The sequence below is a fragment of the Ctenopharyngodon idella genome, chromosome 24 (assembly GCF_019924925.1).
Source record: "Ctenopharyngodon idella isolate HZGC_01 chromosome 24, HZGC01, whole genome shotgun sequence".
Taxonomy (NCBI): Eukaryota; Metazoa; Chordata; class Actinopteri; order Cypriniformes; family Xenocyprididae; genus Ctenopharyngodon; species Ctenopharyngodon idella.
In genome coordinates, this window is record NC_067243.1 from 22,876,700 (window position 1) to 23,017,369 (window position 140,670).

The window sequence follows — 140,670 nt, forward strand, 5'->3', positions numbered from 1 at the left end:
TTTCACACATTATTTGCCTCTATTTTAGAAAACTTGATGATTATCTAATCAAAATATGTGTCATAGTGCCGATAAAAAAAGAACTGAAATCGAATACATTTCTGATTTGTTATGTTTCTGTCGCTGCATGATGAGAATACAGTCTAAATATGCAACTTCGCTGAATAATGAATGCATAACAGCGAACAAATGGATATAAACTAATGCAAATTAATGGTAACAATCGTGACATTAAACAGTTGGTGTTTTTGTCACCGTTTTAACCGCTTGAGGTACTAATGTTAGCATCCTCTCAGCCTTGACGGCAAACATACTACCGTTCTCCACTAATGCAGCATCTAGTCAACAAACTAATTACATTATAATGATATGAAAACATGTAGTGTACACTCACTGTATAACATACCGTTTTGTTGTCCGTTTTAAATCCGTTTTTGAAGTGTCTCACTTTGTGCAGCGCGTAGCCTCACGTCACGTGTCAAAACAAACTCTACGAGGCATCAGTGAGTTTTTATTTCGCCACTAGAGGCCGCTCTCGTACTGTATAATGACAGCGCACTCTTCTCAGCCGCTCCAGCAACGGACTCAACCCAGAAAATTAAATCAACCGCGGTTGTGCGAGCACTTGTTTGCACATACTTGCTTACAGTCTGTTCTTACTACTTTATTTTGTAGTAAGTAACGAAAATGCTTTGGGAAAATGTATCGGAGTACAAGTATACATTTTATTTAGGGAATGTAGTGGAGTAAAAGTTGACAGAAATATAAAAACTCAAGTAAAGTACAGATTCTCCCAAAAATACTGTAACGAAGTATTATTACTAAGTTACATTACAACACTGGGTAAGATGTAAATAACGAAACATTTAATAGCCTACTTGTCAACTGTTTTGTGATAGAAATGTTAAACGACCGACAGTAACATCCAGTGATGCAAACTACTCGAATTTTCCTCTCAAATATGGCCGTTTTAAATTGAAAATATGCATTTACGTGCCCATTACTCCAACCTGCAGATACCCACACTTGCAGATACTGTATCTCGATACAAGGGCATACAGTATGTGGGTCAACTTCAAATCTAGTACAACTTGGCCACAAGGTGGCAGCGTTTCTCAAGTAAGGCGCTGTTACGCCTGACAAGAATTTACTACTTCTAAGGCGGGGCCTTGGCTTATAAATATTGATTAAGTTAAGTGACTCCCAGTCACCTAAGGATGGTTGCCACGCAACGTCGGCATGTGCTAATTATATTCTGGTAAATCAGAGTAGGATTCGCAGCACTCAAATGTAGGCCTATACATTAATATTCACAAGACAAACCTTTAGCTTGGCTATACTGTATGCTGGTAAGAATTACAAAGCAATTAAATACAAACAGGCTGGTTTATTTATAACAAGGCAAGCATAAAACAGGTATTTTTATTAAACGTCATGCGCTTCCTCAAAGCATGTGCATAGTCATTCAATACCCTGAGAGCTTTATTCAAACGTGCACATCTCTCAATAAGAGAACTTTATATGAACACAAAAACAGTGCATTCGTATTTCTTAGAACCGAATATCCTCACTAAACAAAAACATGTAATATTATACGCCTATGTAATATTGCCCTAGTGTTTTACTATACATACAAACGTAGTATTTCAGCATTAACCTCCTGAGACTTACCAATTTATTTCTGCCCACTGCAGTGGACATAACATGGACGCTGTTTTGCTGTTATAAATATATTTTAATGTTTTTGTGATCATGTCATTCTTTAAAATAAATATAGGTTATTTTAATAAAAATCTATCTATCTATCTATCTATCTATCGACTTTATAGGCTATATAAATTATTATTACTAGATAGATAGATAGATTTTTATTAAAATAACCTATAACACGAAGACTAGTCTCAGGAGGTTAACGACAGAATAAATTCATGATATTTCGTTGGTGTGTTGATGTTTGAGGATTCTTCTCCTCATTGACGCGCCTGCGCTGCTGGACTCCGGCAGTTTAAACCTCTCCAACCCTCCCGCCTCATCCAGCGCCCGCGCGCTGCAGCTCGGCGTTGCCACTTTAATGGTCTTTCCAAACTTGGAATAGTCCACAGCATACATCCCTTCTTCTTCAGACACCGTAGGCACAAACCTCTCACCCCATAATATCTCCTCGGACAGGTAAGAGGTCCGCGCTTGGGTGGTGATGCCGGTGGTCTCCACCACCCCCTCCAGTATGACAATCACCTCAATGTCCTCGTGCTGCAGATCAGCCGCGGATAGATCATACAGCGGGCTGTTTTTGTCAATAACGTGGCTTATGATGAGGGGAGACACCAGAAAGATGCTGTTGGTGCCCACCGGGTTGTCCATCTGGATGTCTATTTGATCCAAAGGCACCATCTCGCCCTCATTGGTGAAGGTCTTCCGCACTACCTGCACGTGGACGGTGGCACTGATGATCATGCTCTTCCTCAAGTCACCGAGGCGAAACATGAAGCACAGCTTGTTGTTTCGGACTGTTATAACCGCGTGTTTGCTGAAGATGAGGGTTTCCGCCCGCCGGTTTGCTTGCGCTGTTTTCATGAAGATGCATCCTAACATGATGGCATTGATCACCAGACCGACTATGTTCTGAATGATCAGTATCACGATGGCCGAAACACACTCCTCCGTGATCATCCGTCCGCCGAAACCGATGGTCACCTGGACTTCAATGGAGAACAGGAAGGCGGAGGAGAACGAGTGGATGTCCGTTACGCACGGCACAAAGTCGTCACCTTTCGGGTCCAGGTCTCCGTGCCCGAAGGCGATGAGCCACCAGATCATCCCGAACAATAGCCAACTGCACAGGAAGGACATAGTGAAGATCAGTAGAGTATGAAGCCATTTTAGATCCACTAGAGTGGTGAACACGTCCTGTAGAAACCGTCCTTGTTCGCGTATGTTCGTGTGGGCGACGTTGCACGCGCCGTTCTTGGCGACGAATCGCGCCTTCCGCGGTTTAGACTTGAATTTGGGCTGTAAAACATCCTCCGCCAACCGAGTCAACAAATAGTCTTCGGGAATGAGTCCTTTTCGGGACAACATAGCTGGTCCATACTACAGTTACGCGGCTGCGCCACTAAGTTGTATCATGGCAGGTGCGCTCATCTTTAGCGCGCTGCGTTCGGTATCCGTTCAGGCGCTCACATGCGGTGAGGAGGTCCCGTGGGAAGACGCCACTTTTAGTTCTCCGGCTGTCGCTGCCAGTCAGTTGAAACCGGATATTTTCTCGCACATCCTCAGATGTGACTTTGGGCCGGACAGAAAGACTCGTTCAGCACAGGGCATGCGTGCTAAATGCAAACTTTACCACAGTAAAGAAACTGCTCTACGTTAACAATTAAAAGACATAGGGCATACTATTGCTATACTACGCTTCTATATTATGTCATAGTAAGAGCTCCAGTTCTAAAGAGGCAAACCACACTATAATATAGTCAGCAGTGCTGTACTACACTATAGCCTGCTGTATTATGTTACACTTTACTCTGCATTAACAATGTAACTTTAACCAAACCTATTAAAAAGAGCATTCTTCTTATTATTTTTAATAATTTAACATTTTTTAACCTATTAAAACATCTTTTTAATTGCATTTCTCTTCATTTATTATTTTTATTAACAGATTAGCGTACCATATATACTATAGACAACAAAGCTGTACTATATCCTGCTATATTATGCAACACTGCATTAACAATAAAAATAGTGTGTAAGTGCACTTTTGCATGAGATAAACTATACTAATCTATATTATATGTGACCCTGGACCACAAAACCAGTCATAAGGGTCAATTTTTTGAAATTGAGACTTATACATAAATTGGATTTATCAATTTCCATTGATGTACGGTTTGTTAGGATAGGACAATATTGGCCGAGATACAACTATTTGAAAATCTGGAATCTGAGGGTGCAAAAAAAAAAAAAAAAAAAAAAAAAAATCAAAATATTGAGGAAAATCACCTTTAAAGTTGTCCAAATGAAGTCCTTAGCAATGCATATCCACTCACGAAAATAAATTTTTGATATGTTTACAGTAGCTGCACGATTTTGGATAAAACGAGAATCACAATTGTTTTGGTTTCAAATAGAGATCACGATTCTCCCACGATTCTGAATATACAACCAAACAAAATAACATGTAATTTACTAGAGGTTCTGACAAAATATAAATTGCTGACTCTAATTGCTGGAAAATGTTTGAATGAATTATTTAAAAATGGTTTTGAATGAATTCAATGACTCATTAATAAATGAATGATGAATAGTGTTTTTGAACGAATCTTTTGAATGAACGATTCAATGACAAATACATTTTTTAACAGTCAGTTGTCGCCACCTAGTGGAATTAGATGCAATTGATACAACCGTTATTTGACGTGCCAAGTTCGTTTCAAAAGGTTGTTTGCTCTATTTTGATCGCTATCGTAGACATCGTTGTTTAAATACTAACTTAAAACTTATATCACAGTACTTCTGTGATAATGTGAATATTTGTAACACAGAAATAACTAATGTGTGATTCAAAACGGCTCTCTCTGGCTCTGGCAGCACGAACACAGATTTGAACGTTCCGGTATGATTTTGTCAAAGGTTTAATAGACGCGGGAGAATCGTTGTCATTAATAAAGTAGGATCGCGTGGGTGCTTGAATCGAGATCGCGATCTTTTTACGATTAACCTGCAGCTCTAGTTTACAGTAGGAAATTTACTAAATATCTTCATGGAACATGATCTTAATATCCTAATGATTTTTGGCATAAAAGAAAAATCAATATTTTTGACCCATACCATGTATTGTTGGCTATTGCTACAAATATACCTGTGTGACTTATGACTGTTTTTGTGGTCCAGGGTCACATATAACTAATAACCTATATACTATAACTGTACTACACTGTGGCTTACTATACTATGCTAATTAACAGTGAATTAGCAACACATTTAGCTTTTAAAGGATTATTTCACTTCAGAATGAAAATGTTCTGATAATTTACTCACCCCCATGTCATTCAAGATGTTTATGTCTTTCTTTCTTCAGTCGAAAAGAAATTATGGTTTTTGAGGAAAACATTTCAGCATTTTTCTCCATATAGTGGACTTCAATGGGGTTGAAGGTCCAAATTGCAGCTTCAAAGGGCTCTACACAATCCCAGCCGAGGAATAAGGGTCTTATCTAGTGAAATGATCGGTCATTTTCTAAAAAAAATAAAAAAATTATATACTTTTTAACCATGAATTCTTGTCTTGCTCTGTGATGTGCCACACATTACGTAATCACGTTGGAAAGGTCACGCGTGACGTAGGTGTAAGTACCGATCCAGTGTCTTCAAAGCGAAAGTGCAAAGACTAAGTCAAACGCCCTTTACAAAAAAAAAAATAAACAAAAAAAAGGTAAAACAATGTTGTCGGATGATTTTGAAGTTGGAGGAGAAAATGAGATTCGCCCTTACCGTCGGACTTCCGCCTACGTCACGCACGACCTTTCCAACATGATTACATAATGCGTGGCACATCGCAGAGGTAGTGCAATATGAGCATTTGTGGTTAAAAAGTATATACATTTTATTTTTTTATTCCAGAAAAAGATTAATCGTTTCGCTAGGCAAGACCCTTATTCCTCGGCTGGGATCATGTAGAGCCCTTTGAAGCTGCACTGAAACTGCAATTTGGACCTTCAACCCGTTGAACCCTGTTGAAGTCCACTATATGGAGAAAAATCCTGGAATGTTTTCCTCAAAAACCTTAATTTCTTTTCGAATGAAGAAAGAAAGACAAAAATATCTTGGATGACATGGGGGTGAGTAAATTATCAGGAATTTTTAATTCTGAAGTGAACTAATCCTTTAATGGCTACAAACTACAGTATAAAATACACAATAGCAACCAGTTCCCTAACACTATAGCCTACTATACCATACTGTGCTATACTTTACAATTCATTAACAATAAAAACATTTAGGGCTGTAGTTCTAATCTGAAGTGAATAATTTTACTATAAATAATGTCTAATACTATACTACACAAACACAATAGCATACACTACAGAAAACAATTCTGTACTTACTACACTATAGCATACTGTACTATAGACAACAGTGCTGTACTATACTGTGCTCTTCATTAACAATATACATTTACCATCACTTCTAACTACAGTTTATTATACTACAGCCAACAATACTGTACTAAAATACATTACAGGCTACTAGTACTGTAAGTAAATCATAGAGTTCACAAAATGTTTTATTCAATGTTTTTTGGTGATATTAAGAACACAATGTATGATTGTCCTATCATGTCATTTTCACAACTCGCAACTTTTAAAAGATGGCTTGAGTTTTAGTCTACTTTTTGGTCTTAGTTTTTTTGGAAAGACGTTTCGTCAGCTGAACAATCAATATTTTTATATAATGTTTCTTGTTTTCATTTGAATTTGTTAATTCTATATAAAATTCTGTCATTTTTATGTACAATTTAAAAAAAATTAAAAAGGAAAGTTTAAAAAGAGCATACAGGTTGTTTATATATTTTTTATTAATAAATGATTAACATTTTATTTACAAATGTGATGAGGATAATTACAGTAATAAATGATTTATTAGTCATGATACAATTGCACTTTCAGTAGAGGGTCTCCGGGCTCATTTGTCCGCTCGCACGAACGACGCAAACACACTGTCCTCTTGATTCAGGAGAACCTCTGGTTTATCAAACTCCAGAATGACTCCTCTCTTCATCACGATCACCAGGTCTGCATTCAGGATGGTGTGCACACGATGCTGTGGAAAAACACACACATAATGACGCTAAATGTCTGAGACCTTGTTTGACCTGCTGAAAGGCTGAAATGCCTCTTAATCATTAAAAGCACTGAATGGTCGTCATGCTATTGGGCTTTAACCACAGCTAGACTTTAAATATTAAAGCCAGAAAGCAACCTAATAGGCAACTTACGGCGATGGTGACCACAGTTCTGTCGGCGAAGGCAGTCATCACAACTTTCTGTAGAATGCTCTCCTATTAAAAAAAAAAAAAAAAAAAACATTAATATGATACTTTTTAACCTAACCTTTTTAACCTTTTTAACCTAACCTATTAAAAAGAGATTATATTATATTGTTATATTATATTATTTTTTAATAATTCAAAATTTTATAATATATATATATATATATTTCTTATTTTAAATTAGATTTATAATATTAATATTAAAAATGGCAGACAAAATGGATAATTTATATTATTAAATATAATGTATATTATTTTATATTTTTTATAATGTCAAATTTTTTAACCTAGTCTATTAAAAAGAGCATTATATTATATTATATTATATATTTTTAATAATTCAAACTTTTATTATTTTAATATATAAAAATATATTATATAAATATATATATTATATAAATAAATATATATTATAAAAATGGCTATATATATATATATTTCAAAATTTCAAACTTTTTAACCTAACCTATTAAAAAGAGCACTATATATATATATATATATATATATATATATATATATATATATATATATATTTTTTTTTTTTTTAAATCAAACTTTTATAATATATATATATATATATATATTTCTTATTTTAAATTAGATTTATAATATTTATATTAAATTTATTAATATAAAAATGGCAGACAAAATGGATAAATATAATTTATATTATTAAATATAATGTATATTATTTTAGATTTTTTATAATGTCAATTTTTTTTTAACCTAGCCTATTAAAAAGAACATTATATTATATTATATATTTTTAATAATTCAAACTTTTATAATATTTATTATTTTAAATTAGATTTATAATATTTATATTAAATTTATTATTATAAAAATGGCAGACAAAAATGGATAAATATAATTTATATTAATAAATATAATGTATATTATTTTATAATGTCAAACTTTTTAAACTAGTCTACTACAAAATGCACTATATTATATTATATTATATATTTTTAATAATTCAAACTTTTATAATGTTTATATATAATTTATATTATAAAAAGGCAGAAAAAATACATATACAGTATATTTATAATTTCAAACTTTTTTACCTATCCTATTAAAAAGAGAATTATAGTATATTATATTATTTTTTTAATAATTCAAACTTTTATTATATATATATATATATATATATATATATATATATATATATATATATATATATATATATATTAAATGAGATTTATATTTATATTATATATTTATATATTATATATTAATGTATATTATTTTATATTTTTTATGTCAAACTTTCTTTTTAACCTACTTTATTAAAAAGAACACTATATTATATTATATTATATTATATTATAATATAATATTTTTTAATAATTCACACTTTTAACCTAACCTACTGAAAACAGCATTACATTATTATTATAATCTCTAACTTTAACCTATAAAAAGAGCATTATTAATATAATTATTGTATTACGTAAACATTTATATATAATTTCCAACTTTTTTTAAAATTTTTTGAATGTTTTTTAAATAATCTTTTTAAATGCATTTTTCCAATTTAATATTTTTATTAACAAATTTTATTTTTTTTATATAACAATTTAAGTGAAGGATTTAACTGAAAAATGAACATGAATTTTAGTATATATTATTTTATATATTAATGTTGTAATGATAGCTTACATTCAAGCTGGCATGGCTTATTTTGTATTCTTTATATCAGTCTGTAGGGGGTGCAGAAACACCAGTACTTTTCACACGGATGCTTTCCTTTCATTTTAAATCTATCAAATTGACCCTCAGTGTGTGTCCGTTCCTCTATCAAACCCAGCCAGTGCATTTAGCACAGCCACGCTTCATTTATTCAGGAGAGATGAAGGCAGAGTCGAGGAGAAGGGTGCTTGAGAATGTGAAGAGAATCGAGGTCGTGGCCCCTGGGGTTTTTCCTTCTACCTCTTAGACTCTCTTACTCTTTATTGTACTTCTAAGCACACACAAACACACACACACATACCGTAGCCATGTCTATGGAAGCAGTGGCCTCGTCCATAATCAGAATACTGCTCTTCCGCACAAATGCGCGCGCTAGACAGAACAGCTGACGTTGCCCCTGGCTGAAGTTCTCCCCACCTTCGGTTATTATAGCATCTGAAACACAAGATAAGAGTATCATCAATCATATATTTAGATTAGTTTGATAGCTTTTGGAAAACTGGAAAAGTGTGAAATGTTGGTACAGCTGGTTTAATGTCCGGAGGTGATGTGATTATCCCAGCTGACCGCACAGTCAATTTGATGTGCACCCTTTTAGAAATGTAGCCATTTTTCTGCTAGTCACTCCAAAATGAGATATAAATTCTACATGAGACTGCTGAGAAGTATATGCAAGCTCATTCATTCATAAAAGCATAAATGCCTGACAGTGAAAAACTCAACCCTAAAAAGGCAAGTTCACACACTAAGGATGGCAGCTATAAAGTTTTAATATCCGTTCTAATTCTATGAGAATAGCGAAGTCCATACGATTTATGTTTCTGTCTGCGTTTCTAACCCCCCCCTCCCATAATTCATATTAAGTGATTAAATTATGAGAGAATGTTCATTTTTGGGCGAACTATCCCTTTAACATTTGACTCCTATCAGTATCTAGCATGTTTCATGAGTCTTAGAAGTCTTACCTAGTCCTCCAGGCAGGGTTTTAACTACTGGTTTGAGTTGTGCGATTTCTAACGCCTCCCACAACATGCTGTCTGTGGCCTTCATCTCTGGATCTAGATTAAAACTGAACACAAGAAAATGAGATATTATAGAACTTCTCATTATAAATTCAGTTTGCCCCAGAAATCCTCCAGCTCTACAGCCCCATACTGCTTTTAAAAACACTGAAACGGGACAAAAAGCTATGGTGATTCATAATATATGAATGCTAATTTATAATGTAAATCTGGGACAGTTTGGTCTGTGAAATCACATCTCAAGTGTCAAATTTAAACTGATTATGTTGATCAAAAGTGCATTTGTTTTTTCTTGTAAATGAAAAAAATGTCTAGGATATTGGGACAATTTCATTCACTCATGCAGTATTCGGTTTCAAGAGACGCACCGGATGGTTCCGCTGAACAAGAAGGGATCTTGTAGAATAATAGAGAAGCGCGACCTCAGCGTCTGAAGAGGCAGCTTTGCTATATCGATGTCATCAATGATTATTCGCCCTGTTAGAGTATAAAGACTTAAAATCCATGCCTCTGTAAATTCAATAATATTAGCTTGACTTTAATAAAAAGAATGAGAGTCACCCTCAAACGTGTCCACCATCCGGAAAAAGGCTAATGAGAAGGATGACTTGCCACTTCCTGTTCTACCACAGATTCCAAGCTGTAACAGATCAACACAAAGTCAAGGTTTTTAACCTTTAACAATATGTAATCATAATAACTGTCTGTATATATGGTAACACTTCAGGGAACAATTATCACTTTTAACTAGTTGCTTATTAGCCTGCATATTGGCTGTTTATTAGTACTTATAAAGCACATATTAATACCTTTGTCTGCATAACCATATTCTACATCCCTTAATCCTACCCAATACCTGAACATAACCACTACACCAACTACCTTACTAACTATTAATAAGTAGTAAATTGGGAGTTTATTGAGGGAAAAGTTAATAGTGAATATGTGTTCCCCATTCTAAAGTGAGAGGGGGTATGCACTGACGTCACCCGCCCTCAGTCACATGAATGGCAAAACATCCTGGAACATGACTGGCTTTAAGGGGAAACTGTGGTTTGACTTGACTTGAGGCAGTTGGACTCGACAGTGATCCATACAACTCACCAAAGAACCAATGATCCATGGACATTGACATGTGGCCACTATCTATTTTATCTATATGCTACTATCTATTTATTTATCTATCTATCTAAACTTGTTTTGTAAGGTAAACTGGGTTTGTCCTACATTATCCAACCTTGGTCATCCTGATTTTGCCAAGTAAGTCATGTTCTTGGATCAGCATCTTTTGTTGTTCCTGGATCAACATTCCTGTCTGAAAACATAGTCCTAACCCTATCCCTACCCCTAAACCTAATCCTACCCATAACTTATCCCTAAAACCAGAGGGAAATGACAAATGAATAAGAAGCCCCTAACTTTTGTTGTAAACCTAAACTTGACATTAACTGTAAACCTATCCCTCAAATCTGATTGGTTGATTGGAGTGTTGTTCCAGGATCAACAAAGATGTTGATCCAGGAACATGTTGTACTTGAATAAAATCAAGTTCACCAACCAACCTTTGCAGAACACAAGATTGTTCATAATGGACGTTTTTTAATAAACACTGACAAAAACTTTACTTTTGTTAGGACCACTATTGTCAGAGATGATTGACAATTAACATACAGTTAGGATTGGCAGTATGGTTCTGTTCTGGGCAAGAACTCCCTGCTCATCTATGCAGCCTAGCATGGATAAGAGCAGCGAGAGCAGTGATAAACCCCCCTTATAGGGTAAACAGAACAGAACCAACATAAATGTATTGCAGATATCATATTTTAATGTACAACATAATTTGAGAAATTAGTCTGATTCAAAGGGGAATCAGAAGGCCAAATCCTGACTGGACGAGAGGAGGAGTTGGGGATGGAGGAGGGTAATTAGCTCCTGAACAATGTGATAAAGCTGCTGATAATACTGATGGACTGTTGCTGTGATAGACCTCATATTCCTATAGGTCAGGGATGGGGAACGTTGGTCCTGGAGAGCCACTGTCCTACAGAGTTTAGTTCCAACCCTACAGATAGACCTAACATGCATGTGCATACTCTCTATATACACACTATATTTGTTCAGCACATCCCACAGATGCTCGAATGGATTGAGCTCTGGGGAATTTGGAGGCCAAGTCAACACCTCATACTCGTTGTTGTGCTCCTCAAACCATTCCTGAACCATTTTTGCTTTGTGGCAGGGAGCATTATTCTGCTAAAAGAGGCCACAGCCACCAGGAAATATGTTTCCATGAAAGGGTGTACATGGTCTACAACAATGCTTAGGTAGGTGGTACGTGTCAAAGTAACATCCACATGGATGGCAGGACCCAAGGTTTCCCAGCAGAAAATTGCCCAAAGTATCACACTGCCTCCGCCGGCTTGCCTTCTTCCCATAGTGCATCCTGGTACCATGTGTTCCCCAGGTAAGCAGCGCACACGCACCCGGTCATCCACGTGATGTAAAAGAAAACATGATTCATCAGACCAGGCCACCTTCTTCCATTGCTTCGTGGTCCAGTTCTGATGCTCACGTGCCCACTGTTGGCACTTTCGGTGGTGAACAGGGGTCAGCATGGGCACCCTGAATGGTCTGCGGCTATGGAGCCCCATACGCAACAAACTGCGATGCACTGTGTATTCTGACAACTATCAGAACCAGCATTAACTTCTTGAGCAATTTGAGCTACAGTAGCTCGTCTGTTCGATTGGACCACATGGGCCAGCCTTTGCACCCCACGTGCATCAATGAGCCTTGGCTGCCCATGACCCTGTCACCGGTTCACCACTATTCCTTCCTTGGACCACTTTTGATAGCAGCCCGGGAACACCCCACAAGAGCTGCAGTTTTGGAGATGCTCTGACCCAGTCGTCTAGCCATCACAATTGGCCCTTTTCAAACTCGCTCAAATCCTTACACTTGCCCATTCTTCCTGCTTCTAACACATCAACTTTGATGACAAAATGTTCACTTGCTGTCTAATATATCCCACCCACTAACAGATGCCGTGATGAAGAGATAATCAGTTTTATTCACTTCACCTATCAGTGGTCAAAATTATGCCTGATCGGTGTATATTTAAATAAGTTAAATATAATTATTTAACTTTCTTAGAGTAAAATTCTTAAATGTACCTTTTGTCCTGGGCTGATGTGAGCATTGACCTGTTTGAGGACAGGCTTCAAAGTGCTGTCGTATCTTACGCTCAGATTCTGGATCTGAATTTCACCCCGCTGAGGCCAACCTTCTGGAAGCTGAGATGCAGCTGAGGAACATTTATCCAAAGAGATAAGAGGCATACAATATACAGAGAATGACAGAATGTGCGAACACAGGAAATGAAGGAGACAAATGCTGAGTGTGCGAATCCAGTGAAAATGAGAAGCGGTTGTAGTCAGTAAACGTGGCTCAGCGTGTAGTGATACTCACACAGCAGACCCTCGTAGCTTTCAGGTTCTGTCTTCAGCAGAGCTTTTATTCTCTTCACAGCTCCCAGCTGCACCTCCATGTCTGCCAGATTACGCACCATCCAGTTCAGGTAATTGGACACCTGAGAGGTAAAATATAGAAAGAGAAGTTATCTAATATTGCTGATGATAAGCAAGTAGAAAGTTAGATGTATGTGTGTAAGGTCTTGCCATGAGGGCGTATGTGAGTCCCAGCCCCACCAGCCCAGTGGACAGATGATTGTACTGGGAGTTTGTGATGGAGGCCACAGCAGCTATTAGGACAATACAGGCCCCAATGTATTCCTGCACAAGAGATACAACAGTATAGCAGATAATGTTGAGTCGATCAGTAGGTAAAATCTATTTTAGCAAGCATTTGATCAAATGTACCATCACATACAGTACCAACTTACATAGTAACTGACTTGTGTGGCATATAAACTCACCATTCGAACCTCCAGCCAGCGGTTAGCCGCTGTGAGGAAGAGAGAGGCCATGTTATTGGCATCTGTGAACTGTAGAAGTCTCTGTCTGAATCTAGGCTCATACCTAAGAAAGGAAAATACAAGAAGAATCTGTTTAATACATTTATGTGGAATGCATTTAGCAGATGCTCCCATCCTGAGTGACTAAAAAAAAAAAAAAAAAAAAAGACTACCAGGGTCAACAGATGAGGAAATAAAGCACTCAACCCATCATTTTGCCCACCTGAACGCTCTGATGGTTGTGAGCCCCTCTACTGTCTCAGAGAAGTGTGAGAGCAGAGGAAGCTGTGTGCTGTCTTCTAGCTGCTGGAGATCTCTGGAAATACAAGCACACAAGTCACTAACAGTAAACATCTTAATAGAAAATAAAGATTCTCTCAACATCTACTCACCCTCATGCCATCACCAAAGGAAATGTCTTTCATTTTTCAGAGAACACAAACGAAGATTTCTAGAAAAATAACCCACCTCTTTAAGTCCATATGAAGTTAAACAATAGGTGGGTAAACAATAGGAGTTAAACAATAGGAGTTAAACCATTGCTTCCAGCCATCAACATAAAAACAGATGGAGGAGCAATTTTTGAAGGGGACACAAATAATACAGCCAAAATTGTACTTGTAAGAATATGTTGTACGAGTATGTGTAAAGCCTTACTACTATTTCTAGTGTAGCAGAGTTTTTCCTTCTTTTCCATCTCGCTTTTAAATCGCTTATTTTGCGTATTTTACGAGTGCGCATTTTACTTTCGCTTTCGAATTAGTGGCAATTAGGGGCCGGCAATTTCTTGAATGGTGGGTTCATTATTATTCTTAACGAAAAACACAACAACAACAAAACAGTACAATGACAAACTTGCTTATACTAAACATAGAACAACAAAACGACTAAGACGGCTTTATTAACGGCTTCACAATGAGCTTACATCATGAATTCACAAAGCGTTTACATTTACATCAAGTGTAAACGCAACCCTTTTAGGAATATTTAAACTTTTTTCAAATATAAAACATCACTTCCCGCAAACTGTCATGTGTTCTTTCAAGAAAGGGTAGAGTTTACACTTGAGAAGTGACGTTCCTCTGCAGTTCCTTGTCAAGACAGCTTCACATGGATGTATAAAAAACAACAACAAGACAACAATGTAGCAAAAACCAATAAAGAATACCAGTCAAGGCAGTAATCGTTCTCTCCTTTGCACATCCAACTCAGAAACTAAATCAAAATTATTTTTCCCAGTAGTGTCGTCATTCACAGTAAGAATCAATGAGACCACTACATTGCGCAGATTCTGGTTGTGAAACCGCCGAGATTTAAATTCTCGAAGAAATGGGATAACCTTTCACAGGTGAGAATGTGTTGGTTTCTGTTTTTATGTACTGTATATTATCTCAATATTACAGGGTTTTATTCTATGCTAACTTTTTAATGTCGTGTTAGCTAATGCCTTCGTCTTGCTGTACAGCGTTAGTTTAGCAAAAACATCAGCTGAAGTTTATTGCAGATATAAATATTCATACATGCGTCTAACCTTGGTTGTAGAGGCAAAGTCAACTTGCTCCTGAGTGTTGACGGACCGACTTTGACTGTTCCAATATGTTGGATGGCTTACGTATAGCAGCCCAAAGAAACAGCCGATAATGAGGCATCTATATCTATGCGTCAAGTGCTTGCGCTAATTCTATGACATGAAGAACAAATTGATTTGGAACGGTCACTTTGTCACATCCAGTGTTGACAGCCTCATGCTGTTGCGGTGCTGCGCGATGTGACAATTGTCGAGTCCAGTGTAGACACGGTGTCAGAGCTCTCTAAGATGTTTACGTTCATTATTATGGTATTATGTGCTTTGAGACATGAGGTAATTTAACGCCGTTTCTCATAACACTTTGCAGACTCTGCTCTGGCTGTCATGTTTTGGAGGAGGCGTGGCTTTGGAAAGTGTTCTGAAGGGAGGGCGGGATCTTATGCTTTCAAAGCTAGCTTGTTTTAAATCCGTATACAACATTTGGCTGGAAGTGATTGTTTATAGTTTTATTTTTAAACCGTTAGTTTACCCAAAAATGAAAATTCTGTCATTTATTACTCACGCTCATGCCGTTCCAGACCCATAAGACCTTCGTTAATCTTTGGAACGCAAATTAAGATATTTTTGTTGAAATCCGATGGCTCAGTGAGGTCTGCAAAGCCAGCAATGACATTTCCTCTCTCAAGATCCATTAATGTACTAAAAACATATTTAAATCAGTTCATGTGAGTACAGTGGTTCAATATTAATATTATAAAGCGACGAGAATATTTTTGGTGCGGCAAAAAAAACAAAATAACGAATTATTTAGTGATGGCCGATTTCAAAACACTGCTTCAGGAAACTTCAGAGCATAATGAATCAGCATATTGAATCAGCTGTTCGGAGTGCCAAAGTCACGTGATTTCAGCAGTTTGCCGGTTTGACAAGCGATCCGAATCATGATTCGATACGCTGATTCATTACGCTCCGAATCTTCCTGAAGCAGTGTTTTGAAATCTGCCATCACTAAATAAGTCATTATTTTGTTTTTTTTTTGGCGCACCAAAAATATTCTCGTCGCTTTATAATATTAATATTGAACCACTGTACTCACATGAACTGATTTAAATATGTTTTTAGTACCTTTATGGATCTTGAGAGAGGAAATGTCATTGCTGCCTATGCAGGCCTCACAGAGCCATCGGATTTAAACAAAAATATCTTAATTTGTGTTCCAAAGATCAACGAAGGTCTTACGGGTGTAAAATGGCACGAGGGTGAGTAATTAATGACAGAATTTTAATTTTTGGGTGAACTAGCCCTTTAACTACAAACCATCACTTCTGGCTAACTGTCGTAAGTACATTTGTGATGCAGAAGTGCAGAGGACCGTCAATTTTCCTGCAAACTTCACAACTTCTCAAGCGCAAACGTAACCCTCTCTTCAATGCACCTACAACAGTTGGCCAGAAACAATGGTTTATAGGTAAAAAAGTATAGAATATTCATATTTTTCTTACACCTGCCATTTTGCTTCAGAAGGTTCATCGACTGGGGTCGTAGGGAGTACCGTCATGATAGTTGTTTGTTCTGCTTTGGGTCGTCAACTTTTGGGCGCCCACTGACTTGCATCATATGGACACAGAGATGGATTATTATTCTAAAAATCTTTGTTTGTGTTCATCTGAAGAAAGTCATACATCTGGGACGTATGAGGGTGAGTAAATGATTCGAGAATTTTCATTTTTGGGTGAACTCTCTCTTTAAGTATTGAGAATAAATTTGTAGCTATAAAAGGCACATTTCTGATTTTTTTAAAATGAATAAAACTAGACATGAATTTCACCAATATCTTGGACAAAAAGTTGCAATGGAGAAGTAAATGGCTTCAGATAAATAATAAATTAATCTGATTGGTTACTTTGATGCGACTCTGAAGTATTTCTGGATGAAGTAGCAGGTGATGGCCAGTGGTGCTAGTACAATGAGGAAAACCGGCGTGACGTATGAGATCACACCCAGAGCCGACACACACAGCAGCGTGGAGCGACTCAAACACTCCAGGGTAGCGGGAATGTGCTGAAACATAAAGAAAGAGAAATATTCAAATGCAGATACTAAAAGCTATTACTAAATGCGGTTTCTGTTAGTCATCAAGGGAGGAATATTGCCTCACACACAGTAACACTTTATGATTTTGGCATCGTAACATCATACCTGATCTATCGTATTGGTATCGGAAGAGAAACGGTTTACTATGCTTCCTAAAGGAGTGGTTTCAAAGAGCCTGTAAAAAAAGAGGGAACAACAATTTAAAGAAAAAAAAAAAAAACAGTTTAAAATGCAGACACCTTGACGCATGACGAATTATACACAATATAATTCCACATAAACGCTTCAGGAATATGAAGGTTTCAGATGTACCTCATTGGGGCAAGAATAATCTTATTTAGCAGATTGTGGTGCAGTTCTTTGGCCACCCGCAAGCCCGTCCACTCCACGGCCACTGATGTGGCCAGACACAGCACGATACCCAGACAGCACAGCAGGCTGAACACCAGCAGGTATGATGAGTGACTGAAACCAACGTCCTGTGGGGAGAACAAGGGTGACACTTAAAAAAACGCCAACTCACTTGGTACATAGTACAGAAAGGATTGGTAAACAATTCTATTATGCTGATCTCACTCTTAACACCTTGTCATGGTTATACTTTCAAATAGCTGCATATATTAAGCATTTATTTGCCAATATTATTGTTGCAGTGCTGCTAAACTTCTGTTGTTAAAGAGTTAGTTTACCCAAAAATGAAAATTAGCCCACAATTTACTCACCCTCAAGCCATATTATCTTAAGAAATCCACACAGACAAGAAATCATAATTTTACAATCCATAAAAAAGCTATGTGTAAAAAGGGAAATGACTCAAACACACTAACTGAAATTGTATTTAATAGTTGGTGGAAAAGGTTTTTTTTTTTTTTTTTTTGCAATGACAGCTTCAAGGTGTATCCTGTATGATTAAACTTTAAATCTTGAACATTCTGGGAGTCTCTCTTGTGAATTTTGATCTTCAGTTCCTTCCACAAATGCTCTGTTGGGTTTAGGTCTGGTGATTTACTGGGACATTCTAACAACTTTATTTTCTTCTTCTGGAACCAATTTAAACTCTCCTTTGAAGTGTGTTTTGAATTGTTGTCCTGGTGGAAATGTCCACCAAAGTCTCATCTTCATCATCCTGGTGGATGGCAACAAATTCATCTCAAGAACTCCCAGTACATGGCTCCATTCATCTTCCCTTTAATAATATTGATTCTGCCAGTACCATGAGAAGAGAAACAGCCCCACCCTGATGCTTCCATCTCGAAAACATCATTGTCGGTATGGTATTTTTAGGACCATATGCAAAGCCATTTCTCCTCCAAACATGTCATGTGGTATTGTTGCCAAAAGTTAGATTTTTGTCTCATCTGACCACACTAAATTCTCCCACTAGTTCAAACCTTTCCAAATGTTGTGTAGAAAACTTCAAATGAGCTTCAACAGTGAGCTTCAACAAGGAGCTTTTCTTCAGTAATGGAGCTTTCTGTGGTGAGCGTGCATGGAGGCTGTGGCGGTGGAGTGCATTTCCTATTGTTTTCTCTGTGACAACTTTACCTGCTGCCTCCAAGTCTTTCTGGACCTCTTTCCGAGTGGTCCTTGGTTCTTGGGCTACTCTTCCGACTAACCTCCTGATTACCTGATCAGAAATCTTGCGAGGAGCTCCTTTGCATGGCCAGTTGATGGTGGAATGATGTTCCAGTTGTGGAAAATGGCCCCAATGGTGCTTACAGGAACATTTAAATCCTTCTGTAACCAGTACCATTGTTGTGTACAGCAAAAATCTTGTTTTGAAAGTCTTGGGAGAGCTCTTTGCCTCTACCCATTATGAGATGTCCAGTACTTGCGTTCAGAGATGGGTAAGTCTTTTTCTAACCAAACAACATGCACTAACCCAACTGATTCTAATTTGCACAGGTAGGAGATAGAACTACTACTTAGTGAAATCTGTTACTTTCTGGACTTGCCTTGCCTTAGTGTACTGCTTTTTCTTAGTGTGTTCAATACTTTTTTCCCCTTGTCATTTCACTTTATTACACATAACCTTTTTTATGGATTGTAGTATTATGATTTCCTTATTTGTATTGATTTCTTGAGCTAATACCAACGTCTGGTCAAAATTTTATGTGAATTGCTGCATTGGAACTTTGTATAATAAAAAAAAATGTTAACGTATTCAATACTTATTTTACCCGCTGTATATTAAAAATATCCTGGCTCGACCAAGCTTTGTAATGGGAGTGCCTGGAGGATGAGTTTTTGAAGTCCAAAAAAGTGCATCCATCTTTTTGGATGCAAGTCGAACGCATATGGCTGTCGCGCCGGAAGCTCGTTATTTTACTTTATAAAGTTTTAAATAAGGATATTTGTCTTAACAAATGCATCGATTTGCTTCAGAATGCCTTTAATAACCCCTTTAATAAAGCTTGGATGAGCCAGGATATTTTTAATATAACTCTGTGTTTGGCTGAAAGAAGAAAGTCATATACACCTAGGATGGCTTAAGGGTAAGTAAATTATGGGGTAGTTTTCATTCTTGGGTGAACTAACCCTTTAAGGTCCGTGCACCAAGAACGATAACTATAACAATAACTATATTAGCGGCCACAGCAATAGATGATAATGTTCTGCACATGCTGCAGTTTTGTCGCCTGCCACTTTAAATGCTCATGCTATTTAAATTCAGGTGGATTCTGATTGGCTGTCAATGTTTTTATGGTTTATAACCTAGAAAAAAGTCCAATGTCCAACAATATGGTTTCTTATGTCGTTATCAGTGTGGTGTGGTCTTTCCCGCTCTTATAGAATTATAACGATTATTAAAACTTTATAGATATCATTAGAGTTATCAACGCTGCAAACAATCTATAACACTGCTAGCAGGCAAATGATTTCAATTATACTTGAAGTCTGAGGACGTCTGACTGATTCTGATTTATGTACTGCAACCTTCCAAATGCTAATCGTACACCCTGAAGAAATAAAGTGAAAGAAAATCAATCTGGCAATCAAGATATCTAAAAGGCTATTCATTATCATAAAACTCCAGCAGAGAACATCAATAATGTGAACCAACTCAAAAATATAAGAACTAATTAGTGGAAAACTAAATCGGGGGTTATGCCTACTTTACATTCTGTGTAGCGGCAAAGACTGCAGCTTAAAATGCGTTAAGCAATTACCTGAGCAGTGATGGAGAATAAATTATTGATCGGGATGAACTGGTTTGTGAAAATATGGAAAGTACGCCTCTGCTAAAGACGAGCATGTGGAGTGGATAAAATTAGATTTTTTTTGTGCGGAGAGGATATTTAAACAAAATATTGAGCTGGACCTGTGTGTCTGGTAGCACATTTTTAACCACCTGACTGACTCAAGCTGAGGTTTATTAAATAAACTGCCTAGCCTATAACCCAGAAAAACTGAAGCCTAGTCTCACTGTGTTATCTGAGCTGTCACAGCACACGCCAGCTCAAGGCTGATTCACCACAACATGCTCTTCCTCAGTGGCAGGGTTGTCTATTAATAAAGTGAAGTGTTTGTATCTGGCTCTTAACACCTTCTCTTGTTTTTTCCTATGTGCCATTCAACATTTATGTGCCTCGTGGAAATATAAAACACACCTTCTTTTGTAGGATATTACAGTTTGGCATATTTATCATGGAGAATTTTAATATTCAACCCAATATACACAACAATCTCAACCTAAGCAGCCAATGAACTCATGCATCTAAGCAATCCGAAGACGATGAACTGCTTCTTCAGCAGGTGCAAACCATAAATTATGTAAATTGGAGCCTAAATGATTCAAGAGGGGATCCATATGCAGAGTTAATTTCCAAAGTAGAAATCAAATCATGTGCCAGATGTAAATTTTTGAACATTTTTAAAATTTTGAACAAATTTGACCAGAATATCATAGAGAAAAAACCACCAACCATCCATAACACTTCTGCAACCCGCATAGCATAGCAACCCGTAAAAACCACCCACAATGCATCAGATTTTAGCCACTCACATTCTTCAGAAATAAGTAAATTTTCTTCAGAAATAATAAATTTTAATAATAAAAAAATCAAGTTCACACACATGACAGTCTATCTTTACCTGTACTAGGGAGCAGTTGTGTGCAGCTGCGTCAGTTTTGGCTGTGATGACTTTGGACGTCCAATAAGCGAGCCAGTAGTCGATGGCCACCAAAAAGGAGTGTTTGAGGAGCTGGGATAGCAGGAGCAGGAGAAGCAGGAGGAGGCCTGCAGAGCTCAGGTACGTCCCACAGGATCTCCAGGGAATGGTGGCTCTGTGTCTCATCACTCGAGACATGTTATCTTCATCATCGCTCTCCACAGACTCTTCTATAGATATGAAAAGAAAACAGATTTTATAAATAGACAGACAGAAATATAGATAGATAGATAGATAGATAGATAGAAACATAGACAGACAAACACACCTATTATTGAATTCAGGTGTTTAAATCAGACCCATTGCCATGGGTGTATAAAATCAAGCATCTAGCCATGCAGTCTGCATTTACAAACATTTGTGAAAAAAATGGGTCATTCTGAGGAGCTCAGTGAATTCAAGCATGGTACTGTGATAGGATGCCACCTTTGAAATAAGTCAGTCAATAAGTCATTAAATTTCATCCCTTCTAGGTTCCACGGTCAACTGTAAGTGGTATTATTGGAAAGTGGAAGTGTTTAGGAACAGCAGCAACTAAGCAACAGAGCCACTAAGCGGAAGACCATGTAAAGTCACAGAGCGGGGTAAACAAGTGCTGAGGAGCATGGTGCATAAAAGTTGCCAATGCATTGCTGATTCCATAGCTGAAGAGTTCCAAACTTCTACTGGCATTAAAGGATTAGTTGACTTTCAAATGAAAATTAGCCCAAGCTTTACTCACCCTCAAGCCAACCTAGGTGTATATAACTTTCTTCTTTCTGATGAACATAATCGAAGAAATATTAATATAAATATACTGACGCGTCTGAGCTTTGTAATGGCAGTGAACGGGACCCACGAGTATGAGCTGAAGAAAAAGCTTCTATCCATCATAAACGTACTCCACACGGCTCCTGGGGGTTAATAAAGGCCTTCTGAAGCGAAGCGATGCATTTGTATAAAAAAAAAAAAAAAAAAAAAATCCATATTTAAACAAGTTATGAAGTCAAATATCTAGCTTCTGCCAGACCACCTTCCGTATTCAAATTACACAAAAAAGGAACTGGCGCCACGTTAGTTCAGTAAGTTGAATAGGGAAGGTGTAGGACATACATCATAAGCTTTTTGAAGAATACGGAAGGCGGTCTGGCAGAAGAACTTGCAAGGTGAGCATTTGTGTTTATAAAGCATATACATTTTTATCTTTTTTTAGAAAATGACCGATCGTTTCGCTAGGTAAGACCCTTATTCCTCGTCTGGTATCGTTTAAAGCCCTTTGAAGCTGCACTGAAACTGTAACTGTCCATTGAAATCCACTATAAAGAGAATAATCCTCGAATGTTATGATCAAAAACCTTAATTTCTTTTCGACTGAAGAAAGAAAGACAAACATCTTGGGTGAGTAAATTATCAGGAAATTTAAATTTGAAAGTGAACTAATCCTTTAATATCAGCACAAAAACTGTGCGGCGAGAGCTTCATGGAATGGGATTCCATGACCGAGCAGCTGCATACAAGCCTCACATCACCAACCCCTGAAAAAAATGCCAAGAGTGACAAGATTCTGCCAAGACTCTTGGCAAAAAATGCCAAGAATGACAAGAGTTGGACAGAGTGGTATAAAGCATGCCACCACTGGACTCTTGAGTAGTCTGGTGAGTCTGGGTTTGGTGGATGCCAGGAGAACGTTACCTTCCTGACTGCATTGTGCCATCTTGTAAAGTCTGGTGGAGGAGGGATAATGGTAAAGGGTTTTTTTTCAGGGGTTGGCCTAGGCCCCTTACTTCCAGTGAAGGGAAATGTTAATGCTTCAGCATACCAAGACAATTTGGACAATGCTATGCTGCCAACATTGTGGGAACAGTTTGGGGAAGGCCCTTTTCTATTCCAGCATGACTGTGCTCCAGTGCACAAAGCAAGGTTCATAAAGACATGTTTGGATGAGTTTGGCGTGGAAGAACTTGACTGGCCCACACAGAGCCCCGACCTAAAACCCACTGAACACCTTTGGGATAAACTAGAAGGAAGATTTTGAGCCAGGCCTTCTCGCCCAAAATCAGTGCCTGACCTCACGAATCCCTGTTGGTGTAATGGTCAGGTGTCCCAATACTTTTGTCCATATAGTGTAGAGATAGATAGATAGAGTAACATACAAAACATGTGTCAACTTGTACCATCTATATCAAATATCCTTGTCCTAAGAACACAGTTCAACCTTTTGAACAAGTGCAAACTGTAGAGAGCACACCACATGCTGCTCTAAATTTAAAAAGCAGCATCACACTGGTATTTTAAAAAACACAAGTGTAGGTGGATAGCAAAACAAAACTGAAAGAAGGAATAAACATGAGAAAAAGCTGTAAAGCCCATAGGCATGTAACACTTGCACTGTGCCAAGAATACCCTTGAGTGCCAGAGCAGTGATGATGTGTGTATATATCATGTTTAGGTCAGTAGAAGAGCATTTACTACCACAGCAAATTAGCCATCATAGAGGGGAAAAAGCAACCCACTATGGTTTAAGCACTCAGCAGAATCTCAGTGCTGAGGAGACAGAACCATCCCCACATTCATTATTCAGTCATTCCAGAGTGGTCTAGTCAGTCAGCAGATGTTAAATGCTTTTGCTCACTCTCCCAAGCTACAATTAAAATCAACAATGCTTAGCGAACAAATCGAAAGTGTATTATGGTAGCCATAAACAAGGAGGTCTATAATAGTAAAATGACCATTGCACAGAGAATACAAGATGTGAGGTGACACTTCTAGAAGAGTTTCTGGTCACTTGTCGATTTTAAGTTTACTTTTTCAGGCAAAGTGTGGAGTCTATTATTTTGTCAGTCACTGCAGTGAGAAGGTTAACCTTCCAATATAGCTTCAGTACTGGAGTATACTTACGTTTGGCCAACTGCCATATATCTGGCACATTGCCTATGTCTGCCATCTAGAGAATAATCAATTATGAAGGCGAGGGGGTGGGCCCGGATGCTATTAAAGAATTGCACTGGGCCATTTGCGCTGGATTTATCTCTCCGGGCCACCAAGGAGATGGCCAGAGCCATTGGTCGTTCTATGACAGCCCTGGCATAGACCTTTCTGGTATTAAGGAGAAGGATAAAATATTTTTTCTGGATGCCCCCGCTTTCGCCTGCTGGCCTCCTCGCTGACGCTGTCACCTCAGTTGTCGAGAGGTTTTAGGAGGCGAAGAAGCAAACGGTGGCATTCCAGAAGTACTTCCCTCGCCAAGCTCATGTCTCAGAGGATCCTTCATGTCTCGAGCTTGGGTCTTAGCCATCTAAGAGCTCCTCATGCTGCCACCCTTGATGCTTCAGGATGCAGTGGTTTCCAGCGACTTCAGGTCTCAGTGTCTGGCCGGAGACGTTGCGGAACTGGGCGACTCACTCCCTCTGAGGAGGGATTTAGAGAAGCCAGTTCGGCTGTTCCCTGCCGGTTATCCCTGACTACTTGAAATACACCAGAGACCAATCTCAAGAGGCTGGTTCCCTTAGTAGACCATCTTGCAACGTGGACACTTCGGCCAAATGTGTCTTAGTGGGTTCTGTAGTCTATAGAGAGAGGCTACAGAATTCAGTTCTTGTCTGCCTCGATTCAATGGGGTCCAGGACCCACAGTGGTGGGTCCTGAGCAAGATCTAGTAATGGAACAAGAGATTTTAGCTCTTTTGGGGAAGCAGGCCATAGAAACATCCCTAAAGAGAGTCTGGGTTCTATAGCCAGTATTGTATTGTTCCAAAAAAGGGTGGGGAGTTGCGTCTAATTCTAGATCTGCGGCAACTTAACAAGTTCAAGATGTTAACACTGAAGCTAATCGCGACTCAAATCAGATCAGAGGACTTGTTTATCACAATAGATCTCAAGGACCCATACTTACATATGAAGAGTTCCATTGGAAAAACCTCTAAGTCCATCTGACATGTTTTCTTTTATATGTGCATTTTTACCAGGCTCAGTAATTTCACTTTAATGGCAAGGTTATTAGTCAGTTATTGAAATGGCTTATTTTCAAAAATGTCACTTTAGTATTTTTTTTTTGTCCACCTCTTTGGACAACAAGACTTAGTAAAACATCCATTTCTGTCAGTTTTACATCAAAATGAACATTGTTGTGTTTACTTGCTACTCGCGAAATCCTGTCATTGCCACTGTAATGATGGACAAAACATAATAAAAACTTGCAGCTCGGCAGTTAAAAGCTGGCTCATATGCACACCGTCATTCATCTTGAAATCATATGATTCGATTCACATCTTCTGATTGGTTCTTCTGTGGACTTAGAGGCTTTTGCTGACAAAGGGAAGTGGCATTTAGAGGTTTCTGCCAACGAACCAGTATTTCTGAATGGGCTGACACTGGGATTTAGCGGATTAGAAGCGAAAGTATTTGATGAATGTATACTATGTGCGGAAAGCATTCTCTCAATATCATTATCTCATTTTTGACGGAGGTGGTGTTTAGCGGCTTTTGCATCTGAACTCTTCATATATCCATCTTTCTTCAACTCAGGAAGTTCTTCAGGTTTCCTTTCAAGGGTGAAGCTTACCAGTATTGGGTTATTCCTTATGGCCTAGCCTCGTCAACCCGCACCTTCACGAAGTGCGTGGATTAAGGGTGGGCGAGATATATTGTCTACGATAATATCATGATTGTTTTAATGATGTGCATTACCGTTTTAATGATGACATTATCGAGGATGTCCCTCACTTTACAAAAACACGCCTAGAGTGCATACATTACATGATGTAGTCTAGTAGGTTAGACTAGTGTGCTTGCACTAGTCTTGCCTACTACGAGCTTTCATAATTGTGGCTGCCGGATATCAAGAGTTTAAATCCTCAAATCAAAGCTTTTCTATTAAAAGGACACATTTTCTTCTTGGTGTTTTACTTAATCTTTGCAATCTGGCAACCAAGTGCACACATTTTCTCTACACTGCGGAAGTAATCTGAAAACACAGTCAAAGTTGGAGTTTAGCGATCTCCATTTTAGATATTCTGCATAAATGAAAGTGTCATTCACCAGTCTGTGTTCTGTCACGTGAAAACACCTGAACCAGCTAATCAGGATTATTTGAAAATTACAGGTGTATTGGAGCAGGGTTGTTACTAGAGTCTGCAGGAAGGTAGCGGGAGCAGGATTTGCTACCCCTGCTCTATACCAACTGCAATTTGCTCATCTTAAGCAGAGACCTGGATGATGCCAATAGTTGCTCTGTCCCACTAGGAAGGAGAATTATGTGACGATCTTATTTCTTAATTACAGATTCATTACAATGCTCAGTTCCAAGACCAGTGACCTCAGCCATCTGTTAGTGGATCTTAATGGACTTCTTGACAGATGGTGAGGGTGGGCATCCAAACATCTTGGCATAGATCATTCACATCAACAGCTTGGTCAGGAATGCACAGCAATAAGTATATTATCTCAGGATCCTGAGTAAGTTCAAGATGTTACCCCAGAAGATCCTTTCCAGGAGGACTTGAGAAAGCCATCACTAGCAGGACTAGCAGAGTCCTTGCAAATAATTGATTTTTTTTCCCTCAATGCTGCAGTCAGCAAAAAAAAAAAAAAAAAAATCTACAAAGAGGAACAAGTGGGTACTACCCTCTTGTCACCCATATCTTTAATGAAGATTTATGAGGATTCCTATCAGGGGCTTGCATAGTTAACACTGCAACAACCCATTGTCCTTTTTTGCAAATAGCTTGCAGGAAAAATCTAAAAATTACTGTACCAGATGAGCATGTGATATAAACTCTGCTAAAACATATATTAGTGTATTAGTGTTTTTCTACATGTTTATCTACTCTTACCTTCTACTTCCTCTTCAGTTCTTAAAGCCTCTCTGGAGTACATGGCTCGCCTCAAGTTTTTTCTTTCCAGGACCGTCATATTCTCATCTACTGTCTCCTGGAACACAACAAAAACATAATGCCTAAACATCTATAGAGAACAGGGTATTCTGTTTAGCATATTTGGCTAGTTAAGCAGCCTAAATCAAATCAAGTCAATTTTATTCTTTTCCAAATAAATCCCTGACTATTTGGGTCTCTTAAAAAAGTACACTGGATGATTGTGACATGGAGCTTAGTGACCTGTTCTGCTAGAACATCCTCCTGCAAATCTTGAAAGATCTGAGCCTATAATCTAGGGGTCATCTGAGAACATCTCCAGGTAGTTTGGACCAAATACTGTAAGATATACCATGTGGAAGAAGAACAGGAAGGGGCCCAACACAGCTCCTTGAGGTACTTCAGTGTTGTTTGATCTTCAACACACAGTTGTGTAGCTTAAATATATTTTGGACACAGAAAGACAGTTTTGAGACCTGACTGGCAACTGTGTTGGCCACTAGATGGCATATTAGACACTTGTTTGGAGACTTACAGTCACTTTTTTACAGCCCCAAGTCCCAGTCCCACTTAATCCTGTCTTCTTGATTACCAAGCTTGTATTTTTTTCAGTATAAACACAGAGAATGGTTTTCCAATCTCTCAAACAATTAAAACAAATGTCAACAAAACGGTCAAGTGAGTATTTGGCTTCACAAAGCAAAACAAATGAACTTGCCCTTTAAATCGCTTCCTTTCATTAATTCCTCTCATTAATTTTTTGCAGACTACCTTCTCAAATTCTTTGTCCTGTCTGTGCATCAGAGTCTTCCACTGCTCGAATAACTCAGGCTGAGAGTTTTGGATGTCCTTCAAGGTTCCTTCTGCTTGTATGCTGCCATCTTTCATCGCAATGATCTACAAATAAACAACAAACATTCAATTATTACTTCATTCTCCTGACAAGTCCCTTACACCACATAAAAAAGAAGGTGGGCGTTTTTAATGCCCCATGAGAAGTAAAGCCAATATTTAATGGCAAGCCTGTCCCTTTTTATTTGGCAGCTTAAAGTGGCTATGTCTGAATAACAGGGAGTTGAAAAACTCTTTTCTGACCGCTGGTGATTTATTGAGTGCCAGGAGGAAGAAGACTTTAACAAGGCAATTCATCACCCAGAGCCAGGGTGAGAGAGACAAGGGGCTTCATTCATTTCTAATAACAAGGTTGACGATGACAACAAATTGGCTTGAGAACTATATGTTTCATGAGTTTCATGAAAATGCGCAGTGCCTGTAAGCTTTCTCTGGTTAGGTATGTTGGGTCAAAGCATTTGGAACTATGTATATTCTCTTAAGTCTCAATATTATCCAAATTTAACTTCTAAAGTAAATTTATCTTGTTTTACTAGAAATAAAAAAAAGCAAAACAATGGAAATGAATGGGGCCCATTTGTAAACAATAAAATACCCACTGTTTCAAAAGTATGACCACAGGATGTGAACAATATGCACGTTCTTTGACAACATAATGCCTAAACCCTAAAACTACTCTAAAAGTTTTGAGAACAACTTTACAGCTCAAATAATACACAAGTTTTAACAAAAAAATGAATGTTAATGTTTTAAAAAACTGTAAGACCTATATTTCTGCTAATAAATCCTCCAAAAATCCTACACTTGTACTGAACCTGCAATTTTTTTCTTTAAAAAAAAAATGTTTTTGGATGTGTCTGGATGAGGAACATTTCTTCTCTGTGAAAAACAATATCAGGTTAGGTAGAAGAAGAGAATTATTTGTTTATTCTAAACCTGAAGTGACCTTATTTCGGTTGAATGGCTTTGGTTTGGTCAGCAGTTTGATTCCTGTCACTGCAAACAGTGGCAAAATGGGGATTAAATTGGATTTTTTTTCTGTAGACCAGATGGTCTATTTTGCTCAATTCAATGTACAATGAATTGTGTTAGTAGGATTTGCAGTTGAAAACGTGACAGAAATTAAAATAATTAATCCTTTACAACAGACTCTTGTATTGGACTATAAATAAGATACGTAACGGGGTTCCTCTGAAATAATTTCTATAGCTTCATCGGGTAGATGACAGGTGATGAATGAAGATGAATAATTCATAAGTATAACTCAAGCTTTGTGAGATTTGACTTTTAAATTAGGTTTCAACATCTCATAGCTCACCTATTCAGTAATTCCTTTGCGTCTTCACTTTACCATTTAACAGAGAAGAGTCAGAGGTCCAGGTCTGCTGTTCTGCCTATGAGGATTTTTTAACCTGATCTACCCATCAAAATTCTGACCAACTGTTTAAATGACGTTCTTTATGGGAAGAAGTTTGAAAAAGTGCATTTGCATATGAAGTACCCAGTCTGCGTGAGGGAGATACTGCAGTTTGTGTGTCACGAGCACCACCGTTCTCTTCTCCTCTCTCAGTAGTTTAAGAATACCCTCCTGCATCAGATGATCACTCAGGTGAATATCCAGTGCTGAGAAAGGATCATCCTATGATAAAAGAAAAAAAATTAATTGAAGTCTCACTTCGTTGCTTTGTGTGTATAGATGGTTCTGGACTTACCAAAAAAACTACATTGGTGGTTTGATAAAGTGCTCGAGCCACACTGATTCGTTGCCTCTGGCCTCCAGAAAGAATAATGCCCTGGAAAGAGGAAAGAATAGGAAGAAGAAAGTTAACAGCAAGGCTGTATTGATTACACACCTCAATAAGAACGAGGCAGATGGTAGAAGTTGTTACGGTAACCGTTCTACACACAAATGGCATGTGTATTGATCATGTTGACTCGGTCGACACTCTTTAAATGAGGCCGCTTTTAGGCATAACCTGAAAGCCATTTACGACATTAAGCTGCCTTAAATGTGACCTGAGCTAAAAACCTGAATGAGCGAGAGTAAACAACGAGACAGCTGTCTTTTAAAGGCTACCTGGATACTAAATCATGAGGTTGTCTCAAACTGAATATTTATTAGTGGAATTCAATATGACACATCATAACTGAAACTCAACCATACGCAGTACTAAAACCATTCCAGATGGTTGGTAATGAAATGCGTCACTAAAGTCACATGGGCTGTACACTGACCCGCTCTCCGATCTCTGTCTGGTCCCCTTGGGGCAGGATGTCAATGTCCGGCTGGAGAGAACATGCTTCAATTACTGCTTTGTACCTGGAAACAACAAAAGATGAGACAGAAGCACAGCTGGCTAGACACTTAACACTATGGGGTAATCTATCTTTATTACTTTTTAAAATATTGATGTTGAAATAAAATTGGTGGTTAATAATAAATGACTCATTCACAGCATGGACACTGTCATTGATATAATAGTGTTTAAACATTTCAACCAATATTAAAATTACAGACAAACACTAAAAATGTCATAAACTAAAATGTGCCATTTTGGACTCGGCCATAAACCAGAAATGCTCATTTCACTCCAAATTTCACTCAGAACATTTATTGAAATTTTGTTGTCTGAACAATGTGCAAGTTTTAAGAAATTGCCTGTCCACAATAATGTGAAAATTTACATAACGCAAATCACAGCCAATCAGAACATTTGTAATATTTAATATACAGAAATACTAAATGGGACAGTTGAATCTCAGACCAATGAGTTTTCTTTGTGGGTGGGGCTACCAAACAGAAAACAAGTGACCAACAAAATATCTGGTCATCCACTGTGATAACAGTTAGCTAGGAGAAAATGGTGGTACACAGAGATGGTACACAGAGAATTAAAATGTTATAACTGGATCTTCCGGTCAAACATCAGAATTCTCTCTGGTAGCTTATCCCGGATTCCTCCAATCATTTAGCCTGCTTAAACCTGCTGCTTTTTACAATAGACTGCAAAGCCACATTAAGATCTGCCTGCATTTTTAATGCAACACCCACATCTCAAAATCCAATCAACAACCGATGGATTGAAAATGTCTCCACCCTACATTTTTCCCCTTTTGCGATACACTGTAAAAATGAATTGTTGGTTTAACTTAAAAAAAGTGAGTTACCTGGTTGCCTTAAAATTTTGAGTTCACTGAAATTAAAAATTTGAGTTAATACAATGAAGGCGATTGGTTTAATCAACAGAAACTCAAAATGTTATGTTATCTGAACTACATTAATTATCTAAGCTGATTTAACAAAAGAAAAAATGATATGATTACAAATCATAAACAATTTTTTACTGTCCAGTTTCACTCAGATATGAAAGAAAACTCGCTACTTCTATTTCTACGAGACTTCAAGAAAGTTGTCTGTCCACCATAATGTGAAACTGTGCACAACACAATGACAACCAATCAGTCAATTTGTGATGTTTAATATACAGCAATATTATATGGGACTGTTGACAAATTAGATTTCTTTTGCGGAGCTACTCAATAGACCAGCAAAATATCCTTTCGCTCATCATGATCTCAGTTAGTTAGGACAAAACTTACAATAAGATGAAAATAGTGTAAAATACTCTGGTATGCAGAGATTAGCCAATCATAACAGAGATCATTTACATATAAAAGTCTTAAAGGTATGATAGAAACAGCCAGTTTAATTCTAAAGGTCAAAGAGAGGAAAATGGTCATGCAAAATTAAATGAGTGGAAGAAACCTTAAAGGGATAGTTCACCCAAAAATGAAAATTACCCCATGATTTACTCACCCTCAAGCCATCCTAGGTGTATATGACATTCTTCTTTCAGACGAATATATTTAGAGTTATATTAAATAATGTCCAGGGTAATCCATACTTTATAATGGGAGTGGATGGTGCCCCAAATTCTAAAGACAGAAAAAATGCACTCATCCATTATAAAAGAAGTTTACACGGCGCCGGGTGGTTAATAAAGGCCTTCTGAAGCGAAGCGATGCATTTGTGTAAGAAAAATATCCATATTTAAAACTTTATAAAATTTAATCTCTAACTTCCGCTAGCTGTCATACGCGCGTTCACGAGAGAGTGGCGTTCCAGCTTGTGACGTAAGACGCATGCGCAGCGTGAGCTCCGGTGAGAATATGCTAGTCTCGCGAGAACCAAGTTGTGTACAGCAAAGGAAATCCACATGAAGAAGCGAATTATTTGAGCTATACTCTACATTTTATTAGTGTTAAAATGCTGATTTCTTGTGAATATCCGGGTTTCTTCAACAAAGTCTTGAGATTATGTGCACCGATATCAAAGGGAGTTGCAGAGCGCTGTGCGTGACTGGCTGCCGCTTCAGACCTGGATTGTTTGTTTGTATGTTTTGTATCAGATTACTGCTTTATTCGTATTTCTATATCACCATCGGATCACTGTGCTTTTTGGATTACTCCAATTCTAACTGTTGGTGCTTTGGACTTGATTGTTGACTGCAATTTTTACTGCCTGCAAGTTTTGCCATCGGGCTGCTGCAAGCTTCTACCCTGTTGCGTCTTCCACCACTTTCGGCTTATCAGATGGGTGAGTTACCGCTTTCTCTATCAGTTGTGCGGTTTGTTTACTGCTTGCTATCTGGGTGTGTTGTCTCCCTCTTAGCCTGCTGTTTTTGGTGATGTGACTTGGCTAATGTGGTTTTCGCTAGTGATTGGCATTTACTCCAACAATATAAACATGCCTCGGCCAACAGTTTTTCAGTTTGTTTTGCTGCTGCAGCCTTCTCCATCTCCCGGAGTTCCTGGTCGGTATACTCCGGTTCAAACAAATATGGCTGGGCAAAAAGTCTTCTCTTGGCTTATATCGAAATCCTCCAACATTTTTCTTAAGAAATCCTAGTTTTGTGTTTTGCTCTCTCCTCTGCACTTCCGTGTTCGTCACCGGAGCTCACACTGCGCATGCGCCCTACGTCATAAGCTGGGACGCCACTCTCTCGTGAACGCGCGTACGACAGTTAGCGGAAGCTAGAGATTACAGTTTATAAAGTTTGAAATATGGATATTTTTCTTACACAAATGCATTGCTTCGCTTCAGAAGGCCTTTATTAACCCCCCGGCGCCGTGTGGACTTCTTTTATAATGGGCGAGTGCATTTTTTCTGTCTTCAGAATTTGGGGCACCATCCACTCCCATTAAAGCATGGATTAGCCTGGACATTATTTAATATAACTCCGATTATATTTGTCTGAAAGAATAATGTCATATACACCTAGGATGGCTTAAGGGTGAGTAAATCATGGGGTAATTTTCATTTTTGGGTGAACTATCACTTTAACTAAAGGTGCGGTTACATTTACCATTGCTTGCCAAGTTTTTTTTTTTTCTAACAGAATACAGTATATTTAACAGAAAGCTGCATGATTGAGAAACTTTTCCCACACATTGTGTTCAGTTTTTCACAGAAATTTGTGAATTAAGCAACTGAGTGCTGCTTGGTTTGAAAGTGACTTATGTGTGAACTGTGCTCTATACTTCACTACACTATTAACAATGGACTTTTTCGCCAGACAATTTTCGCTAATGTGTTCGCATCTTAACATTAAAAGCGGACTGTAAACATAGAATGTGTCCTCATGTACTGTACATTGAGTACAGACACCATTGACATGTGCCAGCTGCTGAGGCTCCAGGGAAGGTGAATATACAACAGAGATTATGAGAAGCGTCAACTCAGAGAGACACTTACTGAGGGCCACATCTGTCTAATGACTGTTACTAAAATGTAAAGAGGCGAGAACGATTGAGTGTCAGATGGAGAAAGAGGATGCTTTTCTATTGACAAATGGACACGGGGGAATATAAACGAGACAAAAAAGGATAGTAAACACTTGACTTTTGTACATCACTAGGGCAACAGGGTGTTAGACACAGGTTAATGCATATGGAAGGCACATTTGGCACAAATTTTGTACCCAGTCGGCATATGGAGACGTTTTTGTTATATTATTGTGTGGGCAGAAAGTAAATGAAGGTCATTTACCTTTGCTTTATTAAAGGCATCTCAAAAGTGATGTTCTCCGCTAGCGTGGTGTTTAGGAGCCAGGGCTTCTGGGAAGCGTATGCCACAGCACCTCTTTTCCTGTCAGAGGGGTTGCCATAACATCAGTGACCTCCTTCACAACACCAATGTTGCTCTTAAATATAAAAGAAAGGCTTGTTCAAGCTTTTATTATTTTTATTTTTTCTTTTATAAATCTGACCTACATTAAGAATGATCATTTTAAGGAACAGTTCATCAAAAAAATTATAATTCTGTCATAATTTACCTCATGTTGTTCCAAACCCGAATGCTGTTGTTTATAAACCCATGAAATCTAGATCTCAAGTCGTACCAAACCTGCACTTATAGGCGGCATATTTAATTTGAGAGCTAGAATAGAGGGACTTTTTTTTTTTTTTTTCCTTAGTAAATAACATCTTAAATTTCATCTGCTACTTACACAAAGCTTAAATATGGCATACAAGTCATAACTTTTAAGGTTTTTTTTGTCCTTATTGGTGATCACTTTGAATTGTTGTTCGGTATGGTGATTATTAGTATTTGGTTATTTTAGTGTTATTTATATACTATTAAAGTATTGTTACGTTTATTAATATTTTAAATTAAGTTTTTTACAGTTTTAGTTTTCATTTTACATTTAATTTAAGTTTTAGTAATTTTGTCATGTACTTATGTGTTTTTTATTATTTTTAGTTTTTTATATAAATTTATATTTAGCTTTAATTTATTTTTATTTCAATTTTAGTTTTTGTTAATAATAATAAAATACTGTATAATTGGCTTGTTAGCGCATTAGCACTTAAAAAAAAATGCTCCAAAAATAATAACATACATATGGAGCCCCACACATGATATGTGGACAAATATATATAGATTAGGGCTGGTAAGCGATTAATTTTTTTTAAATATAATTAATTAATTACATGACGTGGCGATTAATTAATCTAATTAATCACAAATTTATCATACATCAAATTTGGCTGAGAAATTATCCCCAAAAGGTAATTTAAAGTCATTATTGTGTAAAGCATCAAATAGACATTACAAAAAATAGAATCAGAAAGAAATATTTTATTTGATTCAACATAGAATTTATTACAACTTTTGGACCATGAGGTTGAGTAAATGATGACTGAATTTTGATTTTTGGGTGATCTTGATTTTTATTTATTTATTTATTTATTTATTTTTATCAATATGGAAATATGAAATTGAAAGCAAACATATGGTCAACTGATGTTTTATGAATCATTTTCTTAGAGAAGTTAATTTCCTGAAGGCTACCAAGAAAGCTAGTTTACTAGGTTTATTCAATTAATTCACAATATGTGCACATTTATTATTAATTTATTCAAAACATTCACAAACTTGTTAACTATAGCCTACCATGAACTATAGGCTATATAGGCACTGAGCACTCATGGAAAAATATGAGATATTCTCCATTCATTTTAACCAATAAAAAACAATTGCAGCTTTCAGACGCGACATTCTTTTCATCTTTATAGTTCACCTGAGGTTACCATGGCAATTTTTAACAATGCATGTCGAGTGCGCATCAATGTAATACATTAACACAAGAGCGTGTCAATGTAATGTACAACAGGAATCTCTCCACAAAACTTGCGCGCTCTCAATAGTGTCCTCATGGCTCTACTCTGGCTCAGATATTACGTGTGCATGCTCGGTAATGGAGTGTGGGCACCAACCGGCAAAAACATAAATCGGCACCTATTGTCAAATATTTGAATGTGTTTTGTCATTTAAATCACGTCATGATCTATAACGTGTAATGGTTGCTGCCAACACAGTTCATAGAATTGGATCTGTCAGATTAAAGCCTAAATTCACTAATTTCTCCTGAAATAAAAGTAAGGGGTCGGTGAACTGGGAAAAGAACAGAGTAAATTTGCACAATGTGTATCTGATATAAAACAGATTTTAATTGAAGAAAGGATTAGCCTATTATTATCGCTTTCCATAAACATCAGTGTGTATTTAACCAAATGGATTTTTGGCTAGTAGCCTATTTAAATGTCTGACACTTAAAATAAACTTTATGTGGTTGAAAACACTGAATAGTTGTGATATGAAAAGCACTGAGCGTGTCCAGCTCTGGCTCAGCGCCAGCCAAAGCAAGAAAGCAGTGAATGTTCTGATCTTACCGGTGTTGTTGTACGTATCTTTCATACGTATCCATTCATATCTTGAATTTTATGGACATTCTAACTGCATTCTATAGGCTATATCACACAGTGAGTTGTTGCCCTGCATTATATTCATCCTCAGTCAACTGTATGAAATGTCAGATGACCTATGTAGGTCTAGGGGCGGGGCAAGTGCGTTAAAAATTAACGTGTTATTTTTTTCCAAAATTAATTAATCTAATTAACACAAATTCACAGACACTTAATTCCCTCAATTTAGTAAATCGTGGCAACATTTTACTCATTCGTTCTCTCATTTTGATCTAACTTAAACAAGGGAACAAATTATTACAGTGTGGCCATGGTTTAGTGAAACGAGGAAACTAATTATTATATCGTGCGCATGATTTAGTAAAATGAAGGAAGGAATTATATCGTGCGCACAATTTAGTAAAACTAAAGGGACAAATTACTATATCATTTGCACGGTTTACTTAAAACGAGGGAATTAATTAGTAAAACATGCTGACGTATTAGTAAGTCGTGGGAATGAATTGTTAATCCGTAGCCACGATATACATATTTTCCCCACATGTCGGGCTCAGTACAAGTTTGGAACGACATGAGTTAAAATCATCATTTTTAGTGAACTGTTCCTTTAAAATTTACTGTGTGTATGGTGATAATTAACATTTCTGATAACTTTGTTTTTTTATATGTTTGCAAAAAAAATGATAAATTAATTAAATTATCATTTTCCCTTCTGAAACAGCTTTAAAACAATTACATTTCAACTAGTTAATCATGTCTAATGTGGCGTGTGTGTGTGTTTGTTTACATACCTGATATCCCCCTCTGCAGCTGCATCTGTGGGGCTGAAAACACAAATACATAAATATAGCATTAAGAGACTCCCCTGAAGCATCATAAAAAGACATTTACACACACAAGCATTGCCGAGCATATCACAGTGACCCCTGCTGTACATTTCTCTCAGCACCACCACGCTTCACATTAAACCCGAAGCACTGCTGCTGATGCCATGTAATAGGAGGCTGAAGAAGTGCTGTGTAATCATGTATGGGTAAATCGCAATGCAGTGCAGCTGACCCAATGAACTTTTATATAGGGATGCGTCCAGTGAGAAAAACTCTTAATTGATTTGTCTTCTGAGCATTTGGGCTTGTAATGTCATGTTGTCCTTGAGAACATGTAGAAGGCAGAAAAAGATCAAGTTTTATAGGAGTATTGATTTGGAGAGTTACATAATTATATCTAAAAACGATCAAGGCTATGTTTGAATATGTTTGATAGCATACTACTATATTAGAAATGCTGCTGGAAAACTAATCCAGCAGAATTGTGAAATAAAAAGTCGCAATTATCTTTTAAAATGTCTTTATTTATTATTTACATCTTTATTTTAGTGCCGTAGTTACACGTTACTACATGTACTTACTATAGTAATAACAGTAAATTGTGCATAATTACAAGTAACTAACCCTAAACCATATCCCTAACCAACTGTAACTCTATAGTAAGTACATGTAATTAATAGTACTTAGTACTTATTTGATTAATTACAATGTAACTACAGCACTAAAATAAAGTGTAACCAAAATGTTTTATTTACAAGCTTTCGTATGAATCAAGGTTCAATCACTGTTGAATTTTGTTTCGATTTTGCAATTTGAATCAATGTTGATATTGCAATATTTTGTTAAAATTTTAACTTTAATTTGTATTTTGTTTATCCTTTTAGCAGTAAACATCGTTTCAATTTTTTTTTTTTTATCATTTCAATGTTTATTCACAGGTTAATTATGATTATGAACGAAGGTTCAATCACTGCTGATTTTTGTTTTCATAGTAGTTTTATTTAACCCAACTATTGTTTAAAAATTACTGTATTGCTTGCTTAAAATGAACCCAAAGTATGTTGGAAATGAACATTTATTAATAAATGTAATGAATAATAATTAAACAATAAACATTTATTAAATTGCTTATAAATAAATGCTCACCTTTTGATTATTATTGTTGCCTCTAGTGTCTGATTTTTAATTTCCAACCTATTTTGGGTTAATTTTAAGCCAGCCATATAGTCATTTTTAAACAGTATTTGGGTTAAATAAAACTGACCAGCACGTTGGGCAAACATTTAACTGAACCGCTGGGTTTGTCCATTTTCAACCCACCTTGGGTTGTTTTTAACTCAGCATTTTTTAGAGTGTAGAATCAACGTTGATATTGCAACATTTTTTCAATGTTTTTCACAGCGTATAATGTTAAAATTTCAATGCGATTTATAAGTATTGTCTTAACCTTTTTACAACTTTTACAACATTAAACACTGTTTTAACATTTTTTTAACGTTTCAACATATATGAAACATCATGAATCACATTGATATCATGATGTGGTTTCAACAACTTTTATAATAGCCGCATTTCCATTACAGATTTGCACAAAACTTTTGCGATATTTTCTAAATATCAATAAAAAACTATTGCGAAATGACAGCGTTTCCATTAACCGATGTTTTTCCTCTCGTGATAAGTCATTCCAAAAATCATGGCAACGGATGTTGGTAGGTTTACATATAGCCTATCCCATACACATGTTATCCAAGCGTTTATGGCAAGGAAAGCCCTTATACTTGGGATCGGCCATGTGTAAGCTGTTTCTGGGTGTTTCTCCCTCCTGTCTGCTTTGAGGTCTTGATAAATTCAAATTGTGGCATTTCTTTGTTGTTAAGAATCCAGTAGTCCCGTAATACTTTTGTCTTTTATGAGTTTAATGAAGAACTCTCGTTTTCTGTCCAAACATACCGCGTCCTCTTTAAAGAGTGATCGACTTTTACATACAGCAGGTGACCTGTAAATGCGAAAAAAACTGTTTCCATTGCAGTTTTGTGAAATATTCCTTTTTCGAATTGCCTGAAAACCACCTCATGCGAGTGTAAAAACTTTTTTGCGACATATAGGAGTTCTTGCGAAATTGACGTGTTTCCATTGGGCATATTTTCAATTCGCAATTTCAATTTGCGCAATTTAAAGGGTAATGGAAACGCAGCTGATGTCTTGTTAAAAGTTCAATTGTATTTGGCTAAGCTTTTTACAGTCATTCAGCATTAAACGTTTCAATGTTTGTTTGTTTTTTTCAATAATTTCAACCACATTTCAATGCTGAAGGTCAGTCACTTTCCAGATTGAGAATGTCACTCTCTCAATTAAATGAATGTATGAGGTCATGTGACATCAGTGTAGCATAATACAGTTTAAAATGCTTCCATAGCATCAAGCATGCTGTTTCACATACATTTTTAAACAGTAAACATATACAGAGTGTCTACTGCACAGTATGCATAATGCTAGTATTCCATTCCAAACATAACCATTTCCCATTTGAGCTGTGAGAAGAATGGATTGTGATTGGTTGTCAAGCTTTATTGGAAAACCTGGCCATCACATATAAAGAATGCTTGTAGTAAGAAAATACTTTTTTTTTTTTTTTTTTTTTTTTTGAAAAGCCAGGCAACATTTTTTTTAAGTATCCAAATTGCTTTTTCATTTCAATGAATTGAATGAAATAACAGATGTCTATTTGAAATGTCTCTGTGCATGTCCGGTAATAATACACCTTGGCTTTGTAATGTATGGCATAGAGATTGCTGCCAACAGTAATAAGAGATGTCTATTCTTGGCTGCCATTCCAGCTCAATTGCCAAGAACAGGACAGACACCTACACAGAAGCACACTCTCACACACCCACATTCACAAACTGTGACAGCGCGTGTTGATTTATTGATGACCAGGTGGACAGTAACACATTTTATCACCAGCACCAACTGTCAACTTTAAAGTAAAACGCTTTTTAATAGTCCTCCAAAGAGCTAATATCTGCACTGTTCCCTACAGAGTTTATGTATTTAACAGACAGACCAAATGAGTCCACCCATTACAGTAGATAAGAAAGCCATTAAAAAAAACAGCTGTCTCTATTGGAGCCATGGTTTAGCGGTTAGTGTGTGCGCACATACAAGCCAGACAAATCCAGCTGGTGTCATTTCCCGATCTGGGTTTCTCATCATTTTCTGCCCTCATTCCACTTACCATTTAAAATGTGGCCCAAACAACAATTGTCTCAAAACTTAGTAAGCAGCATGACTTGATTGCTTTTTAACCACAACATGTCCAAAATTAGGTATTGCAGGAGGCAGCATATATTCATTTCCAACAATGAGACAAGCTTTCTCTCTGCAGCATGCCTAATATGTCTAAAAAAAGCTGTTTAGGTAGGTTTTGAGACATAGCTATCGACTTGTTAGATTAGCTAATATGCTACCATTAGAATGAATTAATAGAATATGAAATATGTGAATATAGCATGAACTGAGTATTAATAGAATATCAAATATGTGAGTGGCTGCTAATGAAGTTTATGTACATTAATACATTTACAATTGATAAAATTTGGAGTCCATATGAAACATGGTGGTGGAGATGGGGGTATAAAGTATATTCCAATGCTTTTGCATTTTCTTATGTTCCCCAAGTAACTGTGTATTCGCTCACAAAATTGTATTCTCTTGCAAAATTTCTGCATTCACTGAGAAACTTTGATTCATTTGCAAAACTTTTGCTTTGTTTTGTAAAAGTGCTGTGGTCCCCCAAGAAACATTGCTTTCGCTTGCAAAAATGTTATCTTGCAAAAGTTTTGCGCACCCCCAAAAAATTAGCGTTTGCTCGCAAAAATGTATCTCACAAAAGTTTTGCGCTCTCCAAGATATTCGCATTTGTTCGCAAAAATGTATCTCACAAAAGTTTTGCGCTCTCCAAGAAATTTGCATTTGCTTGCAAAAAAAAATATTTTGCAAGTTTTGCGCTCTCCAAGAAATTTGCATTTGCTCACAAAAATGTTATTTTGTAAAAGTTGTGTGCTCTTCAAGAAATTTACATTTGCTCACAAAAATGTTATTTAGCAAAAGTTTTGTGCATATAAACGTTGCGTACGCACAAAAAAGGCACTGATATGTGCGTACTCAATTTTCTACGCACATATCGGGATTTATAAAAAATAAACTTACTGTACAGGAGCTCTAGACCGTGCGTACACATTCTTTTACTGGAGTGAGTGAAGTAATGAAGTAAACAGAATGATTTTAAACTCTGTTTTCCATTTAAACATTTGAATTTCCACATTTAAATTAAATATATCACTCTCCTTAATGGAGTTAAGCACCGAAATTACATGAAATCATTATCCAGAACTTATTTTATATTAATTTAAATAGAAATATTTGTACACTGTAAAAAGTAATACGCTCTATCTACTCAATAAAATTGTAGCAACAGATTACAGGCAATATTATTAATTAAACTCAACATATAAAAATTTAGTTAGAATTAATCAAATTAATTCCTTAAAAGTCAACCATTTAAAATGTGTGAAATTAGCAAACACCATTACAAAAACCCACAAACTGGCATAAAAAGCAAAGAGTCAAACTGCCCAACTAAATAAAACACTGATCACCATAATAGTGACCAAACATTTTCAATAAAATCAACATCAACATCTAAACCTCTGTTAATTCTTGTTTCTCTTTGCTTCAGTGATTCTACTTGTTATCATCAGGTGTCTTCAATGTTGGCATTGTAAATTTGTGAGTAAATTTTACTCGTTTTAAATGGTTGACATCTAAGGAATTTATTTGATTAATTCTAACTCAATTCTATTTGTTGAATTTAATTAATAATATTGCTTGTAATCTGTTTCCAAAATTTTACGAAGTAGGTATAGCATATTACTTTTTACAGTGGATGCGCTGCTTTTGAACATTTTTCCTGTGGCATGCTGTGTTTTAATGTTTGAACTACAGCAAGGATTGCTTGACGCATGCTAATTCCGCTTTAAATTGTGTTCTAAATAGCAGAACTCATGTTCTGAGAAAATATTTTCTCGCGAATAATGATCAATGATGCACACTTTGTCTAAGAAGATAGCTTATGGCATAATGACAGACACCGACGGAATCGCTCGGTGATCGTCTGATGAGTAGATACTGTACACAGTACTGTACACAGTACTGTACAACCTTTGCTGAACACAGGTGTGCTGCTGGTGTCGTACACAGACAGACAGTAGCTTAAAGATACCCCATTTCATGGTCTTCCCAATATTATGAAAAAATGCCATTGTAATTGAAGGATAGATTTTGAAGGAAACGGTAAGAGATGTACATTTTATTTTATAAAAATGTTTTGTCATACAATAATTTACAATGCACAACAAGGCCGCCTATCTGTTTCAATTAAAAATATATAAACAACCTAAAATATAGGCTAGGTTTACAGGCAAAATTGCATAAATTTGATTTGTTTAAAACAATTAAAAATACTATTTGGCCAGTGGAAAAGAATGAGAATAACTCTTTGCTGAAAACATACGGAACAGTATTTTATAAAAGTTTGATTTGTCGTTTTCTAAAACAAGACAAGGATAGTGAATGATTTTTTAGCAATGTAATGTGATGGCATTTATAATCATATTTTCCTAATGTCTTGTACCGGTGTCACATGGAGGGGAATATGCATGGAAATGATATGGAAATGACGTAACGCATAGTAAAACTAGGTGTTGTAAGCTCCATATATGGTTATTTCGGTGAGGAGAAGGGGTGAAGATTCATGTACGCACAATCTTCCACTGACTGGGTTTTATAAAAGGAATTTTGCGCAGGTTCTGGCATACCTGGTTTTATAATTCTGAAAACTTTTGTGCATACGGAAAATCTGGCTTTTATGTGTACACACACTTTTAGGATGAAATCTATGGAAAGTTTTATACATGAGGCCTCTGGAAATTTGCTCTCAAAATTTTTTTTGCAAGTTTTGTGCTCTCCAAGAAATTTGCATTTGCTTGCAAAAATGTGTTATCTTGCAAAGGTTTTGTGCTCTCCAAGAAGTTTGCATTTACTCACAAAAATGTTATTTTGCAAGTTTTGTGATCCCCCAAAAATTGCATTCGCTCGCAAAAATGTGTTCTCACAAAAGTGTTGCATTCCCCTAGAAACTTTGCATTCATTTGCAAAACTTTTGCTGTTTTGTAAAAGTGTTGCACTCCCCCAAGATACATTGCTTTCTCTAACAAATGCACTGAAATATAGTTCTTCCTCCCACCTTATAATTATTTCAAGTTTTGCATTGGCTCACAAAACACAATGTTTCTTCAGGGATCACAAAACTTTTGTAAAGAGAGCACAATGTTTCTCTGGCAACACAAAAGCATTGAAAAACAATTTTTCCTTCCATATAATTTTTCCTCCCCAACACCATGTCCCTTTAGGAGCGCTGTAAATTCCAGCCAGAATGTTGTTTATGTAGCTGCACATGCAGACAATCATATTCAATGCTTTCTACACTTTTTCAATGCAATGCATTCTAGTATTGCCATGAAGAATACATGCAATGCTGCCTAAGATTTTAGCCAAAATAGAGCCACATAATTTGCTGCATACCATCTCAAACAAGCTTTGCGCAAAAATTAACTTGTCAAAAACTACAGCAATAGATGTACAGCTATGATAATGGCAGATATATTATAATATATTATGAATAGTAAAAAGTATTTGTATGTGTTGTAATTATAAAGACCTCATAAAGTAGCTGAGGGTGACTGACGAAACACAGAAATTAAAAAAAACAAAGCCGGGGGATTATGCTAACAAACCACAGAGAAAAGGATCAGCACTGCACAGCATGACAGGACACATCCACACACCCTCATCGTGTGCACACAATAATTAACAGGCTCTCTGCGGGATGGGCTAAATGTTTGTGCTTGTGTTTTGCAGTTTGTAATAAAACAGAACCTACCTTTCACTTCCCTCTCCATCCAGAGTGGGCAGTCTACAAAATAATACACAGAAAATTAATAACTCAACAAGGAGGAGAAATTAACATGACAAAGATGCTGACGTGCATAGATTCTGATAAACTGTGCTGAAAAATAATCACTTAAAAAAACAAACAAAAAAAAACAAACATTTTTTTGAATTGTGAACATGAATCAGAGCTGAAATCAGAGCTGAAATAATTTATCTATTTATTTGCTATTTAACATTTCTAAGAGATTCCAGTGAATGATAAACATGGTGCTATAATATTGCAAGGATTCTGAAAGGCAAGATACAATGGCGTGCAAAATAAATCCATAAAGTGCCACTGCTAGAATTGAAATTAGCTCTGAGGCTAAACTAACAGAAATTGTCCTTGAAAAGTCAACAGGAATATAAATAAGAGCTTTTCTGCTTCTTGAAGGCATTTGCTGCAGCTGTAGCTCTTATGGCTCTGTCCTTTCAAAACGGGGGCATTTAAATTTAAAGCCATAATATACAGTTCTCTTTAATGTCTTTAATGTTGAGCTAGGACTCAACATGTCAATTTAAAAGAGGCTGCTTTGGACATTTGAAGTCTTACTGCAACGTGTTTTCAACATTTTCATCTTCATTATCTCTTCTTAGTAATTGTTTTAATGGCAATGTACTGTAAACTGTCAATCCACATGAGGGACAACCATAGAAAGCAGATGACGTATGTGGTTCCAGGTTCCATTTTTAGACACCATACTGAGAAATGTAATTAGCCACTGTGTGTAATTATAAAATGACTGACATTTTTAAAATCATAACATAGCATTTTTTAGAGGTACTAACAGTGCCACTCCTAGATGTCTGGGGCCCTAAGCAAAACTTTTAAGGGGCCGCTGTCAGTAAGTTCATAAAACCCCCAAATGACCCCCAACCCCTTAATCTGTTTTTTTCCAGAGCAGTTTCACTGTCAAGAAACAACAGTGACTTGAAACAGTAATACAATTGTAATACAAATTACAAACAATACGACAAATACAATAGAAAAAAGATAGAAATGAAATGATTTAGCCTACTAAAATAATAGCCTTGTCATGATCCTTGTCTGTGTTCCCTGTATCTCCTCTGTTTGTGCACCTCATGTTCCCCTGCTGCTCCCCTTGTTAGTTACCATGGACACTCATTGGACCACGCCCCCTTGTTAACTTGTTATCTTGTTCCTGTACCTCCTCTGTGTGTGCACCTCATGTTCCCCTGCTGCTCCCCTTGTTTGTTACCATGGACACTCATTGGACCACACCCCCTCGTTAACTTGTTATCTTGTTAAGCGTGTTTGTGCCTGTGTATAAATAGTCCCTGTGTTTCACTCATTCCCTGCGAAGTTTTGTCTAGTGTTACTACTGCAATTCTGAGCGTTTCCTTGTTCCTTGTTTCCTGTTCCCTGGTTTTTCTTATTCCCTGCCTGTTTACTGGATTACTCTGCCTTGTCTGCTGCCTGCCCTGACCCATTGCCTGTCCCCGGTTATGATTCATCTCTGCCTTGGACATTGTTACTGCTGGTGTTTGACCCTTGCCTGTACGACCACGATAATCTTAAGAAATCCTGCATTTAGATCCTCAACCTCCGTGTCCCTGTGCAGTTCGTGACATAGCCTACTATACAGATATTGCATTTACATTTACATTTAGTCATTTAGCAGACGCTTTTCTCCAAAGCGACTTACAAATGAGAATAGTAGAAGCAATCAAATCAACATGAGTACAACAGTATGTAAGTGTTGTGTCAAGTCACAGTTTCATCAGTAAAGTGCTCGTATTTTTTTTTTTTTTTTTTTTTTTTTTAAATATATACGCAAATAGATGGAGAAAGAATAGAAAATCGAAAAAAAGAAAAGTAAAATATAAATGTAAAAAAAAGTGCTATATTACTGGGTCAAGTGTTGACGAAAAAAAATATGTCTTTAGCAGTTTTTTGAAAATGGCTAAAGACTCAGCTGCTCGGATAGAGCATGGTAGCTCATTCCACCAACCAGGAACAGACCAGGAGAAGGTCCGTGAGAGTGATTTTGTGCCCCTTTGGGATGGCACCCCAAGACGCCGTTCACTTGCAGAACGCAAGCTTCTGGAGGGCGCATAAGTCTGAAGTAGTGGGTTTAGGTATAGTGGTGCAGAGCCAGTGGATGTTTTGTAGGCAAACATTAGAGCCTTGAATTGGATGCGGGCAGCAATTGGCAGCCAATGCAAACTGATGAAGAGAGGTGTGACATGCGCTCTCTTCGCTTCGTTAAAGACCGGTCTTGCTGCAGCATTCTGGATCAGTTGTAGAGGCTTGACAGTACATGCTGGAAGGCCTGCCAAGACAGCATTACAATAGTCCAGTCTGGATAGAACAAGAGTTTGGACAAGAATTTGTATGGAAAGCTCCGATAGGAAGGGTCTAATCTTCCTAATGTTGTACAGAGCAAATCTGCAGGACCGGGCAGTAGTAGCGATGTGATCTGTGAAGCTTAAACAATCATCCATCACCACTCCGAGGTTCCTGGCCGTCCTGGAAGGAGTTATGGTTGACGACCCAAGTTGAATGGAAAGGTTATGATGAAGTGTTGGGTTGGCACAGACCACAAGCAGTTCTGTTTTTGCAAGGTTGAGTTGAAGGTGGTGGTCCTTCATCCAGGCGGAAATGGCTGTCAGGCAGGCTGCGATGCGACCAGCAACTGTCGGATCATCTGGTTTGAATGAGAGGTAGAGTTGTGTGTCATCAGCATTACAGTGATAGGAAAAACCATGTTCCTGAATGACAGATCCTAGTGATGACATGTAGATGGAGAAGAGAAGTGGTCCAAGCACAGAGCCCTGAGGTACCCCAGTAGCAAGATGATGCGACTTGGACACCTCACCTCTCCAAGATACCCTGAAGGACCTACCTGAGAGGTAAGACTTGAACCACTGGAGTGCGGTTCCTGAGATGCCCTTTGACCTGAGGGTTGACAGGAGGATCTGGTGGTTAACTGTGTCAAAAGCAGCAGACAGATCCAGTAAGATGAGTACTGATGATTGTGAAGTTGCTTGTGCCAGTCTCAGGGCTTCAGTGACTGAGAGCAGGGCAGTCTCAGTTGAGTGGCCACTCTTGAAGCCAGACTGGTTGTTGTCAAGGAGGTTGTTCTGAATGGAAGAAGGGATACCAGTCTATAGTTTTCTAAAAGTGCTGGATTCAGAGTGGGTTTTTTAAGCAGTGGTGTAATCCTAGCCTGCTTAAAAGCTGTGGGAAATGTACCAGCGTGAAGAGAAGAATTGATCATGTGAGTGAGTGCAGGTACAATTGAGGAGGAGATGGCCTGAACAAGATGAGTGGGGATAGGGTCAAGTGGACAGGTAGTAGGGTGACTGGAAAGGATGAGTTTGGAGACATCTGCCTCAGAGAGCAATATATTGAATAAAGTAATCAATAGGGCTGGGACGATACATTGATTTTCGATCAATACAATGAATCTGGATCGATCCTGATATTTTCTCTCTCTAATCGATTCTGAACTTAGTTTTAACAGCAGATGGCGCTCTAGATAAGTTTTTAACCGCACAATCAAACGCTCATGAAGAAGACTGCTGGACAGCGCTCGTGCGTTCGGCTGAGTCATGTAAGTGGTTAAATATATTTGCACCTCGCCTCAGAATGCTTTTATGATACGAGATTTGTAATTCACTTCAAGCTTTTCAAACTTTATGAATGATTATTTTAGGTTTAATTGGTGTGTGTAAAGGAACTGGAAGCAGGCAGTGCACGAGTGTTTCTAAAGCATGGATAGTAGTGCCATCTGCTGTTTAAAAACTAAGCTCAGAATCGATTTGAGAGAGAATCGCGATACATCGGAAAATATCAGAATCGCTCCAGATTCTTCGGATCGCGAATCAAGATTCGATGTATTGTCCCAGCCCTAGTAATCAAATGTAAAAATAAAACACTACATAGTCTTCAGAATTAAATATACATCAGCAGCGGGTTTATTGGCTGCTGTCACTTTAAGGCTGAATGCACAGATCTAATATACTGACAAGCATTCGACTACTTTTTCAACTGTTTATGTTCACTTAAGAATTAAGACATAACGGACTGCGTTTAAGGGAAAACTCACCAAGACTGACATTCTGACTTTTTTTTTTTTTTTTTTTTTCATTTAAGGTCAAGCCAGAAGCCCAAAGTAGCCTATACTTGTCTATGCCTGCCAGAAAACTGCTTTCGCAGTTCATTACATCAACTCCTTTTTAATCTCAAGCAAGTCCGGCATGGGACTGATTACGACAGTCACGTTACATGATTTGACTGATTTGGGTGTTATGTAGGAAACGCAACAGTGCACCGCTTTGAATGCGGCATTGTGTTTTCATAATTGTTGGAAACCAAAATCAAAACTAAACTTTCACACAGCACTAGGTATTAAATCATGTTTGAGAGCAAGGGGGCCCCCTGGTGGTTCGGGGGCCCTATGCAACTTGTGTACTTTACGTATAGGGAGGACTGGCACTGGGTGCTAACAAAGACTATAGATATAGAAAGACGGTTTGCTTCTATTAGTTATGATTGGGATAAACTGCAATGTGCAATATGGCGGAATACATCCCGCCTTCTAAGTAAAAGAGCCAATCGCTGATTGATAAAGTTGCGTAGCTGCCGTTAGAGGCTCCGGTTCCCATAGAAACCTGAGACTTGCGCATAGGACTGCACATGCGCATTGGCTCATCTAGCCTGAAAAATAAGCTTTTTTTAATGCTATTTTAGCACAAGAAATGACATTTACGGGACGATTCATGTCAGATTTTGTTGCTGATTTGAAATATGTAATTTAATTGTGAGTTCGCCAAGCAGTTTTTGAGATTTCAGGATTTCCCCATTCAAATAGATAGGACTTGGTCTTGGATGCCCGAAATAGCTGCCTGGAGGCGTTGCAAATATGGCCGCTGTGTCATGTCATACTATAATAAAATAAATGAAAAACTAAAATAAAAATATAAAATTCAAAGCCAAGTAATTTTATTACAGACTTTACTTAATACAAACTTTAATAATACTTTATTAATTATGAAAAAATTGCTTTTATTTATAATATTTAAATATCCCTTTAAATACTAAACACTATATATAATTTATAATATAACTATATATAATGTGCTTACAGAAAAATTAAAAAGAAATTTGCTTATTGATTTACTACATCTAAAATAATGACAGCTAACTTCACTACATTGTGTTGTAGATTTGTGTTTAGGATTTGTTTACATTTTAAACATTTATCTGTGCAGATAACAGTTGTTTGATAAATGATTGAGATAAAGGAGATGTTTATACTCTCGTGGCCTTGTTTGTAAAAACAAACTTAAACTTAATATATAAAATTCTACAATCATATGTTCTTTAGCTGTCTTGTGTGTTCTTTTAACACAATCATGTGTTGTGAAGTAAGCTGTCTGTGATCTCTTTAAATCAAAGCAAAATAGTTTACTAAAAATAAACAGAAACAGTAAATGTTTACAGGCAACAACTATCAGGGATAAAAGACTATTTAGCTTATCTATTACTTACCGAAAAGTCATATTTATGATTTTTAGGACATGACATGTTGAGATTAGAAACTGCGCCAGTCATTCATGTGAACATTTGTGTGATAAATGATTCAGATAAAAGAGAGCTTTTCTTGCCATAGCGCCTGATACTCTCTGATCATCAGCCAAAAGTTGTCGTACCCAGCATGAACATTTACACGTAAAAACCATTTCCTTTAGTCAATTAGACAACACCCAGTTATGGTGTCATTTTTGTAGTATAAACATTTGCTTTTTAAGACCCACATTTAGCCTGATTGAAGAGTTGACGATTGTTCAAGGAGATATTTTGTGCCATAAGGCTTTGTAGTCTATTTTTAGAGTAAATTTAGCTTCACCCTCAGCTAACATAGCCATACTGGGAGCACATACCATGTAAACCATTTGAATACTGAAGATCTACAGACTCAGAATGAACTTCTCAGAGTGTTCACATCTCTAATATCGCCCATGGATAATTCATCTTATATGTCAGATACATTATGCATGTAAAAAAAAAAATGCAGAAGCAAATGCTTGGCCAATGAATTGTGGATTCATTAACAAACCTCGGTACTCTGTAGGCACTAGAGTTACTTTAAAATGTATGTGCCATTACAATAGATGCCATTATTCAGGTTTAATTAATTTAAAGAGTATTTGTTTTAGGTCTAAGAGGGTAATTTGATTTAGAAAGCTCGAAAGGGCAACATTTCATTGACTAACCCCTTTCGTTTCACTGAATGATTGATGCATCTATCCTACAGGTTTATTTATATGTTATATTTTAATCTAAAACACTTTAAGTGGACCCACATTGTCTGTCTAATCCCATTGTTATCTTAAGTAGGCCCTTTGATTTGGGCTGAATTGGTTGGTTGTTGCCAGGGAGGACTGGCACTTGAACAAACGTCCATCTGTATTGTGCTTGACCCAGGATGCCTCTCATAAAAGGGTGTGTGAACATCAAAACACAAGCCCTAAATCAACATTGTAATCACTAATGGCCTGTTGGACAGCACAGCCTGAAGAACAGGTGACTAATTTGTGAAGAGGACTTGATATGGTGGTGAATGGGTTCATCACAGCCTCTGTTTGACCCCAGAAGGTCAGGTGTGTGACGCATTTCTAGTGCTCTAATGTCAGTGTATTTCTGATATGGCCTTGTTGCCCTTGATCTGCTGACATTTGAGGTATTATGAGATGCAGCAACATATGGCCTTTTTCTTTTTATGACCTTTGAATCAAGACCTTTTTGAGGTGATCAGGGATTGTTTCACTGGAATCACATTGGTGAAAAGTGCAGCTTGTGTGTGATTGGCCAGTTGCAACAATGTTTGATACTTAGGGTCATGTGACAGATGCATCTGTATAAACTTATGGAAGTTCAGAGGCCGGATTCACCAATGTCTTGAACTGCTTGAAATGTAACAGAAACAATCTTAGGAATGTAATTCTTTAAAACTACTGTTTACTTTAAAATTTTATATACCCGTTTAATTTTTATATTTTGCATTCCCAAAAAGAGTTCCTAAGAATGTTATTAAAATGCAAGAATTTAAATCCTTTTTTTAAAAAACATCCCAATGAATATAAGCGGCAGTCCAATTATCTATATAATTGTGTGTGTGTGTGTGTGTGTGTGTGTGTGTGTGTGCGCGCGTGTGTTTACTAAAACTAAAACTATTAAAAATTGTTTTTGTTAAATGAAATAAAGTAAGATAAAATAAAATGTAAATACTAGACAAGTTCTAAAATTACTTAAACTAAAATAAAAATAAAGCTAAGTAGAAATATAAAAACTTAAACTGAAATTAATAAATATAAAATAAATATATGAAAATATAAAAATAAAAATGTAAAAAATACTAAAATAACAAAAAGTTTGTAAGAACCTAAGAACCTTGCCAATGTTTTTTTTTTTTTTTTTTTTTTTTCTCTCCAGCTTATTTTCAAGAAATGCTCCTTTTTCTTGCCGGGCGAGGAAGTTTTGAAAGAGCTTGTTTTCATAATAAATTTAATATTGTCAAAATATTAAGGAAATGTGATTCCTCATGATGACTCCAATAAATCAAATTTGTGAATTTCTGCTGATTTCACACCCAAAATTGATGCAGATTCTTTGTGGGTCAGCTGATCCCGATAAAAATTTTGGCTCACAGAATTGGGAATCAATAGCAGCGGCAGTCCAATTTTTCCTAGGCTCTTGCTGTGTCTTACACAAGCCTAGAACTGAACAGCCACATGAGTTCAGATCTTCTTTAAAATGTTAACAAGTGCTGGTAACACAATAAGCAACTTTTAGAGGCTGAGGATAATAGAGTTATATAAGCTTACAAAACAGAACCGCACTAAACAGACCCTTTTCAGAATTTTTTTTTATATAATAGCGACCCAAAGCATCCACAGCATCATTAAAGCAATTTCAAGCTCTATATGAAAGGCATTACTCATTATAATGTATTCTCTGCACACAGCGCTCTCCATGTGTGCTCTCTGATTCAAAGAGCTCTCATGAGCAAATGGGATTCCATCCTGTGAACACACCAATCACTTCAACCAGGCATGAGTATGAAATTAGGGTGACCACTTTTGCCATCAATTAGGGCTTTTCAATTACTTTAACAGCAAATTGCCATCTTTCATTCTACCCACTGTTCAACCAGGAAAGACACAGGAAAAGGAAATAAACCTCTGAAGAGTGATAATTATCTTACGACAATTGATGTCATTCAGCAAAAAAAAAAAAAAAGGGGAGATAAAAATGAGCATATCCATCAACTACTGTACATCGGTAAACATTTTGATGCGCTAAACCCTTTTCTGCAAAAAAAGTACTTGTGTGGAAACTTGGCTGTTCACACTAACAACGATAACAATAAACATGAAAACATTGGTGGAAATCGTTTTATGGGGGGGTCAGGAATTAATCCCTCCTCCCTTTGGTCCACTGCCTGCTTTCCTCTTTTACCTCCCCTACACACACAAGTCCGGTGGGAGAGAACCAGTGTTGCCAGGATCGCGGTTTTCCCGCACAATTGGGCTATTTTGAAAATGTAGTCACAGGAAAAATTACAGAGAGTGTTGCAAATTTTTTGGGGGAATAATTTTATAATGTACCGCGGCCATGAAAAAGTTTATTTTAGACAAAGAAAATGAAAAAGGATGCTTTTAATAATGCGTATTATCCTTGTAATGAATAACTGGCCACCTAAGGACAGAAGAAAAGCGATACGTTTGACGTCACCAACTATGACATGAGGTTCACCCACCGCAGAGATTTTAAAGCTTTCACATAGTGGAAATGTGTCATTATCATTGTACTTGCGGTGTGGACTTCCCTATTCTTATAGAATTAGAATGATTATTAAAACTTTATAGTTATAGTTATCGTTTCCATTCAGTCGGTCACGTTCAACGTATGTCGGACAGACCGACATACGTTGGAATCTCGCTAGAGAGGCCAATCTGCTTTGAGTGTAACTAAAACAAGCCAATGCACATTGGCATGCAATCATATGCAGCAGCTGCTCGCCTCGCAGCGCGGGTATTTAATGAGCAGCAGGTGCGTTGCATCTTCAGCTTTTCGCTTCGGAGCCGAACATACAGTATGTGTCTGTGTTTCTGCAAGCAAGTGTCTTCTAAGACAAGTCCAGATCTTCATACTTCTCTTTTCTCCAGTGCGGGCGGACAACATAGCAGCTGGGTCGAGTCCTCCCTTTCTTTTTATTATTTTTCTTATTTTGCGCGGTTGGTCGGTCGTGCGATGTCCACTATGGTGGTCGAGGAACGCCATCTCTGGCTGTGTCTGGCCGACATGAGGGATACCGACAAAGTCAGGTTTCTTAATTCCCCCGTGTCCCAGACCGGCCCCTTCAGCAACACGGTCGAGAACTTTGCCCAGCAGTTCTCGGCTGTACAGAAGCAGTCTGAGGCCATCAGCCACATCCTGCCATGGCGGTTAGCTGCTGCGTCCACCCATCTGCCGCCGGCAGCACCTCAGCCTGCTCGTCGCCAAGGGTGCCCCCCTGCGGCTGCCCCCGCTCCCATGCCGCAGCAGCAGCCTCCATCCAAGTGGCGCCATGGAGCCGGTCGCAAGCGGGGTGCCCAGCCCGTCCAGGCCCCTGCCAAGAAGGGCAGTAAATCCAAGAGCAAGAGGCCCTAGGATGGGCAACCCGGAGATGGATGGGACTGCTCTTCAGGAGATGGTGACCACACCACTCCTTCCCCTGGAGAAGGGCCGGTGGTAAATCGTGTGTTTAGTTTTGTTTCTGTTCCCCAAATTTTCAAAAAAAGAGCAGTTTCCTTCATCTCCGGGTCCGAAGAGGGCTCGAAGAGTAGTGGGAGGAGAAAAATCTCTCCACTCTCATCCCCCGCTTCTATCGCCAGTGAGCAGCAGTGTGCGGTTCGAGAAGGCAACCAAAGCCTCTCCTGCGCCCTCTGTCCAACTGTGGAACCAGGTAGGTGTGGCACAGCACACTCAGACCCCGCTACGACCCGCTTTGCAAAGAGAGCCTCCCGAGCCGTGTCCCTGCGTTCCACCTTGCTGCCCCGCTGCGGGTACGCCTACAGTTGCTTTGATCCCGCTTGTACGGTCTCTGCGAGCCTGGTTAGTGCTCCCTAGTCTGTCTCGCTGGCTCATTCGGACCATCAGGCTCGGCTATGCGATTCAGTTCGCCCGGCATCCCCCCAAGTTCAGGGGCGTCCACTTCACTGCAGTGAAAGCTGTCGATGCCCATGTCTTGTGTGCGGAGATCGCGGTCCTAGTGGCGAAGGATGCGATAGAGCTGGACCCTCCAGCCGATATGAGGTCAGGGTCCTACAGTCCATACTTCATTGTACCCAAGAAAAGCGGTGGGTTACGACCGATGTTGGACCTGTGAGTTTTGAATCGCAGCCTCCACAAGCTAGCATTCAAAATGCTCACACAGAAACGCATTTGAGTGCATCCGTCCCCAAGATTGGTTTGCAGCGATCCACCTGAAGGACGCGTACTTTCATGTCTCGATTCTCCCTCGACGCAGGCCGTTCCTGCGCTTTGCGTTCGAGGGTCGAGCATATCAGCACAAGGTCCTGCCCTTCGGGTTGGCCCTGTCTCCCCGCGTCTTCATGAAAGTCGTGGAGGGAGCCCTTGTTCCCATGAGAGAACAGGGTGTTCGCATCCACAACTATCTCGACGACTGGCTCATTCTAGCTCAGTCTCAGGATCTGGTGCTCAGTCACCTCAGCCAGTTGGGCCTTCAGGTCAACTGGGAAAAGAGCAAACTCTCCCCTGTGCAGAGGATCTCTTTTCTCAGTATGGAGTTGGAATCGGTCAAACAGACCTCACAGAGGAACGGTGTTGAACTGCTTGAATACGTTCAAAGGCAGGACAGCGGTCCCACTGAAATTCTTTCAGAGGCTCCTGGGGCATATGGCAGCCGCAGCGGCAGTAACCCCGCTCAGTTTGCTTCATATGAGACCGCTTCAGCACTGGCTTCATGGTCGAGTCCTGAGATGGGTGTGGCAACGCGGCACATACCGAGTGGCAACCACTCCGGAATGCCGCCAAGCCTTCAGCCCGTGGTCGGACCCCTTGTTTCTTTGGGCAGGAGTGCCCCTAGAGCAGGTGTCCCGGCATGCTGTGGTGTTCACAGATGCCTCTGCCACTGGCTGGGGTGCCACGTACAATGGGCATGCAGTATCAGGGGTGTAGACGGGCCCCCAACTGCATTGGCACGTCAACTGCCTCGAGTTGCTAGCAGTACACCTTGCCCTGAGCCGCCTGAAAAAGGGCCGTTACAGGGCAAGCATGTGCTGGTCCGTACGGACAACACTGTGACCGTTGCGTACATCAACCATCAGGGTGGTCTACGCTCCCGTCGCATGTCGCAACTCGCCCGCCATCTCCTCCTTTGGAGTCAGAAGCATCTGAGGTCACTTCGTGCCATTCATGTCCCCGGTGTGCGCAACCGTGTGGCTGACGAGCTGCGCTGCCGGGAGAGTGACGACGCCACCCCCAGGTGGTCCAGCTGATTTGGAGAGAGTTCGGAGAGGCTCAGGTAGACTTGTTTGCCTCCCCAGAAACCTCCCATTGCCAGCTTTTTTACTCCCTGCCCGAGGGGATACTCGGTACAGATGCACTGGCACACAGCTGGCCCGGGGGCCTTCACAAATATGAGTTTCCCCCAGTGAGCCTACTTGCACAGACCTTGTGCAAAGTCAGGGAGGACGAGGAGCAGGTCCTGCTAGTTGCACCCTATTGGCCCAACCGGACTTGGTTCCGAGGTAAAGATTTAAAGATTCTGTCTATGAAGACATTGCTGCTGGTTGCGTTGGCCTCTATCAAGAGGGTAGGGGACCTGCAGGCATTTTCAGTCTACGAATCATGCCTAGAGTTTGGGCCATGGTACTGAGACCCTGGCCTGGCTATGTGCCCAAGGTTCCTACCACTCCCTTCAGGGACCAGGTAGTGAGCCTGCAAGCGCTGCCCCTGAAGGAGGAGGCAGACCCAGCCCTGGCTTTGCTCTGTCCAGTTCGTGCTTTGCGACTGTACATAGACAGAACTCAAAGCCTCGCTGACAGACATTTGTAGAGCTGTGGTCTGGGCGACACCTAACACGTTTGCTAGATTCTATAGCCTTCGTGTCGAGCCGGTCTCCTCCCGTGTTCTCACCTCAGGTCAGAGGCACGGAGTGGCCTCGGCTTAGTGTCGGCTTGCTGCGCTTACATGCGCTTATTACTCCAGAGAGTCCCTACAAGGCAGACCCTGTTGAGTCCTCCGATCACCCTTCAGTAGCCAGACGTAGCGGAGCATCTGGCGTCAGGCCTATACTCCGTTGTATCCTTGAGAACCGGATTTAGGCTGGGTACCATATGTGTGACCCAACAGGGATCCCATATGTGTAGTTCCACAGTTGCTCCTAAACGAAGCCCGTGTCTTTCCCTCTGGGAGAACCCACCTCTCATCAGGTTGGAGTCACCCCAGTACTTCCATATATAGTACAGCCCTACGGGGTTAGTCCATATGTACTTCTCCACATAACTCCTTCGGGGAAGGATGTGGCTTCCGCAGCGTTCCTTTCCCAGCGAAAGGGTACGCTTTCCCAGTGTTATCCAATAGTCTCACTGAATGGGTTTTTGAGGAACAGCAGTGATCGACACTCTCTGTGTTAGCCCTGTCCCACCGTCCTTAGGCAAGGGGGTTCAGGAGGCTTGCAACAGAGCGCTGGAAGGGGGGCAGCTCCTGTGGCACTTTGGTAGGGATTCCTATTCGGCGGTCTTTCCGATGTACGTCGAACGTGACCGCCTGAATGGGAACGTCTCGGTTACATAGGTAACCCTTGTTCCCTGAAGGAGGGAACAGAGATGTACGTCCCGTCGCCACAGTCGTTGTACCCTGCTGATGCTGCCGCCTAACCTGTTCAGCTCCTCAGCAAAAACCTGAAGATGCAACACACCTGCTGCTCATTAAATACCCACGCTGCGAGGTATTATCGAGTGTAACCGAGATGTTATCCACCTTTTTCCTATGCCCCATGATGTTTTGAGCAAATTATGGGTGTAACTTCCATTAAACTGTAAACAATCAGTGAAATGTTCACTCTATGAATGCAATAATACGCTTTTTTAAAAACTGGGCACAATGAGATGACATTATTCTACTCACCGTTCAACCATTGAACATTGAAAGGAAATTTAAAAGTGTAAAAGCATCAACAAAGTACATTTAACAGACCATGAATAACCCCAAAACAGCGATTCTTTCCGCAGCAATATTATGGATGGGTTAAATGTCACTGTGGTAATATACATTGATCAGGCATAACATTATGACCACCTTCCTAATATTGTGTTTGTCCCCCTTTTGCTGCCAAAACAGCCCTGACCCGTCGAGGCATGGACTCCACTAGACCCCTGAAGGTGTGCTGTGGTATCTGGCACAAAGATGTTCCATGGATTGGACTTGTTCGTCCAGCACATCCCACAGATGCTCGATTGGATCAAGATCTGGGGAATTTGGAGGCCAAGTCAACACCTCAAACTCGTCGTTGTGCTCCTCAAACCATTCCTGAACCATTTTTGCTTTGTCGCAGGGCGGTGGACAGGGGTCAGCATGGGCACCCTGACTGGTCTGCGGCTATGCAGCCCCATACGCAACAAACTGCGATGCACTGTGTATTCTGACACCTTTCTATCAGAACCAGCATTAACTTTTTGAGCAATTTGAGCTGCAGTAGCTCGTCTGTTGAATCAGACAGCACGGGCCAGCCTTCGCTCCCCACATTCATCAATGAGCCATAGCTGCCCATGACCCTGTCGCTGTTCCTTCCTTGGACCACTTTTGATAGATACTGACCAATGCAGACCGAGAACACCCCACAAGAGCTGCAGTTTTGGAGATGCTCTGACCCAGTCGTCTAACCATCACAATTTGTCAATTGATAGTCAACAGATAGACAAAGTCACATAAACCACGTGAAATCCGATCAGAGCAGTCAGACTGAAACGGATTTCCAGAAATGCGATTTGAATCGGATTCCAAACTACATATGAATGTAGCTTGAAACAATTTGTAAAAATCGCATTTCATGTGGTTTTTGGCCGTTTAGACTTGCTAAATTTGATCAGATTTCAATCTGTATGCACAAAAAATCGGATTTGGACTGACAGTCTGAATGAGGCTTTAGTCTCCGACACTGTCAAGTGCTCCAGAAGTTCTCACCTGTTCCATATAACTGTGCCAGAGATCTTTTGCATCTCGCCGAGTGCAGCCAGCAACAGAGATGATTTCCCACAACCCACCTGGCCCACTATCATAGTTAACTGGCCTGCAGAGAGAATGAATCAAGAATTAAGATAAGTGGATTTCATAGAGCAATAAAACACATCTGTGTGTCAAAGCAATTGTTCACCTAAACTGAAAATTCTGTTGTGAAGGGCATAGTTTTTCACAAAATAACAGTTTAAATTTCATTCTTTTCCACACACAAAATTTTCACTTGGCTTTAGAAGACTTAGAATATATTGCATAAGTCATATGGACTACTTTTATGATACTTCATGTCCTTTAGAGCTTGACAGCATAAGCAACCATGAACTATTTTCTTGTAAAAGACTGCACATTCTTCAAAATGTCTTCTGTTGTGTTTCACATAAAAAAATAAATAAATAAAAATAAGGAAGTCATACAGGTTTAGAATGTCTAATTTTCATTTATGATTGAAGTCCAAGCCAGATTCGAAGCCACATGAGTGCCATGGCTCAACATCACCAGCATCTGTAGATATATTTTTGACAGGACTTACCAAAAGGAATCTTAATATCCACATTGGACAACGTTGGGGTTCCATCAGTCCAGCTGAAATATCCACTTGTTATCTAGAATGGACAAAATGGAGACTGACAGTTATTCTTATTCTCAATGGGCTCTTCACATAGATGAAATTCCTGTTTACTGCCTGAGTACAGAAATGACTGGTCTCACCTTGATGCAGATATCTTCATCCTCCACAGCCAGCGGCTCGTCCTCTTGCTCGCTCTGAAGGGCAAAGCTGTTCCAGTCCTCTCTGACGGGGTGCTTACGGTTCACCACCTTCAGAGGCTTTATCAGAGGTGAGAAAAACAACATATCTGATAAAGCTCAGTATGAACAGTAATAACCTCCCCATTCCTATCAGGATTGTGATATTACAAATATAAATAATGTATAGTCATAGTCGTGTGGCTGGATTACTGAAAGTATGGTAGCATAAGCTTCAAGGTCTATTCATGACAGGAACAAATATTTTACTTTTAAAATAATGCATTTCTATTCACCTATTTATGGAAGCCCTGAACTGCATGGTGGGGGATAAAAAGAAAAGAAAACTTATCTTATTTTGACATAACTTGTTATTTAGACATAATAACTCGTTATTTTGAGATATTAAGTCGTTATTTCAACATATTATCTCGTTATTTCGACTTAACTTGTTTCGAAATATTAAGTCATTTCGACATATCTTGTTATTTAGAGATATTAAGTCATTTCGACATAATATCTCGTCATTTCTTTAGTCAAAAAAACAAATATCACGTTTGTCTACTACGAAAATGAAATAACGAGATATGTCAAAATAATGACTTAATATCTCGAAATAACGAGTTATGTCTAAACAACAAGATATTATGTTGAAATAACGGCTTAATATCTTGAAATAATGGGTTATGTTAAAATAATGAGATATTATGTTGAAATAACAACTTAATATCTCGAAATAACGATTTATTATGTCGAAATAATGAGATGTTTTTTTTTTTTTTTTACCCCCACCATGTGGTTCAGGGCTTCCGTACCTATTCATTCATGAAAATGTATCCAAGTTTTTTATCCTGGAGAGTAGACAAATCTATGCATGTATGTATGTATCTGTCTGTCTGTCTGTCTATCCATCCATCCATCCATCCATCTATCTATTTTTCTGTCTGTCTGTCTGTCTGTCTGTCTATCTATATCTCTGTCTATCTATCTATCTATCTATCTATCTATCTGTCTATCTGTCTGTCTGTCTTATTCGCATTAAGAATTAAACAAATTTGAGACAGTCACATTTTACTTTACTCACTGAATAAATAAAACATATTTATTAAATATTTTTTTATTTAATAATAAAACATTGAATTGATTATTTATTTAATGATAATTTATTTATATTATTCACATCAAGAATGCAATAAATTTCAGACAAAAGGTCACATTTTCATTAAACAACCAACCTACCTATCTAATTAACTAACAAACAAATAAAACATTTATCTATTTATTAAACAAGCTTTTGGGTCATAGTGCGACAATCTGTTGATGTGTTTAAGCTTTTATGGTGAACTGACTTGACTTACCAGGGCTTGATACTTGTTGTGATTGGTTGAATTGAGTAGGAAAGTTGTTCTGGGCTCCTGTTCATCTCCAATCTCATCAGAGGAGAAAAACTCGCTGAGCTTCTGAACACTGGCCAAAAGAAAACAATACAGTATGTCATGTGATATTCAGTCACATTAACAGCATTTGTTTATTCTTATTTGACAATTATTTGTTCACATGTCAAGAAATAAGTGACATTCTCAGATGACTGACACCCTTCCTAGAAAATAAAACAGGACTAAAGTATATACTTCTGTGTAATCAATAGTTCTATTTACTGAAAAGGCAATCCATTCTTTGCGAGAAAATCTGCACTGTCTATTGCGTGACAGTCAATTCCAATCTGAAATATTACCACGGTCCAACATGCAGGAAATAAATCCTGAGAGAAACAAGACTTGAAGACTTCAGACAGATGCATTTTATTTCCTAATCTAGAATGTATTGTTGCAAGTAGATAATGTTGTAAAGAAGCTGGAAACAGCTGATGCTATCGTGAAAAATGTTGATCACTAGCGGGTAGTCATTTTCCCTCAGGTGCCAAGTCACATATTGAGACCGGTGGCACATATGGCCTGTTTTTCCAGACAGCACTGATTTATGACCTGCTTGTACACTATAAATACAGCCTTCACTCTCTAAAATGTGTTCCACATCGTTGGGTTGATGTGATTGGACCCGAGGCACACATTTCCTTCTTCATAGGAGAGTCTATCGGTGATGAGAAAGGAAAATGCACACATTGCACGGCTGATCTGAAGTGATTTATCACACATTGACACAAGAAACACACAGGACCGAATCGTTATATTCCTGGGTGGTTAATTAAAACCTGTAAATCCTGAACCCATGTTGTTGGCTGCATGTCATTGTCATACACAATTGCTATTGCACAGAAATTAAGCAGTAAATTGTACTATGCAATTGGTTCAGCAGAGGAAAGGAAAATATAAATAATTTTAATGTTAAACCCAATAAAGCTTACTTGATGCACAAATTTCTATGGCCTCTAAATGATAAACAAATTAGAATATTTTCCAAGCTGATAATGTAACATTTAACCTAACCGTCGTTTGTCAGTGCCTCACCCGTCAAAGTTTAATGAGTGCATAGACGAATTGAAGCTGCCCAAAGTTATCTAAATTGAAAACAGATGAACACTCATATCCTATATATAGCTCCCGATCAGGGTGAAGTTCGGGGGTTGTCCTCAAAATGATATTAACTCAAGTGCTGAAAGCCCTAGTCGTTTTCTCTTGTCAGTCTTTGGCATAAAATTCAAGGCATACGGCGCCATATATGGACATTCTTTCAGATTTGATGGATCTCAGACACATACTTCCCAGGAAGTTTTTCAGTTTATTGTTGTTGTTGTTGTTGCAGCCAACAACAGCACAGCTTAACCCTGCACTCATTTTTCTTTTAGTAATGTTCAAAAAGTTTTTGTTTAATTAATTCAGTCTGTCTTTTTACTCCGTTTTAACAGTAGGGTCCTCTGGAGACCGGAACAGTTCAGTTCAGTTCAGTTTAGTTCTTTTAACAGAACAGTATTCAAGTAAAAGTTAGAATCCATCATGGCGGCAAAGTTTACAGGATTAAAGCCCTGAAGGTACTTTTAGAGTTGACACACACAAAGGTAAAGATTCATAACTCCAAAATTAGAGCAAGGAGAGTAAGAAAGCAGGTATTGTTTGATAGAAAACTTATTCAATTTTTAGAAGACAAAAATTTGATTATGCTGAGAAACTGCTGATAAAAGACAAAAAAATATAAATATTTTTATTATAATTTTACATATCTTTCTTATTTGACATGCAATAACTCAGGAAGGAAATAAGGTAGGAGGGCAATTCTTTTTTGGTGAAGTTCCCCTCCATGTAAGCTGCATCTGGATTTTGTGATTATTGCATAAAGTAATCAAAAGTGACAGCATTCGGAACCAAGGTAGCCTTTTTGTTTAGCCCTTGACACCCCCCAATGGGAATTTTTTTAACTCGTTACTCCATGAGGAATATTTTGTGATTGAAGCAATGGATTATGTTGATTTTGGAGCATCCACTGTAAGTAATGATGTGTCATTTTCTATGATCTATGCATGTTTCATGAAGTTATAAGCGAAAACATGTGAAAGCCACATTTGATTTCAGTTAGCGCCTGTGCGCCTGTTGGGTTTTATGTGTCATAACTCCGTGAGGAATATCTTGTGACCGACGCAGTGGACTGCTGTAAATAATTGTGTGTCATTTTCCACAATCTGATCGTGTTTCATAAAGTTACGAGTGAAAACAGTTGCAAGAAAAAGTATGTGAACCACCTGCAGAATCTGTGAAAATGTGAAAAATTTTAACAAAATAAGAGAGATCATACAAAATGCATGTTATTTTTTAATTAGTATTGTCCTGAGTAAGATATTTTACATAAATGATGTTTACATATAACCAACAAGACAAAAAAAATAGCTGAATTTATTAAAATGACCCAGTTCAAAAGTTTGTGAACCATTGATTCTTAATAGTGTGTGTGGTTACCTGGATGATCTACGACTGTTTTTTTGTTTTGTGATGGTTGTTCATGAGTCCCTTGTTTGTTCTGAGCAGTTAAACTGAGCTCTGTTCTTCAGAAAAATACTCCAGGTCCTGCAGATTCTTCAGTTTTCAAGGATTTTTTGCATATTTGAACCCTTTACAGCAGTGACTGAATGATTTTGAGATCCATCTTTTCACACTGAGGACAACTGAGGGACTCAAACACAACTAATAAAAAAGTTTCAAACATTCACTGATGCTCCAGAAGGAAACACGATGCATTAAGAGTCAGGGGGTAAAAACTTTTGAACAGGTTGAAGATGTACAAATTTTTCTTAGTACTGCCCTTCGGAAGCAACAGAAGATTCTTACGTTTCCCAGAAGATTAAGTACAATTTACCTTGATCTTCAAATTCAAAAAGTTTTCAGCCCCAGCTCTTAATGTTTCCTTCTGGAGCATCAGTGAATGTTTGAACCTTTTTTATTAGTTGTGTTTGAGTCCCTCAATTGTCCTCAATGTGAAAAGATGGATCTCAAAATCATTCAGTCACTGCTGTAAAGGGTTCAAATATGCAAAAAATCCTCGAAAACTGAAGAATCTGCAGGACCTGGAGGATTTTTCTGAAGAACAGAGCTTAACTGCTCAGAACAAACAAGAGACTCATGAACAACCATCACAAAACAAAAAAACAGTCCTAGATCATCCAGGTAACCACACACACTATTAAGAATCAATGGTTCACAAACTTTTGAATGGGGTAATTTTAATAAATTCAGTTATTTTTTTGTCTTATGGATTATTTGTAAACATCTTTTATGTAAAATATCTTACTTGGGACAGTACTAAATGAAAAATAACATGCATTTTGTATGATCTCTCTTATTTTGTTAAAATTTTTCACATTTTCACAAATTCTGCAAGTGGTTCACATACTTTTTCTTGCAACTGTATGGGTCTAGCGGGACTTCATGTACAAAAAGTTGTTTAGTCAAAAATATTTAGTCAAAGCCCAAAACAATTATGCTTGTTGTATTCTACTCCGAGAGACCTTTCAAATGACATATGACTATCTGAGCTGTATGATGACTTTGACACATTGCAGTACATAGTACAAAAACGTATTTCAGAAATTATGAAAACATTTTTTATTTATCAGCAAATAACTCAGCACTACTTTTAAATTAAATTGGCTACATTCATTGTAAATTTCAGACTTAAGCTTTCAAATGACACCTATTTTGTGTTGATCGAGGCAGTAGTTTTGAAAAATATGATTATTAATTTTTTCGTAGCTAGGTGGCGCCCGCGGGTTTAGAGGGGCTACTCAGCACTCGTTAAGAGTTGATCAAAATGTTTAGATCCCGCGGTACACTTCAGGTTTGAAGGGTTAAAGAATCTTTTCAAAACCTACCTTGTGGTTTTTAATTGAAGTTTCATGTAATTTTTCATTGATTTTATTTCATTTATCTCATCATGTATCAATAGCATGCGACTGACCTGACCAGGGCTTTGACGGTGGAGCGCACGACACTGGACAGCAGGAAGAGAGGAGTGACCAGGATATGGAAAAGCGAGAGGGAGGCAAAGGCCACAGCGGGGGACAGGTCCGCATCATCCGACAGATGCACATGGGCCACGAATGTCTGAAACAAACACATGATCTTTTCATCTGCTGTGTTTATAGTTTCAATATGAACAGATATCAGACTGAATGTTGTATACTTACAACGAGAACCGCTGCAATGGGAATAGCCGTGTTCATAAATACTGTGAAGACAAACAAAAAACACTGTTCATTCATTTGCAAAAAAAATAAAAAAAAGAAGCAAAAAGATGCATTTAGATAAAAATAAATGTCAGTGAACACACTGATCTGGCTATCTTCGCCTATCTATTCATGTGTCCATGTGTTGTCACTTGATATAATAGTACCTAGTAATTTTTGGTAAGTAAAAATAGTAAACAGCCTCAATTTTTAGTGCCTCAAGAACAGCTGCAGTGCAGTGTATAGGACAGGAAGAGCTAAATAAAATTATCATTGCATCTAAACCAACAACATTTTATCCGATCCAATACCCACTAAACTACTGAAAGAGTTGTTAACATTACAGAAGAGCCTCTTCTCAATATTATTAACTCATCTTCATCTCTAGGTCATGTCCCAAGACCGTTCAAGCTGGCAGTCATTAAGCCTCTCATTAAGAAACCACAATTAGATCCAAATGAATGAGCAAATTACAGACCAATTTCAAATCTTCCATTTACGTATGTCTAAAATATTAGAAAAATTTGTGTCGGCTCAATTGTGCTCCTTCTTGCAAAAAAAAGAAAATGATATCTATGAAACATTTCAGTCAGGATTCAGGCCTCATCATAGCACAGAAAATGACTTACTTTTAGCTTCTAACCAAGGCTGTATCTCAATACTAGTCTTACTTGATCTTAGTGCTGCGTTCAACACTGTAGATCATTAAATAATCTTAGATCGACTACAAAATTACACTGGTATTCAGGGACAGGCGGTTTAGATCGTACCTACAGTATCAGACCATCACCATTTTGTCTATTTAAAGGGGAAAAAAATCTAAGATCATCAGTAAATTATGGAGTGCTGCAAGGATCTGTGTTAGGCCCTCTGTTGTTTTCAATATATATGCTGCCACTTGGTAATATTATAAGAAAACATGGAATTAGTTTCCACTGTTATGCCAATGATACTTAGTTATATATTTCAACACGACCAGATGAAATCTCCAAATTATCCAAGTTGGCAGAGTACGTTAAATATATAAAATATTGGATAACCTGTAATTTTCTTCAGTTAAATAAAGATAAGACTGAGGTATTACTTGTTGGACCAAAAACCTGTACACAGAATGTCTTAGATTACAATCTGCGTTTAGAAGGATTTACTGTTACTTCATCCTCAACAGTTAAAAACCTGGGTGTTATATTAGACAGCAACTTGTCCTTCAAACACCATATTTCATATGTTACAAAAAACAGCCTTCTTCCACTGCTCCTGCACAATTTCTCCAGTGCCCAGGTGAGCATGCAATTTTATTTAAGAACATTTACAATGATCTACCAGTGTTATAAGCCGAGGTACATGGATCCCCGGATCCCCGTAAGCATGATATATTTCTCTGTTATCTTGGATCCAAAGCTCAGAGGACTTTCTACATGCTTTCCAACTCATGCAGCAGCTCTTACAGCTCTGAGAGCAGAAAATTAAATGTCATTGTAGAGAATTTAAATTCTATGCTACATAAACTTTGGAAATCAATCTATGATTGATTCAATATCTGTGTTTTCAAAAAGACTATGTACTGTATAATACTGAACACATTACGACATGTTGATGTGCGCATTATCACATATTCATATTATACGGACATTTATAATTTTATAATCTTGTCACAAAATATTTTTGTAAAATTTTCTTTGTTTAGAACAAAAACTTTGAAGAAAAATAAACTGTAAAGAAAACATTTAATGAAAAAAAATAATAATAATGAAAAAATTCAAATACTTCCAGCAGATAAAAAAATACATTGCTAAATAATATATACAATGCATACATATATTTTAAAGTGAAAATAAAAAGTAAGCACATTAAATAAATTAAAAAGTAAATAGATACATAAATTAAATGATCTATCTATAAATGATAAATGATTGAAAAAAGTGAATAAAAAAATAAAAATTTAATAAAGTAAAGAAATGTTTTATTGATATAATGACAAATATTTCTAGCAAATGTAAAATAGAATAGAATAAATATAAAATAAAAAGTAAATAAATAAACAGTAAAAAAAACAATTACATAAAAAGTAAATAAAAAAATATATTAAAAGTAAATAAATTAAGTAAAAAAGAATAAGATATTAAGTAAAATAAATAAATAAAATATTTTGGAAGAATGGATGGATGGATGGATTTATCAATCATTCTGTTTTGGTCCAGCAGGAGGGAAAAATCCTTATTTCTGGGCCCTGAATACAGAATCATGCCCAACTTCTAGCGTCTAACCTACATAATGAAAAATTGCAATTAAAGCACTTGCTCTTCTTAACAGCTTGAGTTAGAAGTGCCACAGTTGAGTGAATCCTACATTTGGCTTCATACAAAAACTGCATATTCAAGAAGTTTTTGATTGCTGAGGGATGCTGTATTTGCAGAATTTGTTTGCCAGCTGGCAGCTGATATTAATAAATCAATCTTGGTAATTAATTATCAAAATTGGTCAAAAGTAAATTAGCAAATACCAGAATCTGTTTAGTTAATTAAATAATGCTATTTAATAATTACTGATAAGTAATTGCTATTGGCAACGAACACATTCATTACTTTGAGAAACTGATATGACTGAGAGGTTTAAGCATGTTTCCCGCTATCATTCTCACAAATTTACACCTTCATGCTCCATTAAATGAGGGCAAACGAGACTTGACTGCATTTATAACTCATGAATATCTGTTCAGGTCTTAATTAGTACCCTGTGGACTAGCTTAAATCCCTATAATCCCTCATTGCTGATAACTATAAATCTCAAAGGTATTTCATATTGCACATTGTATTTCATAATGCACAGTGATGTGTTGACACATTCCTGCACCAACCCACTTTGATTCAGCCTACTATTCTTTGAGATGCTTCAGATTCAGTTATATATATACACAACAATCAGGCATAACATTATGACTACCTTCCTAATATTGTGTTGGTCCCCCTTTTGCTGCCAAAACAGCCCTGACCCGTTGAGGCATGGACTCCACTAGACCCCTAAAGGTGTGCTGTGGTATCTGGCACCAAGATGTTAGCAGCAGATCCTTTAAGTCCTGTAAGTTGCTAGGTGGAGCCTCCATGGATCGGACTTGTTTGTTTAGCACATCCCACGGATGCTCGATTGGATTGAGATCTGGGGAATTTGGAGGCCAAGTCAACACCTCAAACTCGTTGTTGTACTCGTCAAACCATTCCTGAACCATTTTTGCTTTGTGGCAGGGCACATTATCCTGCTAAAAGAGGCCACAGCCACCAGGGAATACAGTTTCCATGAAAGGGTTGTACATGGTCTGCAACAATGCTTAGGTAGGTGGTACGTGAAAGTAACATCCACATGGATGGCAGAACCCAAGGTCTCCCAGCAGAACATTGCCCAAAGAATCACACTATGGCCATCCATGTGGTGTAAAGAAAATGTGATTCATCAGACCAGGCCACCTTCTTCCATTACTCATTGGTCCAGTTCTGATGCTCACATGCCCACTGTTGCCGTTTTCGGTGGTGGACAGGGGTCAGCATGGGCACCCTAACTGGTCTGCGGCTATGCAGCCCCATACGCAACAAACTGCGATGCACTGTGTATTCTGACACCTTTCTATCAGAACCAGCATTAACTTCTTGAGCAATTTGAGCTACAGTAGCTCATCTGTTGGATCGAACCACACGGACCAGCCTTCGCTCCCCACGTGCATCAATGAGCCTTGGCCGCCCTTGACCCTATCACTGTTCCTTCCCTGGACCACTTTAGTTACTTTTTATATACTGAATCAGAACAAAGCTTTTTTCTCAGACACGTTTTACTTAGACTGCATCTGACAGAAGACTCAACAGCATTCACGAATGTCTTTCAAAATCAAAGTCTCGCATCAGAAGGTCTTGTGACCCACCATTTGAAAAACATTGCTTTAGGGGCTGTTCACATATCGCGTCTAAAAACGCATGGAAAGCATGGCCCTGCTTTCTCCTCCTTTACAAAGCGCTTGTGCTTCCGTGGCTTCTGACATTGCTATGCAACCACGAACTGCGCTCTCCACGATGACAAAGTGGTATCAGCAACGGATAAATTAATTTCTAGCCCTTGCATTAGCTTTACTACCAGATATATTTATGGAGATGAGAAATAAAAACCCACCCTGTATAGCTATGATCAGCTGTTCGGTTGAGCTTTCGATGTTGTTACGGAAAGGCTGAAGCTGATCGGTTGGTTCTTGTCACATGACCTACGGTGCGCTTGCGGCATTCTGAAAAGTTGAGATTATTTCCATCTCGCTGCGCCTGGAAAAAACGAGCCTCATTGCGTCTATTATGAGCGCTCTTGCCATTTGACTACATACTGAAATAACGAACTTGACCGCGCAAAAGACGCCATATGTGAACGGCCCTTAGAGTCTAGGAAGAGTCATTGAATTCATTGCATGCTTCATGGGAGTATAGGTGGTTGCTTCAGGCTATTAATAACCCTGGAGTTCACAGTAGGTATGTATTGATTTCTATGGAATTGTTCAAAATCAATTTTTCTATGGAGAAAATGAATGGGATTTTTGCTCTATAAATGTCCCTGACATTTAACCAGAGACTGTAGTAGCTATCATCATCTCTCACCTCTGAGCAAGTTTTCTCATTGCCTCTGAACCAAACTAGTATGTACCAGTATGTAGAGAAGGAATGGCCTGCAGTCTTCCCTGCTGACATGGTCCATTACTCTGCTGTGAGGAATGAGCAGTCTATATGACATTTATGTGCTGGGAAGAACTGATGACACCCAGAAATGCCATCAGAACTAAATTTCATTCGTGTCTACAATGGGTTGACAAGTTCAATTCACAACTACATTTTCAGAAAAAAAGAAATTTCTTTGATCCCAGTAGCTACAGGGTCCGTGGGATGAAACTGTTTCCTTTGAATTATGCTGCATCAAGCTATCAGATATTTTACAGCTATTGCTTTGGTTCACTCTACTGCTGTGGGTCTACAGTTTAATCAGATTGATGGGACTTCCTTCTCCAACCGAGTTTGCTATCTGCTGAAGTTGGGAAGTTACTGGTGTCCTCTTTTGGCCTCCAGGTTAGTATGTTCAGCTATATTTTTGAGTTCATTTGTGATTCTTTTAACTAACAGATGTTCACTTAAGAATATTTGCTGAATTGATATCTTAAGATCTTTTAAAAAGAGCAATCCAAAATGAGTGATTCTCTGCAGAAAACCCAGCAGGGAAGAATATTGATTCAAACTGAATGTTACTTGAGACTGATGTCTCTTGGCACCATTGCATGCAGGATGTTCTCCTGCTGAGCAACACAGTCCTTCTCCAATATTGCCAGTGTCGCAGAAATGCAGCGAAAAGAGATCAGAGAACAAACAGGCCTTGTGGTTGACAGAATGTGCAACCTTGACTTAAACTGGAATGCCTTCAGAGAGCAGCATTGTTAAAGAGATTCTACTTATGAAGTCAGCAGCTATTTTCAGTTTCAGCTGTTTTTCACCCTCATTTATTAAGATATATAGCATTCATTTTGTTTCAAAAGTTAGTGGATGGTTTGCTTGCAATATCAAGTTTGAAAAATAAATAAACACTCATGCATTGATATTGATGTATTTTCTTTTTTCCCTCTTAAACTGTTTTTGACAAGAAACTGATAATAAAAATGATTCATTTATGCATAATGCGTTTTGACTTCCCAGCAAGCTATGAGATGGAAATATGAAAATGTTGATCTTAGAGCAGCCCTCTGACACAACTTTTTGAAAAACATTTGGAATATTTATCTATCTATGATTTATTGAATGGGTTTTTTTAACATTAAAAATACTCATAAAATAAAAAAATAAAAAAATAATCAATCTGCCAAATAATGCAAATAAAGATTTAATATACAATGTATTTATATACAGTGTAAAGTAGTGAGTGTACAGCTTGTATAACAGTGTAAATTTGCTGTCCCCTCAAAATAACTCAACACACAGTCATTAATGTCTAAACCGCTGGCCACAAAAGTGAGTACACCCCTAAGTGAAAACGTCCAAATTGGGCCCAAAGTGTCAATATTTTGTGTGGCCACCATTATTTTCCAGCACTGCCTTAACCCTCTTGGGCATGGAGTTCACTAGAGCTTCACAGGTTGCCACTGGAGTCCTCTTCCACTCCTCCATGACAACAGTGTTGGTGGATGTTAGAGACCTTGCGCTCCTCCAATAGGGTTTAGGTCTGGAGACATGCTTGGCCAGTCCATCACCTTTACCCTCAGCTTCTTTAGCAAGGCAGTGGTCGTCTTGGAGGTGTGTTTGGGGTCGTTATCATGCCCTGCGGCTCAGTCTCCAAAGGGAGGGGATCATGCTCTGCTTCAGTATGTCACAGTATATGTTGGCATTCATGGTTCCCTCAATGAACTGTAGCTCCCCAGTGCCGGCAGCACTCATGCAGCCCCAGACCATGACACTCCCACCACCATGCTTGACTGTAGGCAAGACACACTTGTCTTTGTACTCCTCACCTAGTTGCCGCCACACATGCTTGACACCATCTGAACCAAAAAGTTTATCTTGGTCTCATCAGACCACAGGACATGGTTCCAGTAATCCATGTCCTTAGTCTGCTTGTCTTCAGCAAACTGTTTGCGGGCTTTCTTGTGCTTCATCTTTAGAAGAGGCTTCCTTCTGGGACGACAGCCATGCAGACCAATTTGATGCAGTGTGCAGCGTATGGTCTGAGCACTGATAGGCTGACCCCCCACCCCTTCAACCTCTGCAGCAATGCTGGCAGCACTCATACGTCTATTTCCCAAACACAACCTCTGGATATGACGCTGAGCACGTGCACAACTTCTTTGGTCGACCATGGCGAGGCCTGTTCTGAGTGGAACCTGTCCTGTTAAACTGCTGTATGGTCTTGGCCACCGTGCTGCAGATCAGTTTCAGGGTCTTGGCAATATTCTTATAGCCTACGCCATCTTTATGTAGAGCAACAATTCTTTTTTTTTCAGATAATCAGAGAGTTCTTTGCCATGAGGTGCCATGTTGAAATTCCAGTGACCAGTATGAGAGAGTGAGAGCGATAACACCAAATTTAACACACCTGCTCCTCATTCACACCTGAGACCTTGTAACCCTAACGAGTCACATGACACCGGGGAGAGAAAATGGCTAATTGGGCCCAATTTGGACTTGGAATTTGGCCCACTTAGGGGTGTACTCACTTTTGTGGCCAGCAGTTTAGACATTAATGGCTGTGTGTTGAGTTATTTTGAGGGGACAGCAAATTTACACTGTTATACAAGCTTTACACTCACTACTTTACATTGTAGCAAAGCGTCATTTCTTCAGTGTTGTCACATGAAAAGATATAATAAAATATTTACAAAAATGTGAGGGGTGTACTCACTTCTGTGAGATACTGTATATATTTATATATACACACACATTTGTTTGTTGAATATATTATATTTATAATTTTTGATGTTTACAATTTACACTAAAATAGGTGTTATTATTGCTTTAATAATAAGAACCCTGTGACATCTCTGTAATAATAATATCACCCAACCCCTTCCTCAACCCTATACGACGTCTCTAACCCTATGTAACAAACATGTTTGCTCTCTGTCCTATTCTTCTGTGAGGTAACTGTGAAAGCTGAAGTGACTTACTCGATATGGAGGTGTACAGGGCAAAGGTCTGCAGGCTGGTGAGCTCTTTGCCCCGGGTCTCCTCCACGCTTGAGCAGAAGATGTGTTCCCAGGCATACAGTTTCAAGAGTTTGATACCCCGCAGCAATTCATTGGTCTTCTTCAGCCTCTCGCTGGAATACTCCTAAGTGCCGTCACATAAATTATACATTAGATACAATGCTAGGAACTTAAAATCTTTTGGGGCTCATCCAAGCTCAATATTTGACAGGCTTATCATTTGGGCAAGCTTTACTGCACAAATATCATCTGTATTTGAACAAAATCTGTATTTGCACTGTCACTTGACTGCAGGTTATTAAGACATTAAACAAAGTAAAGTAGCTCACCAATGTGCTTTTCTGTGCATCTGATAACTTGGTGGCCACAAAGTACTGCACCGGAGCCAGGAGTGTGATGACCGTGGCCCCTATCAAGGCACTTATTCCCAGGAGGTAGTAAAGGAGGATGATTCCTACTATGATCTGAAACCAAAAGGAAGATGTCCTTTTGATATCATTTTCATATTCAGTGGCACTTTTCTCACAATAAGTGAAGTGATAAAGATCTACCTGGTATATTTTTTATCATAAGGAGATTCTAAATAAAAAAATAAAAAAAAGGTAATTGTGACTTTTTATCTCACAATTCTGACCTTTTCTCACTATTCCAATTCTAACACTTTAGATTTAAACTCGCAATTGCGAGTTACAAAGTCAGAATTGCATGATATAAAGTCAGAATCGCATGTTATAAAGTCAGAATTGCGTGATATAAACTGAGAAAAAAAATGTCAGTCTTTTTCCCCTCACAATTGGAGATTATAACACGCAATTTAGAGTTTATATCTCACAATTCTGACTTTATATCATGCAATTCTGACTTTATAACTCGCAATTGTGATATTATACCTCGCAATTATGAAAAAAAAGTCAGAATTGTGAGAAGTCGCAATTACCTTTTTTATTTTTGGCGGAAACAAGCCTCCATAGTTTTCATAGTTTTTGATAACCCCCAAGCATGATGATCCCCCTTTCTAAAATGTAAAAGAAGCTATATATTTTCATGTATAAAGACCCAATTATAAAGTGTGAGCAAAATCGTCTTAGTTTACGACTGTAACCATAGTTCCCTGAGAAGGGAATTAGACACCATGTCAGTGATGCTTTGGGAACGTCTTTGCGTGATTGTGTCTGAAGCACTTGTGTCAACTAGACCAATGGCAAGATGGAACATCACGGGCAGGTGACTTCATGACCAGGAAAGCATAAAAGCACATACGGAATGACCAGCGTTATCTTCTATTAGTCAAAGCAAGTCGATCACAGGGATAAAGGAAGTATGGCAGGGTGACACAGCATCTCGTTCCCTTCTCAGGGAACTATGGTTACAGTCGTAATCTAAGACGTTCCTTTTCGAGGGAACTCGCGTTGCATCACTGACGCTTTGGGAACGATAATGCCCAAACGCCATGCTTAGAAGTGCCTGTCCATGTGAATACTGAGAGCACAACTAAGACATGAGCAACTGTGAACCTGGGGCAGCACCCAGGTCCAGGGATACACCACCCAAAGGGACATGGTAGGCAGCTAAGGCCGCCACGTACACCTTCAGTGTGGAAGGGTATAACCCTGCGGAGAAACAAACCTGCAGTAACTCCAGCACTTCACCAATGGGGCAGTTAACTGGGTCCCACAGTCGAGATTCTCACCATAAAGTGAAACACTTCAATGCATACCGTTTCCTCATGAAAGGAGCTCTGGAGTAAAGTATGGTCTCCACAACCTCGGTTGAGAGACCAAAGTCTATGAGTTGGGCCCCATCAGAGGCCAAACCCACAGGGGATGAAGGGTCACGCCTCCCAACTTGAGACAGAAGGACCCTCCTGACCAGAATCTCCAGCAGTCAAGGAGGGACACCTGGACCTTCTCCAGAACTCTTGGGAGCAGAGCAATCGGGGAAAAGTGTACAGGCCTTGGCCATGTCTGTACTATAACGCCCAGCCCCAAGGGAGCTGGGTGTGTGAGGGAGAACAAAAGTGGACAGTGCCTCGTATCCTGAGATGCGGACTTGCACTTCTGCTTGGCCGAAAACCTCCCAAATACACTTCACCACCTCAGGGTGAAGTTTCCATTCCCCGGGCCTCAGCCCCTGCCTTGACAGGATGTCTGCTCCTAAATTTTGGTACCCTGGAATGTTTTCCTTGGGACCACAGGAGGATCTGGTGTGCCAGTTTGCATAGCGGGCACGGACACAGATCCCCTGATGCTTTATAAGAGACCACTGATGTGTTGTCTGTACGAACAAGCACATGATGACCTCTCAGGTCTGGGAGGAAATGCTTCAATGCTTTGAAGGCAGCCATCATTTTCAGGCAACTTATGTGCCACGAGAGATGATGACTCCTCCACAGACCCTAAGCTGAGTGGCATTCCATAACCGCTCCCCAGCCCGTGAGGGAAGCATCTGTCGTGAGCATGAAGCGATGACAATGGGCTCCTAACACGGGACCTTGGGACAAGAACCAAGGCTTCCTCCATATTATCAAGGTGCAAAGACCTTGATCATGTGGAGTGGGTTCCCCCTCGGGGAAAACCCCCATGGCCACCACTGCAAGGGACTCATGTACAGCAGGCCAAAAGATTCACATTGGACGCAGCTGCCATCAGTCCCTTATAAAAACTGTAAAGACCCTCGGGTGCACAATGACGGCATTAATACTTATCCTCAATGCCATCAGCCAATGCTTTTTATTGAGCCACACTGTAATTGCTGGGAAAGATATTCATCATTGCCATGAATAAAACAGGACCACATGTGGCGACCCGGCCCTGTAGAGATGGAGAGTTTCAGCAATCCGTGGATGTCGCCCACTGTTGTTTACTGTGACAATAAAGTTCACGGGCAGGACCCATTCAGCCTTAACTCCAACTCTTTCATACTGGTGAGGACGACATCTTGATGCTGAACCACCATCTGTTCAGATTGTGCTAAGATAGACAATCGTCGACATAGTTTAACACATGGATGCCCTGGAGTCACAGCGGAGCCAGTGCTGCATCCACGCATTTCGTGAAAGTGCAGGGTGATAGAGTTAGACCGAAGGGAAGAACCCGATATTAGTACGCTTTGCCCCTGACAGCGAACTTCGGGAACTTCCCTGTGGAAGGATGGATACGTGGAAGTATGCGTCCTGAGATCTAAAGTGACAAATCAGTCCTCGGATCTGATTTGAGTCACAATCTGCCTGAGCGATTTAGATTGTGCAGATCTAAGATGGGACGCAACCCCCCATACTTCTTTGGAACGATGAAGTACCGGCTATTAGAAACTGGACTCTGCCTCGGGTGGAGGAACACATCCTAGCCTAAGAGAGTTTTTACTTCCTGTTCCATTACCAGATCCTGCTTGGGGGTCCACCGCAGTGGTAAAACCCTGTTGAAATAAGGTGGACGACACCCAAATGGGATTTTGTAGCCTCTTTCTACAGTCTGCAGGACCCATTGTGACACATTTGTCAGAAGTCTAACGCTGCCAGAAGGTCTACTAAGGGAACCAGCCTCTCAAGACTGGCCTCTGGTGTTCTTCGAGTAGTCAGCTTGGTGCCCTGAAGCAAACTGGCAGAGAACAACCCAGATGATTCCTCTATTTCCCTCCTCAGAGGATGTGAGCATCCCGATGACGCAACGTTGAGGGACTGACAGATGCACTGACGCAACGTCTTGTGCCTGAGGCATGAGCTCACTGGAAACCGCAGCACCCAAAGCACCAAGAGTGGCGGGGTTGGCAGAATGGCCTCCTGAGGGCACAGAGGATGAATGGGCTTGGGCTTCCAATCCCACAGAGAGAGAGCGCTGGATCCCCAGAGTGAAGGCAGAGAAAAGGTGGCGCCCGTCTCTAACCCCTCTGCGAGATCCATTTACGAACCCCACGATACCAGCTTCTGTGCTGCCTCGGCAGCAACGGGACCGGTATCACAAGGAACACGAGCGTGAGAACCTTCATCAATAAGTGACAGGCAGGAACGGAGCGTGCAAAGCGATAGTATCTTGCAATGCTCACAGTCAGCACCCTCAAGCGCTGACAGAGCATGCGCCGTTCCCAAATAAACACATAAATTGTCTGTATCACCATCTGTAATGAAACGAAGGCAGGGAGAAGCACATGACCTAAACGTTTGTTTGCTTGCCATAATATCTTACGCTTGTGACTGATATAGTGACAGATAACAATATATAAGACAAACAGTTTCACACAGAACACTTGCTGAGGCACAGAAGCTAACACCGGTCATTTATGCTTTCCTGGTCATGACGTCACCCGTCCGTGATGTTCCATTTTGCCATTGGACTAGTTGACACAAGTGCTTCAGACGCAATCACACAGAAGCGTTCCCAAAGCATCACTGACGCAGCATGAGTTCCCTCGAAAGGGAACTTAACAGTGCTATTATTATAGACAAGTTTTCTAAATCAAATAATCAGCTTTTATTTTAGCATTGTAACAAAGCAAACAACTACCTGGATAATGTTTATTTTGTATTACATTGACACTGTTGCTAATTCTATTTTCACAGCAGATTTTCTCAAATATCATTAATGAATATCAAGGTAGTTTTTGTAGAGAATCCTTTCACTAAATAAAATGCAGATTTATTCTTTATTTATTTCTGTTAAAAAACTAGGGCTGTCAACAGAACAAAATAATGGCAATTAATAACATAATTAAACCTGTAATTTTATCTTTTTATTTTTTATTTATTGAGTTAATTTTAATTATTGAGTTAAACATAATAATTACATTGAACATTTTTTAATCATAAACATTTGATTAGAGTAACATTTTAACTTTGACAGCCCCCTGGACCCCAGTTTGAAAACATCTGCTTTTGTGTTTTGAAAATAAAGCAAAAGGAGAAAAGGTATTATGAATTACATACAGGTGCATCTCAATAAATTAGAATGTTGTGGAAAAGTTCATTTATTTCAGTAATTCAACTCAAATTGTGGAACTGGTGTATTAAATAAATTCAATGCGCACAGACTGAAGTACTTTAAGTCTTTGGTTCTTTTAATTGTGATTATTTTGGCTCACATTTAACAAAGACCCACCAATTCACTATCTCAATAAATTAGAATACTTCGTAAGACCAATAAAAAAACATTTTTAGTGAATTGTTGGACTTCTGGAAAGTATGTTAATTTATTGTATATGTACTCAATACTTGGTAGGGGCTCCTTTTGCTTTAATTACTGCCTCAATTCGGCGTGGCATGGAGGCAATCAGTCTGTGGCACTGCTGAGGTGGTATGGAAGCCCAGGTTTCTTTGACAGTGGCCTTCAGCTCATCTGCATTGTTGAGTCTGGTGTCTCTCATCTTCCTCTTGACAATACCCCATAGATTCTCTATGCGGTTCAGGTCTGGTGAGTTTGATGGCCAGTCAAGCACAGTAACACCATGGTCATTGAACCAGCTTTTGGTACCTTTGGCAGTGTGGGCAGGTGCCAAGTCCTGCTGGAAAATGAAATCAGCATCTCCATAAAGCTTGTCAGCAGAAGGAAGCATGAAGTGCTCTAAAATTTCCTGGTAGATGGCTGCGTTGACTGTGGACTTCAGAAAACACAGTGGACCAACACCAGCAGATGACATGGCAGCCCAAATCATCACTGACTGTGGAAACTTCACACTGGACTTCAAGCAACATGGTTTCTGTGCCTCTCCACTCTTCCTCCAGACTCTGGGAACTTGATTTCCAAATGAAATGCAAAATTTACTTTCACCTGAAAAGAGGACTTTGGACCACTGAGCGTCAGTCTAGTTCTTTTTCTCCTTAGCCCAGGTAAGACGCTTCTGATGTTGTCTTTAGTTCAGAAGTGGCTTGGTACGTGGAATGTGACAGTTGTAGCCCATTTCCTGAAGACGTCTGTGTGCGGTGGCTCTTGATGCACTGACTCCAGCTTCAGCCCACTCCTTTTGAAGCTCTCCTAAGTTCTTAAATCGGCTTTGCCTGACAATCTTCTCAAGCCTGCGGTCATTCCTTTCACTTGTACACCTTTTCCTACCACACTTTTTCCTTCCAGTCAACTTTCCAATGAATATGCTTTGGCACAGCACTCTGCGAACAGCCAGCTCTTTCAGCAATGAACCCTCTGTGGCTTACCCTCATTGTAGAGGGTCTTGATGATCGTCTTCTGGACAACTCTCAAGTCAGCAGACTTCCCCATGACTGCTGTTGGGATTACTGACCTAAACCCATTATTTATACCCTGAGAATGGTAATTTAATAGAACGTGAAATTAAATATTCTAATAATTTGAGATACTGATTTTTTTATTTTGATGAGCAGCAAGCTGTAATCATCAAAATGAAAACACAAAAGTCTGGAAATATTTTACTTTATGTCTAATAAATCTAGAATATATTTAAGTTTTACTTTTTGAATTAAATTACAGAAAATAAATAACATTTTCATGATATTTTAATTTATTGAGATGCACCTGTAATAGTCTTACTATGGAGAAGCTGAGCATATGGTTTGTAGTAGATATATGCAGCAATCAGAGAAATGTTGTTCACTAAAAATAAAGGAGCCTTAGGGAACTAATCAAGGTTTGCACAAAGGCAGCCAGGAGTAACCCCAAGAGCGGAGTACGTGTCATGCTCAACGTAGGGACTGACTTCCTAGTCTTACTTGAGACTTCCTGTTTGTGAGACTTACTCAAATGTGTGTGTGGGTGTGTGTGTGTGTGAGTACTTGTTTTGGCTATACTTGTGAGGACCAAATGTCCTCACTTATAATGTGAAATACTTTGCCAACTCCCTAGTGAGGACATTTGACTGGTCCTCACTAGTTAAAAAGGCTTATAAATCAGCCAAAAGATGTCTTTATTAGTGTTTTGCACATGTTTCTGTGATAGGTAGGTTTAGGAGTAGGGGTTGGGATATAAAAATCAATGGAAGACTGTGCAGTGTCCTCACTAAGATAGCAAAAAAAAAAAAATATGTGTGTGTGTGCGTGTGTGTGTGTATGTGTGTGTGTGCTTTTATATATTATATTAGTGGTGTCAAAATTAAAGCTTAAACTTAATTAACTAGTTATTAACACATTTAACACACCCACCCTAGCCCAAACCTGCGTAGTTCATCTTACATTTCATAAAGTTGACTGGTGACGAACATGAAGCAGGGCAAAAACTCACTGCGTGTTGAAGCCTATAGAATGCAGTTAGAATGACCCTAAAATTCAAGATATTGGGACAAAAATGCCCTTGTATGAGTTTTTTTTTTTTTTCATATTTATATCATGATTTAATTAAGCAATATCACACAAGTAACACACAGCAGTGTTTAATTTCTGAATGAATCCGCATTTTGAGCGAATCAGTCGGGTTAATCAACGATTCAATGACTCATTCATATTTCATTCCTGAATATTCCTGAATAAATCAGCTTGACTGAATTAAATTAATGAATGACTCGATGACTTACTCATTTAGACATTTATCGCCACCTATTGGCAGTTTTAGTTTCTTATTTATTTTTTAATGCGTTTTGGCCATTCATTTACACGACAAACGCAAACTTTTGAAAACGGGATTCAAAGTGCAAGGTTTTGAAAATGATACCATTATCATCTCCATGTAAACAACAAAGACGCGGATCTGTGAAAACAGTGACAGCATGCAAATGCGTATTACGTGTTTAGTCTATAGGCATGCGCGTTTGACATCGCCAACTACTGACCTGGCAGCAGAATACAGTGTTTTTAGTTATTTTCGTGGATCTGTACAGAGAAAAAACTTTCCACTGTTGTCATGTAAACGTACACAATATCATTTCATTAAAAAATATTTCATATTTCTATATTAATAAAAAAACTCATTAAAAGTATAGTTCACCCAAAAATAAAATTCTGACATCATTTACTTACCTTCATGGCCGTTGAAGCCTAAAAGTTTATGTGTAATTAATTATATAGTATAAAATGCAAATAAAATATTTTTTTCTAAAGCTACTTTTTGTAATGTCTATTTGATGCTTTTCTCATTTAACACAATAATGACTTTAAATGATCATTTGGAGTAATTTCTTAGCAAAATTTGATGTGTGATTACATTGTGATTAATTAGATTAATTATAGACATTTTAGTAAAAGTGGTTCCACGCACTTCAAACGTTTTGGCACACAATCTGTTTCACAACAAAAGTTCTCTAGGACTCTCATTATTACAAGAGGAATCTGATGACTTAATTATTGACCTTGTTGAATTTTTGCCCTGCCACAAATGAGTGCATTTTTATTTAAATAAGGACACTCATCCTTATCATTCAAGAACCCCACTGACAAAAAAAAAAAAGCAAAACAAAACAGATTTTGACAAGTGGCACTACATTATACAAGAGGATGAGGATTTCGAGGACAAAAATACTGTCATACACAGACTAAAAATAGATCTTGCAGAGGTATCTGACATTTCACACTGTCTAACCTCAGGAGAAACATTCAATAGCAGGAGGAGTGAGGGGAATACTGAGTGGGTTTGCAACATTTCTTCAGCTCAAAATCCAGCTGTGTAACCAACTTATGTCATGCCATTCAAAGGTAAGAGTGAGCTTGTTGAGGGGGAAAAAAAGGTGTAAATGAGTGAAAATAAATTACTGGAAATGATGGCGGCCATGTTTTTTGAGATACGTCAATGTCCTCATAGACAATCATGGCACCTCGGACAAAGACACTGCATGCCAAGTCGATCGGACTAACGGTGAAGTAGTTACAGCCGTTTTCATGTTTTTTTTTTTTTGTTTTTTTTTTTTTGCTGTTATAGCACCACCAAGTGACTAGTTGAGTCCTTTTTCACACGACCACAGAATGAGCTCTTACATAGGTGTGCTGAGTTTGGGGAAAATATCTTATTCTGTTAACAAATGATAGCCATTTTAGTAAAAGTGGTTCCACCCACTTCAAACGTTTTGGAGGCCTTTAGGAGCAGTGAATGGAATTTCTTTTTTTTTTTGATGATTATTGACAATCAGACTACGGAGAATCTCGCTGCACTGGTTTGGTTCCAATTGGGCAAAAAAAAACTATGACTAGTTTGCATGTGTTTAGGAGTTATGAGCAATTTCATACTTTTCAACGCTGTAGAGCCCCCGTCAGGCCGATCGGGGCGAGTCTTGGTGACGTTGTAGGCAGTGTGAGTACTACCAGCCCTCAAAGTTTCAAGTCTCTACGACTTAGGGTTGTAGATCGTACTGATCCTTGGAAATTTTAACAATTACAATAGGGTTTCAGCACTATGTGCTTGAACCCCTAAGAACATGACCTATTTTGCTACAGTGTTGGGTTGCCATTGGATATCCAGCTGAGAATCTCTGATCTTAATCAAATAAAAGGGCACTAATTATACAACATCCTCAGATGCAGGGAAACAGATTAATAAGTCTAAGTCTCTAAAATAGTCTAGTTAAGACCAGATTTTACTTCAGAATTAATTTTACTTTTGCTGGGATTGGACATGAACGCAAAATCTCTTCTTATGTGGGTCAAGTACAGATAACATCACAGATAACAAATCATGTGATGAAATACCACTTTCGGCCAAGACAGCAGAAGGTTTCAAACCCATAATTACACAGGGAGGTGTGTAGTGGTGTGACGGTATGGTTGCACTCCCATCATGCATACTGAACATATGTAATAATATAAACAGTTCCATATATAAACTACTGGAACCTCAGGCTTACCTGAACTGGCATTGCGAACAGGTTAGGACACAGAAAGAAGAACCACATCAGTTGGTTAGTGTCTATGGCAACAAGGTTGCAAATCTGGCCCACCGTCATTCCCCCCATGGACATGTTGGAGGTGCAGAGACGCATTATTTTATTGAAGATCTTTGTCTGAAAATGAATATCATATTTTAAGTTCTTCAAAAGTCATTGCCTGTTTTGTTGCAGATAGACTGTTGTGCTGACCTGTATGGCTCCTCTCAAGTTGATTCCGGTCTCGATGGCAACGTAGTAGGAGGCCTGGAGGAAAGTTCTCTGTAGGAGCAGGGCGAAGAACAGGAGCACGGCTAGGACATAAGCATTGGCGAGGAACTCTTGGGAGGAGATGAAGTACATTCCAAGATGCTTCACCTGCAACACACCAAACCATTTAGCTTCCATTTTAGCTCAACAAGCCTTGACAATCCTCTGTAAATTTAATACAACATTACTACATTTTACATGCTAAACTACTATTTAACTAGTACTTGTCTTTTCCTACTATGGCGCTATTCTGTCAGCATTCAGCAATCTTCCTCTAAAGAGTGAGTGGGAAACTAATTACAACTCTATTATACATATAATGTAATTAAAGATTAGAGCAGCCACAAACAAGTCAATTAAACCAATGAAAAAGAAACACCGCTGACAGACCAATAAGTCTCCTCACTGCATTTAAGACTTTTTCTTAATTGAAGGTAATTTCATCACTACTATAGAACTGCACAAAATGAAGCTAAAGTCATTAAAGTTTGCCATTCGCAAGTGAATTCATTTTCTGAATACATATAAAAAGAAATAGAGAACTGTGACCCTGAACAACACATTTGATATATTTAAATGTAATTTAAAATATGTTATAGACTATTAAGTTAATTATTATCAGCAAGAATTAAACAGTAAAAAAACTTAAAAAATAGCCAAAATATTACCAAACGAAAATTAATTAATAAATTGTATACAATTACCATTATAACAGATATTCATAATAAATTATGAATGTATTATATTTATTTATAATGTATTTAAATTAGTGCTGTCAAAATTAGCGTATTAACACATGCAATTAATTTTTTAGCCATTAATTACTTATTCTCATGTCGTTCCACACCCGTAAGACCTTCGTTCATCTTCTGAACACAAATTAAGATATTTTTGATGAAACCCGAGAGGTTTTTTTTTTTATCCCCCATAGACAGCATTTAACCACCATTTTCAAGGTCCAGAAAGGTACTAAAGACATGGTTAAAATAGTCTACGTGACTGCAGTGGGTCAACCTTAATTTCATGAAGTGATGAGAATATTTTTTGCGCACAAAAACAAAAAACAAGTTTTTAATCGTAATTAATTAATTTTTAATTAATTACAGAAAAAATGTTTGATTTATTAGTTATTTTTTAATCGATTGACAGCACTAAATTAAATATATGTAAGAAATAAACATCACAAATTTATTATAAATAAAATAAATAAAAAATATCATAGGATAACTGAAACACATATGTTCTTTTTTGGTTTGGTTTTATTGTGTTTTAGTTCTGTTTTCCCTGATCTGGTTTGCCTGTATTCCCTGTTGTTAATTAGTTCTACACACCTGTTTCTGTTCAGTTGATTACTCTCCCTTGTATTTAAGCCCTCGGTTTCCTTTGTTTCATTGTCCGGTATTGTTTATGTTAAGAGTGGTTATTTCCTGAGCTTCTTCCCTTTGATTCTCCTACATGTTCCTAGTGGAATTTACCATTAAAGACTTATTTTAGTATTCATTCATTCATTCATTCATTCATTCATTCAACCAACCATTTCATTCATTCATTCATTCATTCAACCAACCAACCAACCATTTCATTCATTCATTCATTCATTCATTCATTCAACCAACCATTTCATTCATTCATTCATTCAACCAACCGACCATTTCATTCTTTCATTCATTCATTCAACCAACCATTTCATTCTTTCATTCAACCATTCATTTCATTCATTCATTCATTCATTCATTCAACCAACCATTCATTCATTCATTCATTCATTCAACCATTTCATTCACTCATTCATTCATTCAAACATTTCATTCATTCATTCAACCAACCATTTCATTCATTCATTCATTCATTCAACCAACCATTTCATTCATTCATTCATTCAGCCAACCATTTCATTCATTCATTCATTCATTCAACCATTTCATTCATTCATTCATTCATTCATTCATTCATTCATTCATTCAACCAACCATTTCATTCATTCAACCATTTCATTCATTCATTCATTCATTCATTTCATTCATTCATTCAACATTTAATTGATTGATTGATTGATTGATTGATTCATTCATTCATTCATTCAACCATTTCATTCATTCATTCAACCATTTCATTCATTCATTCGTTCGTACAACCATTTCATTCATTCATTCATTCATTCATTCATTCAACAATTTCATTCATTCATTCATTCATTCATTTATTCACCCATTTCATTCAACCAATCTCATTCATTCATTGATAAATAAATAACTGCAGGCGCATGATGGCCATGGCTTTTTCTATGCAGTTTTTCTGTGTTCACTCATCTCACCATCACTAACTCTATGTAGTGAAACAGATTACATCATACAAAGACATCCAAACAGGCCAACATCCGACATCCGAGAGCCAGACAGAATGCTGTTCAACTTTTTAATAATTGATGACAGCTGCATGGCGATAAAATGCTTTGTAACACAAGATGAAAATGTTACGTGAAAAGACGCAGCCATGACCTGAAGTCTCTCACTGCAATGGTTTCTAATTTTACCTTCAAAATACCTCAGAGAATAAAACTGCATGTTCTTGACTAGAAAGTCAACAATACAAATACTGAAGAAAAAATAAATAAATAAATAAATAAAAAATGTCAGTGGTGCTTTTACACAAATTCTTGGTTGTTTTGCATGTGACTCAGATGGGTTCAAAAGACAGAAATGTTCTCACCGGTGGCTGAATGGTGTGGTTCTCTTTACTGAGATGGTGCACGATGCCTGAGATGCAGAGCGGGCCAGTAAAGCCAAGAAGATCCGCCAAGAAACGGTAGGTGATGCTGAGGAGAAGAGGTCTTCCGAAAGCCTGTCGCAGAGCCGTCCAGATCCACTTGGACCCCTGCGGATGAGAGTCTTGGGGCCTCTGAAGAGGTAACAGAAAAATAAAGACAGATCAGTATTATTTTAGTATTATTATGTTTTTATTAATATGTTTTACATTTGTTTTTATATTTTCATTTTCCATTTTAATTTTAGTTTAATATTTTTAGTGATTTAGTTATGTCTATTTTGTCATGTTATTAGTTTTTGTTTTTCTTTTAAGGTTTAATTTATTTTTTATTTTAGTTTTAGTTCAGTTTTAGTTTTTATTTTTAGTTCATTTTAGTGCTTCAATCAATTCTTATTTCAGTAAGTTGCCAAAACAACCATTTTTTTTATAAAATATTTATATTTTATTTTATTTCAGCCTTATCTCAATACAAAAAAAAAAAAATGTTTTTAACGGTTTTAGTTTTAGTTAACGATGATAACCATGAGACAGATATGAACAGAATCAAGATTTTCTTGAATACATCTAAATTATTCACTGTACTACAAAGGTTGAAGTCATATATCTCTGTTCTATAACCTAATGTGACGCAGGTGAATTCAAAAATGAATGTGCTGCAGACGAATTCAGAAACGAGGGAGAAATGAATTCAAATGCAGTAGGTTTATTAAAAGATTAGTTCACTTTCAAATGAAAATTACCCCAAGCTTTACTCACCCTCAAGCCATCCTAGGTGTTTATGACTTTCTTCTTTCTGATGAACACAATCTGTGTAATATTAATATCTGACGCATCTAAGCTTTTTATTGGCTGTGAACGGGACCAACGAGTATGAGCTGAAGAAAGTGCATCCATCCAAAGTAAAACGTACTCCACACGGCTCCGTGGGGTTAACAATGGCCTTCTGAAGCGAAGCAAAAGTAAAATATCTACTGTAGCTTCCGGCAGACCGCCTTCTGTATTCAACTTAGGAAGAAAGCGTAACTGACATCGCTTCAGTTAAGCTTTTTTCATAATTTGAATATGGAAGGCGTAGGACATAGCGTAAGCGTTTTGAACTGCGAGAGGCATTACACTTTCTTTGTAAGTAACAAGAGAATACAAATAACTCAAAAGCTACAAAACAAAAATGCAGGTAAACAGAACTAAGCACACCAACATAACAGCTATAGAAGACAAGACCTGACAAACTACATGGGAAACACAATAGCTATACACACAGACCAACTAACAAGACAAGACACACCTGTGGATACAATCGAGGGGAACCAATAAAACACAAAGACAAAGGGACAACAAAACCAGACACAGGAAACTAGAAATACAAAATAAAAGTCAAGAGAAACAAGGAACATGCAACAGTGAACTTGCTATCTACTGTCTAGATAGTCAGCTACCTTCTAAGACAGCACTCTAAACAATGTTCTACATAGGCAGCAACTCCAGCAATTGTTCTTGTGAATCTGGATTCCAAGATTTGAGTTAGCATGTTGCTAAGCTAACTATGGGATTATTGAGGCATAACAGAGAAATCACAAACAAATACTGGGTATATAGATACAAATATCTATCTATCTTTTTGGTATTGAATGAAATACAAGTATATTTATAGCTATTTCTCTCAACTCCATTCATAATCTTAGATGAATTAAAAAAGTACTTAAATAATTACTTTAAAAAAATATAGTTAAGTGCAAACTGAATGTAATGTTTTCATACACTTAACTGTATGTTAATTGCAATTAAAATGAAAATTGAAATTCATATTAAATGCAATTAGCTGAACTTTAGAGTGCTTTTTTTGACCCGGTGCATCTTTATTTGCAATTTCTTAATTACTTCTATTGTGTACAGCCAAATTTACAAACAAGCATTTATGGTAAACTAAAATATACTTTAGTTATACTTCATATGTGCTTTATTAGGTTAGTCACCGTGTACTTCTTTAAGGCAAATCAAAAGATTATTAAAACATAATGATTTAAAACAAACATTAAAATAAAACTTTTAATTTGAAAAGTGTACTTAAGTGTGATAAGAAACAGTCATGAAAGTCTACTCTCTTTAAGTACATTTAAGTGGCGTTTCATTTCATCCTGCAAGTTTTTTAAATATACAGTACTTTTAAGATTTGATAAACACTACAAGCGTACATTCAATTCATTTAAGCATACTTCTTTTTCCACAAGGGTGAGTTTGTCGCAATAAACAAGAGCCTCGCATGCTTTATCAATGCAAATTTGCAATTTAGACAAAATTAGGTATCACAGATAGCATTTATTATGGTGCTGCCTACATCTAGTAGCAAATTTTTGCTTTGAAAGCACTATGAATTAAAATGCTCTTTAGATTTAGCTTTTTTTCCCCCTCACTAAACAGCTGCTTACTGATACAGGTAGTACATTTTTTTTCTCATAATTAACTACTGAGAGATTAGGAACTTCCTTGTGTGTTGTTATCTTTGTGTTCAGTTACTGCATATGACGTTTCCTTTAGTCAATGTTAAATCCTGTTTTTATCCTGTTTTACATCTATACTGGTGCATTTCTGAAAAATAGAACATGGATTGATTTTATAATTTGGGAACTGATTGGATGATGAAAACTGGGCGTTACATACAGCAACGGAGCCAGATCTGATGCTAACCGTGAACTCTTGCACTAGAGGATGGAATCAATCATATGTAGCATTTATCATGTCCTTTTCTAATGGAGTTCACCACATGACATATGGCAGATGTCACAACGCACTCGTGCCGCACGTGAGAATTGTCACGTTACAAACTCTCACAATATCCGTTTACCTGGAGCTGAAAGCACAAACATGTAACTGCAGACGTCTCATGCTCTTTATTCACATGAGCACAAAGATATAGAGGTCCTTCACCCCCGCTGAGAGTCAAAATGTCACCGTGTTCACAGCACAAAAGGATCATCTTCCATCTTTCAGTGTTTTGACACGTACACATATGCTCATTTAAATAGTATTCCACATCTGTATTCCTGTGGTTTGTGACGTACATGACTTTTCACATTATCGTCATCCTCATCATCATCAAAGAGAGAGCCGCTACCCCCAAATCCACAGAGAATAGACTACCAAATATGTTTTTGTGTGTGTGTGCGTGTGTGTGTGTGTGTGTGTGTGTGTGTGAAATCATCTAAACACCCATTTGTGAGTCTTCGATTAGAGGAAGTATGACTATATGAAATACCACACTACTTCAACACTATTTCTGTAGTATATATACTATACACAGCATGTGAATTTTTCATTTACATGGAACACCAAAACGTACAGTCAGTGGTCACCAATCCTGGTCCTGGGGACTCACCGCTCTGCACATTTTGTATGTCTCTCTCATCTGACACTCAATTCAGTTCAAATAGCTTTCAGTAGCGATGCTGTTTTATTTATAAAATTCAAGGGGCAGAGGCTGAAAACCAGTTTCTATGCTCTTGAATGTTTCTGTGTGTGCACAATCAATAAAAAAGCTATGAGTTTTAGTGTGAGCGCATACAGGCACATCTGCTTCAGAAAACAACATTAAAAAGCTATCTTTGTGGGCAAGTGTGTCACCCTCGACTTGTGGCTTGTAATTCCATAGAGAATGAGATATACTTGTTTAGACGCAAGTCAGATATCCAGATATCGGATATGTGTCTGATTTAAAACCACATTTGGAAGTGGCTCAGAATGGATGAAAAAAAAAAAAAAAAAAAAGGATCTTGTTTTTACAGAGTCCCTAAAGGGACCTTTGCAAAAAAAAAAAAAAAAAAAATACAAACTTTGACATGATAAATGATATTGTCTCATGATATTGCCATGATGGAGTGTGAGGGTGAATTTCAGGATAGAATATGCCACCGCTACATTTACATTACACCTCCACTGTCATTTAGCTTTTTATAGAAATAAAAACCATTTAATGAGCTGCAAAGTCGTACATAGTGCAGCAGGAACCAGAGTTCACTGATCACGTGACGAGAGTAAGTGATGAGATGACTAACAAGGCCATGGTGGAGGATTAGTTGCACAACAAAGCCTAAGTGTCTGACAAATGTCTTATCTTGTAGATTGCCTGCTCAGCACCGCCGCTCACTAATACGCGCGACCGTGAAATCGAAAGCGAAAGTAAAACGCGAGCGCGCATTCAAACGCAATTTCAATACCCCGTATTTTGCAAATATCTCCCAGTATGAAAGCCATCTTAGGCTGGGTTGTGTGGTTGTAACATCTCTCAGCTCTGTATCATGCTTGAAGAAAAATTTGGTCTCTATTTGCACAGTACTTTATGGTTGCACTTATTGTTTGCACTTAATAAGACTAAGAGAAAACTGTTGTTCATTTTGTATTTATACTATTTTTATTTCTATGATCAATTTTACTCACTGTTTGGTTACATATCCTTGTATTATGTCAGAAAATAAAGGAATTTTACCTGAAAATAGTAATAGTAAAAATACAAAATAAAATAAAAAAATATGACAGATCCTTAAAATGTACCTTCTGGGATTCAAAGGCCTCGCGGAGCTTCAGGTAGTTCGTTAGAGCTCTCATAGCGATTGGTAGCCTGCCAATGACCTTCAGATCGATGGGGCGTCTGTGTGCTGAAGTGATGAAGGTGTTCATCCACCAGTATGTGCTTTTGGACAGCAGGTTTACAAACGGCTGCAGGAATCGAACACCCAGGTCCTGTAAATCCTCAGGGGGCTTCACTTCAGGGGCGTATGCAAAACACATATATCTCTGAAGAAAAACATGAGAAAACCTTGACAAAATTCTTCCATAAATTGTATATTAAAGAAAATGCCAATTCAATGTTTCTAATCTCAACATTGCAGAACAGAATTTAAAGGGGTCATGACCAGTGTTGGGGAAAGTTACTTTTAAAAGTAATGCATTACAATATTGCGTTACTCCCTAAAAAAGTAATGAATTGCGTTACTTAGTTTTATGGAAAGTAATGCGTTGCGTTACTTTTGTGTTACCTTTTCTCACCTGGGCTGGGCTTGCTTGTTTCTTTTTTAATAACAACAACAAAACCAACAACAAAGTTCTATTTTCAGTAAAGGGCGCATCTCAAACAAACTCAAAAATCTGTGCTGTTATTCTGGATAACATTCTGGATATTCTGGATTATTCTGCAGAAGAATAGGACGCAGGAGAAGGAAGTTCAACATTCTTTCTTCAGCAATAAAAACACAGTGCATACAACGCCTCTGCACTTACTCCCCATTTCTCTCAACATGAGGACAGGAGAGCTGTCAGTCAATAAATGGAAAACAAAGTAAGTTGCATTACTTATTTGAAAAAGTAACTCAGATATTGCGTTACTTTACTAATTACTTGAAAAAAGTAATCTGATTATGTAACTCGCATTACTTGTAATGTGTTACCCCCAACACTGGTCATGACATGAGAAATCAAGTTTCTCATTATAAACAAAGCAATAATTTAATCAAGCTTCAAAAATGGCTCGTTTGGATATTGTGGGATTTGTGACGTCACACAGGTAAAATCATTTGCATATGACTGCCTTTAGAGCAGGCAAAAGACATCAGAACTTTCCCCAGGAACTAGGCACTTTGGGATGGTACTCAGTGTGTTTCGACTGCAGGAACTAGGGTCGAAATGAAGTTCCGGGTCAAAAATTCCCCCTCAGAAAGTATCTGCTCGCAAGGTAATACTTTTTCAAAGTTCGGGAACTTTCGGGGGTGGGACTTGTGCGCTGAACATGTTGATTGGTTGAGTTCACACAGAATTTTGATTGGTTGACTCCACGCAGCATTTTATTTCAACCACCATTTTTAAGAGTCGGTCGCGGTGCATGCAGTAAGAGTTGTTTGCTATTCGAATCAACAATGGAGTTTAAAATATATGATATTTTGAAGAATATGGGAGCCAAACAGTTGATGGGCCCTTATTGACTTCCATAGTATGAAAAAATAAATAAATAAAAATACTATGGAAGTCAATGGGGTCCCATCAACTTGGTTACCGACATTGTTCAAAATACCTTCTTTTGTGTTCAGCAGAAGACAGAAATTAATACAGGTTTGTAAAAACTTGAGGCTGAATAAATGATGACAGAATTTTCATTTTTGGGTGAACTATCCCTTTAAGTCTATTCTTAAAAACGGACTGTAAGAAGCAATCACACACGGCGACTAAAAATTAACACAAAAAAATCCATTGTCCACACAGACATTTAAAAGTCCTAATATTAATTAATATGCTTCGCAAATGCATATGCAAACATTGTGATAAATCCAAGTGTGGGTTTAACTAATTTCTCTTCTTCGTTTTAATAACTGGCCTGTGATAGCTTGAAGTTAAAATAGCACAGAGTTATTGCACACAAACATCCTCTGATGGAAAAATATGTGATTCATATTATGTAAATTCATAAAATCATAACACAGCTGTCCTGCATCATCACAATGCAGTTATTATGAGATGCACTGGCATAATTAAATGCATTTAAGTCGATAAAATGTCAGTCATATGGCTGTGCACAAGTTGGAGTGGCCACATTTACAAAGCTTTTAGTAATTTTTGGAGCTCGACAAACACTGTTTAAATTTGTTTTTATTGCATGGAAAAGAGCAGCTTGAACATTCTACCAAATTACTCCTTTCGTGTTCCACAGAAAAAAGAAAAAAAAAAAGCTGGAAAGACATGGGGGAGAGTCTGTATTCGGACAGATAAAACTTTAAAACCCAGATTAAAGATTGGATTGCATTCTGAGCATCCCAAACTCCCTGTGGTCTGAAAGGCTGATAAAGCAGATGTGAGCAGACTTTTGTAATATCCGAGACTGCAGTATGAATATATATAGCAAGAAAATCAAAGCCAGAGGCTGAAGAAAAAGAATGGAGAATACCAATCACAGACACACAGTCATTACCCTCGTCATGATGACGTTGATCTCCACGGCCAACAGCAGACCATATAGCAGGGTCAGTAAGCCCGTGATCCCGAACCGCAGCTGTCTCAGGCCGATCCCATGCTCCGTGTACTTGGCAAACTTGATTGTTTTGGAGACAAATGCCAGAACCCAGTAAATGAGCAAAGCTGTGAAAGAAAAATAAAACATTGACAGTAATTATAATCATATATGACCGCACATTCTCTACACAGATTAGTACTAAAGGTATCAGTCTCTGCTGGTTTTGCTCAGTATGCAACATTCTAAAGAGTTCTTATTATGCTATTTTAAATGTTCCTCCAGTTTTGGAGGTCTCCTTTGGTTTACATGCAGTCAAGATCAACATTTAAATTTTATCATAATATACATAATTATACATCACTTCATTGGTCTACTCTGCTCTGATTGGTCAGACGACCCAGTCTGTTGTGATTGGTCTACTCTGCTCTGATTGGTCAGGTGGCCCAGTCCATTCTGAGTGATCTACTCTGCTCTGATTGGTCAGATGGCCCAGTCTGTTGTGATTGGTCTACTCTGCTCTGATTGGTCAGATGGCCCAGTTTGTTCTGAGTGATCTACTTTGCTCTGATTGGTCAGATGATCCAGTCTGTTGTGATTGGCCTACTCTGCTCTGATTGGTCAGATGGCCCAGTCTGTTTTGAGTGATCTACTCTGCTCTGATTGGTCAGATGGCCCAGTCCGTTTTGAGTGATCTGCTCTGCTCTGATTGGTCAGGTGGCCCAGTCCATTCTGAGTGATCTACTCTGCTCTGATTGGTCAGATGGCCCAGTCTGTTGTGATTGGTCTACTCTGCTCTGATTGGTCAGATGGCCCAGTTTGTTCTGAGTGATCTACTCTGCTCTGATTGGTCAGATGATCCAGTCTGTTGTGATTGGCCTACTCTGCTCTGATTGGTCAGATGGCCCAGTCCGTTTTGAGTGATCTGCTCTGCTCTGATTGGTCAGGTGGCCCAGTCCATTCTGAGTGATCTACTCTGCTCTGATTGGTCAGATGGCCCAGTCTGTTGTGATTGGTCTACTCTGCTCTGATTGGTCAGATGGCCCAGTTTGTTCTGAGTGATCTACTCTGCTCTGATTGGTCAGATGATCCAGTCTGTTGTGATTGGCCTACTCTGCTCTGATTGGTCATATGGCCCAGTCTGTTTTGAGTGATCTACTCTGCTCTGATTGGTCAGATGGCCCAGTCCGTTTTGAGTGATCTGCTCTGCTTTGATTGGTCAGGTGGCCCAGTCCATTCTGAGTGATCTACTCTGCTCTGATTGGTCAGATGGCCCTGTCTGTTGTGATTGGTCTACTCTGCTCTGATTGGTCAAATGGCCCTGTCTGTTGTGATTGGTCTACTCTGCTCTGATTGGTCAGACAGCCCAGTCTGTTGTGATTGGTCTACCGCTTACAGCGTGTCGGAAACAGAATGCTCATAATCAGAATATCAGCTCCGGATCTTCCTCAGCACTTAATACACAATAACAGTAATGATGGCATTGGTTTTACCATATCATTTTGAGCCCGATTCCTCATCTTTTGGAAGTGCAATCAAAGTGTATTTGCATTTGCAGTGCAGAAAAAAGCATCTTCGACAAGACAACAACACAAACCAATATCTTCCAGGCCTCAGCTACAACAACAGTGTTTGAGGGTCAAAGTAGATGTTGTTCGCCGGCAGCCAATGAAGACTATAGCCTGGCATTATGCAAATTTGTTACAAACCTACGAGGGTTTGTGCAGGAAGTAAGACTGGAATTACTAACGACTCGTAGCAGTCAGTTCAGAATTGGTTCTTTCTTTTGGGAGACGATAACTCCATTTATCTGCACTTTTTTCTTTAAAACTTTGAAGACCTTTACAAAAAGTTTTATTACACACTACATGAAAGGTAATATCTGAAAAAAGCATAATGGGGCACTTTAAAATGGCTTCTCTCTCCAGATGTTCAATGACGGGAAGATAAATAAGGTTAGAGTCTTTTAAGAGGCCCTGCCATTCTCAAAAATATTATGGTCGAGGAATGTGATTGTAGGACTGAAACTTAAATCTCTAGCTAACGTTCAGATGATTTGAAGTCATTGTAACAAACTGTTTTATTCTGGAAATGAAACTGTAGTTAAAAAATAGCATTGAACCATCAAGAGCACCAAGTCTGTAGAACTGCAATGCAGTCAGATTTCTAGATTTCTAGCTGTTGCAATTCAAATCTTCTTCCAAAGTACATATACTTCTTATTAAAATGGCTGTAATATCCATATTATAATTAATCATCTTTACATCACTGTTTAAAAAGTGATTTGCATTATGAATCAAATGTGTATGCCACATCCAAATAACAGAAAAGTCAATCCTTAAAAAGCAAAAGACACTATAAAGTCAACACATACTTATCAGAAGTTTGGGGAAGTTGGATGTCTCTATGTTGTGGTAGTAGATGATTGACGTGATGGCAGCCATAAAGGCCAAACATGATGGCATATAGAGGTGCAAGTGGACGGACTGATTAAACCTGAGAAAGAGAAAGAGAGAAACAGTATTAGACATCAACATTTCCAATTAAAAAAAAACAAAACCAAAAAAAAGAAAAAAAAACAAAACATAGATAGGATACAGACTGATGGATGAACAGGTTAATGTCATGTCCATGCCACATTTCATGAATTATATATATATATATATATATATATATATATATATATACACATATATTATTATGGGTCAATGACGTGACGGGTCATTTTTTGTCCAAAAGACTTAATAATAATAAAAAACAAAAGATATGACATCCAAAGTATGTAAAGTTGTAAGGTAGTACAACTAGATCTCTTTTATTTAATCCAAAAGGTTTTAATCATATTTTGCATATAAAAGTATTTAAAAGATTTTGAAGTGTCAAAAGCTCATTCGGTTTAACCGTCCAAAGGCCAATACAGCCATTTCATTTGTGATTAAAGTATCTTAAAATGTAATAGCAGTATATATTTTTTTATTCTGGCATGATTTTATAACATCATATATCAATATAGTGCAAAATGGTATTAAAATTATGTGTAGAAGTCGTTGCTTTGTTATGTGAAAGAATGTCTGGAAAAATGTCATTCGGAGTAACCAATATAAAGGGACCATTTTGGATCAAGTCATGCAGTCAATATCATGTGACAGGATGTGACATCGTTCAGACACCTGCAAAAGACCACATGGTCGTGAAGCAATGTAACTAACTCTCTTTTAGCTATTTGAAAAATTCATGTTTTCACTTGCTCATACACATGTCCCGAAACATCAGGTCATTCGGTACAACCGCTATAAAACATGGAGAATGTTGTAATATTTTAAAAACTTGTACTAAATATAAAATGTTTGATTGTTCTTTTGCTAGCTAGCTAGATATCAGCCTGTTAGCATTGTTTGAAAATATCATCATTCTGTATAACCGAAATTTTGGTTAAAACAAATGACTTTTTTGGTGTCAATTTTTGTCCATCTTGTAAAAAAAAAAAATGACAAAAGCAGTGTTAATTATAAAAACCACATAATCTCATTGTTAACACTTAATAAAACTTAAAAAACTTTATTCGTCTGTGATTATATACATATATATATATATATATATATATACACACACACACACACACATGCATTAAAAATTATATTTTACACATTTTTGGGATTGTGACATTTTCATTACAGTCAAGTTGATTTTGTTTATCCATTATCCTTGAGATTTTCATTTAAATATAATTAATGCCTTTTTTTAAGAAATCAACACTTTTATTCAGCAAGGACACATTAGATTGATCAAAAGTGACAGTAAGAGATTTATAATGTTACAAAAAAATTTTTATTTCAAATATGTGCTGTTCTTTTGAACTTTTAATTCAAAGACTCCTGAAAAAAGTGTAATGGTTTCCACAAAAATATTAAGCAGCTCAACTGTTTTTAACACTGATAATAATAGTACATCTTTCTTGAGCAGCAAATCAACATATTAGAATAATTTCTGAAAGATCATGTGACACTGAAGACTGGATTAATAAAAATTCAGCTTTGCATCACAGGAATAAATTACACTTAAAATATCTTCAAATAGAAAACTGTTATTTTACATTGTAATAATATTTCACAACATTACTGTTTTACTGTATATTTTATCTGAAAACTTTATTTCAATGAAAAATACTCTATTACGGTACAAAAAAAAGTTATACAAAAAATAAAAATTAAAAATACTAAAATGAGGTATAAATACTTTACTATTCAAATCAATAAAATGAAATAAAATAAATGAAACAAATGTATCTTTAAAAGTAATTATTATTATTATTAGTAGTAGTAGCAGTATTATATTTTCATTGTTTATTGTTTGTTTTTCATTTAAAAAGGAAGGAGGATGCACTTAATTGTCATAAAAATTATGTCATAAGAAAACAACAACAACAAAAAATTGGGCCTATACCAGGGCATTTTCTTAATAGGCTTCATGAGAGTCACACATACTGACAGACAAACAGACAGACATATAGATAGATCTCACCCATCAGACACGATGCCCTCGGCTATCTCACACACGATGACGAAGAGCAGGATGAAGGTGAGGATCCAGCGGAGGTTGTGTCCAGGGAAATGCAGCCAAGTGCTGTGATGGATGTGCACCTTGGAGCTCTGACTCCCCCAACCTACAGTACAATGTTTAAAAGTCGGCACATGGTTTACAGCAATATATTTCTCTCTGACAGGAAGTGATGTAAACTATCCTTGAGGAATGAATTGTTTGTCCATTTATGAAAATGTTTTAAAAACAATCTACACAACGTGCTGTCTGAGTCGTTGCAATAACAATGGGGCAGATTTTACCCTTGATATCCAAAAGAACCATATATTAAGAATATGGGGAAGCTAATTCGAAACAAACAACAACATGATTTAAGCTATTTGTTTTGGAATATCATGCATAAAATGTCCATTTGAGATGGAAATTGCATGGAATTTAATGATTCTGATTCACTAATAGTTCCATTTATTCTGTTGAGATTCCAACATAACAGATAACAAATCAGAAATATCATTTTGAACAGACTGCTCCAACTGATTCATAAGTGTTTTTGATTAACTAAATAGAACCATAAAGAACCATAAAGGCCAATTCACACCGACAGATGCCGACAGACATTGTCGGGTTTTGTTGGATCAGTTTTTCCCCTGTCAAGGTGTGTTGGAATCTAACGGAGCTTGTTTTCGTCCACTGAACATGCTGAATTGGAATTAAAATGTCTGAGAAGTGACGTGCAAATCTGGTGACTGTCAGTGTTGGTCTGCCTCTGTCGGTGCAGTGTGAATTGGCATTAAGAGATATTTCTTCTGGAATCAGACTATCAGACCACAATGGTCATTGTATATTTTGCAACATTGGAGCCATCACTGGGATTAAAGTCATGAAAAACATGACCTTTTTTTTACAAAATAGAACAGTTTCTGAATAATAAGCGATTCTTGGTTAGCTAATGTTTGTACTGACAGATATCACTGAAATAGGGGTTCTAAAAAGTCAGGGTTGATCTGTAAACAGCACAGAATCTGACTGGAGCCCTTAAGTGTTCGCCGAACAGCTCTTGGAGTGAATAGGGGAGGGGCAACTTGTTTGACCAAACAATGGACCCTTTGCACAGACTGTGATGACGCATTATCAGCATCGCAAATCTAGTTTTTCATACATACATTCATAACATGTTACATTGTGTTATATTACACCTTGGTAGTAAATGACAAAAACAAAAGAACGCTGCTTCTTAAGTATTTCTAATACTTATAATGGCTGAGGGAGTGACAGAAAATATCTTTCTCTCTTCTGACTGCTCATTCTCTCAATATTTTTCCATCTTTTGGAAAGTCATTTTCTTTTGCTATTGCGGCAAATGGGAATACAAAAAATATATTTGCTGTCATTTCACAAGTTTACCCAATTATGATGATTTCTGCTTCTGAGAACCCTGGAAATGGGTCCAGTGTGTTTGATCTACCTGTTTGGAAACCTGTTCGTTGCCACTAGTGATACAGAAACCAATCATTCAAAGGTTTGGGATCAGTAAGATATTTTAATAATAACTAGCACTTTTATTTTTCATAAACAATATGGCTTAAAGGTGACCTATTATGCCCCTTTTTTACAAGATGTAATATAAGTGTCAGGTGTCCCCAAAATGTGTCTGTGAAGTTTGAACTAAAGATACCCCATGGATTTTTTATTATACTATATTTTAAATGCCTATTCTTGGGTGGGAGAAAAAATGCACTGATTTGGTTTGTGTACATTTAAATGCAAATGAGCTTGTGCTCCCCGTCCCCAAGCTTGTAATTCCAATACACTGAAGCATAAACAATACAGGAGAAGCTCACACAGCAAATATAACTCACAAAATGGATCATTACAAACTGTTCGTGATGCAGCATATTAGATCACTTAGGTATGTCATGTATTTTGTGGATGTTTGCTAACATTTGATTCTGAATGAGTTTGATAGCGTGCTGCATGGCTAACGTGGCTAAAGCTACACACTGTTTGAGAAACTCAATAAGAATGAAAATGCGTTTATGAATTAAAAAGACTGCAAGCATTTTCAGGTTAAAAATGAATATAACAACATGGCTCTTGTCTCCGTGAATACATTAAGATACAACGGTAACTTTAGCCTCATTTAAGCCACTTTAGCCACATTCCAGTACATTAGCAACGTGCTAACGAAACACACTCAGAAAGAAAATTTGCAAACATCACAAAATATATGTGAAATTGGATCATGAACAGTAGATCCATCTTTGAGAATCAACTTCTGTGGAAATCTTGTTTTTTTATTGACCCTCGTGTACAAAGCAGTCTGGTGTAAAATGACTTGCACATTCTGGTATATGAATTTATCTGGACACATTCGCTTCATAGATAAAATTACACCACTGCGTCCTTAGTGGCTCAGATGCCAGGAGTTTATGGAGACTCATATGTTTACTATAATAGCCGTTAACAGATCAGTGATAATGTCTACATAGCTGAGACATATCACAAGCTCAGAGCTCAGTGTTTTTTTTTTTTTTGTTTGTTTTTTTTTTGATAAAGAAACTTGGCCATAGGAGTGTAAAATTAATTTTAAAACTTACACTGGTTCAAATTAGGCTACTGTACTGTATATGTTTAATTTATGTTGAGTGCTTGGGACATGACTTTTGTTATTGTAATCAGGCTCATCTAAATTATATAAATTTAGATGTATCGGCTGATATATTGGTTATCAGCTTTCAAATATAAAGAATTATCGGTTATCAGTATCGGCCAAAAATTTCTAGGGATGCACCGATATGAAAAATTTGGCTGATACCCATAACTCTATATATTTGAAAGCCGATAACTGATTAATTGGCCGATAAATCTAAATTCAATTTTTATAGAATTTTTGAGAGCCTGATTACAAAAACAAAGGTCTCACTATCACCATTAAAAGCCATGTCCAAAGCACACAGTTATAATGTTCTCATTATAATATTATGTAGCTTATATGACAGATTTGCGCTGCACATGTTGTACTTAACTGTATTTTCCTTTTTGAAGGGAATATTTCATATTTCAAGCAATTCAAAACCATAATGACAGTGCGCATCTGAAGTGTCTCTGCTGAAAGAAATAATCCATTATTTATCTGCTTGAATATATCGGCTAAATTTTCTTATTAGGCCAATGACGACAACATTAAAAATGAGCATATATCGGACGATACCGATATGGTGGCCGATATATCGGTGCATCCCTAAATTTATTATAATAAAATTCAATTTGATTCATTTTGATTCTGTTTTTATTTTTTTTTTTTTTTTTTTCTAATCAAAAACTTGGCACAAAGTGGCTGGATGCAAACTAATCTTTATCAAAAATCAAATCAGAAACTATTCCGAATCATTTGGAAAATTAATAATACAAAGTATGAGAGTATGTGGCAGGTTAATTCACTCTGACATTAGTGGGATTGTTTAATGTTGCTCTGACTCTACTGATATGGCAAAACGAACACCGGCCTTCCTGTAACTCAACTCTCTGACAGCACGACTCTCTGACTCTCTTCGGCTGTACATTCCACAACTAAGATCACATTTGTTTGTCTAAAATTGTTTTCCACAGCAGGTTGACAAACTCTATCCCGGTCTCCTTATGTGGTTTGCCAAACCACATTTTCTGGCACATGACGACTTGAGTGCAAATCAATTATGCAGTGTTTATCTTCGTAATGAATGAGCCAAATGTTCAGAAATGAATTTCAAAGAGCTCATTAATCATTTCCTGTCTGTTTCTCTGATCCTTCCACAAACAAAACTACCCTAAATGGTGCAGTACACCTTTAAAAGTAAATACATATAAACCTGCATATCTATCTATCTATCTATCTATCTATATTCAAGTTTGAGAATATAGTTAAGTTAAAGAATGTTTAGTAACTCCAGCCATTTAGTATTGTGACACAAACATGCACTAGGTCTCACCTGTCTTTGACACTCACCGATGAAGAGGATAGGAAAGGTGATGAAGAGCAGGAAGACGTGCGGTACTACTGTGAGGGCGTCCAGGAAGCAGCCGTTGTTGAAGACACCGGCATCCACATTGTAAGCGGCCGAGTTGTTGTCGTTGCCGCAGAATGCCAAGGACATGGTGGTATCGGGTCTCTGAGGTGATCCAGCAGAAGAAAGAATGAGGAGAAAGAGGACAAGAAGAGGGTTAAAAGCTAAAAGAGATCCTCTCAGAGCATAATCTGTCCACAGAGGAGCCGTTACATCCTTGCTGTAGGTGGAGGATATCAGCCGAAGTGAATCACTGCACAGGTAGAGCGCAAAAACGGCTCCGGTCCTGCATGGGATGAGCACATCCAAACAGCTTCTTTCCGACAGGGGGGCTCCTGCATCGGATTCCACTGACAGAGCCACGGCTCACGGGCATGCTTTTAATAACCGCCACAGCTTAATGGCATTAAAAAAACAAAAAACATCGCAGTTTGTGCGCAGACACACGCGTTGTGCTCGGGATGCAATCTTCCTGTGCTGCGGTGATCAAAAGCTCAGAGCTGACCTTGTGGGAGGATAGCTGGATGGCGGAGTGTGTGCATGAGAGTATGATGAGGGGAGAGAGAAGGAGGGAGAGAGACAGCGTGACGGAGGGGTGAGGGAGGGGGAGAATTGCATTGCGGGCGGCATCGAAAAACTGGCACACATGTTACAGTGAGGTTCACACCATGAAACATCAAGCATAATGAGCAGTGAAGTGACTCGCAGTAAACAAAGACTGATTTGGTAGGATTGTCAGGAAATTCAAAATCCAAAGCGAACCTATGAGACGTTTGAAGGACAAAAGGACGAAACAGATAGAGGTTTACTGATATGGTTTGTTCAGTGGCAGATGTTGATATCTAGAAAGCAGGGTGGCTGATAAAATGGCAATATATAACAATTTAAGGACAGTAAATTAGATTTATATTACACAATATTTACTTAAAATGATCAAATTATGGAATTCAGAAAATATGGAAAAATGTAATCACCTATAATCTGTATGTAGATTTTATTCAACAACTCTGATAATCACGAAACAAAACGGAAACAAAAAAACAGGAAAAACAAACAAACAAAAACACAGAAATGACTAACAAAACAAATACAAAACAGAACAAAACAAAATAAATACAAAACAAAATGAAAATAAAAAAGGGAAAAACAAAAATTAAATATAAAATAAAACAATAAAAACAGACAAAACAAATGAAAACAATATAAAAACAAAACACTAAGGCCCCGTTTACACTAGTGCGTTTTCAAACCTCGAAAACTGAGACTTTCGAAAATGCTGCAGACCCCATTTTAGTTTGAAAACGCTGGGGTTGTATTTCAGTATAAATGGACCAAAACGTAGACTTGCATGGCTGCCCACGTTCGCTTTGCGTATCCTTGACGACCGTGTAAACAATAACATGGAGACTGAACTGCAATCTTTGCTGGCTTTGTTGTCATTTTTAGCAGCCATTTGTGCAGTTAAACTCTGCATTTTTTTAATACTGCAGCTGCCTACATGCGCAAGAGGCAACTGTTTACACATGTACGCGCATACCCAGTGTGCATGAACAGTCATGTGACATGCGTTTTCGGCCGTGTAGTGTAGACGGAGATAGTTTCTGAATTGCTGTGGAAACGCTTGTTTAAAACAAAAACGCACTAGTGTAAACGGGGCCTAAAGAAACAAACAAAATACAGAAAATCAAACAAATACAAATCAAAACAAATGAAAACAAAACGAAAAAAGAAAAACAAAACAAAAATGAAAACAAAAACAAAAATATTTTGAGTTGTTCTGATAGTAGTAGTACACTAATGTGTTCAATTTATTTAGGATATATCAGACTATCGCTACTGCTACACTACACGCCTATTGACTGTTATATTTAACCCTTATGTTGTGTTTGGGTCATTTAGGCCCAGAGAAGTTTTTCTTTTTCCCGAAAACATTGGACTAAAACTTACTGACTTTGTTCACACAGGGTATAACTGCTTCCCAAAATGTTTTGGATCAATTTTGTGCTTTTTTGTACTTTTTTCCCCCCACCTTGTTAAACTTGTGGTGTTCCCGGCTAATAAATATCTCATTATGTTATGTTATCACCAAATATTGGATTCAGTCTTTTTTTCAGCTTGTTTTCTTTCAATGTTTGTATTTCTTTTTGGAACTGATTGAGGCCTCATTGATCTGAGCTTATATTAGTCAAAAATGACCATCCATTGAAAATGGAGAAACATTTAGTGTTTAGGAGCGTGTTCCTCATGTTCATATTCATATATGTACATGTCTGCTTGCAAAGATAAAGGCCTCAGACCTGTGCATGAGTGGATACATGCACACTCGTGCTACCATGCACACACACACACACACACACACGCACGCGCGCGCGCGCGCACACACACAAACATACAATTTTGAGTATTTGAGGCTTTCTTTTCCACAGAGATAAACTTTAACCTTTAACCTAAGATCAATGAGACCTACGATCTATCAGTTTAAAAAAAAAAAAAGAAAAAGAAAAAAATTGAAAGGAAACAAGCTGATAAAAAGACTGAATCCAATATTTAGTGATAATATAGCATAACGAGAGATTTATAAACTATTTTTTTTTGTAGGCCGGTTAACACCACAAGCAAATAACAGTATTTCAAAACAAACTTCCTGGTTAAACATTAAACAGTGATAAACAGTGCAATTTTTTTCTCCCATATTTTGTTGAATATTGACAAAATTATCCACAAATAATATCTGTCCTAAATGAAAGAAAACAAGTTTACATTTGGTGATAATATACCATAAGTAATTTTTAAAAGGCCGATCATTTTTGACCGGGAACACAAAAGGTGTTACAGGGTTTTCAACACCACATAAGGGTAAAATGTGGAAGGCTATGTCAAAATCTGTGTCAATTCAATGGTGCAGTTTGAAGAATTGCACCTTTCTGTGTCTAGAGAAGCTATCTGACCCATGCTGATATTAGATCTAGAGTGTATATGGACTGTGACCCGTATTACTGTCCACTACTAAAACAACCACCTGCCATAGTGTGATAAACTTATGACATAGAGGTGAGAATATCAAGTTGATCTATTACTCAAAGGTGTCAAGCACAGACAGGTGTGGTGTGTTAGTTATTTCAGTAAGGCAAAATGCAAATTCACTCTACCAGCAGACCAGCAGATGCAGCAGAGCAACATTTAATGCCACTGAATGCACTGCCACTGAATCATAATTTAATTCTCCTAAAAGAAGCATTTCCTGAAGATTAAATGAGTATGACCCTTTAATCTGCAATACACGGCAGGTCAAATCAAAAGTAAGCTTAAAGGTATATTATTTATTTCAATATACATTAAATTCTATATGTACTGCAGTTACATAAATAGCTAATTATTTATAGGCCAGGAAGATACTGTATTTGTTGTGCAGTTCAGTATGCCTGAATGTAATTTATACTGATTTTGATTAAAAATGTCATATGACGCACACACACACACACACACCAAGAGAAGTGATTACTGTGGAGAGCTGGCTGTAGTATATCGATTTTTTTTTTTTTTTTTATCTTTTGGGCTTCATCCCATTGAAACGGGGCAATTCCAAAACAACTGCGCATGCGCAGCATTTCCTTTCACTGCCAGCCGTTGAATTCTATCGCATCATGTCACAAACAAAAACGTGAATGGTAAAGATGTCAAAATTTAGTATAAAGCGACATCAAGTTCATATATGGAAAACGTTTTATAAAAAGTTACAGCATCTTTCTTTGATGTAGCGTGTAAGCTAATGTATGAGGAAAAGCTGTGTTTCCTAACAACTTAGAGTCGGGGGAAAAAACAGTATCAGTATAGCTACACAATTAAATAGCCTACATCACTTCATGTTTAAAGGTTAGTTTACAACATGTAGGTAAAACTATACTATCATGAACTTTTCTAACTGAAACCACTTTTCCTATTAATCAAAAATAAATTTGCATACCGGTCTGTAGCGCGTGATCATCATCTTGAAATTCCAGTTGTTCCCAAAACTGCGACCTCATATGATGATTTTCAATCCAGTCCAGAGACCTTGCCGTTAAAAATAAGCTCCTAACTCACACGGGGATATGTTAAGAATAGAAAATAACCGAAATTCATCTCTGTCTTTGCCATATGGTCCGAGTTTTTCCCCAGAGGAACTAACCAAGGTGCTGAAAAGAGCCTTTACATAATCTGTCAGTTTCACATTCCCAAACATCGATTTGAAAGTTGGTCGATGAATCCAGTTCATCCAGTCGTCTTTCGTCACGTACACACGCGCGCCGTGAGCGATCAATCACAATCACTGATGCAACAGAACAAAGCGACTACGGTCAATCACACAATAGAAGAATACTGTAACCGAAATGCAGCCGATTTTACAGCGTGCAACGGCATTTAACAATAAAACAAGAGCATAAAATTACAATATAATTTCCAATAAATGTAATCACTTTGGTGGAAATACATATTGGTTTCGAGGTTGAGATAAAAAGGGCTTTAAACTGCTGCCTTCCTACAAGAAAGTGACCCACTAATCATTCGCTACGCTTAGACTATATGGGGCAAATTCGACAGGTGCTGAAGATATTGCCAGTGAAAACTAGCCAATCAGGACGTCAGCAGAGGATGTCGTCATCACAGCACAGCATACCGCCTACTTATGGTTCAAAATAAAGAGCATAATTGATAGCTATATCAGAAGTCATAAAGACATAAAACAAAAACTGCGCTTTGTTAATGCATATTTGTTGCTTTGCAAACAACAGCATGTCCTAAAAAGCGTAGGCCCATGTATTTGTAAAACATTGTGCATGATTTAACTGCATTTTTTTTTATATATAAGCGTTACATATACTAAACTATGTGCTTTTTACAAAATGACTACTAAGGAATGGCTCTCAATTGATTCCTCCTGTTGTCTGTTTTAGAAGAACGTTCTGTAATAAGAGCGGCAGAAATATTTAAAATATTTATACCTTTAAATATCTATAGATATTTAAAGAGGATTGGTTTCTCACGTTCACACATGAGGAGTGAAGAAAAAATGTAGCATACTAAATAAGGAAAAGGAAATTAACAGACAGACAAGGATTTAAATTAGCAGGTTGCTATATATGAAACCTATAAATAGGCTAAACATGACAGAGAATACGTCACTGTACTGGTTCACAGAATGTGCAAAAAGACATGGTGAAAAAAAATGCTTAAAGGCACAATTACTATCTGCTGCAACCGGCAGGCCATTACTGGTATTGCAGGAACAAGCGCCTCAAAGCGCAAATATTGCTTCCATAAGCATCTGCATGCACCCGTCCATACGTTTCCATTGGTTTCATCGTGACTCATAGCTCTAAAGTATGGTAGTATCAATGCAGTATCTTTTCATAATTCCACGCACAGTAGTGCTATAGACATTTATAGTAACATGCAGTAGCAAAAGGACAGAACAAAAGCTGCAAAAATCAACACATGAGTCATGACATGAAACATGTCAGAACGCCTGCGCAGTCTTGTGAATCCCACATGAAGAGTATGTTGTGAAGCCCATTTCTGCCACATAAGAGAGAAAAAAAAATTAACCTTTGGTGAAGGTTAATTATGACACAAATTTGAGATTACTACAAAAAAAAAAAAAAAAAAAAAAAAATTAAATAAATAAATAAATAAAAATAAAAAATAAAATCATAATTATGACATACTAAGCCAGAATTTTGACATTAAAAGTTTTAACATACAGGTGCTGCCTCCGAAATCGCATACTTCCCTACTATGTAGCAGGCAAAAAACAGCGTGTGACAAAATAAGTATGTCTGAATTCACAGTACTCATAAAAGAGTAGGTAAAAAATACCCAGATGACCTACTATGTTACATGTTTGGTTCATTTGTTCATGTTTAAAGTTTATTTTTCATTAGTCACATGTCTTCCTTTGTTCAGTTTTTCCCGCCACTCTTTAGCTGTCATAGTTACAGACTGATTCGAGTTTCAGTTCAGGTGTGTCTTGTTAAGTTCCCTTTGTTTGCCCTGTGTATATATATACCCTGTGTTCTCCCTCAGTCTCTGTCAGTTCTTGTTGATTGTAATGTGGTTTTTCTCCCGTGTTTTACCTTGTTCCTGAGTGTTTGATGATTAAAGTCTGCCTTCTAGAATTCTTCCTCATCGTGTGCATTTCTAAGGACCACATTACGTAACAGAAGAACCGACCATACCGATAGATGGATCTCCCTTCACTGCCAATTCAAATGGTCACAGTGTCCCCGATCCATGGATGGCAGCAGCGAATGTGGACTTGGCTGGCCATGACCTGACTGAATACCTCATGAAGTTAATGAGAGAGAGAGAGAGAGAGAGAGGTTTCAAGATCACCATCGGAGTGGTGAGAGAGATTCCCACTCTAATTAATACAGCATTGCCAATGCCAATGGTCACAATGCATCCTGCGAGTGATGTTACCAGACCCTCTCCTATTTGTGAAATCTCCGATCCAGAGTCTCGTCCCGTCATGGCCACCATTCCAGAGTCTCGTCCCGTCATGGCCACTGCTATTCCAGAGTCTCATCTCGTCATTCCAGAGTCTCGTCCCGTCATGGCGGCTGCCATTCCAGAGCCTCATTACAAGTTGGCTGCCATTCCAGAGCCTTGTCCTGTCATGGCAGCCATGTATGTGCCTCTAGGAGTATTGGTGGAGTATGAGGGGATGTCTTGGGGCCCAGATATGGCTCCAGCCCCTGAGTTCGCACCAGTGTCTGCTCCAGCCCCTGACCAGAGTCCAGTCCAGGTTCCAGCCCCTGACCAGAGTTTATTGTACAATGCATACGCATACAATGGACACTTTCCTATCCCATGAGGCCACAGGAGAGGATTTGTGAATGACGCTGGTTGGTCACGTGATAAGGGCAACATGGCAAATGTAGTACATCCAGATTACATTCACACTACACACATTAATACTATATAGAATGTTCTTTTTTTTTCTTTTTTTCTTTTTTTTTTTTGCGGTCGTGAAGTAATCATGTAAGTAGGCAATCACATCGTGCTGATATACAGCCATATCGCACGGCTATGAGTGTGATATTGTGTTATACAACAGTTTGACAGCACAAGTGTGTAAATATTATAAATAAGAACAAAAAAAGTCTTTTAAAACCCTCTTTTGTGAAGAACTACTTCCTTCTGTCACAGATTCAAATCTCAAGTTGGCAGTTTAACAGTTGAGCCCAAGCCTCTAAAATGTCATTTTAGAACTAATAACGAAGGAATGTTGAGTTGCTTCATTGAAACTCACTGTAATATGTAGAGTATTATGAGAGAGAGATCACCTGAGCGAGTGCATTACCTGCATCTAGCTGATATTCTTCAGGTAAATCTTATTTTCATAATCACAAAATCAGTTTGAATGTCCGCTGAGGAAAGCGATGTCTTTTTTCTTTTAAAACATTCCCATGACAACACTAGTCAATTTGTCAGAGACGCTTAAAGTAAAAACAACATCCTTGTTTCCTTGTTTCAGTCCATTTCAAAATAAAAGTCTTTGCGACTGATCACTCACTCATAAAGACAGTCTTTGCCGCCATCTCATGGCGTATTAATGTAACTTTCACTTAAGTCGAAATCACTAACGGACTCTTTCTCAATACCAAAAAATATGGCATGTTATTTATATAAAATATTATTTATTAAACATAAATTTACAACAGTAGCAAACAGTTCAGTCAAACAAACAAAAGCAGTGCTCTATTTAGTACAGGATTTAATTTCAATAAAATAATGAAACTTAGTAGAAACTCAATGTAGAAATGAAAATATAGCCCTTAAGCCAAATCTATTATCTCTGGAACAAGTAATAGATTGATAAGACCAAAGATTGCCCGTTTGATATACCCCAAAACTAATTATACCTCATGTTTAAACACTATCTACAGAGCCAGCGGCAAATTCCCGAAGGACTGGCCAAGATGAAGCTGTTCTCTGCGGGTACATGAGCACTGAATGGTCGCTGACAGCCTAGAGCTCACATCTCCGAAAGAGTCTAAACAAATTTTCAAATAGGCGCTTTGTTTACATATAAATTGCATATCTGAGGTCTAAACAACTATATTCTCACCTAAAAAAAAATTCTGTTACAAAATAACAGTAGTATCTATAAAGAGATGGTGGGTTTGCTCATCCACCATGACACTTGCTGTGAGAATGTTGACAGTGGAGTGATTCAAACGGTGAAACAGTTCCCGTGGCGATACTGGTAGAATATCGCATGGCTGGAAAGACCTCTTAGCCAATCAGATTCGAGAACCAGAAAGAACTGTTGTATAAATCGTAATAATGACATAAGCCGACATTGGCGGTTCGGGAGAACGCTATACTTTTGCGAAAGATATTTTTACAAGTTGTCATGAAACAGAAGTTGCGATAACCTTTTCTTCCCTATTGTGACGTACTGTATGTCCGAGTGAAAAGGCTTCTTGAACAAGAAAAAATGTATGGCGGGACATGATTTTGTCCATCGGGAATTGATTCGATCATTGGATCGTTGTAATTTGCTATTGCTTGATCACATGTGAGTGACAGGTTGCCCCACCTCACACCAGTAAACACACCAATAAGAGAAGAGATGTCACTGCATTTCCACAAACTCCATGGGGTCGTTCACACATGATACGTCACGTTTTAAGTGTTTTTTTCCAATGATGGTGCCTCGTGGGTCTTTTAATCACCCAATATATTGCCAGGCAGCAGACTACAACCGCTTATGTGAGCGGGAAAAATGGCTCAGGCTCCAACATTTAGTTGTGCTCATTTTGCCATTTGCCTGTATGGCTTATAAAGGAGAATTTTAAATGAAAAGGAGAAAGTCACATTTTTTTTAGATTCTTTTTCTATCCACCTTTTTCCTGAACATTCTGAAAGTTTCCCATGACAACAAAATAAAAAAAAGACAAGATGGGACACGTTGACACGCTGTGCAATCTGATCAGTTTCCCACAACTAAGGCTGCATTTAAGTCCACTTTTTTGCCCTTCCCTCACTAATTTCCCTCCGTCTCATTCATTGGGATGTGCATCATTGCTTACACTGGATGAGTGCTCACTAAGAGCGGAATCCTTGCAATGGGTTTAATGGGATGCCCTAAGCCCTTGATCGCTTGTGGATAAATTTATGAACTTCCCTCTTCCACTTGACGAAGTTGAATGAACTTCAAACTGGCGGCAGGAATTGCCCCAAGGGGAAGTGCATAGGGAAGTTCGCCAGTGTATAGGTGCGTTCACGTGGCATGCCATGTCATAATTACGAGATTCAACTTGTAAAAAGCGTTCACGTTCTCATAGAGCTCGCAATTAGAACTTGTAAGCTAAGAATTTCCGGAGAGCTTCTCCTTGTACCACCTGACCGCTGCAGATAATATATGGGCCATTCTACAGAATTGGTGCAAACTGCTGTCCCACAACCCAAAAAAAAAAAACACATTTAAAAAGCATTAAAGTATTCAAATTTTAGATGTTTACTAAGAATCTTCTATTATCTATTGAATAATATTTAAAATATCAGTAAACTTAATATATATAAAATCATCATTTGTTGGGTACTTTCAATTGGGAGGTGGCTGTCCCGAACACTAAACCCCTAAATTTCAACTTGTGAAAATCTTGAAATAATTTTTGCAATTTTTTCCATTGTTGTTTAAAAAAAAAAAAAAAAAAAAAAAAAAAAAAAAAGTGAAGTTAAAAAATATTTATTTTATATTTTATTTTTAAATCATGAAAAAAATGTGTACTTTTATGTCACCGAAGCAGTGTATGTTTTAGTCCATTGGCTGAGACTGATTTTAACCACACTTCTACATTTTTGATCGGGAAATATTCCTGTGTCCCTCTCTCTCATAGCCTCTCTTTCATATTAGATGGGTACCATCATTTTGAGTTAAATGTGTTCAAAAGTCTGAAAATCTGTGTGTAACTTTAAGAAACGTCACTACCAAACACCTTTTTTTTTTTTCTAAAATTAAGCTAACTTTTTTGGGTGTTATTCCATAAAATTTTGTTTTTATGTGAGTACAACTGTTTATCTCACGGAGGAGCTCCGGAAGCATAAAAGGAGGAGCGATGACAGTGAAGGACGAGAGGACCAGGCCTGGACTTTGTGTTATGTTTTATTATGTTTGTGTGGCCGGCGGTCGGCCGTGGGGGACTTTTACTTTCGTTTTGTTGTTTGTTTATTTTGTATATTAAAGTTGTTAAACGTTCCCCGGTTCCTGCCTCCTTCTTCCCGTATAATACAAACTATGTTACACTGCACAATTACTAGAAATTTGTACCTTGGATATTATACAATTTTCATAAATTTGTGGAAAAAGACTGTAGAATGGCCCATATATATATATATATATATATATATATATTGCCAAACCCAGCATATCAGCACAAACACCTTATAGTGCCAACTGTCAAGCATTGTGCTGGAGGGGTGATGATTTGGGCTTGTTTTGGCTTGTTTCAGGACCTGCAGGCACCTTGCAGTCATTGAGTCGACCATGAACTCCTCCGTACACCAAATTATTGACTTCAAGATGTGAAGCCATCTGTCTGTCTTGGCTGAAATTGGGTCATGCAACAGGACAATTATCTCAAGAACACCAGCAAATCTACACCAGAATGGCTGAAAAAGAAAATAATCAAGGTGTTGTACTGGTCCAGTCAAAGTCCAGACCTTAACCCAACTGAAATGCTGTGGCAGGACTTTAAGAGAGCTGTGCATAAACAAGTGCCCACAAACCTCAAAGAACTGAAGCAACGTTGTAAAGAAGAGCGGGCCAAAATTCCTTCGATGTGGGGGTCAAACAGAAAATGATTACTTCAAGTTATTTCTGCTAAACAAGCTATTAAAGGCACAATATGTAGTTTTTCGCCACTAGAGATCGCCTATTCAAAACAAAGGTGTAGTTTGATGACACAGGGATTGATCGTGGAATCATGGGAGATGTCGTCTTCACCTCACAGCCAGTGGAAAAGAATCCGACGGGACTCGGGCATGGATGAGATTATTAATGTTACCGTAGTATGAAGCAGAGCAGGGCCGAGTACTGTTGGAGCTGAACGAGGCTGCTGGAGTGATTGCTAATCAGAGATGAGCGTGACACACGTCTCGAGAGCAGCAAAACTTTTATTATGCCACATTCGCCGCTTCCGCTTCTTCCAGTCAAGCGTATGTGGGGTAATGCAGCACTGTTTTATCATATTAGATACATTTGAGTGTGTTGAAAATGATGTTGTAACGTTACTCTGTATGTTCGCTCGGCGGCTGCTACGAGACACTTGTTGCACACTGCAGTAAACTAGATCGATATTAGAATATAATATTAATATAAACAAGAAAACGAGATTCAAACAATAAGACTAAACGTGTTGGGATATAAAACAATGATTAGTTTTCTGTCTATAAATGTATCCAAACAGTTGCTCCCTTGTTTAATAAAACATACAATATAATGGTGTTTCCATGGTTTCTACAAAATAAAAACAGAAGTCGAGGGTAACACAGGTATGATGTCATTGATAGGCGGTACGTGCGGACATGATCTGTGTCCTGGTTAAAATTGCTTATTTCTCTGGATTTAAACATTCTTCGAAACATCTTGGATAATGTAAGTACACAAGTCAACAAAATATATACATTGTTCTAGTGGTTTTTGGATATTTTAATCCAAAAATCTTGCATATTGTGCCTTAAAATTATAGGGTGTACTTAGTTTTTCACACATGGATTCTCCAGTTTGGCTTTATTTTTGTAAAATAAATAATGACTCAGTGTAATATGTCATGTGTTGTTGTTCACTTGAGGTTGTATTTACCTAATTTTAAGACCTGCTGTTAGGTTGTTCTTTATTTTTCACATGAATGTATATCCAATTATTTTTTTTTTAAATCCGTTTATTTAAACAAGCATGTTACACATAATACACACACAAACACACATAACATTTTAAATTATACAATATTAATCATGATTTTAGCTTTATGATTTTTACATAAATGTATCATATAGTACCACAGCAATTATATAAATCAAACTACAGACAAGATGCTAATTTATGTCACCTTTGCATTACAAGGCCAACTCTTTAACTATTTTCCCATGAGTTCCCCTAATTATTACATTATCTATTTTGGTCAGATCTGCTTTGACAATGTCATACCGCCTTTTCCATTCCTGTGGTGACAGTGAAGATGGGTTGAACTCCAGGAACTTGTACGCATCCTTATTCTTCAAGCTAAAGGCCCTCTTTGCATTCAGACAGGATTCACCAAAGGCCTTCCAATGCTGAAAGATTTGAGGTACAAAATGAATCACAACACAGAAAATGCAATGAATTTAACTGCCATAAACTTGCAACTGATCATTTACTCAGTGTGTAAGTTACCTCTTGTGCTAAATCAATATTTGTCAGAAAAATCTCCTTCAGTTCACTCTCCCCAATTAAGTGTTCACCAGCAAAGGTCTCGCAGTTGAGAGATTCCAGAAACACTAGCGCTGATTTCCAGAACAAGTTATGCTTAAGCAGAGTTTGTTGGATATTATAAAGGTACTTCAGGACATCATTCAGATAGACAGTGTCAGGTATTGCACCTTGAGAAACAATATGAAGCAGACATTAATTATGAGAGATCATTCTGAGGTTTTTGACCATTGGCACACAGAGATCTTGAAAGAATCTCACCCTTTTCCGTCTTCATGTTTGCCAACTTCAGCTGAACATCATTCAGCCTGACTTGGATATTGTGCTCCCGGCTTTTCAGGTTTGACTTCTGAGCAAGGAGTTGAGCTTTTTCATTGGCGGGAGCCGTGTTTCTCACAGGTTTAGTTTCAAAAATGGATTTAAAAACGGATCCAACAAATGGTACAATGGCAGCCAGGAAACTGAAACCAAACATTCTTCTAGAAACAAATCTACCATGACTTTGGTTTATCTTTGCCTCAATTTGTCCAATTTCCTCTAAGGTTTTCCTCAGTTCCATTTGAAGATCTCTCACCACCTTCTCCAGAGCCTCTATCTCCTTGGCAGTTTGTGCATTTTTTGTGTCTGTCTCAGCCTTTTCCTGAAACACATCACTGGTGCAGGAAGCTACACTGTGGTTGTGTTTCTCATATCTGATGATGACAGATTTCAGATAAGCCATTAGTTCAAACAGATTAAACTTTGTTTTGTATGGGTTCATATATTATAATGCTTTTGAAGTGTAACTTTGAAACATTTCCTAAAATTGTACCTGTCCACCATCTCTTTCACTCTGTTAACAATTTCTGTGATCCATTCTCCTGCTTTTTGCAAAGACATGGTAGACTGAATGTTTTCATTATTTTCAACAGCGAGTTTCAGTTGAGGGAACAGTGAGGAAACCATTTGGTCACTTGTGTCCACACACTAAAAGACAGCAAGAATTTTTACATGTTTTGTCCTTGCATGTAGCCCATCAGATTTTTGAGCCAACTTAAATAAATAATTTTATATTAGATAATTAAAGGGTTAGTTCTCCCAAAAATGAAAATTCTGTCATTAATTACTCACCCTCATGTCGTTCCACACCCGTAAGACCTTCGTTTATCTTCAGAACACAAATTAAGATATTTTTGATAAAATCCGATTTGATAAAATCCGATGCCAGTAAAACAATTAACACTTTCAATGCCCAGAAAGCTGCTAAAGATGTATTTAAAACAGTTCATGTGACTACAGTGGTTCAACCTTAATGTTATGAAGTGACGAGAATACTTTTTGTGTGCCAAAAAAACAAAATAACGACTTCAACGATTTCAAAACACTGCTTCATGATGCTTCGAAGCTTTATGAATCTTTTGTTTCAAATCAGTGGTTTGGAGCATGTATCAAACGGCCAAAGTCACGCCCCCCAGTGGTGAACCACTGAAATTTCGAAAAACTTATGAAGTAACGAAGCCTCATTTACTGAAATCACGTGACTTTGGCAGTTTGATACACGCTCCAAACCACTGATTCGAAACAAAAGATTCGTAAAGGTTCAAAGCTTCATGAAGCAGTGTTTTGAAATTGCCCATAACTAGATATTGTTGAATAAAGTCATTATTTTGTTTTTTTGGCACACAAAAAGTATTCTCATTGCTTCATAACATTAAGGTTGAACCACTGTACTCACATGAACTGCTTTAAATATGTCTTTAGTAGCTTTCTGGGCATCTGAAAGTGTTAATTGTCTTACTGGCAATGCAGGCCTCACTGAGCCATCGAATTTTATGAAAAATATCTTCATTTGTGTTCCAAAGATGACAAAGATCTTACAGGTGTGGAACAACATGAGGGTGAGTAATTAATGACAGATTAATGACAATTTAATTATTAATATTATTATTTTTTTTTTTAAAAAAGCCATTTGTTGTGTGCAAGATAACACGATAATGGGTAATTAATTTAACTCTTTAGTTTGACTTCAATTAGAGACGTCTTCAGAACGACATTGACTTTACCTTCTGCAGAAGAGCCTCAGAGGAGCCAAAAAGATACTGGGTTTCAACAGCACACTCTCTGAGAACCCTCTCCAACTTGGGGAACTTAGCCAAACAGAGATAGGAGAGATTGTAGAGCAAAGCCGTACGATCAGCCGATGGAAGAAGCTCTTGAAAGAAGCTGAGGTGATTTTCTGAGGCGATCACTTCTGTAAAATCTTCTGTAGAATCAAATGTAATAGTTTCTACATTATGGTTTTGCACGGGCTTTTGTCAAATACCACAACATGAAGCATGTAAATACCTGAAGACAGAGATTTTGATTGAACTTTATTGGTCAAAAAACAATTCATAAACTTTTACTCACCTTCCCTAACGAGCATTCCTCTTCTGCAATCCATCTTCACTCTTCTTAGTCTGTAAAGAAATTACAGTGCATGAAAAACAACGAAAAACAAAATGAGATGATAATCACTACAACAATGATGCATGGAGCATGTCAGTAAAAGTTATCTGTAAGAGGAATGAAACTCTAAGCAATGCAGTTGATGGTATCAGAATAGGGAATTTATACTCTATGGTTCCACCTTAAAAAGTTTTGAAATGAAGATACATAAAAGGGATTGTCAAAGAATAGAGGGAGTGGCCTTTGAGGGATTGGCAGACATCCTTAAAGGGATAGTTCACACAGAAATAAACATTTTGTAGATTTCATAACAAGGAACAGTTGACCTATTTATCTGTCTGTGAGAAAACTGATTGAGTGTTTTATAGAAATGTAATTTGATTGTTATCTGTTATTAGCGGTTCATGTATGTGCCTGCTGATGACACACTTGATTTATCTCATGCCCTTACCAAACCTCAGATTACACAAATTACACAAAACTGCCTTGCTTTTGGCAAATTCAAGAGTTTCATATACCGTAAACGGCTGTAAGGGCTGTAATGAGGCCCTCCACTGGTCCAGGAATGAGCCACTGAGGTCTGTCCATCAGTCAAGAGTCCATCTGTCAGATGCTTTCCATTCACTGCTACAATATCATCACCCAACACAACCCCATCTGAGATAACATAGAAAAAAAAACAAAAAAAAAAAAACAAAAAAAAAAACATACATTAATAAGCCCTGGGTTAACATTCTTATTTGTATATTTGGTGTCAAAATCATTTGATTGGACAAAGCACAAGGGGTGTTTAAAGTAAAGTAATAAAAATGGAAGTAGTAACATATATTTGCTTCTGTATTATGGTGAAATGGATAGGAATAGAAATAATCAATATTGAGGAGTTGGGGTGGAGGAGAGATGCTGGAAAAACTGTCATGGAACAGAGATAAGTCAGCTCTATGTATAAGCCTCCTCCCACGCTGATTGGGTAGATTATCTGAACTTGCTCCTCCCGAACTTTGTTAATAAAACACCATTTTGCATTCCATCGCAAACTTGGGAAGTTTTTTGTGGGGGATGCAAAACCTTTTGTGAGAGAACACAAAAGCATTTTTTTTTTCACCACCACATCTCTTTAGGGGTTCCATAGAAATGGAATCGAGAGAAAGGAAAAAAATGATTGGTTTATGATTTGTTGTTTGTTGCTACACAACTAGCCTATCTGTGGTGTAAATAGGCAAATACACTACCCGGCCAAAAAAAAAGAAAAAAAAAAAGTCGCTGTTGGGATTTTAATAGGCAAATACTTAAGAATCTATGAATGGATCATTATTACAGTGATTATTATGTTTCTAGCATGTTATATGTTTGGCAACGGTTCTTTTAACCCTTAAAGATGGAGTGTGTAGCTTTTCATTTCTTAAACAACCATGTAGGAAGACACATCATGGCCATATTCCAGGATGACAACGTCAAGATTCACCAGGGTTAAAATTGTGAAAAAATGAAGAATGAAGAATCATTTCCACACATGAATTGGCACCTCTGAGTCCAGACCTTAATTTCATTGAAAGTCCTCGGGATGTGCTGGAGTAGACTTTACAGAGTGCTCACCTCTTGCATTGTCAATACAAGATCTTGACCCTAAAATTGATGCACCTCTTGATGGAAATAACATCACAACATTTATTTTCATCGAGAGGTGCATCATTTTTTTGGTCAAGATCTTGTATTGACAATGCAAGAGGTGAGCACTCTGTAAAGTCTCCTCCAGCACATCCCAAAAACTTACATTGAGGTTAAGGTCAGTGCCAATTCATGTGTGAAAATGAGTCTTCATGCTCCCTTCCCACAATTCGAGGCTTGCAAAGAATTCACTCCTGTGGCCTTATATGGGATGAAGACACACTCAAGGATCTCATCAGAAATAGTAGTTCTTCTGGGTATTTCTCAGTAATGTTTCATGAATGCTAAGAATTCCATCATACTAATCTTCATAGAAAAATAAAAATAATAAAAATCTAAAGAAACTGTTTCCACTATAAAGAAAATTTGTGCAATAGAAAAGTTCCATGAATGTTAAAGGTTCTTCATGGAACCATAGATTCCAATAAAGAAACTTTATTTTTAAGAGTGTTCTAATGATTGTCCAAGAGATAAGCGCAACATTATACAGACTACACAAGATCTGTTTACGTCACGGTAAATCTTTCTGAGGAGTCCATCGTTCTCTTCAACAAGAGAAACAGAGTCATAAAATAAGTTAAAACACCTGTTAGAAATCTGTCAGCCTTGCTGTCTCATGCAGGGCCTAAAATTAACACTTGCCAAGCGCCAAATGCGAGTAAAAACCAGTGTTGGTGAGTATATGAAACGGTGTCAATCAACCAGTTGGCGGGTAATATTTTCATGAATTCTAGCAATGCAATGCCATGAGAACAGCAATGTGAACAAACTTGATGTTTGAAGTTGAAAACTTCTTCAGTTTTCAAGAATTTTTTTGCATATTTGAACCCTTTCCAGCAGTGACTGTATGATTTTGAGATCCATCTTTTCAAACGGAGGACAATTGAGGGACTCAAACACACCTATTACAAAAGGTTCAAACATTCACTGATGCTCCAGAAGGAAACAAGATGCATTAAGAGACAGGGGGTGAAAGTCAGTTGGGCCATCTGATCTTTCTGATTGGCTGTTCAGCTACTGCCACCTGCTGGTACGGAAAGGCATTTCTTCTTACGCAGGCGCAGAACGGACGTGCTTCTTGGCCGTTGGGTGTCGAGCGTTGGGTTGGTGTGTCAGCGCAACTTTGGACCCAGATGCTGTCGACGTAAGCTAACCCCACAGTCTGCTTTCGTCGCCACTAGTTCGTCGGTGTGTTCCGGGCTTAATATGCAAGTCTCAAACCCATGCGGACAATATTTTATTCTATTATACAAATTACACCCTTTGCAAACAATGCTACATACGAACTATGCGAGCAAAAAAAACTAGGCTAACATACCACCGTTCTTTTTGTCATTGTACTCTTCAATTCAGGGAGAAACAATAAATAAATCTATGTAATGATATTTGTAGAACATAGTGTAACACAGGCTACTTTACCTGGTTTCCAAACGAGGTTTTTGCATTCACCGGTTCCGTCAGCTTAGTCAACAAATTCACGGTTTATTGCGCTGCCCACGGGGAAGCTTCAGTATATATACAGCGACAGTATTTACGACACTGGTAACAGACAATTGCGCTTATCAACCACATGGGGGAACCGTAAGCAAATGTTCTATTTAAACTCACATTAGACTATGGTACAGCGCGGTTCCATAACCAACATCATGCAACGTCGCCACCACCTTCTGGTGTACTATGAAACTGTAACATTTCATTTAATAATCTCACATTATATTTAACTCTACACATTAATACTCCTTTTTAAGGTTTACATTCTTGGAGTGCAATACAGTCATTGTGCTACATGTGCACTAATTCCAAATGTGCACACAGAAAGCCACGTCTCAGACAGCGCGCAAATATTTAGTTTCTCTTTCAAGTTCTGCGCTTGACAGACAAATTCACACAAAACTATATCAACATGCTCATTTTGGCGAGTATCCTGGCAAACATAGTAGGTTAAGTCTTAATTGAACGTAGTCGATTAGTCACAACGTGTGTATCAGTATTTTGGATCTGTGCATTATGTCCTAATATTCCTGCTGTCTGTATTTTTAATGTTAATCAAAGAACAAAAGACAAGGAAATCACTCAGTGCTCTTGACTGAATAGCTGTTGTAACTTTAATAATGATTAATTTTATTCAATTTACACAGTGAAGATTAAATGCAGTGTTATTTTACATTTGATTACTTTATTCAATTTCTGTACCTGAAAACTACTGTTAGAATACCTAAATAGCCTGAAAAGCACTGCTTATTTTATTTGTGTCTTTGCTCTGTTGTGTTTATTTTTGCTGATGCTTGTAGTTTGTGTAACGGGTTGGCTGTGTAGAAACAGTCTTTACTCTCAACAAGTCTTTACTAGAAAAACCAAAAGGCAAACACAGATGAAAGCAGGAACACAACACAACACGTGTATAATACAAGACCCGACAATGAACTGAGGAAAACCAGGAACTTAAATACATAAACGATTAACCTATTAAATGACAGACAGCTGTGATGATAAGGTTAGTGTCCGTGGTGACAGAGTAGTGGTGGGAAAATAGAACAAAGGAACATGTGATCAATGACAACAAACTGAGATTCCAAACAAACGTAATTGTGACAGTTTGATTATTTGTTCTTTATTTTCTTAACTGTGACCATAAAACCGTGATAAAAAGAGAGTGAGAGGCATAGTAACTCATTTGGGGGTGCATGGCCCTAGGTGTGCAAAGCTAGTACAGACATATCCAAAAAGATTTACGGCTGTAATTAAAGCAAAAGGTGTCTGTACAAAGCAATAAATCAGTGGACTGATAACTTTTCCAGCCCTGCAATTCTAGTTTTTCAGTGTTTTATTTATTTTCATAACTGTTGCTTTTTCTTTCATTACTTTGATGTTGTAAGGCAAACTTTGTAAATATTTTTTTTTTTTTTAATGAATGAATGAATTTTGATTTCAAGCTGTATGACAAATAAAGTAAATATTTCAAAGGGGTATCATGATTTTCTATAGGCACTGTAGGTGAGTCGGCTATGTACAGGCCTCCTCTCATGCTGACTGGATAGACCATTTGAACGTGTTCCTCCTGAACTTTGTTTATAAAACATCATTTATTCATATGGTCAAGACTATGCAGTGTTATTTTACATGTGATCACTTTATTAAATTACTGTACCTGAAAATTGTGAATATTCACAGGTATCTATAATCTTGTCGGCCTTTGGCAGGTATGGCAAAAGTTAGTTTTAGGCCCTGGTCTCGTGTGTTTCATGGAACCGATCAGGCATAACATTATGACCACTAACAGGTAAAGTGAATAACACTGATTATCTCTTCATCACGGCACCTGTTAGTGGGTGGGTTATATTAGGCAGCAAGTAAACATTTTGTCCTCAAAGTTGATGTGTTAAGACCGGGATACACTGCACGATTTTAGCAATCTTATAAGATCATTACTTTATCACACTGTGCGACATGGATCTACTGAACTTGGATACGACATGCATGTAGGCTGTACGATGATGACACCTATTGACTCGTAGGCTGCGATGCAAGTTTCTATAGAATAAAATGCCATCAGCATGCGCTAGTGATAAACAAAAAACCATGTTGAATCACACTTTGGCAGTTGTAGTTTTTGTGTGCGCTGGGGGAAAAAAGGAAGCGGCGAAAGAAGAAGGGAAAAGAGCATGAGGTAAGCAGTTTTAAGTTTTAGCGCCATGTCGCGTTGATTTCATGTCGCATTTTTATTGGCTGGTCAGTAGACGTAGGTCGTAGCAGCAAACACACTGTGCAATGATCATGCTGAATTTCTGACACTGTCAGAAAATGATCGTAGGCCTTTGGTCGCAAGACCGTGAAAATGACCGTCTTTGAACCTCTCTCACTGAACCACCGATTAAGAGCCACGATCGCAGAAATTGCCATGATTGTTTCACGATGGCAATCTTTCGTCTGGGACAGCCAAAAATCGTACAGTGTATCCCGGGCTTTAGAAGCAGGAAAAATGGGCAAGCGTAAGGATTTGAGCGAGTTTGACAAGGGCCAAATTGTGATGGCTAGATGACTGGGTCAGAGCATCTCCAAAACTGCAGCTCTTGTGGAGTGTTCCCGGTCTGCAGTGGTCAGTATCTATCAAAAGTGGTCCGGAACAGTGGTGAACTGGCGACAGGATCATGGGCGGCCAAGGCTCATTGATGCACGTAGGGAGCGAAGGCTGGCCCGTGTGGTCCGATCCAACAGACAAACTACTGTAGCTCAAATTGCTCAAGAAGTTAATGCTGGTTCTGATAGAAAGCATTTGTGAGAGCAAGATGGTCATAATAGTAGCAGAAAGTTGGCACAAATGCAAACTGTCAAAATGCTTTTTTCCCCAGTTTTGCAAACGGCATGCACAACAAGACAGGACTTGCTGATGAGAGAGATGTATGTACTCACAGTCCCTGCTGAAAAAATCCAGCATAAACCACCATGAATTCCATATTGGTCTAGCCCAGTGGTCTTCACTATTTTTTTCATGAGAGCCCGTGTGGTCCGATCCAACAGATTAACTACTGTAGCGCAAATTGCTCAAGAAGTTAATGCTGGTTCTGATAGAAAGCATTTGTGAGAGCAAGATGGTCATAATTGTAGCAGAAAGTTGGCACAAATGCAAACTTTCAAAATGCTTTTTTTCCCAGTTTTGCAAATGGCATGCACAACAAGACAGGACTTGCTGATGAGAGAGATGTATGTACTCACAGTCCCTGCTGAAAAAATCCAGCATAAACCACCATGAATTCCATGTTGGTCTAGCCCAGTGGTCTTCACTATTTTTTTCATGAGAGCCACACTGATAGTCAATAGGAGAGTCACTTTTACCGCAAAGTATCAAAAGTTACATCCAGTACATTTATAGTAAATACTATAGTGTTTTTAAACCATACTATAGTAAATTGTAGTATACTGTATATATTATAGTATTTACAACACTTTGTTAATGGATGCTACAGCATACTGTAGTATTAACTATAGTGAACTGATAAACTGTAATAAATACTGTAGTATACTTTAGTTTTTACTACAGTAAACTGTAGTGTATTGTAGTATAATATATACCCTATAGTTGTAGAAAACAGTATTGGGTAAAGTAATTTGTTTATACCATAGTTGTTGTACTATATTACCACAGCAACTATAGAATTACCACAACAAATTAATTCAAGTACTTTACTATAGTATGGTTTGAAAACACTATAGTATTTACTATAAATTACTATAGTATTTTTTCATGTGTTAGCATATCTGCTTATTAACCTGTCATCCCTGAACATACAATATGCAATGCAATAAATACAAAAGGCGGAAAAATCATTCTTTATCATTTACGAGTCAAATTTGTAATCGAGACAAGATGATTTCCCTTAATGACAAAAAAGCAGGATTACCTTAATGCTGGGATGAGTGGAATTGGCGAGCCGCGCAATGAGTAACACTGGTCTAGCCTGTTTTATGTTGGTTAGAATGGGTAAAGCTAGTAAACCAGCGCAGACATGCTGTTCTCAAGCAACACTGAGCTGGTGTAGCAGGTCCAGCACTCCTGCTTCCCATGCTGGGGACCAACGAACCAGTTACCAGCAGTGTTAATTGCAGAGGCATTGTGTATCCTATGTAAACATGATGATCATTGTAGTTCTAGACTAAATGTGAGCATTTACTCATCTCACTTGCACAAAAACAGATTCTTTTTTCCTCAAAACTAATAAAAACAGTGAAATGCAAACTCAGGATATTACGCAAAACCAGGGTTTTAAAAAGAGAATTTTAAAAATGAAAAAGAACAATTATTTTGATTGTCTTCTAATACTCCAGAATCAAATGATGGAAAAAAACAAACAAGCAATTTTCCCTTTTTTCTGTTGTTGCAGGGGAAATGATGAATGATGAACCACAGAGTTTCAGGACAGTAGCACCAGGCGAGCAGTTTATGTAGTCTTGAGAGTTGCGCTGATACACAGTGACCATCGGTAATTTAGACTATATATAATTTGTATATAATTTCTCTATATAAAGTTTATTATTACAGATTTATAGGCTACTACGGGGTTGTTGAATACTCGAATCTGATTGGTTGACAAACGACTTGAAAACGCTCGCTGTGCTCCGTGCCAGTGGACACGCACCATTATAGCCTGTAAGTAACTTTAAGAGGAGCTCTGCTTTCAAAACAAAATACATTTAGCCTACGCTAAGTGCAAATAGCATCCCTTGTTGGCAAATGCTATATACACTAGCTCTGCCCACCAATGTCTGGTTGGGCCACTCAAGTTTTTAAAAAAGAATTCAAAGTTTTCAGCAGTGCAGCAGTAGCGAGGAAGGCTCGCAGACCTTGCTTTTCATGTGATCAACGCAGGTTCGAATCTGCTTTTTGCCAAGCTCATATTTATTTTCAATAAAAATGAAAATAATGTTCTAAAAGTGCGAATGAGTTTTTAATATTAAAAGTGTTTATTGGGTAGGGTTAGGGAAAGGTGTAGGGAGGATTTTTACTCTCCCAATAAGGCAGCATCCATTTAATAATTTTAATAAATATAATAATTTACACTATGATATTATTGCATCCTGTTAATGTAAAAAAATACTGAGGTGCAAATAGTATCTGCCAATATAAAGTATAGATAAGCATCTAATTACTATTTACTCTTTTTGCAAAGAACTGGTACTTTTACATGGTGTAAATAGAATCTATCTCTATTTTCACATATTGTGAATAGCATATCACTAAGAAAATGCTGCTATTGTCATATATATATATATATATACAAACCCGATTCCAAAAAAGTTGGGACACTGTACAAATTGTGAATAAAAAAGGAATGCAATAATTTACAAATCTCATAAACTTATATTTTATTCACAATAGAATATAGATAACATATCAAATGTTGAAAGTGAGACATTTTGAAATGTCATGCTGTAACGAGGTGGGACTCAGGGTAAGATCCATTTGCAAGCTTTTATTAAAGCAGAGTTCGTAATCAAACAGGCAAGGGTCAAACAGTGGCAAACAGGTACAGCAGGGACAAGGCAGAATCGCGGTCGTGGAACAGGCAGTAGAATCAGGGCAGGCAGATATCAATCACAAAACCAGGAAACAATAAACAGTCCAAAGGCAGGCAGCAGAGAATCATACACAGGGAACAGACAGGAACAGAAACAGGCAGACAAACAGGATAACACGCTCAGAATTGCAACCAGGGTATACAAGACCTCGCAAAGTGTATGTGGATGTGAGTGGCTTAAATAGTCCAGGTAATGTACTGCAGCTGGGTGTGGTGATTACTGATTGGTAGAGTGAGTGCAGGTGATAGGCAGGGAGAATAGTGGGAAATGAAGTCCGGGAATGACTGGAACTGTGACATAATGCCCCCCTCCCGGAAGGCGTGTCCTCGCGCCGTGGATGGCACAACCGGGGAGGGGCGGTGGGTGCCCTGGAGACTTACTGGCAGGTGCGGGTGGATGTACAGATGGGTAGGGAGGTCTCCAGGGCAGGTCAAGGGACTCTAGGTGCCATGGCGGATCAGGTGCCTTGGGCAGCCACGGCGGATCGGGTGCCTTGGGCAGCCACGGCGGATCGGGTGCCTCGGGCAGCCACGGCGGGTCGGGTGCCTCGGGCAGCCACGGCAGTTCAGGAACCTTGGGATGCCAAGGTAGGTCAGGAGTGTCGGGATGCCATGGCAGGTCAGGAGTGTCGGGCGGCCATGGCGGGTCAGAGTTCGTGGTCGGCCAAGGGGGGTAAGAAGCTGGCTCGTGGGCTGCTGGAGCGGAGTCTGGAGCTGGCTCGGGCTCTGGTGCGGAGTCTGGAGCTGGCTCGGGCTCTGGTGCGGAGTCTGGAGCTGGCTCGGGCTCTGGTGCGGAGTCTGGAGCTGGCTCGGGCTCTGGTGCGGAGTCTGGAGCTATCTCGTGGAAGGCTGGAGCTGGCTCGAGGGCAAGGCACTTGGTTGGCACTGACAGGGTAAGGAGCTTGGGTGGCGCCGGCAGGGCAAGGAGCTTTGGTGGCACAAGAATGGCCTCTGGGGTGGCCTCCAGGCCTACAGCGAGCTCTGGGGCAGACTCACGGGCTGGAACGGGTTCTGGAAGATCTGATGAGGCGAGACGAGACTCTGGAAGATCTGATGAGACGAGACGAGACTCTGGAAGATCTGATGAGACGAGACGAGACGAGACTCTGGAAGATCTGATGAGATGAGGCTCTGAAAGATCTGATGAGACGAGACGAAGCTCTGGAAGATCTGATGAGACAAGACGAGGCTCTGGGAGATCTGATGAAATGAGATGAGACTCTGGAAGATCTGATGAGTCGAGACGAGGCTCTAGAAGATCTGGTGAGTCGAGACAAGGCTCTAGAAGATCTGATGAGTCGAGATGAGGCTCTAGAAGATCTGATGAGATGAGATGAGACTCTGGAAGGCCTGATGAGTCGAGACGAGGCTCTAGACGATCTGATGAGATGAGATGAGACTCTGGAGGATCTGATGAGACGAGATGAGGCTCTGGAAGATCTGACGAGACGAGGCTCTGGAAGATTTGATGAGACGAGGCTCTGGAAGATCTGATGAGATGAGACGAGGCTCTGGAAGGTCTGATGAGACGAGGCTCTGGAAGGTCTGATGAGACGAGGCTCTGGAAGGTCTGATGAGACGAGGCTCTGGAGCTGATCCATGGGCTGGGGCCGATGTGTGCACAACCCACACACACCAAATGGCTGTGGCCATAATGGTCAGCGCTGTAGTCTCTGAGGGCTCAGGCGTGGTAGCCATCTCGGCTGAGGGCTCAGGAGGAGCGGCCATCTTGTCCATAGACACTGGCAGGGCGGCCATCTTGTCCATAGACACTGGCGGAGCGGCCTTCTTGTCCGTAGACACTGGCAGGGTGGCCATCTTGTCCATAGACACTGGCGGAGCGGCCATCTTGTCCGTAGACACTGGCGGGGCGGCCATCTTGTCCGTAGACACTGGCGGGGCGGCCATCTTGTCCGTAGACACTGGCGGGGCGGCCATCTTGTCCGTAGACACTGGCGGAGCGGCCATCTTATCCGTTGACACTGGCGGAGCGGCCATCTTGTCCTTAGATACTGGCGAACTTGAGTGCGTAGCAACCGGCGAACTTGAGTGCGTGGCAACCGGCGGGCTTGAGTGCGTGGCAACCGGCGAGCTTGAGTGCGTGGCAACCGGCGAGCTTGAGTGCGAAGCGGCCGGCGGGCTTGAGCGCGAAGCGGCCGGCGGAGGCTTTGGAATTCCAGCTGTTCGTGCGGACGTCAGCAGTGGATCGTCCACACTGGACAACAATCCTCTCCGCTCTCGGACGGATCCAGAGATGTGACGTGACTCTGGGCGATCAGCGGAGACGTGACGTGACTCTGGGCGATCAGCGGAGACGTGACGTGACTCTGGGCGATCAGCGGAGACGTGACGTGACTCTGGGCGATCAGCGGAGACGTGACGTGACTCTGGGCGATCAGCGGAGACGTGACGTGACTCTGGGCGATCAGCGGAGACGTGACGTGGCTCTGGGCGATCAGCGGAGACGTGACGTGGCTCTGGGCGATCAGCGGAGACGTGACGTGGCTCTGGCCGATCAGCGGAGACGTGACGTGGCTCTGGCCGATCAGCGGAGACGTGACGTGGCTCTGGCCGATCAGCGGAGACGTGACGTGGCTCTGGCCGATCAGCGGAGACGTGACGTGGCTTTGGGCGAACAGCGGAGACGTGACGTGGCTTTGGGCGATCAGCGGAGACGTGACTTTGCTCATGAAGATCAACTGTGACTTGACTGGGCTCAGGAATATCAACTGTGGCTTGACTGGGCTCAGGAATATCAACTGTGGCTTGACTTGGTGGTGTTGTTGTAACCGCCATCTTGTGAGTGTCCTCTGGCGCGGCAGCCATTACGTGAATGGATGAAGTGTCGCATTCCTCCGCGACACCCACAGTAAACGGAGAGCCAACAGTCAATAATGTAAATTCCAGAAAATGACTAAGGGAGGAGCGGGGTCCCGCACGAATCAGTTGTTTTTTAAGTGGCTGATTGATGCCCTCACAGAAAAAGTCTATGAGCACGCAGTCCGGCAGATCTGACCAATAAGCAATGTCCAAATATTCAGTGATATAATCCTCAATCGATTGTGTGCCCTGCGTGAGTCCTAATAACAATTGTGCGATATTCCTACCGGGCCATTGTTCTTCAGGAAAGCCGCTGGATCCATGTGTTGGCGAGGTCTTCTGTAACGAGGCGGGACTCAGGGTAAGATCCATTTGGAGGCTTTTATTAAAGCAGAGTTCGTAATCAAACAGGCAAGGGTCAAACAGTGGCAATCAGGTACAGCAGGGACAAGGCAGAATCGTGGTCGTGGAACAGGCAGAAGAATCAGGGCAGGCAGATATCAATCACAAAACCAGGAAACAATAAACAGTCCAAAGGCAGGCAGCAGAGAATCGTACACGGGGCACAGACAGGAACAGAAACAGGCAGACAAACAGGATAACACGCTCAGAATTGCAACCAGGGTATACAAGACCTTGCAAAGTGTATGTGGATGTGAGTGGCTTAAATAGTCCAGGTAATGTACTGCAGCTGGGTGTGGTGATTACTGATTGGTAGAGTGAGTGCAGGTAATAGGCAGGGAGGATTGTGGGAAATGAAGTCTGGGAATGACAGGTCCTGTGACACATGCCAAATATTGGCTCATTTTGGATTTCATGAGAGCTACACATTCCAAAAAAGTTGGGACAGGTAGCAATACGAGGCCGGAAAAGTTAAATGTACATATAAGGAACAGCTGGAGGACCAATTTGCAACTTATTAGGTCAATTAGCAACATGATTGGGTATAAAAAGAGCCTCTCAGAGTGGCAGTGTCTCTCAGAAGTCAAGATGGGCAGAGGATCACCAATTCCCCCAATGCTGCGGCGAAAAATAGTGGAGCAATATCAGAAAGGAGTTTCTTAGAGAAAAATTGCAAAGAGTTTGAAGTTATCATCATCTACAGTGCATAATATCATCCAAAGATTCCGAGAATCTGGAACAATCTCTGTGCGTAAGGGTCAAGGCCGGAAAACCATACTGGATGCCCGTGATCTTCGGTCCCTTAGATGCCACTGCATCACATACAGGAATGCTACTGTAATGGAAATCAAAACATGGGCTAAGGAATACTTCCAGAAAACATTGTCAGTGAACACAATCCACCGTGCCATTCGCCCTTGCCGGCTAAAACTCTATAGGTCAAACTCTATAGGTCAAAAAAGAAGCCATATCTAAACATGATCCAGAAGCGCAGGCGTTTTCTCTGGGCCAAGGCTCATTTAAAATGGACTGTGGCAAAGTGGAAAACTGTTCTGTGGTCAGATGAATCAAAATTTGAAGTTCTTTTTGGAAAACTGGGACGCCATGTCATCCGGACTAAAGAGGACAAGGACAACCCAAGTTGTTATCAGCGCTTAGTTCAGAAGCCTGCATCTCTGATGGTATAGGGTTGCATGAGTGCGTGTGGCATGGGCAGCTTACACATCTGGAAAGACACCATCAATGCTGAAAGGTATATCCAAGTTCTAGAACAACATATGTTCCCATCCAGACGTCGTCTCTTTCAGGGAAGACCTTGCATTTTCCAACATGACAATGCCAGACCACATACTGCATCAATTACAACATCATGGCTGCTTAGAAGAAGGATCCGGGTACTGAAATGGCCAGCCTGCAGTCCAGATCTTTCACCCATAGAAAACATTTGGCGCATCATGAAGAGGAAGATGCGACAAAGAAGATCTAAGACAGTTGAGCAACTAGAAGCCTGTATTAGACAAGAATGGGACAACATTCCTATTCCTAAACTTGAGAAACTTGTCTCCTCAGTCCCCAGACGTTTGCAGACTGTTATAAAAAGAAGAGGGGATGCCATACAGTGATAAACATGGCCTTGTCCCAACTTTTTTGAGATGTGTTGATGCCATGAAATTTAAAATCAACTTATTTTTCCCTTAAAATGATACATTTTCTCAGTTTAAACATTTGATATGTCATCTATGTTGTATTCTGAATAAAATATTGAAATTTGAAACTTCCACATCATTGCATTCGTTTTTTATTCACAATTTGTAAAGTGTCGACTTTTTTGGAATCGGGTTTGTATATATGACAGGGTGCACATAACTTTTTTTGGTCTGGTTCTCAAGGGAGTACCTGGAGATGTTGCTTGATACTTACACTTTACGTGACACACTTATCCTAAAAGCTGTCCTCATCACTTTCCTCCTGACTGCTCTCCTCACTATCTTCTTTTCTCTCGAACATGTAGATGATGATAATATTTTTTTTTTTTTTTTTTTTACTATCATTAATGACACCAACAACAGCAAAGGCTGCTGTCACTTTAAGAAGGAAAGCATGGACCGAATAACTGACACACATCCGGTTACTTTCTCAACTGTTCACTTATGACATAATCGAGACAAGTATTTTGACAATATTTTGTATGTATTTGTCCGTTCAAACGCGCAAGAAAACGCGAAAGAGGAATTAATTCAAAGTTCGAGCGCTCTCTCTCTGCATGCACGGGTTTCGGGGGTGTGAGGCTGTGCGCAGAACAGCTCCCGATTTTTGCCTCTTCTTCTGCTTTTAAAATCGTTTGAATGTGTTAATTGGCGAGACAAAACACGTCCAAATGATAAACTTTAACTCTATGATGGTTAAATTTAGCAGTTAATCCACGAATCACATGCGTGCCGAACCATTGGACCTTATCCATACGGATCACGGATTAACTGCGATCTGTTGCACACCTAATAATTAAAGAACACACTTACCATCATGATTGCTATCTTACCAGAGATGGAGAAAAATCCTACTCCAGAACGTGTATATGGCAAGCCGTTTTGACTTTAATCCATTCTCAGGATATGAATTCTTGATATCAACAATTCAATTCTTGATAAAAGGAACTGCATTTCCACTAGTAACAATGGCAATTTTTGATATCAGGAATTACATTTCCACTAGTAACAATGTTAATTCTTGATATCAACAATGCAATTCTTGATATCAGGAATTATATTTCCACTAGTAAAAACTAGAAGTCTAAATATCTGTAATTGTATTTTCACTAGTAAAATGTCTCCATAGGCTGCCATTCAAATTCAATTGTTGATATCAAGAATTGATTTCTTTCTAGTTGAAATTCCAATTTCACATATCAGAAATACAATTCTTACCAGTAAAAATGTGATTTTTTGATAACAAGAATTAATTTGGCACTAGTTAAAACGTCACTTCTTGATATCATCAATTGAATTGCTACTAGTAAAATTTTTAATTTTTGATATCTGAAAATGTATTTCTGATATCAATATAATTTCAATATAATTTTCAAAAATTGTATTTCTGATATGTGAAATTGGAATTTCAACTAGTAAGAAATCAATTCTTGATATCAACAGTTGAATTTGAATGGCAGCCTATGGTGACATTTCACTTCACTAGTGAAAATACAATTACAGATATCAAGAATCGGAATTGTTGATATCAAGAATTAACATTGTTACTAGTGGAAATGTAATTCCTGATATCAAGAATTGAACATTTTTATTAAACATGGCCAGTTATTTTAATTAAAAAGGTTTATTTCTGCTATTGCAGGCTAATTTTGTAAATGTAAGCAATTAATTTGGACAAGCGCAAATGGGTGATGGTAAAGATGCCGGTGCAGACGAACCTGCTCGGGACATGCATTTGGGTGGAATGTTTTTGATTCGTCGAAGATACTGGAATGCACTGGGTAGGGTGCATTCGCATAACTATCAGGTAAGGAGCTTGGTTATTTCTTTTTTCTCCTGAGGGATAGTAGTTAGCATTTGCAAGAGCGCATTCGTCTCTCGAGGGGAGTGAAGGCACACATAGCGATGCATTCATGGCTGTTCTCACATGATTCTTTCACAGATACAGAATCTGGCGTTTGAATTTAGCGTGATTAACTCCAGAGGGGATCAAATGAGTGTTGTGTGATATGGTAGCTGTGTTTTGTTCCACCCAGGCTTTACTCTCTCTTGAGGGATGAGAATTAAGCACAAATTCTCTGCGGCTCGGGTCCCGTGGCCACCATTGTGGTATGTAGGTGGAGAACAGCAGGAGTCAAACAGGAATATTTATTGTTTAAGCTCCTTTTTTCCAGCTTTGGTATTGCTGTTTGATTTAACTTATTGTAACGATTAGTCCAGACTGAAGGTGAGATGATGAACCCAAGTGCAGTTTATTGAATTATCCAAAGTGAACAAACAAAGCAACCAGTTGACTTGAACTTGAACAGACTTGACTAGAACAGACTTGACTAAGAGCAGACTTGACTATGAGCAGACTTGACTATGAGACTCACCGACAAGAGGGTTACATTAACAATACACGACAAAGTAACATGGGGAAGACAATGACTTTAAATACAAGAACAAAGAGAACACATGACTATGGCAACCAATGGGGAAGTGACACAAGGAACAAGAGAACCAATGACAGAACATAACTCAGAAACACATGACCATAAACAACCAATGAGAACATGACACATAGACTAAGGGAGAACATGAGGAGCAAGGGAAGTATGACACAAACAAGCAACATGAATCAAACTACAAAATAAAAGACATGAAATCATAACACAAAACCAAAACTATACGTGACACTTACGTAATTCTGAGGAATTATGAGCTTTTAAATTGAGTAGTACAATTTGGTGGCGGAGGTTGAGTATGTTGGGTCTGCTCTTGCTATAAAACAAAGTTGTTAATGCCTTAGCTCACCTTAGCTTCAGCTAGACAGTGAAACCAAGTGGGTCATCCCTCTGTGGGCTGCTGTGGTGAGCTGTCTTTTAGCTTTGGTTGTGGTTTGGCCTCCTCTCAATCTGAGAATTGTTTGGATGAGGCCTCCGCTCTCTTGGGCTCTATCTAGACAGTTTCATTAAGTGTGTTGGCCCTCTGTGGGCTGCTGTGGTGAGCTGTCTTTAAGATTGAGTGTAGTTTGGACTCATCCCGATCTGAGGATTGTTCTGCTTAGGCCTCCGCTCATCTGAGCCCCCCACCTTGAAAGACTGTCTTTTAGGTTGAGTGTTTTTGGCCTCCTCTCATTATAGAGAGTCATTTTACTGAGCCCTCTGCTCACCTGAACTTCAGTTAAACAGTGACATTAAGTGTTCGGCCCTCTGTGCCTTGATAACTGTCTTTTAGTTGAGTTTGGCTGGCATCATCTCACTTCAGAGAGTCATTCTGCTGAGGCCTCCGCTCACTTGAGCTTCAGCTAGAAAGTGACATCAAGTGTTCGGCCGTCTCTCATTTTTGCGGAGCCATTCTGCTGAGGCCACCATTCACTTGAGCTTAAGTTAAACAGTGACATCAAGTGTTCGGCCCTTGGTATGGCCGCCTTGGTAAACTGTCTTTGAAATTGAGCATGGTTGGTCTTCACTCATTATAGAGAGTAATTCTGCTGGGGCCAGACAGTTAGACAGTGACATCAGGTGTTCGGCCCTCTTTAAGGCCACCTTGATAAGCTGTCTTTAGAGTTGAGTGTGTTTGGCCTCCTTTCGCTATAGAATCATTCTGCTGAGGCCTCCGTTCACCTGAGCTTCAGTTAAACAGTGACATCAAGGGTTCCTCCAGGAGGCTGCCTTCATCGACTGTTCTTCAGGCTGAGTTTGGCAGGTTTCCTCTCACTCTTGAGAGTCATTCAACTGAGGCCTCTGCTCACCTGAGCTATAGTTAGGCAATGACATTAAAAGTTCAGCCCTCTGGGAGGGCACCTTGATAAACTTCCTTTTAAAAAATTAGTGTGTTTGGCCTCCTCTCGCTATAGAGAGTCATTCTGCTGAGACCTCCGCTCACCCGAGCCCCAGTTAGCCAGTGATATCAAGTTTTGGTCCTCTGTGAGGCCGCCTTGGTAAACTGTCTCTAAGGTGGAGTAGGGCTGGCCTCCTGGCTCCCCTGGGGGTCCTCAGGGGTTGAACCAGATCCCCCTAGTATAGTGACAAGGCGAGAGAACTCACTTTTCTCTTTGTCTGTATTCCCTAAGGGACTGGCATTACCAGACCTTGAGCTCTGCCTTAGGGAAGGCACTGTTTTCTCACCCTGGTAAGGGTTCTTCCTTGCATAGGGCATGGGCCTAGGATGTGGCCTTAGGGAATAGTGTTACTGACAGCCTCGTGTTTGACCTGAGTGAAGGATTGGTCTCCGGCATCTTAGTCCGTTGAGCTTTCTTTTTGCTTGTCATAGCTATTTAGACAATTATTCCCTCAGCATGGTTCAGCATGTCAATAATATTCCCTCAGCTTGTCAATAATAATTGAACCCAGAAAGATTGCCAGACTTCCACCTTACAAGGATTCCAGAAGCTAAAAGGGAAGCCATCCAGGAAGAGGTAAATAGAAATGCTGGACTTATGAGTTATAGAGGAGTCCCAAAGTGTGTGGTCAAGCCCCATTGTCATAGTTCCGAAACCAGATGGGAGCTCAGGATTCTGAAACGATTCCAAAAAACTGAATGAGATTTTCCAGTTCGACACTTACCTTAATCTCCTCAGGTGTGAATTACAGCATTATTTATGAAGATTCACACCTCCCTGCATATAGCCTGTCTGAACAAAAAGTGCCTTAAAACTTTAAAATTAATACATTATTTTATGTGTCCGAGTAAGCAGAATGATTTTTACATCATTGTGAAGCAAAAAACCCTAGACTAAAATACACAGTTCCCAAAAGTCTTGTGAAAAAATATTTAGTTCCCTTTCGTGGGAACTGTCGACGCTGCGTATAACGTCATTGAAGCACTCATGTATCTAACCAATCACGTAGCGAGACGTCAGAGGCGGGTGACGTCACGGACCAGGAAACTATAAAGCATACCCGGATGCAGAGATTGCTAGCTTCTGTTGTCTTCAGCAAGCACTCTATGTTATCTTGTGTGTCTTATTTGGTGTTGTTTGTCTACCATCTGCTATTTAGAAAGACAAGATCTCTTCGTCTGAGGACAAGAGTTTCAGTTGCACAACACAATATATATATAAGACACGAAAATCGCGGAGAAACAGTAACATTTTGTTAAGTGTGTTCATCCCTGTGACAGATTTTTAACACCTGGGGATACACACGAAATGTGTGTTGTTTGTCTGGGGGTTGAGCACGCACAGGCAGCTCTCGAGGGGGCTGTCTGTGTGCACTGCGATAAGCTCACCCTCATAGTATTAAGATCACGCCGGGCACTCTTTAGAGAGGGATAGAGAGGGTGCCTTGGCTGGTGTTCCCCACGGATCGGGTCCCGCTGCTGCCGAGGCACAGCGCAGACTTCATTCGTGGGGTTCACAAATGGAGCTGGCAGAGGGGTTTGAGACGGGCCCAGCCTTATCTCAGCCCTCACCTGCCAGATCCAGTGTCTCTCCTCTGGTGGTGGAAGCACGCGCTATGGTTTCTTCCCCCCGGAGAGAGACACCGGCGCTTCACCATATGCCCAGCATATGAGGAGCTCTTGGAGGTGGTGACCAGGGCTGTGGATAAGTTAAAGATCAATTGGCCAGTAGAGAAGGCAGAAACGAAACCAAAGAGTAAACTTGATGAACGGTTTCTCCCTGCCCGGTCACTACCCCAGCGTCGGGGTTTGCCTTTCTTCCCCGATCTCAACACCGAGGTGTGGAGATCGTGGAGAAGGCCAGTCCAATATAGAGTTTTCAGTCCCCAGACTTTGATCTACAGCAATATAATGGGGCTGAAACAGCACGGCTATAGGGCGATGCCTCGGGTAGAAGAGACGCTCGCGAGCTATCTCTCGCCCGAGTCTGCATCGTCCCTAAAAACCCAGACGCTGCCCACTAAGCCCCTAAAGACAACATCGGGCTTGGTGGGCAAGGCTTATGCGGCAGCGGGTCAGGCAGCAGCATGTCTACACACAATGTCACTGCTGCAAGCATATCAAGCCGACCTGCTGGGGGAGATTGATGAAAGCGGGGAGGCCACATTCGAGTGCATCCAGGAACTTAGAAAAGCTACAGACCTGGCTCTCCGTGCCACCAAAGAGACGGCCAAATCAGTAGGCCGTTCTATGGCAGCCTTGGTGGCCACGGAGACGCGCCGCTGTCTCCTGCGGGCCTGTTTGGCGACGCTGTAACATCAGTTGTCGACAGGTTCCAGGAGACCAAGAAACAATCTGCGGCGTTCCAGAGGTTCCTCCCCCGCCGTTCAAAAATTCCCCCCGAGGCTGCTGAGCAGGAGCAGCCTCGGCCGTCCACGAGCTCCTCCGCGCACCACATTGCGCAACAAAAGATCAGTGTGGCCACCCGTACTCCCCCGCAGAAAACCTGGGGATCGGGCGGTCTACACAGCAGAAGCCTTCGAGGGGTAAAATGGACCTGCGGGCTGTTATTATCGCCAAGAAGGCTTCAAAGCGGTCCTGACATCTGTGGGTCAGGACCCATGAGGGCGGCCCCCTCCGGAGGGAGCCTGGTGTTAGGATATCTGGCACCCGCTTCCCTTCGGCGCCCTGAGGGGACCGTTATGCTAACCCTGCCACCCAGTGTGCGTCAGGGCGCAGCGGTCTCCACCAACCCTCCGAGGAGGGCCGGTCACCACTTGATTCGGCTGTCTTCTGCCGGTGCGCCGCTTCAGAGAGTCGAATCAAGTGCTCAAAAAACACCAGAGGCCAGTCTTGAGAGACTGGTTCCCTTAGTAGATTTTATGGCAGAATGGAAACTTCTACCGAATATATCGAAATGGGTGCTGCTCATCATAGAAAAGGGTTACAGAATTCAGTTCGGGTCTCGCCCGCCCAGGCACAACGGGGTTCTTCCGACAGTGGTGACCCCCGAGCAGTCTCTGGTGATGGAACAAGAGGTTATGACACTTTTGCAAAAAGGAGCTATAGAAAGGGTTCCTCTTCCCAGCAAGCTGTCAGGCTTTTACAGCCGCTACTTCATTGTTCCAAAGAGGGATGGGGGACTACGTCCTATCATAGATTTACGCATGCTAAATCGCTCTATACAAAAGCTAAAATTCAAGATGCTTACACTCAAACAGATTATCCCACAGATCAGGTCCGAGGACTGGTTTGTGGCGATAGACCTGAAAGATGCGTACTTTCACGTGTCCATCCATCCTTCTCACAGGAAGTTCCTCAGGTTTGCTTTCGGGGGCGAAGCTTACCAATACAGGGTTCTTTCGTTCGGCCTGTCATTATCACCCCGCACATTCACGAAGTGTGTGGATGCAGCTCTGGCTCCACTGAGACTCCAGGGCATCCGCATACTGAATTATATCGACGATTGGTTAATTCTAGCTCAATCAGAGCAACTAGCAGTTCAGCATCGAGATGCTGTTCTGTCCCACATGAAAAGGCTTGGGCTGAGGCTCAATACCAGAAAGAGTGTGCTAGTTCCGGCTCAGACTACCACTTATCTAGGTGTAGTCTGGGACTCCACCACAATGAGGGCACATCTGTCCCCTGCTCGTGTGAGTTCCATTCTCGCAGCCGTGAAAGGGGTGAAATTAGGCCAGTCACTCACTGTAAAACAGTTCCAGAAACTGTTGGGTCTGATGGCAGCTGCGTCCAACGTGATACCTTTTGGCCTTCTGCACATGAGACCCTTACAGTGGTGGCTCAGGACCAGGGGGTTTTCTCAGAGGGGAAATCCTTTTCGCATGATCAAAGTCACTCGGCGATGCCTTCGTGCTCTGGCCATGTGGAAAAATCCCTGGTCCCTGTCCCAGGGACCTGTGCTGGGGACTTCTGGTCGTCGTGTAATGCTTACGACAGATGCTTCCCTCACGAGCTGGGGGGCGATCATGAGTGGTCGCTCAGCTCAGGGTTTATGGGAGGACCATCAGCTCTCCTGGCACATAAATCGGCTGGAGATGATGGCGGTGTTTCTAGCATTGAAACACTTCCTCCCAGACCTGAGAGACCACCATGTGTTGGTCCGCACGGACAACATGTCAGTGGTCTCATACATAAACCATCAGGGGGGTCTGCGGTCTCGCCAACTATATTACTTGGCCTGTCGGATCCTCCTATGGTCCCTAGGGAAGCTGCTCTCGTTGAGGGCAGCTTACATCCTGGGGTATCAAAACGTGGGAGCAGACGCCCTGTCGAGGCAGGGGCCGAGGCCCGGGGAGTGGAGACTCCACCCAGAAGTGGTGGATCTCATATGGAAAAATTTCGGTCAAGCGGAAGTCGACCTATTTGCTTTGGGAGAGTCAACCCAGTGTCCACTCTGGTACTCCCTAACACATCCAGCACCTCTGGGTCTGGATGCCATGGTGCAGACGTGGCCGAGGCTACGTCTGTACGCATTTCCCCCGTTCGCTCTGCTCCCGGGAGTTCTGGAGAAAGTACGCCAGGAGGGGGCCAGCCTAATACTGGTAGCCCCGTTCTGGCCAACCAGGATATGGTTTTCGGACTTAGTGTCCCTATTAGACGGCTCCCCAATGGAGCTTCCCCTCAGACAGGATCTCCTGTTGCAAGCGGGCGGCACGATAATACACCCTCGCCCAGAACTGTGGAAGCTATGGGCCTGGCCTCTGAGGGGGCCAGGTTCATAGACGCTGGTCTCCCAACTGAGGTTGTGGAGACCATCCTTAATTCCAGAGCTCCCTCCACGAGGAAGCTGTATTCCTATAAATGGAATTTATTTTCTACTTGGTGTAGACGAAATAATACGGACCCTGTCCACTCTTCTATAAGCTTCGTGCTAAGATTCCTCCAAGAAAAGTTCTCGGAGGGCCTATCTCCTTCAACCTTGAAGGTTTATGTTGCGGCTATCTCAGCCTATCATGCTCCTCTTGAGGGGGATTCCTCGGTAGGACGAGACCCCCTCGTTACACGCTTCCTCCGTGGTACACTGAGGTTGAGGCCTCCAGTGCGCACAAGGGTTCCGGCCTGGGACCTGGCTGTGGTACTGGAAGGGTTAGCCGAGGCTCCCTTCGAACCATTAGAGGAGGTTCCAGAAAAGTTCCTCACTCTGAAAACTGTTTTCTTATTTGCTATCACTTCTCTGAAGAGGATAGGAGACTTACAAGCACTTTCAGTTGCTCCATCTTACCTGGAATTTGCCCCAGGAATGGTGAAGGCATTCCTTCATGCTAGACCTGGCTATGTGCTGAAGGTCCCCACCAATGTCCCAGGTCCCATTGTGCTCCAGGCCTTCTATCCTCCTCCCTTCGAGACTTCGGATCAGGAAAAACTGAATCTGCTCTGCCCAGTGAGGGCTTTGGATGCGTATGTCCACAGAGCTGCCCTGTGGCGAAAGTCAGATCAATTATTTGTCTGTTATGGGTCCCCTAAGAAAGGGGGCCTAGCATCTAAGCAGAGGATGAGCAAGTGGGTGGTCGAGGCCATCTCACTTGCATATGAAGCGGCTGGACAGCCTTCTCCATTGAATGTCCGCGCCCATTCTACCAGGGGTATGGCGGCATCAAAGGCTTTGATGTCTGGTATTTCCATTAATGATATCTGTGATGCAGCTGGATGGTCATGCCAGCACACATTTATCAGGTTTTATAACCTTGATGTTGGCTCCACTCCGGGGTCTTCTATTCTGTCAAGCTAACATTGGCAAGTACTTGAAGCTACGGCACAGTTGGGATTGCGTTCCCAATGCGTTATACGCAGCGTCGACAGTTCCCACGAAAGGGAACGTCTCAGGTTACAGATGTAACTCTGGTTCCCTGAGTAGGGAACAAGACGCTGCGTCTCCTGCCGTACCCCCAGCATACTTGCGAGTGCTTGCTTCAGACTTATCTCAGAAGCTAGTGATCTCTGCATCCGGGTATGCTTTATAGTTTCCTGGTCCGTGACGTCACCCGCCTCTGACGTCTCGCTACGCGATTGGTTAGATACATGAGTGCTTCAATGACGTTATCACGCAGAAGGTTCCCAATGTGTTATACGCAGCGTCTCGTTCCCTACTCAGGAAACCAGGGTTACATCTGTAACCTGAGATGTTTCTCTTTTGAGGCCTTATTTCAGTGACTCAGTTTTTTTTTTTTTTTTTTTTTCAAAAACCATGCATATACGTAATTATCTCAAACATACAAACATGTGCATACTTGTTGTTAACATATTATTGTAGCCTAGTTTCTGCTGAATACAGTGTAATGAGACTTGTCATTAATATGTTTATAAGCAACTGAAAAAAGCACAAATGTCAGGGCATGTCAAAACTACTCCAGGGCCCCAAATTAGCCTCAGTCCCCAGAGGATTAATGATGTCATGCAGGTGGTGGAGTAATAACTTATCTTAATGAATCAGTTTGAGATCTAATTAATGCTAGATTTTTTTTTTTTTTTTTTTTTGTTATAAATTACAGACATTGCATCTGAGGAGTAGGTCTCATTTTCTCAGTTATATTGCTTTATTTCTGGATTCAATCATAGGCTCGTTCCTACGCAGTACTAGAACACGCGCGCACATGCGCACTTTTAAAAAATGTCTCTTTAAATCTCTTGACAAAATAAAAGACGTAAATGACATTTGTATATATTTGAAATAAAAGATATAGATTGCACTGAATGTCAGCTTGCTTATTTTGGTCAAGGTAAGGATTTATTAAGTCCACATGTCATAAAAACAAGAAACATTCATCCCTGGCCACAAAAGCAGCCCCCCTAACCAAACTGGGGTGCATTTCCCAAAAGCATTGTTAGCCAACTATGGTCGCAAGTTTTGTTGTTATCAGCGTAGTTCAACGAGTCAGTGATTCCTGAAGCCATAGTTCCAAAGAACATTTGCAAACAGCATCGCAATGTTGTGTGTTTGGAACGACAGCTCTCAAGCTGTGTTTAGAAGCATAGTTCGGTAGTAATCAACTAGCCCAAGGAAGGTCCTCATCTGTTTCTTAGTTTGTGGCTGGGGCCAGTTGAGTATGGACATTTCCGCTCCCAACTGTGTACCCCAGATATTTGGCCTCTTCCTGGGCCATTGAACACTTGCTTGGGTTTGCAGTTAGAGCCACTGCCTGTAATGCCTGTAAG

At 39.0% G+C, this 140,670-nt stretch overlaps 3 protein-coding genes across 8 annotated transcripts; all 3 read right to left on the reverse strand.

The window, feature by feature from the left end:
* Nucleotides 1-1,367: 1,367 nt before the first annotated feature.
* kcnj11 (potassium inwardly rectifying channel subfamily J member 11) lies at nucleotides 1,368-5,548 on the reverse strand. Its single transcript, XM_051883511.1, has one exon. The coding sequence runs from the start codon at nucleotides 3,076-3,078 to the stop codon at nucleotides 1,927-1,929; it is 1,152 nt and encodes a 383-aa protein (XP_051739471.1). The 5' UTR covers nucleotides 3,079-5,548; the 3' UTR covers nucleotides 1,368-1,926.
* Nucleotides 5,549-6,555: 1,007 nt separating this feature from the next.
* Nucleotides 6,556-108,589, reverse strand: abcc8 (ATP-binding cassette, sub-family C (CFTR/MRP), member 8). Of its 5 annotated transcripts, none has more exons than XM_051883506.1 (40): nucleotides 108,462-108,589; nucleotides 101,062-101,224; nucleotides 97,059-97,200; nucleotides 94,912-95,033; nucleotides 92,499-92,665; nucleotides 90,095-90,337; nucleotides 85,493-85,681; nucleotides 82,727-82,891; nucleotides 82,496-82,651; nucleotides 73,102-73,236; nucleotides 72,734-72,896; nucleotides 65,029-65,069; nucleotides 64,800-64,945; nucleotides 60,755-60,863; nucleotides 59,361-59,477; nucleotides 59,182-59,254; nucleotides 58,599-58,704; nucleotides 44,328-44,360; nucleotides 37,289-37,321; nucleotides 34,279-34,377; nucleotides 30,465-30,549; nucleotides 29,942-30,022; nucleotides 29,731-29,868; nucleotides 28,149-28,274; nucleotides 27,339-27,435; nucleotides 21,452-21,699; nucleotides 17,669-17,835; nucleotides 17,462-17,531; nucleotides 17,166-17,323; nucleotides 13,958-14,050; nucleotides 13,696-13,798; nucleotides 13,439-13,552; nucleotides 13,230-13,350; nucleotides 12,935-13,065; nucleotides 10,323-10,401; nucleotides 10,130-10,238; nucleotides 9,705-9,808; nucleotides 9,041-9,174; nucleotides 6,994-7,056; nucleotides 6,556-6,818 (listed from the first exon to the last, which is right to left on the reverse strand). In XM_051883506.1, the coding sequence occupies exons 1-40, from the start codon at nucleotides 108,465-108,467 to the stop codon at nucleotides 6,681-6,683; spliced, it is 4,767 nt and encodes a 1,588-aa protein (XP_051739466.1). In that variant the 5' UTR covers nucleotides 108,468-108,589; the 3' UTR covers nucleotides 6,556-6,680. The 5 variants fall into 5 exon arrangements, with proteins under 5 accessions (XP_051739466.1, XP_051739465.1, XP_051739464.1 ...); XM_051883505.1 differs by lacking the exon at nucleotides 108,462-108,589 and adding an exon at nucleotides 105,084-105,679 and having other exon boundaries at nucleotides 27,339-27,432; XM_051883504.1 differs by lacking the exon at nucleotides 108,462-108,589 and adding an exon at nucleotides 105,084-105,678.
* A 4,426-nt stretch (nucleotides 108,590-113,015) lies between these two features.
* Nucleotides 113,016-116,837, reverse strand: LOC127507219 (uncharacterized). 2 transcript variants are annotated; one of them, XM_051884186.1, is made up of 7 exons: nucleotides 116,522-116,837; nucleotides 115,965-116,014; nucleotides 115,619-115,818; nucleotides 114,388-114,542; nucleotides 113,838-114,268; nucleotides 113,541-113,746; nucleotides 113,016-113,440 (listed from the first exon to the last, which is right to left on the reverse strand). In XM_051884186.1, exons 1-7 carry the CDS (start codon nucleotides 116,710-116,712, stop codon nucleotides 113,225-113,227), a joined length of 1,449 nt encoding a protein of 482 aa, XP_051740146.1. In that variant the 5' UTR covers nucleotides 116,713-116,837; the 3' UTR covers nucleotides 113,016-113,224. The 2 variants fall into 2 exon arrangements, with proteins under 2 accessions (XP_051740146.1, XP_051740147.1); XM_051884187.1 differs by lacking the exon at nucleotides 116,522-116,837 and having other exon boundaries at nucleotides 113,017-113,440; nucleotides 115,965-116,158.
* Between the last annotated feature and the right edge of the window lie 23,833 nt (nucleotides 116,838-140,670).

What these genes read in the sequence shown, in the direction of transcription:
- abcc8 (XM_051883504.1), bottom strand. Translation starts at nt 105,107, where the DNA reads ATGATGATCACGCGCTACAGACCG. An exon ending in TGTTCGCAATGCCAGTTCAG is followed by an intron (nt 73,237 to 82,495) that starts GTAAGCCTGAGG and finishes TTTTGGTTTCAG; the next exon opens with ATCATAGTAGGAATCATCCT. An exon ending in GCTGGCTGGAGGTTCGAATG is followed by an intron (nt 13,553 to 13,695) that starts GTGAGTTTATAT and finishes TCTCTTGTGCAG; the next exon opens with GAATACATTGGGGCCTGTAT.
- LOC127507219 (XM_051884186.1), bottom strand. Translation starts at nt 116,712, where the DNA reads ATGTTTTTTTTTTTGTTTTTTTTTTTTTGTTTTTTTTTCTATGTTATC. An exon ending in AGCCCTTACAGCCGTTTACG is followed by an intron (nt 116,015 to 116,521) that starts GTATATGAAACT and finishes ATTTCTTTACAG; the next exon opens with ACTAAGAAGAGTGAAGATGG. An exon ending in CTGAGGCTCTTCTGCAGAAG is followed by an intron (nt 114,543 to 115,618) that starts GTAAAGTCAATG and finishes GCTGTCTTTTAG; the next exon opens with TGTGTGGACACAAGTGACCA.
- kcnj11 (XM_051883511.1), bottom strand. Translation starts at nt 3,078, where the DNA reads ATGTTGTCCCGAAAAGGACTCATTCCCGAAGACTATTTGTTGACTCGG.